Source organism: Leucoraja erinacea, chromosome 43 (assembly GCF_028641065.1).
Source record: "Leucoraja erinacea ecotype New England chromosome 43, Leri_hhj_1, whole genome shotgun sequence".
In the NCBI taxonomy this organism is placed as follows: Eukaryota; Metazoa; Chordata; class Chondrichthyes; order Rajiformes; family Rajidae; genus Leucoraja; species Leucoraja erinaceus.
The window spans coordinates 1,323,239-1,467,417 of NC_073419.1; the positions used below are offsets into that span (position 1 = coordinate 1,323,239).

At 45.6% G+C, this 144,179-nt stretch overlaps 3 protein-coding genes, 1 long non-coding RNA gene and 6 other non-coding genes across 12 annotated transcripts; 6 read left to right on the top strand and 4 right to left on the bottom strand.

The window, feature by feature from the left end:
- Window positions 1-4,921: 4,921 nt before the first annotated feature.
- Window positions 4,922-5,007, top strand: trnay-gua (transfer RNA tyrosine (anticodon GUA)). The gene is given in 2 exon segments: window positions 4,922-4,958; window positions 4,972-5,007. It is a non-coding gene; the product is annotated as a tRNA-Tyr (tRNA).
- Window positions 5,008-14,502: 9,495 nt separating this feature from the next.
- Window positions 14,503-14,588, top strand: trnay-gua (transfer RNA tyrosine (anticodon GUA)). The gene is given in 2 exon segments: window positions 14,503-14,539; window positions 14,553-14,588. It is a non-coding gene; the product is annotated as a tRNA-Tyr (tRNA).
- Window positions 14,589-19,249: 4,661 nt separating this feature from the next.
- Window positions 19,250-19,335, top strand: trnay-gua (transfer RNA tyrosine (anticodon GUA)). Its single transcript is given in 2 exon segments — window positions 19,250-19,286; window positions 19,300-19,335. It is a non-coding gene; the product is annotated as a tRNA-Tyr (tRNA).
- A 2,758-nt stretch (window positions 19,336-22,093) lies between these two features.
- Window positions 22,094-23,843, bottom strand: LOC129714871 (E3 SUMO-protein ligase KIAA1586-like). Its single transcript, XM_055664713.1, has 3 exons — window positions 23,739-23,843; window positions 23,438-23,530; window positions 22,094-22,707 (listed from the first exon to the last, which is right to left on the bottom strand). The coding sequence occupies exon 3, from the start codon at window positions 22,628-22,630 to the stop codon at window positions 22,094-22,096; it is 537 nt and encodes a 178-aa protein (XP_055520688.1). The 5' UTR covers window positions 22,631-22,707; window positions 23,438-23,530; window positions 23,739-23,843.
- A 1,901-nt stretch (window positions 23,844-25,744) lies between these two features.
- trnay-gua (transfer RNA tyrosine (anticodon GUA)) lies at window positions 25,745-25,830 on the top strand. The gene is given in 2 exon segments: window positions 25,745-25,781; window positions 25,795-25,830. It is a non-coding gene; the product is annotated as a tRNA-Tyr (tRNA).
- An 11,556-nt stretch (window positions 25,831-37,386) lies between these two features.
- On the bottom strand, window positions 37,387-88,689 carry tmem71 (transmembrane protein 71). 3 transcript variants are annotated; one of them, XM_055664708.1, is made up of 12 exons: window positions 86,632-86,807; window positions 75,293-75,377; window positions 72,822-72,882; window positions 68,485-68,688; window positions 64,210-64,413; window positions 59,094-59,266; window positions 55,138-55,329; window positions 51,414-51,489; window positions 51,258-51,322; window positions 51,096-51,163; window positions 43,551-43,575; window positions 37,387-41,088 (listed from the first exon to the last, which is right to left on the bottom strand). In XM_055664708.1, exons 1-11 carry the CDS (start codon window positions 86,650-86,652, stop codon window positions 43,552-43,554), a joined length of 1,173 nt encoding a protein of 390 aa, XP_055520683.1. In that variant the 5' UTR covers window positions 86,653-86,807; the 3' UTR covers window positions 37,387-41,088; window position 43,551. The 3 variants fall into 3 exon arrangements, with proteins under 3 accessions (XP_055520683.1, XP_055520687.1, XP_055520684.1); XM_055664712.1 differs by lacking the exon at window positions 86,632-86,807 and adding an exon at window positions 88,466-88,689 and having other exon boundaries at window positions 37,388-41,088; window positions 75,293-75,360; XM_055664709.1 differs by lacking the exon at window positions 86,632-86,807 and adding an exon at window positions 88,466-88,689 and having other exon boundaries at window positions 37,388-41,088.
- Window positions 88,690-95,159: 6,470 nt separating this feature from the next.
- Window positions 95,160-114,954, top strand: LOC129714876 (uncharacterized). Its single transcript, XM_055664742.1, has 4 exons — window positions 95,160-95,341; window positions 109,922-110,045; window positions 111,475-111,598; window positions 113,743-114,954. Exons 1-4 carry the CDS (start codon window positions 95,233-95,235, stop codon window positions 113,869-113,871), a joined length of 486 nt encoding a protein of 161 aa, XP_055520717.1. The 5' UTR covers window positions 95,160-95,232; the 3' UTR covers window positions 113,872-114,954.
- A 3,153-nt stretch (window positions 114,955-118,107) lies between these two features.
- LOC129714877 (uncharacterized) lies at window positions 118,108-120,244 on the bottom strand. The gene is made up of 2 exons (XR_008726432.1): window positions 119,955-120,244; window positions 118,108-119,466 (listed from the first exon to the last, which is right to left on the bottom strand). It is a non-coding gene; the product is annotated as an uncharacterized LOC129714877 (long non-coding RNA).
- A 13,519-nt stretch (window positions 120,245-133,763) lies between these two features.
- On the top strand, window positions 133,764-133,836 carry trnam-cau (transfer RNA methionine (anticodon CAU)). The gene has a single exon. It is a non-coding gene; the product is annotated as a tRNA-Met (tRNA).
- A 6,397-nt stretch (window positions 133,837-140,233) lies between these two features.
- trnam-cau (transfer RNA methionine (anticodon CAU)) lies at window positions 140,234-140,306 on the bottom strand. The gene has a single exon. It is a non-coding gene; the product is annotated as a tRNA-Met (tRNA).
- Between the last annotated feature and the right edge of the window lie 3,873 nt (window positions 140,307-144,179).

Genomic DNA, 144,179 nt, shown 5'->3' on the forward strand with positions numbered 1-144,179 from the left:
ATGCTTTAAACTGCCATAGCTGCCCCATCCAGGTAAATTTCAGGTATCTGCGATGATCCTTGTGAATGGTACTAAATAGTAAACATCTTTAAGATCAATGCTTGCCATGAAGTATCCTTTGGAAATTAGTTGTTTGGCAGTAACAAACGTTTCCATTTTGAAATGTATATACTTAACAAACATATTTAGTGAAGTTAAGTCAATGATGATGCGACATCCACCATCTTTTTTGGGTTTAGTGAATATATTTGATACGAATTCCAAGGGTTCATGTTTTGTTTTCCCAATGATACCCTTTGTAATTAGTCTCACCAGTTCAGCTTGTCCCTCTCGTTTTTCTTTAACTGAGAGGGAAAATACCCTCTGGGGTGAATGTTGAACTGGTGGCAATTTTTCTAGTATGAATTGTATTTTGTATCCACTAATGCCATTGAGTATATACTGATCACTCGTGTCAGACTCCCGTGCTTCTTTAAACAGGTGTAATCTCCCCCCTGTTAGTATTAAGCCCCTTTTTCTATATGCTGGTAGGAACCAGACCCACCTACCTCCATGGTTATAGGTATTTCTTCTATATCATGCCAGTCCAACGAGTCTTGCACGTTGTCTGACATGGTGGTGACGTTGGGGGGTGGCGCATTTTTCATGGGGTCCGCTCTGGGCCCTGGTCTATAGAATGCGGACCCCGAGCTTTCACCAGTCCCATATGGTAGACGTCGACTGATGGATGCGATGGGTTGCTGCTGCTTGGGAATTATTGTTTTTGGTTTGCTCGTCCCGGGGCCTGCCCTCATGAGACCGAAAGTTTTTTAAGGCCTCTTCCATATCCTTCATATGCTTTGTGAGGTTTTTGCCAAAGAGCAGTGGGTCTGGCTCTGTGGCTGGGGTTTTGCACAACCCCGCAAATTTAGGATTTTATGGCAGGTCTTATGATTTGTTTACGAAGGTTGTGGTCATCTCCGTATTTGTCCACGGAACGAGCTAACGATGTGATGGCTGACATCAGGAGCCTGAGGATCCGCTGCAGTTTTAGCTCCTGGTTCCGAATATTTGCCCCATCGTGCCCCCAGTTTTGGCTGTTTACAGCCAGCACTTTAAGGGACTCACAGTTCTCTGGAGCTGTATATGTTTCTAAGGCCTCATTGACCACCTGCTCCTGTAGGGGCCTGTTGGAGAGGTGGTTAACGCTGGCCGCTGGTTTGGCCTTTAACGGCCTCCTGCACGTGGGGCTGCCACGTAGCGGTCCACCACACCCAGCAGCTCTTCCTGTTCCTGCACCCCTTGCATACTCCCGACTTCTTCAGGACCAGCCCAGTCCTGGTCACCAAAGCTACCCTCGGGTAAGGAGGAAGCAATGGGCAGTGCACAAGGCACTGTGGAGGGAGTGCCTGAACTCCCCCTGCGAGAACGCCCCTCACGAAGCGCGTCTCACTGGAGCTCCTGCTCCAGGAGCCGCTCCATGCGGCTCAGGCGGCTGTCTCTCCCCCATGCGGATGGAGAGACGTCCCCGTCCGACAAGTCGGAAGCCACCGGCCGGATGCTTCTTCGGTAGCTTTACATCCAGCCCGCTGCTCAGGCGCTAGCGGGCTGGGCTCGGCACGGTGTCGGGGATGGAGGAGCGCCCGGTAAGCGGTCCTACCGCTTTGTTGCTGCCCCCCCCAGATGGAACGCTCCTCCGTGGAGTCGAGCGGGGGACAGGTTTGTTCAAGAGCCTTTCTTCTCTGCCTGTGAAACAAAGCAGAAGGCTCCCTGTGAAAGAAACTCCGACCTCAGGGTACTTACCTGACGGTCCGTTCTTTCACCCTGTAGCAGGAGCGCCTGACTCCCGATGCGGCCGCTGTTGCACTGCTGAACGCAATGCCGCGCATGCGTGCTGAGCGGGCTCTTCACGTAGTCACTCACGTGACTCCGAAGTAAAATTACTAGCATTTTTTTTCCAAATTATCTGGTGTTAAACTATGCTATCTGTCAGACAGAATATGCTTCAGCTGTGAAAAACTTCTGTCTACCTCAGCTGAGGTCACTGGCGCATTACCGAAACAAGCTACAGACTCTATATTCTTGACGATATCTTGTGCAGTACAACTACCTTTAAGAACTTCAGCTATGTTTTTTACTTCTTCAAGATCTTTGTTAGCTAAAATCACTCTCTCACATTTTCACTTGTATGTCTTTATCTACATTGCCAGGAACTTTACGAATATCGTCTGTTACTTTGTTGAAATCCTGCAAGTTATTCACTAATGTTTCGGCAATTTCCTCAAGGGAAGTGATAGCTTGTGGGAAGTTTTCAAAATTGGAAGCAATAAACACAAGATCGCGGTGGAGGGACTTTTTCTGTATGATTTCACTGACGATCCTGAATGCAGCAGATTCATCTTCAAAACAGTTGACGATTTAATTTATCTTTTCAAAACTTGCAGCATAGTCGATTACAGCAGAGATGGGCTGAGGAGGGTGCGTAATCTCGGGTGCCATTTCCTTGAGCAACTGCACATGTGATGGTGCTTTGAGGAAGATTTTCTTGACATTGGAAACTAGGCGATCGACATTTGGAAACAAGCCACGTATGTGCTTGGCAATCCTATGAAGTCCTTGAGCTAAGCATGTCAAATGCAACATTTTGCGGAATAAAACTTTGCCACAAACAGAACATTCTCGTGTTTTATACCTTCTGGCCAAAGTACAGCAAGTGAAGATGTAAACAACTGAGCAATAGTTGAGCTGTTTGACTTCTCCAATACTTCCGATGTCAACAAATACTCCTTTGATGGTTGACCTGCCTCCAGTATACCGATGACCAAATTGGCAACATGTCACCCCACAGCATCAGTTGTCTCGTCTATTGAGATCCATATTTTGTTGCATGCAACTTCATCTCTAATTCTCTGCACAACAATTTTGATGTTGCTGTCAACATAATGTTTCCGTAATGATGACTCGCTTGGTATATGTTCCTCTGTGTATTTCTCTAAAAAAACCTCTGAGAGATTTGTTTTCCAATTTCCACAGTGGAATTCCGGCATCAATGAATGCTTTGCACAGATCACTCAGAAACTCAGATTTGCGACTGGAGTCAGCAGTAAATGTAGTGAGGAGACAAGCTTGGGTACATCTCTTGGGTAGTCTATACCCCGGCGGTATCAACATTGACTTCTCTAATTTTAGATAGCCCTTGTCTTCTCCCTCCTCCCCCTCCCCTTCCCAACTCTCCTTCTAGTCCTACTGTCTCTGCCTCTTCCTTTCTTTTTCCTGCTCCCCCACATCAGTCTGAAGAAGGGTCTCGACCCAAAACGTCACCTATTCCTTCTCTCCATAGATGCTGCCTCACCCGCTGAGTTTCTCCAGCACTTTTTGTCTAACTTTGATTTTTCCAGCATCTGCAGTTCTTTCTTAAATAGGTCTTGGAGAAGACTGAACCAGCGGGCAGCGGCACGAATGAATGAATGACCGATGGTGGCATCCCCGGTAGTGGAAGTTTTCTTGTAAGTTATACTATGTTAACACGTTAATAATAACATTAATATTAACGTGTTAATATAGAAAATGTCATTGTAATCACAGTACAACTAGAGAAAATAGCACGACCTTTTAGCAAAACGGCAAAAAAAAATGCTGATTTAGGCACTCGAAAAAGGAATTATCCTGGTGAAATCATCAAAATAGGCCTGAAAAGGCACATGGCATTTATAGCAAAATCCTGGCTCTACAAATAACCATAAGGAATGAACAAGTATAATAACATAACATAAGACCTGATTCCTGGGATGTCAGGACTGTCTTATGAAGAAAGACTGGATAGACTTGGTTTATACTCTCTAGAATTTAGGAGATTGAGAGGGGATCTTATAGAAACTTACAAAATTCTTAAGGGGTTGGACAGGCTAGATGCAGGAAGATTGTTCCCGATGTTGGGGAAGTCCAGGACAAGGGGTCACAGCTTAAGGATAAGGGGGAAATCCTTTAAAATCGAGATGAGAAGAACCTTTTTCACACAGAGAGTGGTGAATCTCTGGAACTCTCTGCCACAGAGGGTAGTTGAGGCCAGTTCATTGGCTATATTTAAGAGGGAGTTAGATGTGGCCCTTCTGGCTAAGGGGATCAGGGGGTATGGAGAGAAGGCAGGTACGGGATACTGAGTTGGATGATCAGCCATGATCATATTGAATTGTGGTGCAGGCTCGAAGGGCCGAATGGCCTACTCCTGCACCTAATTTCTATGTTTCTATGTTTCTAAGTATGAAATCACTAATGACCCAAGGCTTGTCCAGGGGAACATGTGCTCCAAAGCGCTGCTGGAACAGTAACACCAGGCTCAGCAATGGTTTGTCTTGATGCAGAAGGCAAACAGCAGAAATACACTGGTGAATAACGACTGGACAACATAACAGCCAATCAGCAAAGCACATGGATACTTCTCTTCGTATCTTTGTATGCCTTCTGCACAAGACAGTCTACATTCACCAATTGCATCTCCACACCAGTAGCGAGGGCGAGACTCTGAAAGGACATCTGCATTAATAGCAGGCATCTCAGAAAAATTTGGATGTGTTGCAGTGTTACTTGAAAGATAGCCAGTCCATCTGTGTGAAAACAATTCCCCTTGGATCCCTATCACTTCCCCTCTCGGCTTGGAAGGTGGCAATGCTGTTTTGCATCACGATGTGTCAGCAGAATGTGTGGTGGCAGAATGAATATTTAAGTTTGGAGACGATACGCTTTAGTAATGTGTCGGAAGAAGGGTCCCGATCCCAGCCTGTTCTCTCCAGAGATGCTCCCTGACCCGCTGAGCTACTGTTATCCATTGTGCCACTGGACCAAGTCGTCGAGGAAGTTGGCAGATGCAAGGGTGTTTGTGCTACAGCAAAGGCCAAAATGTTAACAGCAAAGAACGAGAACAGACAAGTTTAGTTGTGGCATTCCTTCGATAGCTCAGTTGGTAGAGCGGAGGACTGTAGTGGAAACATAGTCATCCTTAGGTCGCTGGTTCAATTCCGGCTCGAAGGAGTTACTCACCTTTTGATACGTTTAGCAACATTTCCCGCACAGCCCAGCAGTGAAGACAGAAAGAGCTGGTCACATCTGACCTCTGGCTGTGATCACAAACAATGAGCCAGAAATCAATCACTAAATAACCAAACCTAGTCTAGCAGAGCATGTGCTCTGGAGTGTTACTTCATTACATATGCTGTTGGCACCAACCTGGAACATTAAAGGCAGGTTTGGCTTTGACATGTTTTGAAGCTGTAAGAAACCAGAACAAACTCTCTCCCTGCCAGTGGACAAGTAGACTACAGGCAAGTGGGAGTAGTGTAGGTGGGACTTTGTTGGCCGGTGTGGGCAAGTTCAGACGACGGGCCTGTATCCACACGGTATCACTCTATGACTCTATAACATCTGATCATCAAACATCAAGCATTGACTTGGATAGAAAATTGGTTGACAGACAGGAAGCAAAGGGTAGGAGTGAACGGGTCCTTTCCAGAATGGCAGGCAGTGGCGAGAGGAGTGCCGCAAGGCTCGGTGTTGGGGCCGCAACTGTTTACCATATATATTAATGATTTAGAAGAGGGAATTAGGAGCAACACTAGCAAGTTTGCGGATGACACAAAGCTGGGTGGCAGTGTGAACTGTGAAGAGGATGTTAGGAGGTTGCAGGGTGACCTGGACAGGTTGAGTGAGTGGGCAGATGCGTGGCAGGTGCAGTATAATATAGATACATGTGAGGTTATTCACTTTGGCGACAAAAGCAAGGGGGCAAATTAATATCTCAATGGGGTTAGGTTAGGTAAGAGGGAGGTGCAGCGAGACCCGGGCGTCCTTGTACACCGGTCATTGAAAGTTGGCATGCAGGTACAGCAGGCAGTGAAGAATGCTAATGGAATGTTGGCCTTCATAACAAGAGGATTTCAGTAAAGGAGTAAAAAGGTTCTTCTGCAGTTGTATAGGGCTCTGTTGAGACCACATCTGGAGTATTGTGTCCAGTATTGGTCTCCTAATTTGAGGAAGGACATCCTTGTGATTGAGGCAGTGCAGCGTAGGTTCACGAGATTGATCTCTGGGATGGCGGGACTGTCATATGAGGAAAGATTGAAAAGACTAGGCTTGTATTCACTGGAGTTAAGAAGGATGAGGGGATATCTTAAAGAAACATATAAAATTATAAAAGTATTGGACCAACTAGATGTAGGAAAAATGTTCCCAATGTTGGGCGAGTCCAGAACCAGGGGCCACAGTCTTAGAATAAAGGGGAGGCCATTTAAGATTGAGGTGAGAAAAAACGTTTTCACCCATGGTTGTGAATTTGTGGAATTCCCTGCCACAGAGGGCAGTGGAGGCCAAATCACTGGATGGATTTAAGAGAGGGTTAGATAGAGCTCTAGGGACTGGTGGAATCAAGGGATATGGGGAGAAAGCAGGCACGGGTTATTAATTGGGGACGATCAGCCATGATCACAATGAATGGCCGTGCTGTCTCAAAGGGCCGAATGGCACAGCATTTCCCGCACAGCCCAGATGTAATTATGGAAAGAATAGGTTGCAACTGGCAAATAACCATAAAGAATAAACAAGTATGAAATCACTAATGACCCAAGGCTTGTCCAGCAGATCATGTGCTCCAAAGTGCTACTTCGTTACACCGATAAATCCCCAGGGCCGGATAGGCTGCATCCCAGAGTACTTAAGGAAGTAGCCCCAGAAATAGTGGATGCATTAGTGATAATTTTTCAAAACTCTTTAGATTCTGGAGTAGTTCCTGAGGACTGGAGGGTAGCTAATTAACCCCACTTTTTAAAAAGGGAGGGAGAGAGAAAACGGGGAATTACAGACCAGTTAGTCTAACATCGGTAGTGGGGAAACTGCTAGGGTCAGTTATTAAAGATGGGATAGCAGCACATTAAAAAGTGGTGAAATCATTGGACAAAGTCAGCTTGGATTTACGAAAGGTAAATCATGTCTGACGAATCTTATAGAATTTTTCGAGGATGTAACTAGTAGAGTGGATAAGGGAGAACCAGTGGATGTGTTATATCTGGACTTTCAGAAGGCTTTCGACAAGGTCCCACATAAGAGATTAGTATACAAACTTAAAGCACACGGTATTGGGGGTTCAGTATTGATGTGGATAGAGAACTGGCTAGCAAACAGGAAGCAAAGAGTAGGAGTAAACGGGTCCTTATCAGAATGGCAGGCAATGACTAGTGGGGTACTGCAAGGCACAGTGCTGGGAACCCAGCTATTTACAATATATATTAATGATTTGGACGAGGGAATTGAATGCAACATCTCAAAGTTTGTGGATGACACGAAGCTGGGAGGCAGTGTTAGCTGTGAGGAGGATGGTAGGAGGCTGCAAGGTGACTTGGATAGGTTGGGTGAGTGGGAAAATGCATGGCAGATGCAGTATAATGTGGATAAATGTGAGGTTATCCACTTTGGTGGCAAAATCAGGAAAGTAGACTATTATCTAAATGGTGGCCGATTAGGAAAAGGGGAGATGTAACTAGACCTGGGTGTCATGGTACACCATTCATTGAAAGTAGGCATGCAGGTGCAGCAGGCAGTGAAGAAAGCGAATGGTGTGTTAGCATTCATAGCAAAAGGATTTGAGAATAGGAGCAGGGAGGTTCTACTGCAGTTGAACAAAGTATTGGTGAGACCACACCTGGAGTATGGTGTACAGTTTTGGTCTCCAAATCTGAGGAAAGACATTCTTGCCATAGAGGGAGTACAGAGAAGGTTCACCAGACTGATTCCTGGGATGTCAGGACTTTCATAAGAAGAAAGACTGGATAGACTTGGTTTATACTCTCTAGAATTTAGGAGATTGAGAGGGGATCTTATAGAAACTTACAAAATTCTTAAGGGGTTGGACAGGCTAGATGCAGGAAGATTGTTCCCGATGTTGGGGAAGTCCAGGACAAGGGGTCACAGTTTAAGGATAAAGGGGAAATCCTTTAGGACCGAGATGAAAAAAACATTTTTCACACAGAGAGTGGTGAATCTGTGGAATTCTCTGCCACAGAAGGTAGTTGAGGCCACAGTTCATTGGCTATATTTAAGAGCGAGTTAGATGTAGCCCTTGTGGCTAAAGGGATCAGGGGATATGGAGAGAAGGCAGGTACAGGATACTGAGTTGGATGATCAGCCATAATCATATTGAATGGCGGTGCAGGCTCGAAGGGCCGAATGGCCTACTCCTGCACCTATTTTCCATGTTACGTGAATTGTTGGAACCGTAATACCAGGCTCAGCAATGATTTGAATTGAAGCAGTAGGAAAACAGCAGAAACACATTCTGCTGAATTACAATAATAATAATAATAATATATTTTATTGTCATTGCACGTCAGTGCAACGATATTTAGTATGCAGCTTCCATCCGATGTAAAAGAAGAGTAAAATAAATAAATAGCTGTGTGACGTGACCATCCGAGGGAGACAGTCCAGGGGGGTGTGGGGGGGCATTCAGCAGGGCCGGTTCAGAGCCGCTATAGCTCTGGGAATAAAGCTGTTTCTGAGTCTGGAGGTTCGGGCGTAGAAGGCCTTGTAACGTCTGCCGGAGGGAAGTAGTTCGAACAGTCCGTTACAAGGGTGTGAGGAGTCTTTATGGATGCTGACGGCCTTCCTGAGGCACCGTGTGTGGTAGATGCCCTCCAAGGCTGGTAGCTGTGTCCCAATAATCCTCTGCGCTCTGTGGACGACGCGCTGAAGAGCTCTCCTCTCCGCCTCCGTGCAGCTGAGATACCACACAGAGATGCCATACGTTAATATGCTCTCTGTGGTGCAGTGGTAGAACGTTGTCAGCAGCTGTTGGGGCAGACCAGTCTTTTTTAATGTCCTCAGGAAGAACAGTCGTTGCTGTGCCTTCTTGACCAGAGCAGCGGTGTTGGTGGACCATGTGAAGCCCTCTGAAATGCGAGTGCCCAGAAACTTAAAGCTGGACACTCTCACCACACTGTCCCCGTAGATGGAGATTGGGGCGTATTCTCCATTATGGGACCTCCTGAAGTCAATAATCAGCTCCCTGGTCTTGGAGGTGTTTAGTGACAAGTTGTTACGTGCGCACCAGTCTGCCAGGTTCTGCACCTCCACTCTGTATTTTGTTTCATCACCGTTGGTGATCAGCCCAATCACTGTTGTGTCGTCTGCAAACTTCACGGTGGTGTTGGTGTCGAATGCAGGAACATAGTCGTGAGTGAAGAGGGAGTAGAGCATGGGGCTTAGTACACAGCCCTGTGGTGTGCCGGTGCTCAGGGTGATAGTGGAGGACAGGTGCGGGCCCAGTCTCACTGCCTGCGGTCGCTCCGTCAGAAAGTTCAGGATCCAATCGCATATCGGCGAGCTGAGGCCTAGCTGGTGGAGTTTGGTGGTGAGCTTGGTGGGGATGACCATATTGAATGCAGAGCTATAGTCAATGAAGAGCATCCTCACATACGTGCCCTGTCTGTCCAGGTGAGTCAGGGCAGTGTGAAGAGCCAGAGAGATGGCATCCTCTATTTGCCCTGTATGCAGATTGATGAGAGTCCAGTGAGGCAGGGATGCTGGATTTGATGTGGGAGAGGACCAGCCTTTCGAAGCACTTCATTGGGATTGGAGTTAGGGCAATCGGGCGGTAGTCGTACAGGTTGGTGACTTTAGACTTTTTCGGCACCGGCACTATGGTGGCTGTTTTCAGGCACTTGGGGATCGTTGCCAGAGATAGAGACAGATTGAAGATTCTCGTGAATACCTCCGCCAGCTGTACAGCACAGTCCTTTAGTACCCTTCCCTGGACTCCATCCGGGCCTGCAGCCTTGCGTGGATTGATCCTACACAGAGCGCACTGTACCTCCTGAGTGCTCAGTGTTAAGGCCTGTCCCTCCGCCATGGCCGGGGTTATTCCACTCCTGGTGGTGTTGCCAGTTTCGAAGCGGGCAAAGAAGGTGTTTAGTTCGTTGGCCAGTGTGATATCACGGTGGGGGCAGGCGGGGCTGCTCTTGTAGTCAGTGATGTCCCTGACACCCTGCCACATGCTTCTGGTGTCCGCGGCATTGAAGTGGTCTTCCACCCTTTGCCTGTGGATGTCTTTGGCCTTTTTTTATGCCTTTGTTCAGGTTCGACCTGGCCGCACTGTAGGCAGACGTGTCCCTGGATTTAAAGGCATCGTTGCGTGCCCTTAGCAGATCCTGAACCTCCTTGTTCATCCAGGGTTTCCGGTTTGGGAACATCTTTATTTGCTTGTCCACTGTGACAGTCTCCACACAGCAGTTGATGTAGGAGAGCACAGTGGATGTGTACTCCTCCAAGTCTACCTCTGTACCACTGGTTGCCTGTTGTGCAAACAGGTCCCAGTCGAATACAACTGGATAACAAAACAGCCAACCAGCAAACCTCAAGCATACTGTGCCCTCCATAATATTTGGGACAAAGACCCATCATTTATTTATTTACTTCTGTACTCCACAATTTGAATTTGTAATAGAAAAAAATCACATGTGGTTAAAGTGCACATTGTCAGATTATATAAAAGGGTATTTTGGTTTCACCATGTAGAAATTACAGCTGTGTTCATACAAAGTCCCCCCATTTCAGGGCACCATAATGTTTGGGACACATGGCTTCACAGGTGTTTGTAATTGCTCAGGTGTGTTTAATTGCTTCCTTAATGCGGGTATAAGAGAGCTCTCAGCACCTAGTCTTTCCTCCAGTCTTTCCATCACTTTTGGAAACTTTTATTGCTGTTAATCAACATGAGGACCAAAGTTGTGCCAATGAAAGTCAAAGAAGCCAATATGAGACTGAGAAACAAGAATACACCTGTTAGAGACATCGGCCAAACCTTAGGCTTACCAAAATCAACTGTTTAGAACATCATTAAGAAGAAAGAGAGCACTGGTGAAAGGGCTTTCTCACGGTGCAACCTGACGCAAGACTTAACAAGAGTTTAACATCGTGGGAACCTCCTGCGATAACAGTACGGCATTCGTGGACCACCGAGGACCTCCTTGGCGCTAACGGCAGGTAGTCGTGTAACTTGTTAAGGTCGGGAGGAAATTCAAACATTTTTGAATTTCTCCAAGAGTGACTTGAGCAGCATTGCAAAATTGTATGAATGCAGATGCCAGTGCGATATCCGTGCGATATCCGTAATGACTCTTGCGGGTACCGTGGGAACTCCTGCGAAGGGTAATATGGGTTGAGCACAACACCGGCTGAAAGAAGGCCATCGAGAAGCAGATGTACACCTTTAAAAAATTTTTGGCATTGGCTTTTTTAAATGTTTTATGTAATTTATGTTTTTATGTGTCTTGAGTTCTATGTTGGGCCGAAGGGCCTGTTTCCACACTGTCTCACTCAATGACTATAACTCCAGCATTTTCTGAATATACATTTTGTATCAGTGTACTGGCCACTATCTCTTGTCTGAGCCTTGACCCTCAGATGCCTATTAATTATTTTGCCCCCAAGCTTGATAGTAGTAATGTTGATTTGCACATTATGTCAGCAAAATGTATGGTGAATGCGTGAGAATTTACACTGCGCTATAGAATGGACATCTGAAAATTGATGAAGTTCCTTGTAGATCTGAGTGCTGCTGTGGTGGGGAGTGAATAATTAAAAGAAAGGCATAAGTATTGGGGAATTAACTCAAACGGTAGAGCGCTCGCTTAGCATGTGAGAGGTAGCGGGATCGATGCCCGCATTCTCCATTGGTATTTTGGATGCAGGTGCCGGCCAGTCTCTTGCCTGATATGGGCACGAGCAGAGATGCAGGTATGAGGAGAGATGGCGAATCTTGTCAGTTTTTGGTGCAAGAAATATTGATCTACTTTGATTGGAAAGAAAAGAAGAGGTAAGGAGAAGTGGCAAGTAATCCTAATATCGAGTATGAGGATTGAGGTGCCAACTGTCGTCCTATGGGAATTGTGTGTGAAGAAATCAATTGCCTGTCTAGCAGGAAGGACTAAGGCAGGGGACAGGGCTTGTAAAACAATTGAATGAATGGATACGTTTACTGGCCAAGTATTCACATACAAGGAATGTGCGTTGGTGCTCTGCTCATAAGTAACAACATGACATACAGTAACAATTAAGAATGACACATAAAACATTAAACATTAATAATAAAACCTTATAGTTTAAACATATGAATGAAGTAAAATACCAGAGCAAAAGGAGGCCGAGGAAAGATGTGCTGGTTCTGGAGAGGGTCCAGAGGAAATTTACAAGAATGATTCCAGGAATGAGTTGGTTAGCATATGATGAGCATGTGACACCACTGGGCCTGTACTCGCTGGAGATTAGAAGGTTGAGGGGAGACCTCAAGTCAAGTCAAGTTTATTCGTCACATACGCATACGAGATGTGCAGTGAAATGAAAAGTGGCAATGCTTGCGGATTGTGCAAAAAACTACAAAACAGAATGGAACAGAATCACATATTATATATTTGTGGAAAAAAAAGAAAAAACAGCAATTTTAAAAAGACACCACACAACAGTAAATTAGTACAGTAAAGTTAGTCCCTGGTGAGATAGGAGTTTACTGTCCTAATGGTCTCTGGGAAGAAACTCCTTCCCATCCTCTCCGTTTTCACAGCATGGCAACGGAGGCGTTTGCCTGACCGTATCAGACCTCATTGAATCTTACAGAATAATGAAAGGCAGAGATTGAGTTGATGTGGAAAGGATGTTTCAACTACTGGGAGAGTCTAGGACCAGAGGTCACAGCCTCAGAATTAAAGGATGTTCTTTTAGAAAGGAGGTGATGAGGAACTTCTTTGGTCTGAGGGTAGTTAATCTGTGGAACTTCTTGCCACAGAGGGCTGTAGAGGCAGTCAGTGGATATTTTTGAGGCAGAGATTGACAAATACTTGATTAGAACGGGTGTCAAGGGTTATGGGGAGAAGGCAGGAAAATGTGATTAGGAGTCTGAGATCAGCCGTGATTGAATGACAGAGCGGACTCGATTGGCCATGTGGCCGAATTCTACTCCTATAACCTGTGAACTTGTGGAAACAATGTGAATGGGCAGGACAACGTGCCAGGTAGGAGTTGAACCTACAATCTTCCGATCCGTAGTCAGATGTGTTATCCTAAAACTCAATTGGAGCCAGATCCAAAACTAATAATATTAGGAATGTCAGACAGCTGCCCTAATCTAACAATATTTCGAAGACGCTTCCTTGACTACGGTTTAATAACTGCGAGAAAACTTATACTTAAGATAACAGTATAACAGTACCCACAGTGAAGATGTGGATCACAGAAATGAGACACGAGACACTACAACTAGAAAAAATAAGGTTTGTCTTGACTGACAAACCAGACCAATTTTCAAATATATGGTCTCCTTTTATTGAATTTCTTCAACAACATAATGGTTGAACACAAACCCAAAACAGATGGTAGGGCTGGATGAGCGGGAGTAGGGAAGGGTAGTGGATATATCTCCGCTTCTTTTTCACCTTTGTTAGTTCCGGGGTTTTTTCTTTTTCTTTTCTTCTTTCCTATTTCTTTTTTGCTCTCTAGTTATTTGTTTATAAAATGTTAAAACTGAAGCTGTACGAAAATTGTATAACTGTTATGTCGATCATTTTTTTTTTGTACAATTGCTTCTAAAAAATTAAAAAAAAAGTGTTATCCATTGTGCCTGATCATGTTATCCACTGGACCAAGTCGTTGACAGATGCAAGGGTGTTTGTGCTACAGCAGGACCCCAGACAGTAGGCAGCGAAGGGCAAAATGTTAACGGCAAAGAACGAAGACAGACAAGCTTGCTGGTGGCTTCCCTTCGATAGCTCAGTTGGTAGAGCGGAGGACTGAGGTGGAAACATGGTCATCCTTAGGTCGCTGTTGGTGTTGGTGGTTTGCATAAGGTGTCAGCAAAATGTGTGGTGGAAGCGTGAGAATTTACGCTGTGGTATCGAATGGACATCCCAATATTGATGAAGTTCCTTGTAGACCTGCATATGCGCTTTAAAGGCATAAGTATTGGGGAATTAGCTCAAATGGTAGAGCGCTCGCTTAGCATGTGAGAGGTAGCGGGATCGATGCCCGCATTCTCCATTGGTATTTTGGTTGCAGGTATCTTGCTTGATACACGTACATGCTGAGGTGGAGAGATGGCGAATCTTGTCAGTTTTTGGAGCAGTCAAGAAATGTTGTTCTACTTTTGTTGTAACAAAGAGACAATAATTGATGGCAATTGACCCATATATTGTGTGAGGATTGAGGAGCCAATCGTCTGCATTCAAGGATTAGGTGTGAAGAAATAAATTGTCAGTCCAGTAGCAAGGGCTAAAGGCAGGGGACAGGGCTTGCAAAACAATGTGCAGAGCAAGACAACCAGCCGATAGAAGTGAAAACTTACAATCTTCTGATCCGTAGTCAGGTGTGTTGGCCCAAGCTATTGAGGGGAGTTGGCAGATACAAGTGGCTGTGTGCTACAGCAGGTACCCAGACAGCAGGCAGTGAAGGGCACAACAAAGAATGAAAGCAGACAAGCTTAGTTGTGGCTTTCCTTCGATAGCTCAGTTGGTAGAGCGGAGGACTGTAGTGGAAACATAGTCATCCTTAGGTCGCTGGTTCAATTCCGGCTCGAAGGAGCTGCTCACCTTTTGTTATGTTCAGCAACGAGGATGGAAAGAGCTGGTCACATCTGACCTCTGGCTGTGATCACAAAGAATGAACCAGCAATCAATCACTAAATACCCAAACCTAGTGTAGCAGAGCATGTGCTCTGGAGTGTTACTTCATTACATATGCTGTTGGCACCAACCTGGAACACTAAAGGCAGGTTTGGCTTTGACATGTTTTGAAGCTGTAAGACACCAGAACAAACTCTCTCCCTGCCAGTGGACAAGTAGACAACAGGCAAGTGGGAGTAGTGTAGGTGGGACTTTGTTGGCCGGTGTGGGCAAGTTCTGCCGACGGGCCTGTATCCACACGGTATCACCCTATTACTCTCTGACTCTATAACATCCGATCATCAAACATCAAGCATAGTTCTCTTCATGTCCGTGTCTGCAGTCTACACAAGGCAGTCTACTTTCATCTGTTGCATCTCCACAACTGCAGGGAGTGGTTGTATGTGAAACGATACCAGCATTATCTGAAGATACATTTTGTACCGGCCACTATATCTTGGCAAAAAGTTCCCCCTCAGGTGCCTATTAATGTTCTTGCCTTTTAGCTTGATAAGCTAGTGTTGGTGGTTTGCACAAGGTGTCAGCAAAATGTGTGCTGGAAGCGTGAGGATTTACGCTGAGGTATCAACAGACACATGAATATTGATGAAATTCCTTCCAAGATGGTGGGTGTATGGAACAAGCTGCCAGCTGAGGTAGTTGATGCTAGGACTATTCAGCGTTTAAGAAACAGACAGGTCCATGGATAGGCCAGGATTGGAGGGATATGGACCAAACACAGGCAGGTGGGACTAATACCGCTGGGACATGTGTGGGCAAGTTGGGCCGAAGGGCCTGTTTCCACACTGTATCACTCAATTACTATAACTCCAGCATTTTCTGAATATACATTTTGTATCAGTGTACTGGCCACTATCTCTTGTCTGAGCCTTGACCCTCAGATGCCTATTAATTATTTTGCCCCCAAGCTTGATAGTAGTAATGTTGGTTTGCACATTATGTCAGCAAAATGTATGGTGAATGCGTGAGAATTTACACTGCGCTATAGAATGGACATCTGAAAATTGATGAAGTTCCTTGTAGATCTGCAGTGATGCTGTAGCGGGGAGTGAAAAATTAAAAGATAGGCATAAATATCGGGGAATTAGCTCAAATGGTAGAGCGCTCGCTTAGCATGTGAGAGGTAGCGGGATCGATGCCCGCATTCTCCATTGGTATTTTGGATGCAGGTGTCGGCCAGTCTCTTGCCTGATATGGGCACGAGCAGAGATGCAGGTATGAGGAGAGATGGCGAATCTTGTCAGTTTTTGGTGCAAGAAATATTGATCTACTTTGATTGGAAAGAAGAGAAGAGGTAAGGAGAAGTGGCAAGTAATCCTAATATCGAGTATGAGGATTGAGGTGCCAACCGTCGTCCTATGGGAATTGTGTGTGAAGAAATCAATTGCCTGTCTAGTAGGAAGGACTAAGGCAGGGGACAGGACTTGTAAAACAATTGAATGAATGGATAGGTTTATTGGCCAAGTATTCACATACAAGGAATGTGCGTTGGTGCTCTGCTCATAAGTAACAACATGACATACAGTAACAATTAAGAATGACACGTAAAACATTAAACATCAATAATAATACCTTATAGTTTAAACATGCGAATGAAATAAAATACCAGATCAAAAGGAGGCAGAGGAAATATCTGCTGGTTCTGGAGAGGGTCCAGAGGAAATTTACAAGAATGATTCCAGGAATGAGTGGGTTAACATATGATGAGCATGTGACACCACTGGGCCTGTACTCACTGGAGATTAGAAGGTTGAGGGGAGACCTCATTGAATCTTACAGAATAATGATATTGAGTATGAGGATTGAGGTGCCAACCACTTCCTGTGGGAATTGTGTGTGAGGATGGACTAAGGCAGGGGACAGGCAGGGCCGGATTTACGTATAAGCTAGACAAGCTTAAGCTTAGGGCCTCGAGATCTAGAGGGGCCTACTCACCTCGCCGCTCCACCGACCACCCGCCCACCGGGACCTCCTACTCCCTGCCTGCTGACCTGGACTCCACTCCCCCGCCCACCAGCAGCCCGCAGCCTTCGCCTTCCCTGCAGCCTGGACTCAGCACCGGGCCTGAAGTTTCCACTCTGCAGATTCCCACTCCCCCGGGTGTGACTGCGCTGGGTCCTAGTGCTAGTCCCCTCCAACACTGGTCATCTCAGTGGCTGTTCCACTGGGTCTTCCCCATTCCACTCAAACTATGTGATCCCAGGTCTTCCACACCCACACTGCAGTCTTCATATCCCCTGACCACCCACCACCCTCCACCAGCCTTGGCCTCAGTCCATTCACCTGCCTTCCTCTGGCCCCAACCCCCATCCCTGCCGTGTGTTCACCACCACCCCTGACCTCCCCCTCTCAGATACCGAATGGTCGGTCCTCAGCAGAAGCCTCACCTTTGTGCCCCTCCGTCCCCATCTCAATGAGTTCCATGCCCGCCGCGATTTAGCGCTCTTCGTCAGTCGCCTCCGCCTCACACCGTTCTTCCATGGGAAGGAGTCCTCGCCCCCATTGATGATCCCTTTTCCCGTTTCCAACGGACCCCCTCCTCTTGGACCCTCCCCTCGTGGTCATTGGTACTATGAAATATCCATCCGACGTCGGAACGGGAGAACATTCTCAGCGGCTTGGACTTTCGAATCGGCCATTTCCTACCAGAGACCGCAGCTCCTGAAGTCCACAGGCTGAGCTGGGTGGAGATTCACGCTGGCGGCCCTCGGCAAAGGGTTCCCAGGACTCCGCGATATTCAAATCAGCCCGGCCCGAGGCTGGGATCTCAACATACCACAGCTCCATGATGTAGAAGCAGCAGGCCCAACACTCCAGAGCTTCAAACGGCGATCCAGGTAAGGCATCGCCCGCTCCGCGGTGAATCCAATATGTATTTTAAAAACAACTGTTTAATGACAACATACATTAGGATCTAAAAGTGTCACATTGTCACTGTCAGGTAGTCATGGTCCTCTAGTCATGGGGGTGGGAGATTGGGAGGTGGGGGTGGACCTCACAAGTGAAATAGCTTAGGGCCTCTCCTCATCTAAATCTGGCCCTGGGGACAGGGCTTGTAAAATAATTGGGTTCCACATCTGAGGAAGGATGTGCTGGCTCTGGAGAGGGTATAGAGGAGATTTACAAGAATGATTCCAGGATTGAGTGGGTTAGCCTACGATGAGCATTTGACACCATTGGGCCTGTATTCGCTGGAGATTAGAAGGTTGAGGGGAGACCTCATTGAATCTTACAGAATAATGAAAGGCATAGATAGAGTAGATGTAGAAAGGATGTTTCTACTGGTGGGAAAGTCTAGGTCCAGAGGACACAGCCTTAGAATTAAAGGACTTTATTTTAGAAAGGAGGTGATAAGGAACTTCTTTGGTCAGAGGGTAGTTGATCTGTGGAACTTATTGCCACAGTGGATATTTTTAAGGCAGAGATACACAATTTCTTGATTAGAATGGGTGTCAAGGGTTATGGGGAGAAGTCAGGAAAATGGGATTAGGAGGCAGAGATCAGCCATGATTGAATGGCAGAATGGACTCGATTGGCCACATGGCCGAATTCTACTCCTATAACCTGTGAACTGGTGAAAACGATGTGAATGGACAAGACAACGTGCCAGGTAGGAGTTGAACCTTCAATCTTCTGATCCGTAGTCAGATGTGTTATCCATCGTGCCACTGGACCAAGTCGTTGACAGATGCAAGGGTGTTTGTGCTACAGCAGGACCCCTGACAGTAGGCAGCGAAGGGCAATATGTTAACGGCAAAGAACGAAAACAGACAAGCTTGCTGGTGGCGTTCCTTCGATAGCTCAGTTGGTAGAGCGGAGCACTGTGGTGGAAATATGGTCATCCTTAGGTCGCTGTTGGTGTTGGTGGTTTGCATGAAGTGTCAGCAAAATATGTGGTGGAAGCGTGAGAATTTACGCTGATGTATCGAACGGGCATCTCAATATTGATGAAGTTCCTTGTAGACCTGTACTTGCGCTGTGCTGGGGAGTGAACATTTTCTTTAAAGATTTAAGTATTGGGGAATTAGCTCAAATGGTAGAGCGCTCGCTTAGCATGTGAGAGGTAGCGGGATCGATGCCCGCATTCTCCATTGGTATTTTGGTTGCAGGTGCCGGCCAGTCTCGTGCTTGATACATGTACATGCTGAGGAGGAGAGACGGCGAATCTTGTCAGTTTTTGGAGCAGTCAAGAAATGTTGGTCTACTTTTGTTGTAACAAAGAGAAAAGAAAAAGTGAAGTGGAAATTGACCCATATATCATGTGAGGATTGAGGAGCCAACCGTCTGCATTCAAGGATTAGGTGTGAAGAAATAAATAGTCAGTCCAGTAGCAAGGGCTAAAGGCAGGGGACAGGGCTTGCAAAACAATGTGCAGAGCAAGACAACCAGCCGATAGAAGTGAAAACTTACAATCTTCTGATCTGTAGTCAGGTGTGTTGGCCCAAGCTATTGAGGGGAGTTGGCAGATGCAAGTGGCTGTGTGCTACAGCAGGTACCCAGACAGCAGGCAGTGAAGGGCACAACAAAGAATGAAAGCAGACAAGCTTAGTTGTGGCTTTCCTTCGATAGCTCAGTTGGTAGAGCGGAGGACTGTAGTGGAAACATAGTCATCCTTAGGTCGCTGGTTCAATTCCGGCTCGAAGGAGCTGCTCACCTTTTGTTACGTTCAGCAACGAGGATGGAAAGAGCTGGTCGCATCTGACCTCTGGCTGTGATCACAAAGAATAAACCAGCAATCAATCACTAAATACCCAAACCTAGTCTAGCAGAGCATGTGCTCTGGAGTGTTACTTCATTACATATGCTGTTGGCACCAACCTGGAACACTAAAGGCAGGTTTGGCTTTGACATGTTTTGAAGCTGTAAGAAACCAGAACAAACTCTCTCCCTGTCAGTGGACAAGTAGACAACAGGCAAGTGGGAGTAGTGTAGCTGGGACTTTGTTGGCCGGTGTGGGCAAGTTCTGCCGACGGGCCTGTATCCACACGGTATCACCCTATTACTCTCTGACCAGTGGTGTTGTCTAGTTTTTTGTAGCGGGTATACTGTGATGATTCCCTCCTTCCTAGCCTCTTCCACACCCGTCCTATAAACACCGCCACACTCACTGTTGCATACAGTAGCCTACAACCACCATAAGTAATTGAGATTATTCAACACTCGATATTGTCATCAGTTTCTAGGACAATAAACAGTCAAATTAAAATCACCATTAGGCACTAGCATTAAATAAACTATAAAGCATCAATAAATAAATAACTGTTGGCTATATAAACACTGTACTGCTGTATATGTAACCGGCCTGGCCTCAGTACTAATGTGCTAAGGAGACGACGGGATACTTGAGTCTTTTGCACAGGACATTTACTGCTGCTGCTGCTGCATGCTCTGTTTAGAGTTTTGAGACAAGAAAAAACAGTTAGTCATTTGCCAGAAACAATTACAACTCAATAAAATAAAATACCCTATATAAGAAACAATAAATGCAAAAATACAAAATAAAAACATATCAGCAACTGTTCTAAGACATCTCACACTCATACTTAATACAGCAATCACACAGCATCACAAAATACACGTTTTCAATCACAGTAAGTCCTATGCAAATAACATCTGTTCAGTGTTTAACAGAGAAGAAAAACAGTACATCCGCAAAAACGACCAGCGGAGGGCACATGACCCATGCAAAATAAAACAAACACCACAATCCCTTCATTGTAAAAAAGTAACAAACAAAGGTGAATACACAGTTACATGAGGGATATTTAGTGGAATACAAACACTTCTCCATACTTGCTACTGTAGCAGGTATGGAAAAGTGTTTGTATTCCACTAAAAGGGATTTTGTCAACAATTGTTTTTCACTTTAAATGTAGTAGCCTGCTAGTTTACAAAACTTTCCAAATTTGCTTGTACTCAGGCATCTGAGGTGTGCTCTGCCTTCTTGCTTGCGGGGCAGAGCGATGGCTTCGTAACCATGTTGATACATATTTGCTTGGCTCAAAAAGGCCAAATTGCTGACACTAGACAACAACATTCTAGATCTTTGGTCTGTGTATCAGTATCAGTAACAGTATATCTTTATTGACATTTTCCTGAGTACTCACATACCCAGAGGAAACAAAAAAACGTTGCTCAACCAATGTCCACTCAGTGTGCAGTACAAATAACAACAAATAAATAGAAATAAAAATACATATATCATGAACAAATTAAATTAAACACTCTACTCTCTACTAAACATCAACAGGGCGTTCCGAACGACAGCTGCTGCAATGTGTCCAGGTTGATAGTTGGTGCACAATATTGTCCAGGTTGTGTTGTACACAATATTCATCAGACTGAAGCCCCTTTCACACTCTGCAGTGCTGCAAGGGATGGTCTGCATGCAGTGGATGAGTGGTTTGAGGCATTCAGGTTCACTCTCTGGGTGCTCGATGAAATCTCTCATTCCATTGACAGCTTGTTCTTGACAAAGATTGAATCGCCTGCACAGTCGTTTTACCTGTGACTCACCGTGCCGTATGCCAGGTGTTGATGGCCAGGTGCTTGAATCCAGAATGCTGAGATCATGAAGAATTTCATCCTTAAATGAGAGCCGCTTCTCCATGTTGTTGATCAGACTTTGTAGGAACTGCTTTGTATTGATCGGCATGAGCTTAGCATTTGACTCCAGGGACACTGATCCAAACTGTCCCAAAGCCTGTGCTTTCAATGCTTCCTCCAATTTCTCTCCTGGAGAATCTTTAAATGATGCCAGCACTCGGATGGTGCGCTTCAGCAGCTGTTCTGCTCTTAAAAGTGTGATTGAATGGGCCTGTAATTGCTGGGACAGGTTTGAAAGTTCAGATAGTGCATCATACATGAGTCCAAGGTCACAAAGAAATTCCTTGCTTTGCATACGACGTGCCAGGCCTCTGTAGGTTTGCCTCTCTTTGCCGTTTCTTGTTTGGTCTCCTGCAGCATTCTCAAAGTGTCTGTTAAGTGCTTCGTATGACCTCCACACAGCCTTTACAGAACGGAAACTGCTGGCAACCCATCGGGTGTTTAAAACTCTGCCAATCTTCAGGACTTGTGAGCCCACTTCTTGTGCTGCTTCCATAAGTTCCAATAAAGTGAATTTTTATTGGACTGACTGTAGAGATTGTGGAGTTTGTCCATGAAAACTTTGAAGTGGTTGACTGCCTGAACCTCATCCACAGCATCATTTACAGCCAGTTCTAGACGGTGGTTCATACAGTGTCATGTGAAGAGGTTAGGGTACCTTGCAGTCAGCCTGGTTGCCACACCAGAGTTTTTGCCTAACATAACACTGGCTCCATCAGAAACAAATGAGATCCAGTTGTTTTGAGGCCACTCTTCACTAAAGCCTGCAGTGTCCAAACAGTTTAATAGAGCTTCCTCTATAGACTCTGCCCTCTGGCTTTCCAGCTCCACCAGGTCCAAAAAAACACAAATTCAGGAGTAGCTCCATCTAAAGAGGCCTTCACATTGACAATCATGGCTGATTTATGGCTGAGAGAAGTTACCTCATCAATGAGAACAGACAGCTTGCTTGAAGATGACACAATGCTGTCAACTATTTTTGTCTGCATCTTTTTTGCTATGTGTTCCACAATTTTTGTTGAACTGAACCTTGAGTGCAGACTTGTGCCCATGTTGACACCGTTTTTTTCCTGAAGCTCAATGAGATCGTCATGGTCAGAGAAAGGTCGGTTCATCTTGGCAAGATAATATGCTGTTCTGAATACAGCATTTGTCTCAGCTAACACAGTGTCTGACACAGCTCTCACAAGATTCCCAAGTAAATCCTGTCCACCCTTTTCAGTGAGCTCCTGAGCTATTTCGTGTGCCCTGGACATCTCATGCCGTCTGATCTTGTTTCTCAAGGAGGCCAGGGCTGTTGGTCTGCTTGAGCCTGATGACTGGATCTTAAACATCGCCCACTCCTCAGATATGGAAATTCTTTTCTCTGTTAAGACGCCAGTAGATTTTGTTGAGCTGCAAATAGCACAACCTGGAAGTAAACAAAAACATGACTAATTAACATCATACAAGTAGTCTTTTTTGAATCTATATTAGCAATAACACCTTCTGAACTGGATAAGAATCTATTCAAAATAATTGAATGAACTGTAAATAAGCTTCACTGTGACAATATCATTATAATTTAATTGTATAAAAGTGAAATTAATGTCTCTTTAAGATGATTTATTTATTTATTAAGATGACTTGGTTTATACTCTCTAGAATTTAGGAGATTGAGAGGGGATCTTATAGAAACTTACAAAATTCTTAGGGGGTTGGACAGGCTAGATGCAGGAAGATTGTTCCCGATGTTGGGGAAGTCCAGGACAAGGGGTCACAGCTTAAGGATTAGGGGGAAATCCTTTAAAACCAAGATGAGAAGAACTTTCTTCACACAGAGAGTGGTGAATCTCTGGAACTCTCTGCCACATAGGGTGGTCGAGGCCAGTTCATTGGCTATATTTAAGAGGGAGTTAGATGTGGCCCTTGTGGCTAAGGGGATCAGAGGGTATGGAGAGAAGGCGGGTGCAGGATACTGAGTTGGATGATCAGCCATGATCATATTGAATGGCGGTGCAGGCTCGAAGGGCCGAATGGCCTACTCCTGCACCTATTTTCTATGTTTCTATGTTTCTATGAAAATAAACCAGCTATACTCTCATTTGCATAAAGTTGACTTAATGTGTTTATACCAGCTTTACAAGTTGGCTGATATTTACCTAACTTTCTGTCCTTCCATTCTAACCAAGAATGCCGGCTTTTAAACTCCCTAGCCTGACTCTCAGTCCATAGGGCTGGCCAGGAGTTATCATCTAGAAGGAACAAGGAGATATTCAGCGCACACACACACTCACAGTGTAATAACTACATTATTTACTACTTTACTACAACAAGATTGAGCTAGCAAGGCCGTTTAGTGAATATATGTGTGGTATTCATTCAGTTTGGGAAATCTCTTATAAGCTAGTAGCTAGTAGTCTAATATCTGCTAAAGTTCACTTGTATACGACTTTCACTTACCCGATACACTGCTGGCATCAGGCTCCGCTGTAGTTCCCTCTTCTTCATCTAACGTCCTAGTGACTGCTGGAGTGTTGTCCGAGGCAGCAGCAGGCTTGTTTTTTTTTTTTTAAATGGCTAAGGGTAGTTTGTTGCTTCTGCTTCATATTTACTGTTGAGCCGCTGGACATCACCTCAGCGCCGACTGAGTTGATATCGCTGTCGTCTAGGTGACGTGATGTCAGGTCTAGGTCACGGGCGGTCACCACGGGCACGGGCCATGGACGGAAGCCTCTGTATGGCTATTATAATGCTGCGTTCCATTGTACTCGGAACTCGGGACTTTCCGACTTCCGACAAGGAAAAGTGCGACTCTGACAGAGACACAGCGCACAGGTTGAATTTATGAATGAAAGTATGACAGTTCTGTGACAGAACTGTCATACTTTCATTCATAAAATAAGCAGAACTTCTGTCACTATCGAAGTTGATACGTGTCATTGCGCATTTCTAAGTGGCCATACGGAAATGCTGGAGCTTTCTTAGTGGGTATACGGCGTATACCTGCGTATCACGTAGACTACACCTCTGTCTCTGACTCTATAACATCCGATCATCAAACATCAAGCATAGTTCTCTTCATGTCCGTGTCTGCAGTCTACACAAGGCAGTCTACTTTCATCTGTTGCATCTCCACACCTGCAGGGAGCAGTAGTATCTGGAACTACTCCAGTAATTCGGGGCGATACATAATAAGGGACTGTGGTACACTGTGAAATCGACAGAAGGATGGAGGGTTGGGTGTTTATGCGTGCTATTTTTGTGATATTTATTTTAGTTGTTTATCTTTTAATATTTTATCTTGTATGTATCGTTAGCTTTTAGAAATGTTTGAATGGTGCACTGACTGGCTGACATTTTTAAATTTCGTTGTACATGGTTCATGTTACAATGACAATAAAGAAACTATTCTATTCTAATTTCTGAAGATACATTTTGTATCAGTGCACAGGCCACTATATCTTGTCAAAAGGTTCCCCCTCAAGTGCCTATTAATTTTTTTTGCATTTAAGCTTGTGGTAGTGTTGTGGTTTGCATAAGGTGTCAGCAAAATGTGTGGTGGAAGCATGGGAATTTACGCTGTTGTATCGAACGGGCATCTCAATATTGATGAAATTCCTTATAGACCTGCATGTGTGCTGTGCTGGAATGAATTTGTTTTCAAAGGCATAAGTATTGGGGAATTAGCTCAAATGGTAGAGCGCTCGCTTAGCATGTGAGAGGTAGCGGGATCGATGCCCGCATTCTCCATTGGTATTTTGGTTGCAGGTGCCGGCCAGTCTCTTGCTTGATACGTGTACATGCTGAGGTGGAGAGACGGCAAATCTTGTCAGTTTTTGGAGCAGTCAAGAAATGTTGGCCTACTTTTGTTGTAACAAAGAGAAAAGAAAAAGTGAAGTGGCAATTGATCCATATATCCTGTGAGGATTGAGGAGCCAACCGTCTGCTAAACTAAACTAAAAGTTAGACAAAAGTGCTGGAGAAACTCAGCGGGTGCAGCAGCATCTATGGTAGCGAAGGAAATAGGCAACGTTTCGGGCCGAAACCCTTCTTCAGACTGATGTAGGGTGGGGGGAGGGGGACGGGGAGAAGAAAGGAGAAAGGAAAAAGGAAGAGGAGGAGCCCGAGGGCTGAGGGAGAGCTGAGAAGGGGAGGAGACAGCAAGGGCTACCTATTTTTATTAAGAAGGATGACAATTCAAGGATTAGATGTGAAGAAATAAATTGCCAGTCCAGTAGCAAGGTCTAAAGACAGGTGACAGGGCTTGCAAAACAATGTGCAGAGCAAGGGCAACCAGCCAATAGAAGTCAAACCTACAATCTTCTGATCCGTAGGCAGGTGTGTTGGACCCAGCTATTGAGGGGAGTTGGCAGATGCAAGTGGCTGTGTGCTACAGCAGGTACCCAGACAGCAGGCAGCAAAAGGCACAACAAAGAATGAAAGCAGACAAGCTCAGTTGTGGCTTTCCTTCGATAGCTCAGTTGGTAGAGCGGAGGACTGTAGTGGAAACATAGTCATCCTTAGGTCGCTGGTTCAATTCCGGCTCGAAGGAGTTGCTCAACTTTTGTTACTTTAAACAGCATTTCCTGCACAGGCCAGCACTGATTATAGAATGAACTGGTTGCACCTGGCAAATAAACATAAGGAATGAACAAGTATGGAAATTACTAATGACTCAAGGCTAGCCTAGCTGATTGTGTTCGTCAAAGTGCCACTTCATTACGTGGACTGCTGGAACAGTAACACCAGGCTCGGCAATGATTGTTCTTGATGCAGAAGGAAAACAGCAGAAATACACTGGTGAATAATGACGACCACATAACAGCACATCAGCAAAGCACAAGGATACTTCGCTTCATGTCTGTGCATGCAGTCTGCACAAGGCAGTCTACATTCACCAATTGCATCTCCACACCAGTAGGGAGTGCTAGACTCTGAAAGAACATCTGCATTCACAGCAGGCATCTCAGAAAAGATTGTGTGTGTATTGTATTCGTATTGTATTCAAATTTATTGTCATTGTCTCAATTTGAGACAACGAAATGAATTTCCCTTACAGTCAGTATCATAAAAAAAATCACAAAAAAATAAATAAATAATAAATAAATAATAAAACATATTAAAAATAAAATTGAAATTGAATTAAAAATTAAAAAAAAAAGCACAAACACAGAAAGTCCACGACACAACATAACATAAATGGCACCAAGGTGAGGATGGCACCATAGTCCAGCCAGCCTCCCCTCCGTGTTCATCCGTGGTCGGGGCCTTCCGAGCACCCGCAGTCGCCGCCCCGGGTGGCCCGATGTTCAGGCCCTCACGCCGGGCTGGTGGAACGCCGACGCCGAACCCCGACGGTGAGCACCCTCCTCCTCAGCGGCCCGGACCTCCTGATCAGCCGCCTCTCGCTGCCGGAGTCTGCAGCTCCTGAGTCCGCAGCTCCTGAGTCCGCAGGCCGAGCCGGGCAGAGTCGCAGGACCCCGCGCTGTCCATCAGCGCCGCCCGCGTTGGGAGCTCTGCAAACCGCAGCTCCAGGATGTCGGTGTAGCAGGTCCAGCACTCCGGGCTCCAGACGGAGACCCCCGGTAAGGCATCGCCAGCCACGCGATGTTTCAGCGCTGTCCCGCCGCTGCTGGAGCTCCGGTCGATCCCGGTAGGAAGGCCGCGCCAATCCAGGTAGGTAGGCCGCTGTGGGGGGAGGGGGGGAGCGAGGACGCGACTCGAATAATAGTCGCGTCCTCACCAGGAAGCGGCTGAAGGACGGTATCCCCCGCACCGTGCCCTCTTCCCCCACATAAAAACACCAAAAAGCAGTGTTGCTTGGAATTTAACTAGCTCATCTGTGTGAAAACAATTCCCCTCGTATCCCTATCAATTCCCTCCCCTCCCTGCTTGGAAGGTGATAATGCTGTTTTGCATCCCGATGTGTCAGCAGAACGTGTGGTGGAAGAATGAACGTTTAAGTTTGGAGACGATACGCTTTAGTAATGTGTCTGAAGAAGTCAGAAGAAGGGTCATGTTCCAAAAAGTCCAGAGATGCTGCCTGGCTCGCTGAGTTACTCCAGTACTTGGTGTCTATCTATGCTAATGAAGTTCCTTGTAGACCCACAGTTATGCTGTGACGGAGAATAAAACAAAGGCATAAGTATTGGATATTATCGCCATCTCTCTGCCTCAGCATGTACGTGTATCAAGCAAGAGACTGGCCGGCACCTGCAACCAAAATACCAATGGAGAATGCGGGCATCGATCCCGCTACCTCTCACATGCTAAGCGAGCGCTCTACCATTTGAGCTAATTCCCCAATAATTATGCTTTAAAAAAAAAAAAAAATTCATTCCAGCACAGCGCAAATACAGGTCTACAAGGAACTTCATCAATATTGAGATGCCCGTTCGATACCTCAGCGTAAATTCTCACGCTTCCACCACATATTTTGCTGACACCTCATGTAAACCACCAACACCAACAGCGACCTAAGGATGACCATATTTCCACCACAGTGCTCCGCTCTACCAACTGAGCTATCGAAGGAAAGCCAACAGCAAGCTTGTCTGTCTTCGTTCTTTGCCGTTAACATTTTGCCCTTCGCTGCCTACTGTCGGGTGTCCTGCTGTAGCACAAACACCCTTGCATCTGTCAACGACTTGGTCCAGTGGCACGATGGATAACACATCTGACTACGGATCAGAAGATTGTAGGTTCAACTCCTACCTGGCACGTTGTCTTGTCCATTCACATCGTTTTCACAAGTTCACAGGTTATAGGAGTAGAATTCGGCCATGTGGCCAATCGAGTCCATTCTGCCATTCAATCACGGCTGATCTCTGCCTCCTAATCCCATTTCCCTGCCTTCTCCCCATAACCCTTGACACCCATTCTAATCAATAACGTGTATCTCTGCCTTAAAAATATCCACTGTGGCAATAAGTTCCACAGATTAACTACCCTCTGACCAAAGAAGTTCCTTATCACCTCCTTTCTAAAATAAAGTCCTTTAATTCTAAGGCTGTGACCTCTGGATCTAGACTTTCCCACCAGTAGAAACATCCTTTCAACATCTACTCTATCTATGCCTTTCATTATTCTGTAAGATTCAATGAGGTCTCCCCTCAACCTTCTAATCTCCAGCGAGTACAGGCCCAATGGTGTCAAATGCTCATCGTAGGCTAACATACGATGTGTCAGCGTTATGTCTGGTGGAAGAATGAACGTTTAAGTTTGGAGACGATACACTTTAGTAATGTGTCTGAAGAAGTCGGAAGAAGGGTCGTGTTCCGAAAAGTCCAGAGATGCTGCCTGGCTCGCTGAGTTACTCCAGTACTTGGCGTCTATCTATGTTGATGAAGTTCTTTGTAGACCCACAGTTATGCTGTGGTGGAGATTAAAACAAAGGCATAAGCATTGGATATTATCGCCATCCCTCCGCCTCAGCATGTAAATGTATCAAGCAAGAGACTGGCCAGCACCTGCAACCAAAATACCAATGGAGAATGCGGGCATCGATCCCGCTACCTCTCACATGCTAAGCGAGCGCTCTACCATTTGAGCTAATTCCCCAATAATTATGCTTTTTAAAAAAAAATTCACTCCAGCCCAGCGCAAATACAGGTCTACAAGGAGTTTCATATATATTAAGATGCCCGTTCCATACCTCAGCGTAAATTCTCACGCTGTTTTTGGTTCTAATTTTTTTTTTTTTTTAGCCGTGTATATGTGAGGGGTGGGGGAAACCGTTTAATCTCTTCCCTGTACGGGGACCCGACTATTTCCCTGTCGGGTCCACGGTGTCGTTGGGCCTAGCATCGTGAAGCCGGCGGCGGCCTCCAACCGGAACCAACCTGAGGGCTCCAGTCGCGGAGCATGCGGACCTGGCTGACTTCGGAGTGGGGAGAGCTGTGGTGGCGCGCGGCTGCGACCCGACTTCGGAGCATCGCAGGCCTGGTGGACAGGAACATCGGGAGCTCGCAGGTCCCTGGTGGGAGACCACTTTTCGGAGCTCCCGCAACGGCAACTTCTCCCGCTAGAATCGCGGGGTTTAAGTGACTCGGAGCGGGGCCTAACATCGCCGGCGCGGCTTAAACGGTCGCGGGACTTACCATCGCCCGCCGGGGGCTTTAACATCATGAGCCCCAGTCGCCTCGACTCTGCAGTTGGACTGCTGGACCGCGGGAGAAGAACAAAGGGAAGAGATAAGACTTTGCCTTCCATCACTGTGAGGAGGTGCTGGAGATTCACTGTGATGGATGGTTGTGTAAATTGTGTTAAGTGTGTGTCTTGGTTTATTTTTGTAATGTCATGACTAGGAATGAAATTTCATTCAAATCTTGTCTGAATGACAATAAAAGGCATTCTAGTCTATTCTATGTACGGAACAAGCTGCCCGAGGAGGTAGTTGAGGCAGGGACTATCCCAATAGGACAGGTTTGGAGGGATATGGACCAAATGCGGGCAGGTATGATTAGTGTAGCTGGGACATGTTGACCATTGTGGGCAAGTTGGGCTGAAGGTCCTGTTTCCAAGTCATATCACTCTATGAACGAACTGGTCGCATCAGACTACTAATAATCTCAAGGAATGAACCAGTATCAAATCATTAAATGGGGTACTGATTTAGGATGTACACAAAAAAGCTGGAGAAACTCAGCGGGTGCAGCAGCATCTATGGAGCGAAGGAAATAGGCAACGTTTCGGGCCGAAACCCTTCTTCAGACTCCTTCACTCCATAGATGCTGCTGCACCCGCTGAGTTTCCACAGCTTTTTTGTGTACCTTGATTTTCCAGCATCTGCAATTCCTTGATCATCCATGATCATATTGAATGGCGGGGCTGGATCGAGGTTGGATTGACCTCACCCTGCCGAACACGTATTCACCCCTAGTCCCATATACCTGCGCTCAGACCATAACCCTCCATTCCTTTCCCATCCATATAACTAACCAATTTATTTTTAAATGATAAAAACAAACCTGCCTCCACCACCTTCACTGGAAGCTCATTCCACACAGCCACCACTCTCTGAGTAAAGAAGTTCCCCCTCATGTTACCCCTAAACTTCAGTCCCTTAATTCTCAAGTCATGTCCCCTTGTTTGAATCTTCCCTCTCTCAATGGGAAAAGCTTGTCCACATCAACTCTGTCTATCCCTCTCATCATTTTAAAGACCTCTATCAAGTCCCCCCTTAACCTTCTGCGCTCCAAAGAATAACGCCCTAACTTGTTCAACCTTTCTCTGTAACTTAGTTGCTGAAACCCAGGCAACATTCTAGTAAAGCTTTGCTCTTCTCACTTTAAAGCAATGCTCTCTAGTATTTGATTTTTCCACCCTGAGAAAAAGATTCTGTCTACTCTGTGCCTCCCATAATTTTATGTACTTCTCTCGGGTCTCGTTGCATCCCAGAGAAACCAATCCAAGTCTGTCCAACCGCTTCCTGTCCAAGCATCTTTCTGGTTAATTACCTCTGCACCATTTGCAAAGCTTCCACATCCTTCCTGTAATAGGGCAAACAGATCTGCATGCAATACTCCAAATGTGTCTTAACCAAAGTCCTATAAAGCTGCATCATGACTTCAATAGACAATAGGTGCAGGAGTAGGCCATTCAGCCGTTCAAGCCAGCACCGCCATTCAATGTAATCATGGCTGATCATCCCCAATCAGTACCCCGTTCCTGCCTTCTCCCCATATCCCCTGACTCCGCTATATTTAAGAGCCCTATCTAGCTCTCTCTTGAAAGCATCCAGAGAACCTGCCTCCACCGCCCTCTGAGGCAGAGAATTCCACAGACTCACCACTCTCTGTGAGAAAAAGTGTTTCCTCGTCTCCGTTCTAAATGGCTTACTCCTTATTCTTAAACTGTGGCCCCTGGTTCTGGACTCCTCCAACATTGGGAACATGTTTCCTGCCTCTAGCGTGTCCAAACCCTTAACAATCTTACACGTTTCAATCAGATACCCTCTCATCCTTTGAAACTCCAGAGTGTACAAGCCCAGCCGCTCCATTCTCTCAGCATATGACAGTCCGGCCATCCCGGGTATTAACCTTGTAAACCTACGCTGCACTCCCCCAATAGCAAGACTTCCTGACTCTTATACTCAATACTGTGACTTATGAAAGTAAGCATACCATATGCCTTCTTTAGCATTCTATCTACTTGTGTTGCCACTTTCAGTCAGTTATGGACTAGGACCCCCGAGATTCCTCTGTACATCAAATACCTGCACTCTTGATATTTTTCCTTTGCTTTAGTCAAGAGTCAAGAGTCAATTTAATTGTCATTTTAATTTAATTTACTTGTTGTGTTTGAGTTTGTGCTGGATCGATACCATAGAAAACAAAAAGCTTTTCCCTGTACCTTGGCACATGTGGCAATAAACCCAAGCCACCTCTTACCGCCTTATACTGGACTTTCACTTCAGAGGAAGGGCCCAGCCCTGAAATATCGGCTATCCATTCAAGTTAATAGTTAGTTTGTGCTGATTTTTTTTCCAACTTACATTAACTGCATTCTTTGCACTACTCCTTTGAAGGTTTGCCATTCAAACACAATAAAAAACCATTGTTTAGCTGACCTCTACATTTCACTTAGTTGTTGCTGCCAATGGCTTGGATGTGGTTTGAAACTTAGCTCTGTACCAGTTGGGTGACCATGACTGTATGCAATGCATGTATTCTACGCCAATGCTCATATATTCATACGTTCATAAGTTAGAGCAGAATTAGGACATTAGGCCCATCAGTAGCCATTTGGCCACTCCACCATCCAATCATGGCTGATCAATCTTCCCCTCTTAACCCCATTCTCCTGCCTTCCCCCATAACCCCTGACACCCGTACTATTCAAAAATCTGTCAATCTCTGCCTTAAAAATATCCATTTGACTTGGCCTCCGCAGCTGTCTGTGGCAATGTATTCCACAGATTCATCATGAATGAATGAATAGGTTTATTGGCCAAGTATTCACATACAAGGAACTTGCCTTGGTGCTCCGCTCGCAAGTGGCAATATGACATACAGTGACAGTTAGGAATGACATATAAAACGTTAAGCGTTAACAATAAATCATTATTGATTAAACATATGAATTAAATAATTCTCATTAAATAACCTCATTAACCCTTCTCACTCAAATCAGCAAATCCATCATCACGACTATTCCTCACGGCTCTTCCTGTTTCAGTCCTCAACAGTTCTGGACTATATAAAATTCTGTACCGATAATGTCACTACCCACAAGGAGATAAAGACTTTCCCTAACCAGAAGCCGTGGATGAGCAGGGAGGTCAGACTCCTACTGAAGGCTCGCGATGCCGCTTTCAGATCTGGCGACGCTGAGGGATACAGCTCATCCAGGGCCAATCTGAAAATGGGAATTAGGACTGCTAAACTAAATCATAAACGGCGGATTGAGGAGCATTTCCACAACAACTCTGACCCCAGGCGCATGTGGCAAGGAATCAAATCCCTTGCCGATTATCAGAAAGTTAACACCCCTCCCCCAGACAACGACACCCTGCCTGATGAGCTAAACCACTTCTATGCTCGCTTTGACCGAGACAACAAAACCCCAGCCATTAAAGTTGCTCCACCCCCGAATGAACAACCTCTCAGCCTCTCCACCTCTGCTGTACAAGATGCACTGAGCAAGGTGAATGAGCGCAAAGCTGCCGGCCCCGATGGCATCCCTGGCCGGGTGCTTAGGGCATGTGCTGGACAACTATCCCCAGTCCTCGCCGACATTTTCAATCTCTCACTGGCCCAGGGTGTTGTCCCCACTTGCCTCAAGACATCAACCATCGTGCCAGTGCCCAAACAGTCAGCTACAGGGAGTCTCAACGATTTCCGCCCAGTGGCACTCACCCCTGTCATTGCAAAGTGCTTTGAGCGGCTGATCTTGGCTCACCTCAAAGCCTGCCTCCCCCCCACACTGGACCCCCATCAGTTTGCCTACCGGACCAACAGGTCTACAGAGGACGCCATATCGGCGGCCCTACACTCTGCCCTGACCCACCTGGACTACAACAACTCCTACATCAGGCTGCTGTTCATTGATTTCAGCTCTGCCTTTAACACCGTCATCCCAGCCAGCTTGATCACCAAACTCAGTGGACTTGGCATCTCCACCTCCCTCTGCAACTGGACATTGGACTTCCTCACTAACAGACCACAGTCTGTTAGGGTCAATAACCTCACCTCCTCCACTATAACACTGAACACCGGAGTGCCACAGGGCTGTGTGCTCAGCCCTCTCCTCTACTCCCTCTTCACCCACGACTGCGTCCCAAAGTACGGATCCAACGCCATTATTAAGTTTGCTGACGATACCACGGTAGTAGGACTGATCAGCGACAACGATGAGTCAGCCTACAGGGATGAGATCCAGCACCTGACCACCTGGTGTGCCGACAATAACCCCATCCTCAACTCCAAAAAGACGAAGGAGATTATTGTCGACTTCAGGCAGACCAGAGGAGGCAGTCATACCGCCATCCATATCAACGGGACTGAGGTGGAGCGCGTCTCCAGCTATAAATTCCTCGGAGTGCATATCTCGGAGGACTTGTCCTGGTCCCTCAACACCTCCAAGCTGATCAAAAAGGCACAGCAGCGCCTTTACTTCCTTAGGAGGCTCAAGAAAGCCCACCTGTCCCCCCAGATCCTGACCAACTTTTACCGCTGTACCATAGAGAGTATCCTGACCACCTGCTTCACGGTATGGTACAGCAGCTGCACTGCTGCGGACAGGAAAGCACTACAACGGGTGGTGAAAACCGCGCAGCACACCATCGGTGCCCCGCTCCCTGCCATGGATGCCCTCCACCGAAAACGGTGTCTGAGACGGGCTGGGAAGATCATCAAAGACCCCTCACACCCCAACCATGGACTGTTTGCCCTCCTCCCATCAGGGAGGCGGTACAGGAGCCTCAGGTCACGTACCAGCAGGATGAGGAAAAGCTTCTATAACAACACAATCACACTGCTGAACTCGGAGTCCCGACGATAGATTTCTCTGGTCCCTCCGTCCCCCTTTGTTTAATCATTCTGTATTTCCTGATTATTCTGTATCTTCTCTCTTTCTATTTTTTTCTTGTTTTTTTTTTTTTTTTTTTTTTTTTTTTTTTTTTTTTTTTTTTTTTTTCTCTTTATGTACAACTACTACGGACTGACGCAAAACTGCATTTCGTTGTACTGATACTTGTATTTGTGCGATGACATTAAAGTTGAATTGAATTGAATTGAATTCATTCCTGCAAATTAATTAAAAACTGTAGTGAAATCTGGTTACTGTTACAAGGTTATACTTCTCATTACACATGGACTCATAAGGAAATCTGCTCACCTTTGCCTTGGTAGTAGTCACTAATACCTGTTGTGATGCAAGCAGTCCTTTCTGCCGCCATATTGTTATTTAAAATGCCACAGTGTTAAGGGATGGTGGAGTTTCCTCCCCAGGTTTGATCCTGACTACAGTGGCTTTCTGTACAGAGCTTGTACGTTCTACCCATGATCCATGGGTTTTCCCTGGGTGCTCTGGTTTCCTCCCACACTCCAAAGACGCACAGACTTGTAGGTTAAATGGCTGCACAAATTGTAAATTGTCCCCAGTATGTAGGATAGTGTTAGTGTACGGGAATCGCTGCTCAGCGTGGATTCAGAAGGGCAGAGACTGTTTCCGCCCTGTTTCTCTCAACTAAACTTAGGTCTATCCGTCAACAAAGGGGTTTCTGCCATTTGACTGTTATTAATTTGATACAATATGATAATGATGTCACCGCCAGGTCTCCAGCACCTGACTCCAGGACCCTCTCGACGCTGTTGCCCCTCAAAACTGGCGTCAACCCCAGTCTGAAGAAGGGTCTCGACCCGAAATGTCACCTATTCCTTTCCTCCAGAGATGCTGCCTGATCCGCAGAGTTACTCCAGCCTTTTGTGTCTATCAACCCAAATCCTACCTCGGCAGCAGAACGCCTCCTACAGCCTGGGGCCGCTCCAAGATGTCGAGCACATGGATCGGACATAACCTTCAGCGGCGGAGGACACCAGGCCGTCTCTGCCACGCCGTCAGGGCAACAGATCTTCATGGTCAGATCAAGATCCCTGCACTTACAACAACTGGAAATTGGTGCTAAACAGGCAACACTGTATACTGTCTCACTGCACTGCTGCTATACACTTGTACTGTATCTGAGATGCTTATCTATATCTTACGTGACACATGGAGCAGGCAGCCAACTGGTTTTCGATGTGAAGCAGAGTTCTGAATTGTAGTCTCTCCTCCATCTGCTTGAGTGGAATGTGCCTGGTTGCCTGGCATCATGGAGGAAGTAACGATCATTGTTGGATGTCCACATATCCAGTAATTCCCCATTCTCGTCATTGGTTGAGTAGCCCCAGGATGAGTGATATTGACTGTTAAAGTCCCCTGCATGGACGTCTGGGTGGTGGAAAGTGGGTAGCATGGAGGCAGGGGGTTTATATACATTTGTGACAGTCCTCACAGCAGCAATGACGTTGTCATTGGAGCAAAATTCCTCAAGAACACAGAAATCATGTAGGTCATAACTCAAGTAAGTAGCAATGCCGTATTTTTTGTTGCATACAGTAGCAAGAAGCTTGAAGCCACAGCCGGGCCGGCCTTAGGAGGTGCGGGGCCCAATTGGGAACAATTTTGGTGAGCCCCAGGTTCCCAGCCAAGGTCTGTAGAATCATAGAAATACAAATAAAGTCTATTATAGATATTATATCTCTATGGGTAGAATGGAAAGCAATCAAAATCTGCGCTTAAAAAGTGCCTGCGAGTTAATGGACCAAACAGATCTAAGCTACATCTATCTATCTATCTATCTATCTATCTATCTATCTATCTATCTATCTATCTATCTATCTATCTATCTATCTATCTATCTATCTTCTTCTATCTATCATATAAAAGTCTGTGGCTGCCGCCTGCCGTCTGTCCGGCTGCCTTTCTGCCTTTTGATTCGTTTCCATCGTGTGATGTCACAATGCCCAATGCTCGCAGATGTCCAATCAGGATGGATTCATTTACATATACCTTTGCACAAGCCCCAGCCCCTGGTGAACGTTACATCGTGTGATGTCACAATGCCCAATGCCCAAAGACATTATTGCCATAAAGGTAGTACAGAGAAGGTTCACCAGACTGGTTCCTGGGATGTCAGGACTTTCATATGAAGAAAGGCAGGATAGACTCGACTTGTACTCGCTAGAATTTAGAAGATTGACGGGTGATCTTATAGAATCTTATGCTTCTATGTTTCCCTCTCCTCACCCCTCTCCCTCTCCCACCCATGCCTCTCTCCCCCACCTCCCTTCACTCTCTACCCCACCCCCTTCCCTCTCCCCCCCACTCCCTTCCCCAACCCCTCCCTCCCCACTCTTCCACTTCTCTCCGCCCTTCCCCCTCCACTCTCCATCCCCACTCTTTCCCCTCTCTCCCCCACCCCTCACCCCTCCCTCCTCCCCCCACATCTCTCTCCCCATCCCCCCTCTCTCACCCCCTACCCGCTCTCCCTTTCCCTCCCAAATCCTGTTTCCAGTTTCCTCCCCCTCCTCTCCCCTCCCTCCCCTCTTCTCACCCCCCCTCCCTGTGTGTTAGGGGGGTGGTTAATGTGAGTGTGATTCCGCAGCCCCCCCCCCCCCCCCCCGCAAACGCCGTTGGAGAAACAGACCCCAACGGGTCTGCACTTGGTCTAGTTTTAATATGAAAATTGCATACATGTAAGCCTACAGGCAACAAACAAAATGTGTAGATCACCTCTGAAAAGTACGTTATCTAGCCATCTTGCATTCACATTTTGAAAGTAACTGAATAGATTGGATTAACAAGTAACACTGAGGATTGAATTATTGAACTTGTTCAAAATTCTTTATTTGCACATTTCCGATACTTTCTCTATTTTCAAAGTGTGTATTTAAACATAAGTACATACATTTTGACCAGTTATTTTTGAGAAAATGTTCTGAAAGGAATGCACCAGACATAAAAACTTGGAGATACACAAAATAGCTGGAGAAACTTAGCGGGTGCAGCAGCATCGATGGAGCAAAGGAAATAGGCGACGTTTCGGGCCCGAAACGTCGCCTATTTCCTTTGCTCCATCGATGCTGCTGCACCCGCTGAGTTTCTCCAGCTTTGTTGTGTACCTTCGATTTTCCAGCATCTCCAGTTCCTTCTTGAACACAAAAAACTTGGAGGTTTTGCACATTCGAGGAGGTCCTTTTTACATGATTCCAGGATCATTTAAACCTGAATGCTTGTCCAGTCGCACACAAAGAAAGCAAGTTCAAATCCAAAGGATGTGTGCAAGGACGCAAATCAAACTTATGCCAAAGTACATGAATCCAATCAATTTTAAATAAAGATTTCAGAGACTTACATCCCATCACTGTTTGATTTACAATTGTTTTTCAATGAGGAAAATGGAATCAATGAACTGCTTTTAATGAGCATTAATATATTTACATTGTAAAGGGGAAAGAGAAACATTGGCAAACGAGGAATTACATTGCACGCTGGTGTACATGACAATCAACTAAATTGAATCCTAATATTTATCTAGAGTAATATCAGGAATATTATGGTAAATGGTATTTGATCTATATATATACAAGAATTTTTTTTTAATTAAACGATCCATGTTAATATTGTGACAGATTGAATAATTAATGAAATAACATGGATATGACTCGACTAAATGTGCTGGATAATGGAACAGCTGATGCAGTGGTGGGTTTTAGCAGAGTGACAGTCAAAGTTATAGAGGATAAATTAATAAACAAAATTAAAGCCTATGGAATCAGATTCAGATTCAGATTCAATTTTAATTGTCATTGTCAGTGTACAGTACAGAGACAACGAAATGCATTTAGCATCTCCCTGGAAGAGCGACATAGCAAACGGTCTACAAGAATCAGTCTTGTAGAAACAGGCCCACCATCATCATATTAACTGTTAAATACCTGTCTATACTAATCCTATTTACTGACAGTTGACCGATAGTTCCGGTACGTTGACAATTCAAGTGCTCATCTAGATAGATTGCATGTTGTGAGGGTGCCTGCCTCCACCACATCCTAAAGACCCTGTCCCACTGTACGAGGTAATTCACGAGTTCTCCCGAGTTTCCCCTGATTTGAACTCGGAGAATTAAGGTAATAGCCGCTCGTAGGTACTCGGGGCTCTCGTGGAAATTTTTTCAACATGTTGAAAAATCTTCACGCGTTTACTGCGTTTCCCGAGTACCTGCCGTTAGCGCTACGAGCCGCTAAGAGATGTCCCGAGCTCCGACGTACCCGCTACGTACATTCTACGTGCTTACCACGAGTTTGATTTCTTTTTTAAATTCGGGAGAGTTCTTAAATTAGCTCGTACAGTGGGACAGGCCCTTTAGGCATTGCATTCCTGAACCCCTCTAACCTTAAAGCCTTGTGGTTTTAGATACCCATGCTGCAGGGAAACGTTTGTATGTCTCTCTGAGGTCCCTTCTCAGTTTCCTCCTCTTAAGAAACATGCCTCATCTATTTTGTGTCTCCACATACCGAAAAAAACCCTAGACAACATTGGTGATTCTCCTCTGCTTCATCACCAATATCCTTGCTATCGGATGGTGACCAGAACTATACAGCTGTGGCCTGACCAATGTTTTGTAAAGTTGTACTATCACCTCCCTGTCTTTATATTCTATGCCCTGGCTAATAAAAACATATATCCTGTATGGCTTTTTTTAAACCATCTTGATGCCACCTTAAGAGATTCTTGGACTCTTAAACCAAGGTGCCTTTATATTCCCCTGCACCCTACGTTATTAGTCCTGCCAAGGTGCATCCTCTTCAATTTACCAGGGTTAAATTCCATCCGTCATTACTCTGTCCATTGACCAACTGATGAACACTGCCACCAATTTTCATATCTGTAATGTTAAAAATCATATATTCTATATTTATATGTAAACTATTCATTTATATAACGGTGCCAGCACCGCAGTCACATTTTCTAATCACAGAAATAACCCTCCACTATCATCTTTTACCATGTTAATTTTAAATGCAATTATTCAATTTGCTTTGTGTCCTGTCTTAGATTGATCAATTTGAAACAATGAAGATGAATTAAGTAGCTTAGATCTTTGATCTGTCAAAACGGCGACTTCTCCCGCCCGAATTGCGGGATTGAAAGTGACCTGGAGCAGGGCCTTACATCGCCCGGCATGGCTTTAAATGGCCGCGGACTTGCTAGCGCCCGCCGGGGGCTCCAACATCAAGTCCCGGAGCAGGGTCTCGCATCGCACGGCACGACTTTAAATGGCCGCGGGGGCTTTGACTTTGACATTGGGAGAAGAATGGAGAGCAGGGGAGAGACAAGACTTTGCCTTCCATCACAGTGAGGAGGAGATTCACTGTGATGGATGTTTGTGTAAATTGTGTTGGTGTGCGTCTTGGTTCTTTTCTTGTATGACTGCAGAAACCAAATTTCCTTTGAACCTCATGTGAGGTTCAAATGACAAATAAATGGTATTGTATTACTGTAACCAAAATATGGACTGATAGCAGTGCCCTTCAGGACACAACTCGTCATCGGTAATACTACTGAAGTGATGAACATTGATGTTCCTGGTCCACAATGTATTCAATGCTCTTGTACCATTAATACTTCTTCCGTATTCAAAATTGCCAGTGAAAATGTTATTTCCCCGATTGGCTTTAAATCAATGGACACACATGAAGTATGAAGTCAAAGTTGAGAATCTCACTGCATCGCACTCCTTACTGCACCCCCTACTTCAGGTGCATCTGTATCAGTAAGACGGTAAGAAATGGGTCTTGGATCTCAGTTGGTTGATGTCAGTTAGTGGATGTGATTCTATAAGTATGAACATTGCAGATTGCTGTTCAATTTGTCTGCATTCCCAACTTTGATAAAGGTTTCCAAATTGAATTGAATAGTTTATTGCCACATGTGACAAGTTACAGTGAAAGTCTTTGCTTGGGTATGCAATGGTCGCTACATAAATGGCACTGACAACGTTAAAATGTATCCCGTGCCAGGCCCACCCTTGTTCCCCTCTGCCCCCCCCCTCCCCATTGGTGGTCCCGCAACGCTGTGTCCAAATGTTAGGGAGTAGGATTTTACAGGCGTCTTGTCTTCAATGGATCCTAAATGAATACCCAGGCAGCAGATAAGAGTCCATCTAGATATTCTTCTTTTAAACTCAATTGAGAAGCTTGTTGAAGTACCAGAGGGCAGATTAAAGTGAACCTTATTGGCATAGAACTAGGGACACTGCTGTCACAGAGGAGGATCTTCCCCTTGAGTACATTCATTAACTAGTTATGGTTAGTTTTTTATCTAAGATGATGGCTTCATGTGTTTTTGTTTTATATATTACATTTTTTAAATCACCAGTTTATTTTTTTAAATTAATTAAAAAGTTTAATTAAAAATTAATGCAAATGTGTGAGAATGGAACAGGATCAGACCCAAGCTTTGAACCTTTAGTTGAGGTTAAGGACATAATATGTACACTCAACTTTTAACATTGAACTTTTCTTTTAAAAGTATCATCATGATTGCTGAATCTGCAGTTCGTTCTTAACCATGATTACTGAAATGATTTATCTTCCTTTTCTTTTAGCTTCTGAACTAAAAGCAGTTCAAAGGTTTTCTTGAAGCCGAAATGTCAACTTGGTCCGAATGCTTTGCACCCAGGTGATCACAAATGTCCAGATTTTCACATGTTTTTCATTGGTTTACTCTTGGAAGAGTCAAGATGAAATGACACATCACAGACCTGTTTGAAAGAAAATAGTTACATTATTTGCAACATTTGATAATACGTTAGAATACTGTCATTATCTCTATAGAATCATCAAGTTATACAGCATAGAAACAGGCCCTTTGGCCTAACTTGCCCATGCCGACTAAGCTCCCCCATCCACACGAGTCCCACCTGATCACGTTTCGCCCATTTCCCTTTAAACCTTTCCTATCCATGTACCTGCCCAAATGTATTTTAAATCAAGAGTTAAAAGTACAAAATCACACCATTTGATGTTTGAAATGTGTTCATGCCTGACTGAACTTAATTTAACCTCCATCCTCACCCACTTACCAAATAAATTGCAGCAGCAATCAATCTGAACAAAGGTGGTCCTGGGCGTGGGATACTTTGTAACTTTCTCGTGCCCTTTATGTGGTGACTCTTTAAATACCCACGGTAGGCAAAACAAAGAATTTCACTGTAAAGGGCCCGTCGCACTTTCCCGAACTATTCACAAATTTTCCCGAGTTTTCCCTTGATTCAAACTATGTGTTCGTAGCGAGTCCGTAGGAGGCCGTGGATATATCGTAGCGGCTCGTTATGCCAGCCGCAGGCACTTGGGACATCAGGTAAGTTGGGACGTTTTTTCCAGCCTGATAAAAAATGTCCACGAGTAAAAAAAGTTGGGAGGAGGAAAATAGCAACTTACCTGATGCCCCGAGTACCTGGCATAACATGCCGCTACGATATATCTACGGACCCATTACGACCATTCTGTGAGTTTGTATCAAGGGGAAAACTCGGGAAAATTCGTGAATAACTCGGGAAAGTGGGACAGGCCCTTAACTAGTCACATGTGATAATAAATAATCCATTCAGATGTATACGGCAAGGTTTTTTTACACAGAAGGAGTTGGTGCTTAGAATGCGGTGTCAGAGGTGGTGGTGAGGCAGATACTATAGTGGCGTTTAAGTGGCATTTAGATAGGCATGTGGATATGCAGGGAATGGAATGATATTGGTCATGTACAGGTAAATGAGATTAGTTTTGTTGGCATCATGTTTGGCACAGAACTATGGGCCGAATGGTCTGTATCTGTGTTATACTTTTCTAAGTTTCTCCATCAATCTCAGCTCAGTCCTATCTGTTGTATGGCCAGCTGCATGCGAGGACATAACGATGCCATGAGCAGTCTAGATGACTACATCTGCAGGAAATGCCATAGGCTTTACTTGTGTGAGTACATCTGTGAGACCCAGCTAAGTGGACAGCATGCGTTCAATTGTGGTCAGCCTGCACCTTAAGGAAATGCAGCTAGAGCAAGAATTGGTGACCAGCAGAGAGAGAATAGGAAACAGGATCCTTATAATAGGTATGTTACAAAACCTACCTGAATCGTTGCTGAGCATCTGCCCTACCCCGTGTGCGCGATTTTGGCGCTGTTTAGAGGGGGCGGGTTTAAAACGCGATTTTTACTAGGCTGTTCCAATCGAAAATGTTCAGCCAAGTAAATCATTAACGGAAAATCGCTGAAAGACCCCGTCGCAAAAGGTATTATTAGTTTTTATGGCCTTGTATAATATTTATAGTAGTTTAAAAATCACTCTGTCAACCCGCAACCTCTCGCAGCCCCAGGGTTTTATAAAGCAAACAATTAAAGGTATGTACCTTATTTTTACATTAAATGGGGCTTGTTGATAACCCTGTTATTAAAGTTTTCTATAGCGAGTAGTTCATTTTGGGCTCTTTATATCCCGCAGTATTTTTCTGGGCACTTGAGGGCACAAATCCAGCGCAATGTGAACGTTCTAAACCAGCGCGTTCACAGGAACCCACTAGAAAGCCGATTTAAATTGACTTTAATTTACACCAATTGAACACTAAATTCCTTCCATTTGGCCTATAAATTGATGTAAATGAGATTTAAAAATCATGCTTTATTGTGAATTATTTGTGAATATTATTTGGACACTTGGGCTATTTAAAAATGTTAATCATTTATTAAGAAATGGATAGATGTTTAGATCTAGTAAATTGAAGTTTGAAATTAGCTACAATTGGGTAACTAACTAATTATATGCTTTAATTTCAGGTCATCCAAGTAAGATTATTTTATATTTGTTTCAGAATGCTTCAATCTATGATAACTGAAAATTTAATTCAGTTCTCTTAATTTTTAAGAAGGTTATGTGCTTTTGACTGTCCACGATCACAGCTTTTTTGTTATGTCCATAGAAAATCAATAGGGAACAAGATGCTAATTTCCGAGTATGAAAATGGCCATAACTTTTTTATTACTTGAGATATGAAAGTGAATTAGGTGTCAAATTAAACATATTGTTATGCTTTATCTGATGGGATAAATTGCAGACTTGATTTTTTAAATCTCAAAATTTTGTAACATTGCTACTTATAATACACCACAACTGATTTTTTTGCATTTGCACCAACTATTTCTCTGAAATACAATCAATCATTAGTGAAAACTTACTTCAGCCTTGGGTTGGTGTGATTTCCTTAAAAAGAAAGATGCACAGATTAAATCAAGTATAACATAAAACTACAATAACAAATAAATATGTACTTTATCATATTTACTTAAATCAACTGATATCTTTCCAAGTGTTTCCCAGATATGACTTCTCCCTCGTATCTCAAAGTGTCTTATGTCCCTGTCCCACGGTGCGAGTTCATTCCAAGAGCTCTCCTGAGTTTTAAAAAAAATCAAACTCGTGGTAAGCACGGAGAATGAACGTAGCGGGTACGTCGGAGCTCGGGGACGTCTCTTAGCGCTAACGGCGGGTACTCGGGAAGACTCGCTAACGGCAGGTACTCGGGAAGACTCGCTTATGGCAGGTAAGCACGGGAAGACTCCTGAAGATTTTTCAACAGGATGAAAAATGTCCACGAGAGCCCCGAGTACCGACGAGTGGCCATTACCGTAAATCTCCGAGTTCGAATCGGGGCAAACTCGGGAGAGCTCTTGGAATGAACTCGTACCGTGGGACAGGGGTTTTAGGATTTGAATTTTCTCTTGAAGGTGAGGGAGTGTTGCTACTTCAGAACTAGGGTCTCATCAGCAAGAAATCAAGTACCTCAGGAAATAGAGGAATAAGAAAGTGGAGGCAAACTAGGGGTCCTTGACAGCTATTTTTATTCATTTCTATAAGGAGCCTTTGAGCTTTAACTGGGATCTGGGACTTTGGCCCAAAGATGGAGACTCACAGCAGGAGTCTAAACCATTAAGCAACCAAGCCAACATGACACTCTTGTTTATAACAAGAGGAGTCGAGTATAGGAGCAAAGAGTTCCTTCTGCAGTTGTACATAACCCTAGTGAGACCACACCTGGAGTATTGTGTGCCGTTTTGGTCCCCTAATTTGAGGAAGGACATTCTTGCTATTGAGGGAGTGCAGCGTAGGTTTACAAGGTTAATTCCCGGGATGACGGGACTGTCATATGCTGAGAGAATGGAGCGGCTGGGCTTGTACACTCGGGATTTTAGAAGGATGAGCGGATATCTCATTGAAACATATAAGATTGTTCAGGGTTTGGACAAGTTAGAGGCAGGAAACATGTTCCCGATGTTGGGGGAGTCCTGAACCAGGGGCCACAGTTTAGGAATAAGGGGTAAGCCATTTAGAACAGAGACGAGGAAACACTTTTTCACACAGAGAGTTGTGAATCAGTGGAATTCTCTGCCTCAGAGGGCGGTGGAGGCTGGTTCTCTGGATAATTTAAAGAGAGCTAGATAGGGCTCTTAAAGATAGCGGAGTCAGGGGATATGGGGAGAAGGCAGGAACGGGGTACTGATTGGGGATGATCAGCCATGAACATATTGAATGGCGGAGCTGGCTTGAAGGGCCGAACGGCCTACTCCTGCACCTATTGTCTATTGACACCCCATGCAGTTTACTTGTTCTCACACAAAAATGCTGGAGAAACTCAGCGGGTGCAGCAGCATCTATGGAGCGAAGGAGATAGGTAACGTTTCGGGCCGAAACCCTTCTTCAGACTGATAGGGGGTGGCGGGGAGAAGGAAGGAAAAAGGGAGGAGGGGGAGCCCGAGGGCTGGGGGATGGGAGGAGACAGCTCGAGGGCTGAGGAAGGGGAGGAGACAGCAAGGGCTAGCAAAATTGGGAGAATTCAACGTTCATGCCATCTGGATTCACTCCCCAGGCGGAATATGAGGTGCTGTTCCTCCAATTTCTGGTGTTGCTCGCTGTGGCCATGGAGGAGACCCAGGACAGAGAGGTCAGAGACGGAATGGGAGGGGGAGTTGAAGTGCTGAGCCACAGGGAGATCAGCTTGGTTATTGCGGACCGAGCGGAGGTGTTTGGCGAAACGATCGCCCAACCTCCGCTTAGTCTCACCGATGTAGATTAGCTGACATCTAGAGCAGCGGATGCAGTAGATGAGGTTGGAGGAGATACAGGTGAACCTCTGTCGCACCTGGAACGACTGCTTGGGTCCTTGAATGGAGTAGAGGAGGGAGGTAAAGGGACAGGTGTTGCATTTCTTGCGGTTGCAACGGAAAGTGCCCGGGGAGGGGGTGGTACGGGAGGGAAGGGAAGAATTGACAAGGGAGTTGCGGAGGGAGCGGTCTTTGCGGAAGGCAGACATAGGGGGAGATGGGAAGACGTGGCGAGTGGTGGGGTCACGTTGGAGGTGGCGGAAATGACGTAGGATTATTTGTTGTATGTGACGGCTGGTGGGGTGAAAGGTGAGGACTAGGGGGACTCGGCCCTTGTTGCGAGTGTGGGGATGGCGAGAGAGAGCAGTGTTGCGGAGTATGGAAGAGACCCTGGTGCGAGCCTCATCTGTGGTGGAGGAGGAGATTCCCCATTCCCTGAATAATGAGGACATTTCAGATGTCCTGGTGTGGAACGCCTCATCCTGGGAGCAGATGCGGCGTAGGCGGAGGAATTGTCAGTAGGGGATGGAGTCCTTACAAGAGGCAGGGTGGGAAGAAGTGTAGTTCAGATAGCCATGGGAGTCAGTGGGTTTGTAGTGGATGTCGGTCAGGAGTCTATCACCTGCGATGGAGATAGTGTTCAAATATTAAATTTGGTTTTAAAATATTGACCTTGATATTGGGGACATTATTTCATTTTCCTCTGTAGAAAAAAAATGTACTTCTCTCCATAGAAGTAACTTCTCACAGATGGGAAAACAAGCTTCATTATCTCCTCTACTATTTCATGTTTACATTAACTATCCACCCTTCAACACATTCCCAGACAAGGGGTAATACGTCTAATCTTACTTTGCTGATTCCCACAAACCTCTTCTGCACCTGGTCAAGCGAGAGCTGCCAATTGTCACATCCACGCACCCTTCCGTTACCTTATTCAATTCCAATTAAAGTTAAGTAAGGAAGGACATTAATGTTTCTTTCACACTAAAGATGCTGCCTGTCCTGCTGAGTTCAGTATTTTGTGTCTACCTTTACTTTCAAAAGCCCAAGATGAAATAACATATTGTGACTTGTTCTGGCTCCTATCCTCCAGAAACATAACCACCTCAATTACTGTACCCATTGATCTATATTCAAGGGAATGCCAAGAAAGTATTTGCAAAATCTATGTATCATTTAGCCTCAGCATCATTCTGAGGAAGCTGCATATTCTCCAAGGAAATTATATCCTATCTGCAATGGGATCCTGGAAATGAGCCTAATGTTCGAAATGGGAGAAAGTAGAATTGGAAAAGTAGGGCAGATGCAACAGCCACATGGTCAGGAAAACATGTTTAGCTTAATCCCATTTCCCGGCACTGAGATTATAGAGATGTATTCAGATACTTAAAATGCTACATTGACCTTCCTGGCACAGAGTTCCAGACACTGACAATCTTGTGCAGGAAGGAACTGCAGATGCTAGTTTAAACCGTAGACACAAAAAACTGGAGTAACTCAGCGGGACAGGCAGCATCTCTAGTGTGGAAGAAAAATTAATATCCTTCCTTACTTAATTTTGATTGGAATTGAATAAGGTAACGAAAGGGTGCGTGGATGAGACAATTGGCAGTTCTCGCTTGACCAGATGCAGAAGAGGTTTGTGGGAATCGGCAAAGTAAGATTAGACGCATTACCACCTGTCTGGGAATGTGTTGAAGGGTGGATAGTAAATGTAAACATGAAATAGTAGAGGAGATAACAAAGCTTGTTTTCCCATCTGTGAGAAGTTACAATAAATCACATGCTTCTGGCATAGAAATGTTACTGTAAATGTGGGGGGCTTATAATTGGCACGGAGAGGGGATGATGGCGTGGTGCCGCATGAAAGGTGAGATAGAATAATGTCAAGATGCCCTTGTATTGTGTTTGACTTGTATTAACCATCTGTTGTTGAATCAGACTAACATAAGCAAAATGTATGTCATGACTAATGAAATAATTGGTACCCATGTAGTTGATCGAATATTTTCGTAGAGTAGTATCTAACAAAAGTAGACATAAGTTGTTTACTGCACAGTATAACTGTTGGCTAATTCTACAGTGAAGTCAGAGAACTGGTGAGCAGTTTTACTGCAGCCATCTCTCCATGATATCGTGCAATAAAATCTCAAAGCAAATCTGCCAAGTCTCCGCATTCCATTTTCCATTAATTTCCCTCTAAATTAATTTATTCTACATTTAGAGAGAAGGAATGGATGACGCTTTGGGTCGAGACCCTTGTTCAGACTGGTTAGGGATAAGGGTAATGAGAGATATAGGCGGTGATGTAGAGAGATAAAGAACAATGAATGAAAGATATGCAAAAAAATAACGATGACAAAGAGAACAGGCCATCGCCAGCTGTTGGATGAAACCGAGAAGCTGGTGCAACTTGGATGGGGGAGGGATAGAGAGAGAGTGAGGGAATGCCGGGGCTATGTGAAGTTAGATTAATTAATATTCATACAACTGTACTGTAAGCTGCCCAAGCGAAATATGAGATGCTGTTCCTCCAATTTGCATTGGCAATCTTGGTTTGACACATTTTCGCCACCTCCGATCTAATCCTTCTTGCATCCATTTACTCTCCTCTTGGCGAGAGAACTAGTCATAGTAACATTGAGCTGCACAGCATGAAAACATGCCCTTCGCCCATCTTATCCATGTAGACCAAGTTGGCGTGTTGGGTTAGTCCCATTTGCCTGCATTTAGCCCATAGCCCTCTGTCTTATAAAGTGCCTTTTACAAATTGTAGTTGTATAACCATATAACCATATAACAATTACAGCACGGAAACAGGCCATCTCGGCCCTACAAGTCCGTGCCGAACAACTTTTTTCCCTTAGTCCCACCTGCTTGCACTCATACCATAACCCTCCATTCCCTTCTCATCCATATGCCTATCCCAATTTATTTTTAAATGATACCAACTAACCTGCCGCCACCACTTCCACTGGAAGCTCATTCCACACCGCTACCACTCTCTGAGTAAAGAAGTTCCCCCTCATGTTACCCCTGAACTTCTGTCCCTTAATTCTGAAGTCATGTCCTCTTGTTTGAATCTTCCCTATTCTCAATGGGAAAAGCTTGTCCACATCAACTCTGTCTATCCCTCTCATCATTTTACATAAAGCACAATAGCTTTATTTTTTTTATTTTTTCATTTTATAAACTAATAAGTAAATCGGAAAAAAGAAAAAAGGAAAGAAGGGAAAGAAAGAAGAAAGGAAAAAGAAAAGAAAGAATTTTGAAAAAGATACGAAAAAGAAAAAAAGAAAAACTTCTGAACTAACGAAGAAGTGAAAAAAAAAGCGGAGATATATCCCACTCCCCTTCCCTACGCCCGCTCACCCGACCCTGGCATCGGTTTTGAATTTGTGTTCAACCATTCTGTTGTTGAAGAAATTCAATGCGAGGAGACCATATTTTGGAAAATTGATCCGATTTGTCAGACAAAACAAGCCTTATTTTTCTAGATGTAGTGTATCGGTCATTTCAGTGATCCACATCTTCACTGTGGGAACTGATATCTTTTTCCAGAATTTAAGTATAAGTTTTTTCGCAGTTATTAAACCATAGTCAAGGAAGCGTCTTTGGAATATCGTTAACTTAGGGCAGCCCTCTGACATTCCTAATATTATTAATTTTGAATTTGACTCCAATTGAATTTTGAGTGTTTTAGAAATGATATTGAATATTCCCGTCCAGAAGTTTTGTGTTTTTATGCAGGATACAAAATAATGGGTTAGGGTAGCTTCTTGGAGGTGACATTCATCACAGAGAGAGGAAACAGTTGGGAAGATCTTGTTCAGTTTGGTCTTTGAGTAGTATAACCTATGTAATACTTTGAATTGTATCAGGCAATGCCTGGCATTTAAGGAACAGTAGTGTATGTATAGTAGGCTTTCCTCCCATATATCTTTTGAAATGGGTAAACTCAACTCGTCCTCCCATGCTCGCCTATAAATCTCAGAAGGTGGGGTGTCAATATTTGGAAAAGTATTATAAATGTAAGATATCAACTTACTTGTATCCTTGTCACCCTTCATACAGCAAATCAAGAGGCAACTGCTTGGCTAAAGGACTTTGCATTCGCTAAATAAATACTTGTATCGGCATGTCTATTCAAACAATCGTCTAATATATCTGGACCCATAAAACACAGCGCAATAGCGGCGCATTTGGAAAGCAGTGACGGGATCGGTCAAAGTCAGCATGGGTTTATGAAGGGGAAATCATGCTTGACTATTCTGGAATTTTGTTGGGGATGTAACAAGTTGAATGGATAAGGGAGAGCCAGTGGATATGGTGTATCTGGACTTTCAAAAATCCTTTGACAAGGTCCCACACAAGAGATCAGTGTGCAAAATGAGAGCACATGGTATTGGGGGTAGGGTATTGACATGGATAGGGAACTGGTTGGCAGACAAGGAAGCAAAGAGTCAGAATTAACGGGTCCATTTCAGAATTGCAGGCAGTGACTAGTGGGGTGCCGCAAGGCTCGGTGCTGGGAACCCAGTTATTTACAATGTACATTAACAAATGGCCTATTCCTGCACCTAATTTCTATGTTTCCAGTTCCAGATAAGAACTACCCTTCGAGTGAAAAAGTTGTCCAAAGGTTCCTCTCCTCTGAAGCTTATGCCCTCTAGATTTTAGAATTCTTTCCCCTGGGAAAAAGACTGTGACCATTCACTTTATGACCCTCATGATCTTGTACACCTCAATAAGGTCACCCCTCAGCCTCCTATGCTCCAAAGAGAAAAGTTCTTCCTGTTAACATTGTCTCCAACTCTCCTATTCCCAACCCCATCAGAAAAAAGCCATTATTCCAATAGGTATCATCATTATCTTTCCCACATACACTTTCTTTCCATGACTGGCGAAGTCCCGACCACAGTGTAAGTTTACAAGGTTAATTCCCGGGATGGCGGGACTGTCATATGCTGACAGAATGGAGCGGCTGGGCTTGTACACTCTGGAGTTTAGAAAGATGAGAGGGCATCTCATTGAAACATATAAGATATAAGATTGTTAAGGGCTTGGACACGCTAGAGGCAGGAAACAGGGGGAGCAGGGGGAGTCCAGAACCAGGGGCCACAGTTTAAGAATAAGGAGTAAGCCATTTAGAACGGAGACGAGGAAACACTTTGTCGCACAGAGAGTGGTGAGTCTGTGGAATTCACTGCCTCAGAGGGCGGTGGAGGCAGGTTCTCTGGATGCTTTCAAGAGAGAGCTAGATAGGGCTCTTAAAAATAGCGGAGTCAGGGGATATGGGGAGAAGGCAGGAACGGGGTACTGATTGGGGATGATCAGTCATGATCACATTGAATGGCGGTGCAGGCTCGAAGGGGCCAAATGGCCTACTCCTGCACCTATTGTCTATTGTTGACACAAAACATCACCCAACACATGTCCTTCGGAGATGCTGAGTTACTCTAGGACTTTGTGTTCTCCAGCATCTGTGCTTTCCTGTGTCTCCTTCCCTCAGTGATTTCTGTATTCAGACCCTCAAACATGCAATACACCCTCAGGATACAAGCATTTAAGTGCAACTTGATCAGTGAAAAGTCAAAGAACTATAGACCGCTGTCCTACCTCAGTTTGTGTGAGATGCAAGACTTCTTGCGATTTGATAAAGCAGGGATATGCTGACTTTGCTGTCGCTGTTTGGAAAAAAAAATGCGATGCAGTTGAATTCAGCTTTAACGCTATATTGAAAAGTCATAAGGAAAAGGCAGACCAAGACTTGCAACATACTCAGCACAGCGGTGAACAGCAGCATGGTGATGATTAATGCAGCAATCACTCCTCCAAGAAAGCATCTGTAAAACAAGCCTGGGAAGGTTAGTGTATAATTCACAACTACATTGAAAGTAATAATCAAGCATTCATCCAATCTCAAAATGAGCAGACCTTGCGAATATGGCAATACTTATGGAGAGGGCCAAAATTATCAGATGGAAAAAGAAATTCTTGATAGTCATGTAATCTGAAAGAGAAAGGGGAAAAAAACGTTAAATAATGGACAAAGCACAAAAATTAATTGACTAGACAGTTAATATAATAATAATAATCTTATTTATATAGCACATTTTTAGTCAACTTGCATTGACCCCAAAGTGCTTCACATAATTACATTACATTTACACACAGGCAAAGGTGGGTGAAGTGTCTTGCCCCAAGGACACAACGACAGTATGCACTCCAAGCGGGATTCGAACCGGCTACCTTCCGGTCGCCAGCCGAACACTTAGCCCATTGCACCATCTGTCGTCCCAGTGAGAGATTAAAAGAACATAACATGTGATAATTAAATTGGCATCGTCTTTAGTCAGAGGGTGGTGAATCAGTGGAGTCCTTTGTCACAGAAGGCTGAGGCGGCTGGCAATAGATATTTTTAAGGCATAGATAGGTAGATTCTTGATTAGTGCGGGTGTAAGGGGGTTATGGGGGAGAAGGCAGGAGAATGGGGTTAGGAAGGAGAGATAGATCAGCCACGATTGAACGGCGGAGTTGACTTGATGGGCCGAATGGCCTAATTTTGCTCCGATCACTTATGAACCGTGGCAAATTCATTGCAATGAAATCTTGAAGCACACATTTGCACACAAGAGAGACCCTGCTTCGATCCTGATCTTGGGTTGCTGTCTTTGTGGGGTTTGCACGTTCTCCCTGCGACTCAGTTTCCTCCGGGTGCTCCAGTTTCCTCTCACATCCCAAAGATGTATGGGTTTGTACGTTAAACGGCCTTTAAAATTGTCCCGAATGTGTAGGGAGTGGATGGGAAAGTGGGATAACACAGAACTGAGCGTTCTATGGGAACATAGACAGTGTGAACAGGTTGGAGTGGTCAGCTGGAACAGAAGACAGTTACAGCACTGTACCAGGCCCTCCGGCCCACAATATCGGTGCCGAACATGGTGTCAATTAAACTAATATCCCTGTTTGAGTTTGGATTGAGTCTAATTGAGTCTGAAGAAGGGTTTCGGCCCGAAACGTTGCCTATTTCCTTCGCTCCATAGATGCTGCTGCACCCGCTGAGTTTCTCCAGCACTTTTGCCTACAGAAGGTAGATACTGTTATTTGTTTTTAAATCTCTGAATGGGCTCGCCCCGCCTTACCTCTCCGAGCTGCTCCACCCATACGCTCCTGCCCAGTCCCTCAGGTCAGCTGGTCAGCTGCTCCTGGAGGTACCGAGGTCTAGTCGGAGGCTCAGAGGGGATAGAGCCTTCTCTGTTGCTGCTCCGGCACTCTGGAACACCCTGCCGTTGCACATCAGACAGGCCCCCTCACTGTCCATCTTCAAATCCAGTGTTAAAACACATTTGTACTCCCTGGCTTTTGACCATGCCTGAGGCTTTGCTTCTGTTTGTGGTGTTTTTGATGTTTCTTTATTTTACATGTCTTTTCCTACTATTTCTTTTGATTGTTATTTTTGGTGTGTATTAACTTTATTGTCAATGATTAGTGATGTACAGCACTTTGTTGCAGCTATGTTTGTTTTTAAAGTGCTCTATAAATAAAAATATTATTATTATTTATTATTACCTTCGATTTTCCAGCATCTGTAGTTCCTTCTTAAACTAATATCCCTCTGCCTGCACACGATCCATATCCTTCCATTCCCTGCATTTCAACATTGGGAAACCCAAGGTGCTGCTCAACATCGACAAGATCCTCCAGTAGATTGATAGTAACTAAATCTACACGTGTAGTCATTAGAAGTGCCTGGGACCCTCTATAAGAATGTTGATTATTCCACAGGCCAAACCCAGCTGCAGCCATAATATGTAAAATTAACACCATAGTGGGAGCACAATGATGCAACAAGAGAGTTGCTACCTTACATCGCTGGAGACCCGGGTTCGATCCTGACTACAGGTGCTAATCTGTACTGGGTATGTATGTTCTTCCGTGACCGCGTGGGTTTTCTCGGCGTGCTCTGGTTTCCTCCCAAGCACCAAAGATGCACAGGTTTGTAGGTTAATTGGCTTTGGTAAAATAGTTAATTGTCCCTAGTGTGTAGGATAGTACAGGGATCGCTGGTTGTGGCTGGCCAATGAGTAGAGAAGTTGGGATGTAATGTTAAAATTGTACAAGGCATTGGTGAGGCCAATTTTGGAGTATGGTGTACAATTTTGGTCGCCCAATTATAGGAAGGATGTCAACAAAATAGAGAGAGTACAGAGGAGATTTACTAGAATGTTGCCTGGGTTTCAGCAACTAAGTTACAGAGAAAGGTTGAACAAGTTAGGTCTTTATTCTCTGGAGCGCAGAAGGTTAAGGGGGGACTTGATAGAGTTCTTTAAAATGATGAGAGGGATAGAGTTGACGTGGATAAGCTTTTCCCATTGAGAGTTGGGAAGATTCAAACAAGAGGACATGACTTCAGAATTAAGGGACAGAAGTTTAGGGGTAACATGAGGGGGAACTTCTTTACTCAGAGAGTGGTAGCGGTGTGGAATGAGCTTCCAGTGGAAGTGGTGGAGGCAGGTTCGATTTTATCATTTCAAAATATATTGGATAGGTATATGGACGGGAAAGGAATGGAGGGTTATGGTCTGAGTGCAGGTAGATGGGACTAGGGGAGAATACGTGTTCGGCACGGACTTGTAGGGCCGAGATGGCCTGTTTCCGTGCTGCAATTGTTATATGGTTATAAAGGGCCCGTTTCCCCACTGTATTTCTAAACTAAACTAAAAATTTAATTTAATTTGTTATTTGAAACATAGTTTTGCCATTACATGTTTAATTCGTTTAAAGACCAGGCTCCGGGAGTCCCGCATGTCTGCCATATTCCTCAGTCTGAGGAAGGGTCACGACCTGAAAGGTCACCCATTCCTTCTCTCCAGAGATGCTGCCTGACCCTGCTGAGTTACTCCTGCATGTTGGGTCTATCTTCAGCAGCATTAGGCCATTCGGCAAATCCCATCGGCTCCGCCATTCGATCATGGCTGATCTATCTTTCCCTCTCAACCCCATTCTACTGCCTACTTCCAGTAACCTTTGAGTCCCTTACTAATCAAGAAGCTGTCAATCTCAGCTTTTAAAACACCCAATACCTTGGGCTGCACAGCCGTCTGTGGCAATAAGTTCCACAGATTCACCACCCTCTCGCTAAAGAAATCTCCCCTCATCTCTATTCTAAAGGCATCTTGTTTTATTGTGAGGCTGTACCCTCTGGTCCTAGACTCTCCTACTACTGAAACATCATCTCCACATCCACAAAGGTCTAGAGTCCACAGACTGGGAAATTAAACTAGGGGGCACAGTGGTGCAGCTGGTAGAGCTACTGCCTCACAGTCCCAGTGATCCAGGTTTGATCCTGATCTTTGGGTGCTGTCTGGGTGGAGTTTGCATGTTCTCCCTGCGAGTTTGCGGGTTTCCATCACATGCTCCAAGCGCTCATGATTTGGAACAGTCTAACTATTACTAATTCGGTACACTGGAAAAATACAAGCTGAAGATTAAGGTTTTCTGTGTGGTTTTAATAAAGAAATGATAGATGCAACAAATTGATCTGAAAATTATTAAAACAAAATAGCTGAAGATGAAAAATCACTGGGTCTCAGTAATTCCCATCCATGAATAATTCACAATTCTTGCGTCACTTACATCCGGAAGTATCTTGCCTTACCTGGGCTTTTCGGCGACTTGTTGAAGCAGTATTTTGCAGGATGTATCTGGGAACGTGAAGAAAGCTCCAAGATGCCTTCTGACCTGTCTCCCAGTCGATCTTCAGTGGAGTAAGCCTCAGCATTAATTAGGGGTAGAGTGTCTTCTAACAACCAGGATTTATTGGTCGGTGACAAATCCGCACTGCCCTGTCCTAACAACAAAAAGTGAGTTGCATCATTTCAGTCACAGACGCATTTTCCTTTGTTAAACATTTGAACTGGGGCAGTACAGTCACACAGCCGGTAGTGCTGCAGCCTCAGCACCACAGACACAGATGTGATCCTGACCTTGGGTGCTGTCTGTGTGGAGTTTGCACGTTCCCCCTGTGACCGTGTGGGTTTCCACCGGGTGTTCATGTTCGTGAGTGATAGGAGAAGAAGTAGGCCATTTGGCCCATCAGGCCTACTCCGCCATTCAATCATGGCTGATCTATCTTTCCCTCTTAACCAAATTCTCCTGCCTTAGTCCTCCATAGGACATGGAGATTTCCATATCCCACATAGAAATATCCATATAGAAACATAGAAAATAGGTGCAGGAGTAGGCCATTCGGCCCTTCGAGCCTGCACCGCCATTCAATATGATCATGGCTGATCATCCAACTCAGTATCCTGTACCTGCCTTCTCTCCATACCCCCTGATCCCTTTAGCCACAAGGGCCACATCTAACTCCCTCTTAAATATAGCCAATGAACTGTGGCCTCAACTACCTTCTGCGCAGAGAATTCCACAGATTCACCACTCTCTGTGTGAAAAAGGTTTTCCTCATCTCGGTCCTAAAAGATTTCCCCCTTATCCTTAAACTGTGACCCCTTGTCCTGGACTTCCCCAACATCGGGAACAATCTTCCTGCATCTAGCCTGGCCAACCCCTTAAGAATTTTGTAAGTTGCTATAAGATCCCCCCTCTATATTCTAAATTCTAGCGAGTACAAGCCGAGTCTATCCAGTCTTTCTTCACATGAAAGTCCTGACATCCCAGGAATCAGTCTGTTGAACCTTCTCTGTACTCCCTCGATATCCCACACCTGGATTTTTTAATTGGTGATCATATGGTGCAGCTTTACAGGACTTGGGTCCGGCAGCATTCAAGGGCCTGTCCCACTTACGCAACTTTTATGGCGATTGCCGGCACCCGTCATAGGTCGTTGCAGGTCGCCGAAAATTTGCAACGTGTTGAAAATCCAGCGGCGACCAGAAAGACGCTACGACTCTTTGGGCGACTGAAGAGACGACTCACGACCGTACAGGCGACACGTCGCGGGGTGAAACCCGTATGGTCGTGAGTAGTCGCCCAAAGAGTCGTACCTTGTTCGAAAAGGTCGCGTAAGTGGGACAGGCCCATTAGAATAGTGCACGCAGTTCAGGAAGAATGTGAAGGCTTTGGAAAAGATGCAGAGGAGGTTGACCAGAACGATCCTGTCAGAATGATCCTGTCCAGACTGTCATACGAGGAAAGATTGAAAAGACTAGGCTTGTATTCACTGGAGTTTAGAAGGATGAGGGGATATCTTATAGAAACATATACAATTATAAAAGGACTGGACAAGCTGGATGCAGGAAAAATGTTCCCAATGTTGGGCGAATCCAGAACCAAAGGCCACACAGTCTTAGAATAAAGGGGAGGTCATTTAAGACTGAGGATAGAAAAAACATTTTCACCCAGAGAGTTGTGAATTTGTGGAATTCCCTGCCACAGAGGGCAGTGGATGCCAAGTCACTGGATGGATTTAAGAGAGAGTTAGATAGAGCTCTAGGGTCTAGTGGAGTCAAGGGATATGGGGAGAAGGCAGGCACGGGTTATTGATAGGGGACGATCAGCCTTGATCACAATGAATGGCGGTGCTGGCTCGAAGGGCCGAATGGCCTCCTCCTGCACCTATTTTCTATGTTTCTATCTATGATCCCTGCAGTAGATTAGCGGGTATTAACGACAGGGAAAGGTTGGACGGACATGGATTGTTTTCGCTGGGACAACGGTGGCTGAGGGAAGATCTGATAAATGTTTATGAAATTATGAGAGGCATAGATAGGTTTTGACTGCCTACCCTCCCTCCCAGCATTGGAATATCAAATACTAGAGAGCAAAGCTTTAAGGCGAGGAGCAAAGTTTAAAAAAGATGTGTGGTGCTTGCTTTCTTTTTACACACAGAGGGTGGTGAGTCGCTGGAACACCCTGCTGGGAGTGCTGGTGTAGGTCGTGCAGTTCAGTTTATTGTCACGTGTACCGAGGTACAGCGAAAAGCGGTTGTTGCACGCTATCCAGTCAGCGGAAAGACAATACACGATTGCAATTGGGCCATTTACAGTGTATAGATACATGACGAGGGAATAACGTTTAGACAATGGACAATAGGTGCAGGAGTAGGCCATTCGGCCATATAACCATTACAGCACGGAAACAGGCCATCTCAACCCTTCTAGTCCGTGCCCACACTTATTCTCCCCTAGTCCCATCTACCTGCACTCAGACCATGACCCTCCATTCCTTTCCCATCCATATACCTATCCAATTTATTTTTAAATAATAAAATCGAACCTGCCTCCACCACCTCCACTGGAAGCTCATTCCACACAGCTACCACTCTCTGAGTAAAGAAGTTCCCCCTCATGTTACCCCTAAACTTCTGTCCCTTAATTCTGAAGTCATGTCCTCTTGTTTGAATCTTCCCAACTCTCAATGGGAAAAGCTTATCCACGTCAACTCTGTCTATCCCTCTCATCATTTTAAAGACGTCTATCAAGTCCCCCCTTAGCCTTCCGCGCTCCAGAGAATAAAGACCTAACTTATTCAACCTTTCTCTGTAACTTAGTTGCTGAAACCCAGGCAACATTCTAGTAAATCTCCTCTGTACTCTCTCTATTTTGTTGACATCCTTCGAGCCAGCACTGCCATTCAATGTGATCATGGCTGATCATCCCCAATCAGTACCCCGTTCCTGCATTCTCCCCAAATCCCCTGACTCTGCTATCTATAAGAGCCCTGTCCAGCTCTCTCTTGACAGCATCCAGAGAACCGGCCTCCACCGCCCTCTGAGGCAGAGAATTCCACAGACTCACAACTCTGTGTGAAAAAGTGTTTCCTCGTCTCCGTTCTAAATGGCTTACCCCTTATTCTTAAACTGTGGCCCCTGGTTCTGGACTCCCCCAACATCGGTAACATGTTTCCTGCCTCTAGCTTGTCCAAACCCTTAATTATCTAATATGTTTCAATAAGATCACCTCTAATCCTCCAGAGTATACAAGCCCAGCCGCTCCATTCTCCCAGCATAGTGCAAGGTAAAGCCAGTAAAGTCCAAGCAAAGATAGTCCGAGGATCACCTATGAGGTAGATAGTAGTTCAGGACTGCTCTCTAGTTATGGTAGGATGGTAGGATGATTCAGTTGCCTGATAACAGCAGGGAAGAAACTGTCCCTGAATCTGGAGGTGTGCGTTTTCTCACTTCTATCCCTTTTGCCCGATGGGAGAAGGGAGGAGAGGGAGTGGCCAGGGTACAACTTGTCCGTGATTATGCTGCTGGCCTTGCCGAGGCAGCGTGAGCTGTAGATGGAGTCAATGGAAGGGAGGAAGAAGGGTCTCGACCCGAAACGTCGCCTATTCCTTCGCTCCATTGATGCTGCCTCACCCGCTGAGTTTCTCCAGCACCTTCGATTTTTCCAGCAACTGCAGTTCTTTCTTAAACATAGATACAACAGTGGTGTTTTGGAGACTTTTGGGAAAGCACATGGACATGCAGGGAATGGATGGATATTGATCATGTCCGAGATAAGAGGTGGTTGTGGCACCATGATCGGCAGAGACAATGTGGGCCGAAGGGCCTGGTCCTGCGCTGTTCTATTCTGTGTTCGATTACTATGAAAAATAATATTGCTACAGCTTATTTTCTATTGATTTGCATCAACAATAACAACGTACCATGTCTATTGGTGAAGTTGGTGTCAAAGTCACTTTCATCACCGATCCATGAAGATTCTGCAAGAGGACAGTCGGATCTGCTGAAAAGACTTCTGTTCAACCATGCACTGGGGGAATCGATGGAGAAGAGACTTGCAAAGGATCGGCGAGCCTTTCTCCTCCGTCGGAAAATTCTGCAGGGATGGATGCCTGTGTTAGAAAAAAATCACCACCCATCTTGCCATCCGCCTGTTCCTTTGGCGTGGATCATGACCATTGGATAATCCCAAAGCTTCACTCTGTAGACTTTAGAGAAACAGCGCGGAAACAGGTCCTTTGGCCCACAGAGTTTGTGCGGACCAGCGATCACCCTGTACATTAGCACGACCCTACACACAATCATACCAGCAACCAGAGAGCAATTCTGAGCTACTTTGAGTATTGAAGTTGGGACGTAATGTTAAAATTGTACAAGGCATTGGTGAGGCCAATTCTGGAGTATGGTGTACAGTTTTGGTCGCCTAATTATAGGAAGGATGTCAACAAAATAGAGAGAGTACAGAGGAGATTTACTAGAATGTTGCCTGTGTTTCAGCAACTATGTTACAGAGAAAGGTTGAACAAGTTAGGTCTTTATTCTTTAGAGCACAGAAGGTTAAGGGGGGGACTTGATAGAGCTCTTTAAAATGATGAGAGGGATAGACAGAGTTGACGTGGATAAGTTTTTCCCACTGAGAGTAGGGAAGATTCAAACAAGAGGACTTGACTTGAGAATTAAGGGACAGAAGTTTAGGGGTAATATGAGGGGGAACTTCTTTACTCAGAGAGTGGTGGCTGTGTGGAATGAGCTTCCAGTGAAGGTGGTGGAGGCAGGTTCGACTTTATCATTTAAAAATAAATTGGATAGGTATATGGATGGGAAAGGAATGGAGGGTTATGGTCTGAGCGCAGGTAGATGGGACTAGGGGAAAATAAGTGTTTGGCACGGACTTGAAGGGCCGCGATGGCCTGTTTCCATGCTGTAATTGTTATATGGTTATAAATGGTTATATGGTTATACTTTCTATGTCACTGCAGACCCACGACTGGGACATTATCTTGCACTAAATAGTATTCACATTATTGCATTTATCACAAGATCATAAGTGATAGGAGTAGAATTGGGCCATTCGGCCCATCACGTCTATGCCATTCAACTATGGCTGATCTGTCTTTCCCTCCTAACCCCATCCTCCTGCCTTCACCCCATAACCTCTGACACCCGTACTGATCAAGAATCCATTGTTGTACACTCTGGAGTTTAGAAGGATGAGAGGTGATCTCATTGAAACATATAAGATTGTTAAGGGCTTGGACACGCTAGAGGCAGGAAATATGTTCCCAATGTCGGGGGAGTCCAGAACCAGGGGCCACAGTTTGAGAATAAGGAGCAAGCCGGAGACGAGGAAACACTTTTTCTCACAGAGAGTGGTGAGTCTGTGGAATTCTCTGCCTCAGAGAACGGTGAATGCCAGTTCTCTGGATGCTTTCAAGAGAGAGCTAGATAGGGCTCTTAAAAATAGCGGAGTCAGGGGATATGGGGAGAAGGCAGGAACGGGGTACTGATTGGGGATGATCAGCCATGATCACATTGAATGGCGGTGCTGGCTCGAAGGGCCGAATGGCCTACTCCTGCACTTATCGTCTATTGTCTATCTATCTCTGCCTTAAATATATCCACTGACTTGGCTTCCACAGCTTCCTGTGGCAAAGAATTCCACAGATTCACCACCCTCTGACTAATGAAGTTATGTATCTGTACACTGTGAATGGCTCAATTGTAATCATGTATTGTCTTTCCACAGACATGTTAGCACGCAACAAAAGCTTTTCACTGTACCTCAGTGCAGGTGACAATAAACTAAACTCAACTCAACACTAGGGACAATATACAATTCTACCAAAGCCAATTAACCTACAATTCTGTGCGTCTTGAGAGTGTGGGAGAAAACCCATGTGGTCACCGGGAGAACGTATAATCTCCGTAAAGACAGCACCCAAGGTCAGGATCGAACCTGGGTCTCTGACACAGCAAGGCAGCAACTCTACCGCTGTACCACCATGTAAATGTACACTCAATGTCAATTACTTGATTGTAATCATGTACCTGTATTGTCTTTCCGCTGACTGGTTAGCACTCAACAAAAGCTTTTCACAGTACACGTGACAATAAACTACACTGTAACTGAACTAAACTGACTATCTATCTATTAATATATAAAACGCAAATCAGTCCGCCTGCAGTACGGATCCCTTCCTGCCTTTTGATTCGTTGATGGCTGCTCCTTCCTATCAGCTTCCAACACACTTCGAAACAAAGTTGCAAGACAGGAACACTGAACTTTTCACTGCTGCAGCAGGCAGGGGAGGTGCAATTGAGGGAGGCAGGGGAGTGCTGGAAACTTACATTTGGCAACGGCTTCAGTTCCATTGGAGGAGACAGGTGCATGGTGGAATATTGGGTTGGGGGAATCACACCATTGGGGGAGCAGACCCAACGGGTCTGCACTTGGTCTAGTATATATATCAAAGTCTGTGGCTGCCGCCTGCCGTCCGGCTGCCAGCTGCCTTTCTTCCTTTTGATTCGCTGCTCCTTCCTGTCAGCTTCCAACACACTTCGAAACAAAGTTGCAAGACAGGAACACTGAACTTTTCACTGCTGCAGCAGGCAGGGGAGGTGCAATTGAGGGAGGCAGGGGAGTGCTGGAAACGTACATTTGGCAACGGCTTCAGTTCCATTGGAGGAGACGGGTGCATGGTGGAATATTGGGTTGGGGGATCACACCATTGGGGGAGCAGACCCAACGGGTCTGCACTTGTTCTAGTATATGATTAAAATCGAGCCGTCCACAGTTTACAGATATAGGATATAGGGAATAAAGTTTATCGTAAGATAATGTACAGTAAAGTCTGGTTACAGACAGCCCAACGGTCTCCAATGAGGTTGAAGGTTGGTCAGAAACGCTGTCTAGCTGGTGGGAGGATGGTTCAATTGCTCGATAACAGCTGGGAGGAAACTGTCCCTGAATCTGGAGGTGTGCGTTTTCACACTTCTGTACCTCTTGCCCGATGGGAGAGGGGAGAAGAGGGAGTGGCCGGTGTGAGACTGGTCCTTGATTATGCTGCTGGCCTTGCCGAGGCAGCGTGAAGTCTAGTTGATGTCAATGGGAGGGAGATAGACACAAAAAGCTGGAGGAACTCAATGGGACAGGCAGCATCTCTGCAGAGAAGGAATGGGTGACTTTTCGGGTCAAGACCCTTCTTTAGACTCAGGGGTCAGGGTAAAAGGAAACGAGAGATACAGACGGAGATGTAGAGAGTTATAGAACAAATGAATACAAGATATGCAAAAAAATATAGAACATAGAAAATAGGTGCAGGAGGAGGCCATTTGGCCCTTTGAGCCAGCACCGCCATTCATTGTGATCATGGCTGATCGTCCCCAATCAATAACCCGTGCCTGCCTTCTCCCCATATCCCTTGACTCCACTAGCCCCTAGAGCTCTATCTAACTCTCTCTTAAATCCATCCAGTGATTTGGCCTCCACTGCCCTCTGTGGCAGGGATTTCCATAAATTCACAACTCTCTGGTAGGAAAAGTTTTTTTCTCACCTCAGTCTTAAATGACCTCCCCCATATTCTAAGACTGTGGCCCCTGGTTCTGGACTCGCCCAACATTGGGAATTTTTTTCCTGCATCTAGCTTGTCCACTCCATTTATAATTTTATATTATATGTTTCTATAAGATCTCCCCCTCATCGTTCTAAACTCCAATGAATACAAGCCTAGTCTTTTCAATCTTTCCTCATATGACAGTCCCGCCATCCCAGGGATCAATCTCGTGAACCTACGCTGCACTGCCTCAATCACAAGGATGTCCTTCCTCAAATTAGGAGACCAAAACTGTACACAATACTCCAGATGTGGTCTCACCAGAGCCCTGTACAACTGCAGAAGAACCTCTCTACTCCTATACTGAAATCCTCTTGTTATGAAGGCCAACATTCCATTAGCTTTCTTCACTGACTGCTGTACCTGCACGCCAACTTTCAGTGACCGGTGTACAAGGATACCCAGATCTCGCTGCACCTCCCCCTTACATAACCTAACCCTGCCCCCTTGTTTTTGCTGCCAAAGTGGATAACTGTATTATACTGCATCTGCCAGGCATCTGCCCACTTACTCAACCTGTCCAGGTCTCCCTGCAACCTCTTAACATCCTCTTCACAGTTCACACTGCCACCCAGCTTTGTGTCATCCGCAAACTTGCTAGTGTTGCTCCTAATTTCCTCTTCCAAATAATTAATAGGAAAAGTAACAATGACAAAGGAAAGAGGCTATTGTTAGCTGTTTGCTAGGTGAGAACGAGAAGCTGGTGCAACTTGGGTGGGGGAGGAAAGGAGAGAGAGGGAATGCAGGGGTTACTTGAAGTTAGAGAAATCAATATGAATTCCACTGGGTTGTAAGCTGCCCAAGCAAAATATGAGATGCTGTTCCTCCAATTTGCATTTGGCCTCACTCTGACAATGGAGGCCTAGGATAGAAAGGTCCGTGTGGAAATGGGAAAGTGTTTGGCAACCGGGACATCAGGTTGGTCCAGGTGGGCTGAGTGAAGGTGTTCAGCAAAATGATCGCCCAGACTACGTCTGGTCTCGCCGTTGTACAAGTCCACATCTTGAACAACGGATACAGTGGATGAGGTTGGAGGAGGTGCAAGTGAACCTCAGCCTAACCTGACAGGACTGTTGAGGTCCCTGGACAGAGTCGAGGGGGTGGTATAAGATGGGAAGATGACTAATGGTGGGATCCCGTTGGAGGTGTCGAAAATATCGGTGGGTTATGTGTTGTATGTGACGGCTGATGAGGTGAAAGGTGAGGACTAGGGGATTCTGTTTCTGTTGCGACTAGGGGGAGGGGGAGCAAGAGCGGAGCTGCTGGGTACCGAGGACACACGTGTGAGGGCCTCATCTACGATGGAAGAGGGGAACCCCCATTGCCTAAAGAATGAGGACATCTTGGATGTCCTGGTATGAATGGAAGGCAGGTTGGTTTTGCATGGTGGCCGTTTACCACAATGATTATGAATATCGACACTTACCGCACAAGATTTTCTTTGTAACTGATATTGATTTTGGATGGAGTCAGGGTGAGATTCCCTTCTTGGTCCATGAAGCTCTCATCACTCATGTCATAGTAGCCGTTGCTCAAGAGCCGGGGACTCCGGCGGCACAGGCAGGGCGAGCCGGTTAGAGGGTTCAGACGGCAGGGTGAACAGGAACTCTCACTGGTCATCAGTGAAATGCTGCAAGCAACAACATCCAAATCACAGTGCACTGGTGAGGAAATATTATATAATAGAACCGCTCGGATAGTGACTTTTATATAAGCTAGGTAATTTGCAAAAGGAAAGCTTAAGGTTTTCAGAAACACATGTATCCTAAAGAAATAAAGTACAAAGAAACACATACAAAGAAACACATACAGCGAACAGATGAATCTAAACATTGCTTTAGCAAAACATTAATCTGAACCGCTTCTTTACATAAACTTTTAGCACTTTGCTTTGAATGCAATTATGGCCGGTTATGCTGAGTTTGACGAATTCAAGGCTGAGAGATAATAGACTGTGTTGTTAGGGGTTAAATTATAATGTATTTGATATCATTTTGTGATTGATGGAATGGATTACTGAATAGGTAATGGTCTAGTTGTGAATCTACGCTTCTTTGGCCAGAGAAATCATCTGCTCTTTCTCTATGGCACATTTTTGAGCAAATGAAATGTATTGTGTCTTAGTGGTCGTTGTAACAATAGATGATGTGAAATAAAGATGAATACATAGTTATGGCCGTGTTATGCTGAGTATCGGAGTGGGTTGTAAAAAATTAGATTTATAGCCAGCAGAAGGGGGAGGGGATTCATGTGTATCTTATAGTTTGAGGAGTGGTCTTTGATAATTGAGCTGGGGCTTGCTTGTAAATCAACACAGCAAACAAAGGACTCTGCTGTTGTAAATCACCAGAAGGACGATGATCGGTTACGAGTTTGTCATACCCTCTGTATCAGAAATGTCCAATAAATGCCATGAGTTTCTATCAAAGCTACTCCTCTCATCCGCCCCAAGCATAGCTCTCCTCTCTGGATCCGTCATTGTCCAGTACAGAGAGACAACGAAATGCATTTAGCATGAAGAGCGACAGCTCTGTGTTGTCACCGAAGATAGAGTGACAGAAAGACTCGTCTCAGCTGTAATATGGTAAGAATCGATTTGGCAACAGCAACAAGTGCTTTTGAGTCGTGGAACCGTTGATGCTTTACCCTCTGCAATTGACAGTTGCCAAATAACTCAGTTTAACACTGAAGTATCACATGTTGGTTCATTGAAACTAAATGCTGGAGTAACTCAGCAGGACAGTCAGCATCTCTGGACAGAAGGAATGGGTGACGTTTCAGATCGAGACCCTTCTTCAGACATTACTGTAAGGATACCAGTTAGTTGTTATGATCTCACAATGAGTTTACTTACCCACATTACATTATTCTATTTTTAACCACAGGCAGCCCAGACCTCAGTAAAGCTGGCAGCAGGAAGTAGTTGAGAAGGGCAGAATCGTTTTACAGCAGGGTTTGGGTTTGTGTTCTCTCCAGTTATCAGCTTACCGTTAAAACCATGATCATCCTGACAGACGAAAGATGATGCCAGTGCTTGCTGGCTCTGTGTGTGTGTGTGCTGTCCCCAAAAGAGGATCTACTACAATTATAAGGTCATAGAGTCATACAGCAAGGAAACAGGCCCTTCGGCCCAACCTGTCCACACCGATCAACATGTCCCATCTACACTAGTCCCATATGGGTCAAATGCCCATATCACCCAAAACCCGTCCTATCCATGTACCTGTCTAAATGTTTCTTAAACGTTGCCATAGTATCTGCCTCAACAATCTCCTCCAGCAATTCGTTCCATACACCCACCGCCCTATGTGTAAAGAGATTACCGCTTCGGTTCCTATTAAATCTTCTCCCCCCTCACCTTAAAGTCCATTCCATCACCATCATTTTATTAGATGCACCCTCATCAGATACCTGGATGGATTTTCATTAAAGTGGTAGAACTGATTTGTGATGAGTTATTTTTATCCTACCTCCTCTGGCAGCTCATTCCATCACCCACCACCCTTTGTGTAAAATGTTACCCCTTAGGCTCCTGTCCACTCACCCACTCCTGAGCCACCGCTTAACTAGACAATGTGGCAGCTGTTGACTTTAACAGGAATAAGTTTCCTATTCTGCCTTTTCCCCATAACAAAGGAAACTTATTCCTGTAGACACCCTTTCTAATCAAGAATCTGTCATTCTCTGCCTTAAAAATATCCAATGACTTACCTCCACAGCCGTCTGTGGCAATTAATTCATAGAAACATAGAAAATAGGTGCAGGAGGAGGCCATTCAGCCCTTCGAGCCAGCACCGCCATTCATTGTGATCATGGCTGATCGTCCCCCATCAATAACCCATGCCTGCCTTCTCCCCATATCCCTTGACTCCACTAGCCCCTAGAGCTCCAACTTTAAGAGTCCAACTCTTAAATCCAGCCAGTGATGGCCTCCACTGCCCTCTGTGGCAGGGAATTCCATAAATTCACAACTCTCTGGGTGAAAACGTTTTTTCTCACCTCAGTCTTAGATGACCTCCCCTTTATTCTAAGACTGTGGCCCCGGTTCTGGACTCGCCCCACATTGGGAACATTTTTCCTGCATCTAGCTTGTCCAGTCCTTTTATAATTTTATATGTCTCTATAGGAACCCCCTTCATCCTTCTAAACTCCAGTGAATACAAGCCTAGTCTTTTCAATCTTTCCTAATATGACAGTCCCGCCATCCCAGGGATCAATCTCGTGAACCTACGCTGCACTGCCTCAATCACAAGGATGTCCTTCCTCAAATTAGGAGACCAAAACTGTACAGTACAAACTGTACAAAACTGTACATAATCAATTCCACAGATTCACCACCCTCTAACTAAAGAAATTCGTCCTCCTTTCTAAAGGTGCTTTCTTTTATTCTGAGGCTGTGGCCTCTGGTCCTAGGCTCCCCCACTAGTGGTAACGTCCTCTCCGCATCCACTCAATCCAGGTCTTTCGCTATTCGGTAAGTTTCAATGAGGTCCCCCCTCATTCTTCTGAACTCCAGCGTCCCAAGGGCAGGAGCGAAGCTACCGGGTACCGAGGTGACACGTGTGAGGGCCTCATCTACGATGGAAGAGGGGAACCCCCATTGCCTAAAGAATGAGGACACCTCGGATGTCCTGGTATGAATGGAAGGCAGGTTGGTTTTGCGTGATGCCCGTGTTGGGTCATTGAAACTAAATGCTGGAGTAACTCAGCAGGAGGTCCCATAATGGAGAATACGCCCCAATCTCCATCTACGGGGACAGTGTGGAGAGAGTGTCCAGCTTTAAGTTTCTGGGCACTCACATTTCAGAGGACCTCACATGGTCCACCAACACCGCTGCGCTGGTCAAGAAGGCACAGCAATGATTGTTAACCATATAACCATATAACAATTACAGCACGGAAACAGGCCATCTCGGCCCTACAAGTCCATGCCGAACAAATTTTTTCCCCTTAGTCCCACCTGCCTGCACTCGTACCATAACCCTCCATTCCCTTCTCATCCATATGCCTATCCAATTTATTTTTAAATGATACTAATGAACCTGCCTCCACCACTTCCACTGGGAGCTCATTCCACACCGCCACCACCCTCTGCGTAAAGAAGTTCCCCCTCATATTACCCCTAAACTTCTGTCCCTTAATTGTTCTTCCTGAGGACATTAAAAAAGACTGGTCTGCCCCAACAGCTGCTGACAACCTTCTACCGCTGCACCACAGAGAGCATATTAACGTATGGCATCTCTGTGTGGTATCTCAGCTGCACGGAGGCGGAGAGGCGAGCTCTTCAGCGCGTCGTCCACAGAGCGCAGAGGATTATTGGGACACAGCTACCAGCCTTGGAGGGCATCTACCACACACGGTGCCTCAGGAAGGCCGTCAGCATCCATAAAGACTCCTCACACCCTTGTAACGGACAGTTCGAGCTACTTCCCTCCAGCAGATGTTACAAGGCCTTCTACGCCCGAACCTCCAGACTCATTCCCAGAGCTATAGTGGCTCTGAACCGGCCCTGCTGAGTGCCCCCCATCCCCCCTGGACTGTCTCCCTCAGATGGTCACGAAGCAGTTTATTTATTTTTTATTTTTCTGACATCGGTTGGAAACTGCATACTAAATCTCGTTGCACTGATGTGCACTGACAATAAAAGATATTATTATTATTATTATTATTTACCACATTGATTATGAATATCGACACTTACCGCACAAGATTTTCTTTGTAACTGATATTGATTTTGGATGGAGTCAGGGTGAGATTCCCTTCTTGGTCCATGAAGCTCTCATCACTCATGTCATAGTAGCCGTTGGTCAAGAGCCGGGGACTGCGGCGGCACAGGCAGGGCGAGCCGGTTAGAGGGTTCAGACGGCAGGGTGAACAGGAACTCTCACTGGTCATCAGTGAAATGCTGCAAGCAACAACATCCAAATCACAGTGCACTGGTACACATGTTGCTTCATTGAAACTAAATGCTGGAGTAACTCAGCAGGACAGGCAGCATCTCTGGACAGAAGGAAAGGGTGATGTTTCCGATCGAGACCCTTCTTCAGAAGACCCGCCTTCATTCCTTCTCCCCACAGATGCTGCCTGGCCCGCTGAGTTACTCCAGCACTTTGTGTTTATCTTTGGTGTAAACCAGCATCTGCAGTTCCTTCTTATGCATTGATTGATTGAACGATACAGCATGGAAACGGGCCATTTGGCCCATCGAGTTCACACTGACCATCGATCACCTGTTCACACTGGTTTAGATTGGGTTAAGTTAGTTAGTTGTTACATGTACCGAGGTACAGTGCAAAGCAATTTTGTTGCGTGCTATCCAGTCAGCGTAAAGACTACATATGATAACAATCGATGTGTCGGAAGGAACTGCAGATGCTGGTTTAAACCGAAGATAGGCACAAAAAGCTGGAGTCTAAAGAAGGGTCTCGACCCGGAACGTCACCAATTCCTTATCTCCAGAGACCTGTCTGACCTGCTGAGTTACGACAGCTTTTCATGCCTTTCTTAAGAAAACAACCAATCTTATTAAGACTCAAACCACCATGGGCAACATGTACAGGGACACCATGGGTTAACATGGATAGTGTGTGCTAAGGCAGATCAGCCAAGGTGGAAGATGGTCTTCAACCCTGGGTGAGTAACCTCACTGAAACCTGCATTACAAAACACAAAGTACTGGAGTAACTCAGCGGCTCAGCCTGCATCTCAGGAGAAGCTTGGGCGGGTTGCAACCCAGCAGCAGTAATATTGATTTCTCCAACTTCAATTGACCATTGCTTTCCCTCTCTCTCTCTCTGTCCCTTTCCCTTCCTAGTTCTCTATAACTAGTTTCACTGTCAATAGCCAATAGACAATAGGTGCAGGAGTCGGCCATTCGGCCCTTCGAGCCAGCACCGCCATTCAATGTGATCATGGCTGATCATCCCCAATCAGTACCCCGTTTCTGCCTTCTCCCCATATCCCCTGACTCCACTACCTTTAAGAGCCCTATCTAGCTCTCTCTTGAAAGTATCCAGCGAACCTGCCTCCACCGCCCTCCGAGGCAGAGAATTCCACAGACTCACCACTCTCTGTGAGAAAAAGTGTTTCCACATCGCCTTTCTAAATGGCTTACTCCATTTTCACACAGAGAGTGGTTAATCTCTGGAACTCTCTGCCACAGAGGGTAGTTGAGGCCAGTTCATTGGCTATATTTAAGAGGGAGTTAGATGTGGCCCGTGTGGCTAAGGGGATCAGAGGGTATGGAGAGAAGGCAGGTACGGGATAAGTTGGATGATTCCATGATCATATTGAATGGCGGTGCAGGCTCGAAGGGCCGAATGGCCTACTCCTGCACCTAATTTCTATGTTTCTATTCTTAAACTGTGGCCCCTGGTTCTGGACTCCCCCAACATCGGGAACATGTTTCCTGCCTCTAGTGTGTCCAAATCCTTAATAATCTTATATGTTTCAATGAGATTCCCTCTCATCCTTCTAAACTCCAGAGTGTACAAGCCCAGCTTGTCCTCCTGATTAATTTACTGATTGTATGACTCCTTGTAACCTGTTTGTGGTTTCATATATAATGTCATGTTATTTAGTTCCAAACCTAGTCTAATGACTATAAAGGATGGAACATTACAGGTAAAGCCGCAAACCCTGTTAACACTCCCCACACCCTGGGCAACCCCCGCATGTGCAGGCCAACTTCCTCCAGGTACGGCATCTGCAATAGCTCCACATAGATAGACTGTGGCTCAACAACACAGAGAGACTGATAGACTGTGAACACAGTGACTGATCAACAGCACCTTCCCCTCAGCCAACAATGAACCATTCTACATTTCTTCATCATCGCCTTTGAACTGTTGGACCGCCTTACGCTTCCATATCTCTGGAGTTCCTCAGCCCTGACTCTCAGTCTGAAGAAGGGTCCCGACCCAAAACATCACCCATTCCTTCTATGCAGAGATGCTGCCTGTCCCACTGATTTTCTGCAGTATTCTGTGTCTATCTCTGACCTGTGGAGAGGCCTGGTTGTTTAATGTTCTGGGCTGCGTCCACAACTATCTGCAATAGCTTGCGGCCTTGGGCAAAGCAATTGCCAAACCAAGGGTCTCGACCCGAAACGTCACTGATTCCTTCTCTCCAGAGATGCTGCCTGTCCCGCTGAGTTACTCCGGCTTTTTGTGTCTATCTCAAGCTGTGATGAACAGGAGTAAACGGGTCCTTTTTCACAATGGCAGGCAGTGACTAGTGGGGAACCGCAAGGCTCAGTGCTGGGACCCCAGCTATTTACAATATATATTAATGATCTGGATGAGGGAATTGAAGGCAATATCTCCAAGTTTGTGGATGACACTAAGCTGGGGGGCAGTGTTAGCTGTGAGGAGGATGCTAGGAGACTGCAAGGTGACTTGGATAGGCTGGGTGAGTGGGCAAATGTTTGGCAGATGCAGTATAATGTGGATAAATGTGAGGTTATCCATTTTGGTGGCAAAAACGGGAAAGCAGACTATTATCTAAATGGTGGCAGATTGGGAAAGGGGGAGATGCAGCGAGACCTGGGTGTCATGGTACACCAGTCATTGAAGGTAGGCATGCAGGTGCAGCAGGCAGTAAAGAAAGCGAATGGTATGCTAGCTTTCATTGCAAAAGGATTTGAGTATAGGAGCAGGGAGGTTCTACTGCAGTTGTACAGGGTCTTGGTGAGACCACACCTGGAGTATTGCGTACAGTTTTGGTCTCCAAATCTGAGGAAGGACATTATTGCCATAGAGGGAGTGCAGAGAAGGTTCACCAGACTGATTCCTGGGATGTCAGGACTGTCTTATGAAGAAAGACTGGATAGACTTGGTTTATACTCTCTAGAATTTAGGAGATTGAGAGGGGATCTTATAGAAACTTACAAAATTCTTAAGGGGTTGGACAGGCTAGATGCAGGAAGATTGTTCCCGATGTTGGGGAAGTCCAGGACAAGGGGTCACAGCTTAAGGATAAGGGGGAGATTCTTTAAAACCGAGATGAGAAGAACTTTTTTCACAGAGAGTGGTGAGTCTCTGGAACTCTCTGCCACAGAGGGTAGTTGAGGCCAGTTCATTGGCTATATTTAAGAGGGAGTTAGATGTGGCCCTTGTGGCTAAGGGGATCAGAGGGTATGGAGAGAAGGCAGGTACGGGATACTGAGTTGGATGATCAGCCATGATCATATTGAATGGCGGTGCAAGCTCGAAGGGCCGAATGGCCTACTCCTGCACCTAATTTCTATGTTTCTATGTTTCTATGAACTCCACTGCTTTCTACACTGCACTGATAGAAATTGCTAAGTCAATTAAGTCTTGCCGAATATCCTTGGTCCTTGGAAATAGAAGCATTTCTCACTGCTTTCCAAAAAAACAAAACTCGCTTAGGCATCTAGGAGGCTCCCAACCCGAAATGTGAGTCTGAAGATGGGTCCTAACCCCGGATGGTCACCTAGTTATTTTCTTCAGAGATGCTGCCTGACCCACTGTTCCAGCTTGTTCCAGCATGTTGTGTCTAGCTCTGGTATAAACCAGCATCTGCAGTTCCTTTATCTTAAATTATATTTCACTTGGGCCTCTATTTGGCCAGGCAAGCCAACCCTAAAAATATCAGCCCCCAACTAACCGGCAAACTAAAAATGTTTTCCTTACGGGCCAGTCCCACTTGGCGATTGTTTAGGCAACAGCCGGTGACTGTCATAGTCGGAGCAGGTCGTTGAGAAATCGGCGACAACCCCTACGTCATCCTGGTGACAACCTACGACAGCGCCTAGGTCAGAAGAAGTCAAGCTACGCTCAATGGCGTCAAACCCACTGACGGCGAAAAATGTTCAACATGTTGGAAATTTAGCGGCGACCCGAAAGACGCCACGACTGAGGAGACTAATCCCCGCAAACATGTGACGACAAACTAGTCACCTGTAGTTGCCTAAAAAAAATCGCCTACGTGGGACAGGCCCGTAAGGATCATTTTTTGCAGATGTCACATCATAGACAGTGTTATAATGCAGGGAAACTGGAATGAGCATCTGGCTACCTTTGTAGGATCCTTTCAGGAGATGCTTCTTTCTGAACCTTCTTCGGAAATACCTGTGCAGCTGCAATAAGGACTTTGTTAGTCATAAGAAATGGTCAGACAAACTGACTTAAACCAATACATCCAGCAGTCTCAAGGAACATTGGCTATCTGCATCTATTGAAATTCTGAGCATCTACAGGAGAACAGACCAAAAAGCTTAATAGATGGTAAGGGAGGAGGGGAATAGACAAGGTGAATGCACAATATTTTACCCAGGGGAGGACAATCAAGAACCAGAGGGAATAGGTGGTAGGTGAGAATGCAAACATATAATAGGAACCAGAGGGCAAATGAAGTTTAATGCGGATAAATGTGAGGTTATCCACTTTGGTAGCAAAAACAGGAAGGCAGATTACGATCTAAGTGGTGTCAAGTTGGGAAAAGGGGAAGTGCAATGGGATCTGGGGGTCCTTGTACATCAGTCTATGAACGTAAGCATGCAGGTACAGCAGGCAGTGAAGAAAGTGAATGGTATGTTGGCCTTTATAACAAGAGGAATCGAATATAGGAGCAAAGAGGTCCTTCTGCAGTTGTACAGAGCCTTAGTGAAACCACACCTGGAGTATTGTGTGCAGTTTTGGTCCCCTAATTTGAGGAAGGACATTCGTCCTATTGAGGGAGTGCAGCGTAGGTTTACAAGGTTAATTCCCGGGGTGGCGGGACTGTCATATGCTGGAGAGAATGGAGCAGCTGGGCTTGTACACTCTGGAGTTTAGAAGGATGAGAGGGTATCTCATTGAAACATATAAGATTGTTCAGGGCTTGGACAGGCTAGAGGCAGGAAACATGTTCCCGATGTTGGGGGAGTCCAGAACCAGGGGCCACAATTTTAGAATAAGTAGTAAGCCATTTAGAACGGAGATGAGGGAACACTTTTTCTCACAGAGAGTTGCGAGTCTGTGGAATTCTCTGCCTCAGAGGGCGGTGGAGGCAGGTTCTCGGGATGCTTTCAAGAGAGAGCTAGATAGGGCTCTTAAAGATAGCGGAGTCAGGGGATATGGGGAGAAGGCGGGAACGGGGTACTGATTGGGGATGATCAGCCATGATCACATTGAATGGTGGTGCTGGCTCGAAGGGCCGAATGGCCTACTCCTGCACCTATTGTCTATTGTTTATTGAAACTTCGGCATTCAGAGTGTGGTGAGTGTATGGAACTAGTTGCCAGAGGAGGTAGTACCATAAACGGCAATGATAGGAGAGGGATACAGCTTTTTTCCACCAGTAGTAGCTCTACTCAAAAATCTGCAGCCTCCTTTTGCTCTGATATTTTATTTAATTCACATGTTTAATCAATAATGTTTTATTATTAACGTTTAATGTTTTATGTGTCATTCTTAACTGTCACTGTATGTCATGTTGTCACTTGCGGGCGGAGCACCAAGGCAAATTCCTTGTATGTGAATACTTGGCCAATAAACTTATTCATTCATTCATTCATAGGGCAAAAGTGTGTAATTGCGACTAGTGCAGTAGGGGCATTTTAGTCAAAGGCATGCAGAACCATTTGAGAAACAAATGTCCCCGATATGGTGATATTACGATAACATTTAGATGCTTAAAATAACTCTTGCCCAGAGTAGGTGAATCGAGGGCCAGAGGACATAGGTTTAAGGTGAAGGGGAAAAGATTTAATAGGAATCCGAGGGCTGACTTTTTCCCACAGAGGGTGGTGGGTGTATGGAACGAGCTGCCAGAGGAGGTAGTTGAGACTGGGACTATCCAAATGTTTAAGAAACATTTGGACAGGTACACGGATAGGACAAGTTTGGAGGGATATGGCAGGTGGGACTAGTGTAGCTGGGACATGTTGGCCGGTGTGGGCGAGCTGGGCCATAGGAGCTGTTTCCACACTGTATCACTCTATGAACAATAAATATGGAGACCATGATATTAACAATAGTTTGGTTTAGTTTATTATTGCCACATGTTGCGAGTACAGTGAAATGGTTTTTGGTTGCGTGCTACCCGGACAGTGAAAACACTATACATGATGACAAGCATGCCTTCCACACTGTGCAGTTAAAGGATAAAGGATATAACATTTAGTGCAAGATAAAGTCTGATTAAAGATAGCTCCGTTTCCAATGAAGTAGATGGGAGGTCTAGGCCGCACTCTAGCTGGTGAGAGGACGGTTCAGTTGCCTGATAACAGCTGGGAGGAAATTGTCCCTGAATCTGGAGGTGTGTGCGTTTTCACACTTCTGTACCTCTTGCCCGATGGGAGAGGGGTGAAGAGGGTTTGGCCGGGGTGAGTTTGGTCCTTGATGATGCTGCTGGCCTTGCCAAGGCAGCGCGAGGTGTAGATGGAGTCAATGGGAAGGAGGTTGGTTTGTGTGATGGTCTGGTCTACATCCATAACACTCGGCAATATGTTGCAGTCTTGGATTTAATGCTAGTTAACTTTATTAAGTTGATTTTGTTTTACTTACCATGTAACGAGGCTGACAAATAATGTGATCCAGGATACATTTCTGCTGTTTGATTATTCTTCAGCAGTCTAGAATGGATGAAGACCTGTTAAAAGGGGAACAAAACAAATGATTGTTGTATTCAAGAAAGAACTGCAGATGCTGGAAGATCGAAGGTACACAAATTGCTGGAGAAACTCAGCGGGTGCAGCCGCCTCTATGGAGGGAGCGAAGGAAATGGGCGACGTTTCGGGCCGAAACCCTTCTTCAGACTGATGGGGGTGGGAAGGGAGAAGGAAGGAAAAGGGGAAGAGGAGGAGCCCCCATCAGTCTGAAGAAGGGTTTCGGCCCGAAATGTCGCCTATTTTCTTCGCTCCATAGATGCTGCTGCACCCGCTGAGTTTCTCCAGCAACTTTGTGTACCTTCGATCTTCCAGCATCTGCAGTTCCTTCTTGAGAACAATCTCAAGGATTGGCATGCAGTTTCGTAAACAGAGTGACGCAAGTCAGATATCTAAAGTGGAACTGAAGATAGACACAAAAAGCTGGGGTAACTCAGCGATCAGACAACATCTCTGGAGAAAAAGAATAGGTGATGTCCCTCCTTCAGATGCTGCCTGTCCCGCTGAGTTACTCCAGCATTTTGTGTCTATCTTTAGTTTAAACCAGCATCTGCAGTTCCTTCCTCCACATCTACAGTGGAACAATAGTACCGCTGTGTTGAGGACTTTTCAAACACAGCATCAAATTCCCCAGTACCTAACGTGATTTTTATTTATAGAACAGTTGCACATTCCCATGGACTGACGTACACTGGGGTCATTTCCTATCAGACAACATCTGACAAAAGCTGCTCAGACTGAAGCTGCTCAACTTCCCCGGTTGTCTGCCTTTTATTCCAGCAATGTTTTCAAAGTCGCACAGCTTGTTTGAATTAATGAAAGCATAGTCAAACGCCACGAAAACAGGCCCTTCAGCCCAACTCGTCCATGCCGACCAAGACGCCCATCTAAGCTACTCCCATTAGCTCGCATTCATGTTCATGATCATAAGTGGTAGGAGCAGAGTTAGGCCATTCGGCCCATCAAGACTGCTCCACCATTCAATCACAGCTAATCTATCTCTCCCTCTCAACCCCATTCTCCTGCCTTCTCCCCATAACTCCTGACACCCCTACTAATAGCTTTTGGCCCATGATGAAGAAACATTAATATCCTTCCTAATGGGGCTGTCCCACTGCACGAGTTAATTCAAGAGTTCTCCCGAGTTTCCACTGATTCGAAGACTCGGAGAATTACGGTAATAGCCGCTCGGAGGTACTCGGGGCTCTCGTGGACATTTTTCAATATGAGCCGCTAAGAGACGTCCCGAGCTCCGACGTACCCGCTACGTACATTCTACATGCTTCCATGAGTTTGATTTTTTTTTAAACCCGGGAGAGCTCTTGGGTGATCTCGTACAGTGGGACGGGCCCATTACTTAATCTTGATTAGAATTGAACAAGGCAACGAAAGGGTGTTTTGTATGTGACAATTGGTATCTCTCGGTGACCAGGTACAGTCGAGGTTTGTGGGAATCGGCAAAGTAAGATTAGACGTATTACCCCTTGTCTGGGAATGTGTTGAAGGGTGGATGGTAAATGTAAACATGAAATGGTAGAGAAGATAACGAAGCTTGTTTTCCCTTCTGTGAGGAGTTACAATAGATCACCCGCGTCCCCTTCCGCGAGTAGCATAGATACATTGTAGTAATTGAGAGGCTTATGATTGGCTTGGAGAGGGGATGGAGGCGTGGGCCACCTGAAAGGTGAGATAGCATAATGTCAAGATGCCCTTGTAATGTGTTTGACTTGTATTAACCATCTGTTGTTGAATCAGACTAACATAAGCAAAAAGTATGTCATGATTAATGAAATAACTGGTACCCATGTAGCTGATAGAATATTTTCATAGAGTAGTATCTAACAAAAGTTGTTTACTGCACAGTATAACTGTTGGCTAATTCTACAGTGAAGTCAGAGAACTGGTGCGCCGTCTCTCCATGATATCATGCAATAAAATCTCAAAGCAAATCTGCCAAGTCTCTGCATTTCATTTTCCATTAATTTCCCTCTAAATTAATTTCTTCCACAACCCATATCCCTCTAAACCTTTCCTTTCCACGTACCTGTCCAAGTGTCTTTTAAATGTTGTTAGGGTACCTGCCTCAACTACTTCTTCTGGCAGCTCGTTCCACATATTCACCGCCCACAGTGTGAAAAAGTTGCCCCTCAGTTTCCCATTAAATCTTTCCCTTCTCACCTTAAACCTATTCCCTCTGGTTCTTGAGTCCCCTACTCTGGGTAAAAGTGTGCATTCACTTTGTAAATCTTGTTTATATCAACAGGACAATGGTGGAAAGGGTCAAGAGCTTCAAATTCCTGGGCGTGCACATTTCCGAAGATCTTTCCTGGTCCCAGCACACTGAAGCAATTATAAAGAAGGCACATCAGCACCTCTACTTCCTGAGAAGATTACGGAGAGTCGGAATGTCAAGGAGCACTCTCTGGAACTTCTACAGGTGGACAGTAGAGAGCATGCTGACCGGTTGCATTGTGGCTTGGTTCAGCAACCTGAACGTCTAGGAGTGGAAAAGAGTTCAAGTTCAAGTTCGTGAGTTTATTGTCATGTGCCCCTGTTTAGGACAATTAAATTCTTGCTTTGCTTAAGCACACTGAACATAGTAGGCATTTACTACAAAACAGATAAATGTGTTCATATACCATGATATAAATATATACACACATGAATAAATAAACTGGTAAAGTGCAAATAACAGAAAGTGGTTATTAATAATCAAAGTTTTGTCCGAGCCAGGTTTAATAGCCTGATGGCTGTGGGGAAGTAGCTATTCCTGAACCTGGTTGTTGCAGTCTTCAGGCTCCTGTACCTTCTACCTGAAGGTAGCAGGGAGATGAATGTGCGGCCAGGATGGTGTGGGTCTTTGATGATACTGCCAGCTTTTTTGAGGCAGCGACTGCGATAGATCCCCTCGATGGAAGGGAGGTCAGAGCCGATGATGGACTGGGCAGTGTTAACTACTTTTTGTAGTCTTTTCCTCTCCAGGGCGCTCAAGTTGCCGAACCAAGCCACGATGCAACCGGTCAGCATGCTCTCTACTGTGCACCTGGAGAAGTTAGAGAGAGTCCTCCTTGACAAACCTACTCTCCGACTGCAGAAAGTTGTGACCACTGCCCAGTTCATTATCAAAAAGGCTGCCATCATCATCAAAGACCCACACCATCCTGGCCACACACTCATCTCTCTGTTGCCATCAGGTAGAAGGTACAGGAGCCTGAAATCTGGTACATCCAGGTTCAGGAATAGCTACTTCCCCACAGCCATCAGGCTATTAAACACAACATCAAACAAACTCTGAACAATAACAGCCTATTGCACTTTATCTGTTTATTTATTATGTGTATATGGTCTGTGGTCTATAGAAACATAGAAATTAGGTGCAGGAGTAGGCCATTCGGCCCTTCGAGCCTGCACCGCCATTCAATATGATCATGGCTGATCATCCAACTCAGTATCCCGTACCTGCCTTCTCTCCATACCCTCTGATCCCTTTAGCCGCAAGGGCCACATCTAACTCCCTCTTAAATATAGCCAATGAACTGGCCTCGACTACCCTCTGTGGCAGAGAGTTCCAGAGATTCACCACTCTCCGTGTGAAAAAAAGTTCTTCTAATCTCGGTTTTAAAGGATTTCCCCCTTATCCTTAAGCTGTGACCCCTCGTCCTGGACTTCCCCAACATCGGGAGCAATCTTCCTGCATCTAGCCTGTCCAACCCCTTAAGAATTTTGTAAGTTTCTATAAGATCCCCTCTCAATCTCCTAAATTCTAGAGAGTATAAACCAAGTCTATCCAGTCTTTCTTCATAAGACAGTCCTGACATCCCAGGAATCAGTCTGGTGAACCTTCTCTGCACTCCCTCTATGGCAATAATGTCCTTCCTCAGATTAGGAGACCAAAACTGTACGCAATACTCCAGGTGTGGTCTCACCAAGACCCTGTACAACCGCAGTAGAACCTCCCTGCTCCTATACTCAAATCCTTTTGCTATATAGGCACACTGAACTTTTATCTCCTGTTCTGTATTATGTTTACATATTCTGTTGTGCTGCAGCAAGCAAGAATTTCATTGTCCTACCTGGGACACATGACAATAAAACTCTCTTGACTCTTGACTTGATCTATTCCCCTCATGATTTTATACATCTCCGAGATCATCTCTCAGCCTCTTGTGCTTCAAAGAATAAATTCCTCGCCTAACCTCTCCCTATAGCTCCAGCTCTTGAGTCCTGGAAAACACCTTTGTAAATCTTCTCTGTACTCTTTCCAGCTTAATGTCAGATTGTGGAGATTCGGTATGTCAGAGAGGATTCTCTTCATCTTCCGCAGATCATATTGACTGGTTGCATCACGGCCTGGCTCGGCAGCTCGGACTCCCAGTGATGAAGGAGATTGCAAAAAGTGGTGAACACTGCCCGGTCCATCACAGGTTCAGACCTCCCCACCATCAAAGGGATTTGTCGCTGCCTCCAAACGACAGCCAGCATCATCAGAGACCCCCATCACCCTGGCCACACACTCATCTCACTCCTACATAGAAACATAGAAAATAGGTGCAGGAGTAGGCCATTCGGCCCTTCGAGCCTGCACCGCCATTCAATATGATCATGGCTGATCATCCAACTCAGTATCCTGTACCTGCCTTCTCTCCATACCCCCTGATCCCTTTAGCCACAAGGGCCACATCTAACTGCCTCTTAAATTTAGCCAATGAACTGGCCTCAACTCCCTTCTTTGGCAGAGAATTCCAAAGATTCACCACTCTCTGTGTGAAAAATGTTTTCCTCATCTCGGTTCTAAAAGATTTCCCCCTTATCCTTAAACTGTGACCCCTTGTTCTGGACTTCCCGAACATCGGGAACAATCTTCCTGCATCTAGCCTGTCCAACCCCTTAAGAATTTTGTAAGTTTCTATAAGATCCCCCCTCAATCTTCTAAATTCTAGCGAGTACAAGCCTAGTCTATCCAGTCTTTCTTCATATGAAAGTCCTGACATCCCAGGAATCAGTCTGGTGAACCTTCTCCGTACTCCCTCTACAGCAAGAATGTCTTTCCTCAGACTAGGAGACCAAAACTGTAAGCAATACTCCAGGTGTGGTCTCACCAAGACCCTGTACAACTGCAGTAGAACCTCCCTGCTCCTATAGTCAAATCCTTTTGCTATGCCCTCAGGAGCTTGAAAACCTGGACAGCGTGGCACAGCGGTAGAGTTGCTGCCTCACAGCGCTGAATGGCCTACTCCTGCACCTATTTTCTATGTATCTATGTTTCCTGCCTCTAGCGTGTCCAAACCCTTATATGTTTCAATAAGGACCCCTCTCATCCTAAATTCTAGAGTATACAAGCCCAGTCACTCCATTCTCTCAGCATATGACAGTCCCGCCATCCCGGGACTCAACCTTGTGAAGAGAGGTGAACGACCCTTCCATAAGCTAGGGTACTGTCCGATTCACCTCTACCCCATTGCGGACATTGGACTTTGTCTGTGGAACTGGTGCGCTACAATGCTGAGAACTATATCCTGCACTCTGTATCTTCCCCTTTGCTCCACCTATTGTACTGGAGTTTGACTTGATTGTAATTATGTACGGTATTACTGGATCTGTTCGGACAGCGTGCAAAACAAAGCTTCTCAGTTTAGCTCTTCATTGCATCTCGGTACATCTGACAATAATACCTCTAAGCCTAAATTCTAGTGCATTCATTGCACTCATTAAATCGCACAAACAGGCATCTAGCCCCAAAGCTGATCCAAAGCTGATGTTTATGCTTCACAAGGACTAATTCTATTCACTCTCCTAAAGCCCTATTAACGTATTATTTCACATCCTTGTCTCTCATGTCTCATCTCATTCTATTTGCTCTTAAGTACATCTCTGCCGGACATTGCGAGCCCCCAGTGTGGCAACAAGCTCCACGTTCTAACCATTTACGGGGGGGGGGGGGGGGGGGGGGGGGAAAGCTTTCCCCAATTTCACAACAAATCCCATGAATGCAATCCCAATTCCACAGTCGTAGAAACATAGAAACATAGAAAATAGGTGCAGGAGGCCATTCGGCCCTTCGAGCCAGCACCGCCATTCATTGTCATCATGGCTGATCGTTCCCTATCAATAACCCATGCCTGCCTTCTCCCCATATCCCTTGAGTCCACTAGCCCCTAGAGCTCTATCTAACTCTATTTTAAATCCATCCAGTGACTTGGCCTCCACTGCCCTCTGTGGCAGGGAATTCCATAAACTCACAACTCTCTGGGTGAAAAAGTTTTTTCTCACCTCAGTCTTAAATTACCTCCCCTTTATTCTAGGACTGTGGCCCCTGGTTCTGGACTCGCCCAACATTGGGAACATTTTTCCTGCACCTAGCCTGTCCAGTCCAGTATAATTTTATATGTTTCTATAAGATTCCCCCTCATCCTTCTAAACTCCAGTGAATACAAGCCTAGTCTTTTTAATCTTTCCTCATATGACAGTCCCGTCATCCCAGGGATCAATCTCGTGAACCTACGCTGCACTGCCTCAATCACAAGGATGTCCTTCCTTAAATTAGGAGACCAAAACTGTACACAATACTCCAGATGTGGTCATTTAGTTTGCTCTAAAAAAATACTTTCTTTACATGTTATTGGTTTTATTAACATATTCCCTGGTTCTCAGACACAAGGAGCAACTATCGAATAGAGTGATAATCCATGTGCCTGCATTTGGTTCATATCCCTCACAACCCATGTATATGTCCAAGTAGCTTTTAAAGTATCTTTGAGCAGTCAGAAGAAGGGTCCCAACCCAAAACATTACCCATCCTTTTGGTCCACAGATGCTGCCTGACCCGCTGAGTTTCTCCAGCACTCTGTGAAACGTCACCTATCCATGTTCTCCACAGATGCTGCCTGACACGCTGAGTTACTCCAGCACTCTGTGAAACGTCACCTATCCATGTTCTCCACAGATGCTGCCTGACCCGCTGAGTTACTCCAGCACTCTGTGAAACGTCACCTATCCATGTTCTCCACAGATGCTGCCTGGCCCGCTGAGTTACTCCAGCACTCTGTGAAACGTCACCTATCCATGTTCTCCACAGATGCTGCCTGACCCGCTGAGTTACTCCAGCTCTCTGTGAAACGTCACCTATCCATGTTCTCCACAGATGCTGCCTGGCCCGCTGAGTTACTCCAGCACTCTGTGAAACGTCACCTATCCATGTTCTCCACAGATGCTGCCTGGCCTGCTGAGTTACTCCAGCACTCTGTGAAACGTCACCTATCCATGTTCTCCACAGATGCTGCCTGACCCACTGAGATACTCCAACACTCTGTGTCTATCAAGTGTAGAAAGCATTTTATCGGGATGTATCACAGCTTGGTTTGGGAACAGCTCCATCCAAGACCGCAAGAAATTACAGCGAATTGCGGACGTAAACCAGACCGTCACACAAACCAACCTCCCTTCTATTGACTCCATTTATACCTCACGCTGCCTCGGTGTGACAGTTGGTTTTGTATACAGCCGTCACCATTGGCGACTCACCAGCAGCCTCACGAGAAGGTCCAGCCACAACTCCACGATCAGACCCACTAATTGGCCTCATCTACACACGGGTTACGAATGGTGAGATTGTAGGCAAAAGGGGCTTCTGGAATAAATGTAACACAAATGTCTGGCTCAGCTAAGTGTGTCGTTTGTTCTTTGCTTTCTGCCATGGGGTTCGGTAGATTCTACAACTGGTGACCCCGACGTGATTTAAACACGCAGCCACACACAAGGCCAGCAGCATAATCAAGGACCAGTCGCACCCCAGAACTCCCTCGTCTCCCCTCTCCCATCGGGCAAAAGGTACAGAAGTGTGAAAACGCACACACCTCCAGATTCAGGGACAGTTTCTTCCCAGCAGCTGTTATCAGGCAACTGAATCATCCTACCACAACCAGAGAGCGGTCCTGAACTACTATCTACCTCAATGGTGACCCTCGGACTATCATTGACCAGACTTTGCTGGCTTTACCTTGCACTAAACGTTATTCCCTTATCATGTATCTGTACATTGTGCGGGGCTCGATTATAATCCGGTATTGTCTTTCTGCCGACAGGTTAGCACACAACAAAAGCTTTTCACTGCACCCTGATTGATACAGCACATGCTAGCATAAACTAAAACTGGAAGTGAATTGAATTGTCTTTCAAAAGCTGTGATAGTCCCTGCCTCAACTACCTCCTCTCGTTCCATACACCCACCACCCTCCGAGTTAAAAGGTTGCCCCTCAGATTCCCATTAAATCTTTCACCTCTCATTTAAACCTATCTCCTCTGGTTCTTGATTCCCCTACGTTGAGGAAAATACCCTATTAATTCCCCCATTGAATGCAACATCTCCAAGTTTGCGGATGACACAAAGCTGGAGGGCAGTGTTAGCTGTGAGGAGGATGCTAGGAGGTTGCAAAGTGACTTGGATAGGCTGGGTGAGTGGGCAAATGCATGGCAGATGCAGTATAATGTGGATAAATGTGAGGTTATCCACTTTGGTGGCAAATACAGGAAAGTAGACTATTATCTAAATGGTGGCCGATTAGGGAAAGGGGAGATGCAATGAGACCTGGGTGTCATGGTACACCAGTCATTGAAAGCAGGCATGCAGGTGCAGCAGGCAGTGAAGAAAGCGAATGGTGTGTTAGCATTCATAGCAAAAGGATTTGAGCATAGGAGCAGGGAGGTTCTACTGCAGTTGTACAGGGTCTTGGTGAGGCCACACCTGGAGTATTGTGTACAGTTTTGGTCTCCAAATCTGAGGAAAGACATTCTTGCCATAGAGGGAGTACAGAGAAGGTTCGCCAGACTGATTTCTGGGATGTCAGGACTTTCATATGAAGAAAGACTGGATAGACTCGGCTTGTACTCGCTAGAATTTAGAAGATTGATAGGGGATCTTATAGAAACTTACAAAATTCTTAAGGGGTTGGGCAGGCTAGATGCAGGAAGATTGTTCCCGATGTTGGGGAAGTCCAGGACAAGGGGTCACAGTTTAAGGATAAGGGGGAAATCCTTTAGGACCGAGATGAGAAAAACATTTTTCACACAGAGAGTGGTAAATCTCTGGAACTCTCTGCCACAGAGGGTAGTTGAAGCCAGTTCATTGGCTATATTTAAGAGGGAGTTAGATGTGGCCCTTGTGGCTAAGGGGATCGGGGGGTATGGAGAGAAGGCAGGTACGGGATACTGAGTTGGATGATCAGCCATGATCATGTTGAATGGCGGTGCAGGCTTGAGGGGCCGAATGGCCTACTCCTGCACCTATTTTCTATGTTTCTATGATATATAGTCCAAAACACAAAAGTCCAAAGTTCAGGTCCAAGGGTCTCGACCCGAAACGTCACCCATTCCTTCCCTCCAGAGTTGCTGCCTGTCCCGCTGAGTTACTCTAGCATTTTGTTTTCAATTAACCAATGTGTGTAACGGTGCAATGCGCAAGTTCTCCTCCAGTTGTAAGAGCTTTACTTAACATTGAGGAAGTCAAAAACATAAAATTCAGCTTCAAACCAGGACAGGATATGCTGTATATAACGGTCTTGGCACAGTTGGCCTGACATTCGTACTGATAAAACTCCACCAATTTAACATAGGAATGTAGAATTTGACAGACACGGAATGCATGACGACTGAGCACTGTCGGGCTTTGAAAGGAGACCACAGCTAAGGATTTGTACTTGTTTTTGCAGATTGTTTATATTCAAATCCAGGCCCACACTACTGCTGCAAGATGACGTCTGTGGTAACCACAGGAAACCGCACGGAACTGCTCTGCTTTATTCAGCATGTTTGCAATTAAAAGTGGGCAACTCGACAAAGAGAGAGAAAAACAAAAAGAAATATCCAACTGACAAACGCAAAATACGGTGTGGCGCGAAACAAGGAACTGCAGATGCTGGTTTACCAAGGCAAGACACAGAGTGCTGGAGTAACTCAGCGGGTCAGGCAGCATCTGTGGAGAACATGGATAGGTGACGATTTGGGTCGGGACCCTTCTTCAGATGCTGCTCTGCTCAATGTAGCTCGTATCCTTGCATCCCTCTCATGAGCACATCTTTCCCCGCCAACAATGGGCCATTGTGGGCTCCACCCTTCCTGAGGTCGTCTGTTGCCGACCCTGTTTTGTTCTGGCCTCTATCTTTCTGTCTGAAGAGGTGTCAAAAGACCCAACACGTCACCTATTCCTTCTCTCCGGAGATGCTGCCTGACCCGCCGGGTTACTCCAGCATTTTGTGTCTATCTTGGGTATAAACCGGCATCTGCAGTTCCTTCCGACACATTTGCCAGCCTTTGGAGAGTCACGTTGCACGGTGGCGCAGCGGTAGTCGCTGCCTCACGGCGCCAGAGACCGGTGTTCGATCTTGACTACAGGTGCTGTCTGGACGGAGTTTGTACGTTCTCCCCGTGACCTGCGTGGGCTTACGCTTGGTGTAAATTGTAACTTGTCCCTAGTGGGTGTAGGATAGTTCTCGTGTATGGGGCGATCGGAGCAGACCTGGTAGAGCAGACCTGTTTCAATCAATCACTGTTACACTGTTGTTATGTTGCCTCCAGCAACAAGAGCATTAATTACATTGATGAAGTTTAAAGCTAAGCAGCTCTATATTTTGGATGAAAACAAAATTTGGCTTCAATATCAGGAGAGGATATGCTGAATGTAATGCCCCCTGTCCCACTTAGGAAACCTGAACGGAAACCTCTGGAGACTTTGCGCCCCACCCAAGGTTTCCGTGCGGTTCCCGGAGGTTGCAGGTAGTGGAAGCAGGTAGGGAGACTGACAAAAACCTCCGGGAACCTCCAGGAACCGCACGGAAACCTTGGGTGGGGCTCAAAGTCTCCAGAGGTTTCCGTTCGGGTTTCCTAAGTGGGACAGGGGCATAACAGTCTGAAGAAGGGTCTCGACCTGAAACGTCACCCATTCCTTCTCTCCAGAGATGCTGCCTCACCCGCTGAGTTACCCCAGCATTTTTTGTGTCTATCTGGGAAACAGTCAATAGACAATAGACAATAGGTGCAGGAGTAGGCCATTCGGCACGACATTGGTGCTGTTAATCTGGAATTCTACAGCACTGTCACCCCTTTCCTCTCTCTGCCTCTACTTCAATGAAAGCATTTAGAATCGCATATTCCCCAGTCCCTTGGGAAGATGGGAGACACACAGCATAAGGATTGAATAGTGTATTTAATGCCCGACAACTAGAACAATCGGAAACATGTCCATACCTGTATGAAATGTGTTGTCATCTACACATCTGTTGGTTTGGTGGTGATTCACACAAACAAGTGTTTTAGCGAACAGTATCTCTTTTAGATTTTAATCGCGTAACATGGGCGAGGGGATCATTTAAATCGAGTGCGTTTTTAAGTAACTCAGCGGGTCAGGCAGCATCTGTGGAGAACATGGATAGGTGACGTTTCACAGAGTGCTGGAGTAACTCAGCGGGTCAGGCAGCATCTGTGGAGAACATGGATAGGTGACGTTTCACAGAGTGCTGGAGTAACTCAGTCAGTCAGCGGGTCAGTCTGATTGTGGGAGGAGGAGAGACATCTGGAGAGGTGGGGATTGGGGGCACAAAGCCTGGCAAGTGATAGGTGTAAGAATTGATTTGAAGATCTACTCACATCAACTATACTGATCTGTAAAGACCCGGTGAGATTAAAGTATTTGTTGAAGAAGGAACTGAAGATGCTGGTTTAAACCGAAGATAGACACAAAAAGCTGGAGTAACACAGCGGGTCAGGCAGCATCTCTGAATAGAATAGAATAGTTTCTTTATTGCCATTGTAACATGAACCATATACAACGAAATTTAAAAATGTCAGCCAGTCAGTGCACCATTCAAACATTTCTAAAAGCTAACGATACATACAAGGTAAAATATTTAAAAAAAAGATAAACTACTAAAATAAATATCATGAAAATAGCCGCAACCCTCCATCCTTCTGTCGATTTCACAGTGTACCACAGTCCCTTAGTATGTATCGCCCCTGCGTTCCTTGGCGGCTACATTTAGTGCCTTTATAGCAGTGGGGTAAAAACTGTTTTTAAGTCTGTTTGTCCTTGTCCTTGTCCTTGTAGATCTGTACCGTCTGCCTGACGGCAACAGTTCAAACAGGGAGTGTCCAGGGTGGGAAATGTCCTTTATAATACTCTGGGATTTTTTGATGCAGCGGGAACTGTGTAAGTCCTCCAAGGTGAGGAGAGGGCAGCCGACAATCACTCTGGGCGTTGTCAGAACGTGGAGAGGCGACGATTCAGGTCAAGTCAAGTCAAGGTTATTATCATGCCCCAGATAGGGCAATGAAATTCTTGCTTGCTGCAGCACAACATAATACAGAACAGGAGATAAACATTCAGTGTGTGTATATACCATAGGTCGAGACCCTTCCTAATTATGACATGTACTCGGGAGAGAGAAATATATTCAGCTAGTTTTCCTATATATATATATATATATATATCTATATATATATATATAATATATTCAGCTAGTTTTTTATATATATATATATATATATATATATAATATATATTCATATATGTTTATATATATATATATATGTATATATATATATTTGTGTATATATATATATATATATATATAATACATTCAGATAGTTTTCCTATATATATATATATATATATATATATATATAATACATTCAACTAGTTTTCCTATATATATAATATATTCAGCTAGTTTTCCTATATATATATATAATATATTCAGCTATTTTTCATATATATATATATATATATATATATATATATATATGCAAACTAGCTGAATATATTATATATATATATATAGGAAAACTAGTGTGTGTATATATATATATATGCATTTGGTTTTGTTTGTTGAGCTGATTATGTGACTTTTACACGGGCAGGTTGATCTCAAATGCATGGGATAATACTGGACAGCAAAGATACTAGAGCGGAGTCTTTACTGGACAGTGAGGCTGAAAGCAGCCCCCGGCTCACAGCCCCGGTTACAAAGGCATGTACTACTACTAACAATGGGACATTTAGCAGAGCTAATCCCGGTGTACTCACACTGTAAGTGTCTCTCCCCTCGCCACCTTCCTCCTGCTTGCAGCCACACACGCCTTGTCCGCACACAGACACACTTGAAACAACCCGCTGCACTTAGTGCCTTAGTATTTGTATTCGTCCAGAGACTGAATCTGCAAATCATTTGCAGTCTTTCAAATGCAGCCGACGTTTTTTGCTACAAACTGCGCCGGCCGGGTCCTAAAGCCCGGACGCACTCATAACCAAAGATCCTGCAGCTCGCTATAGGATCTTTGCTCAGAGCAGGACAGGACACAAACAAAAATGCTGGATTAACTCAGCGGGGCAGGCAGCATCTCTGGAGATAAGAAATACGGGACGTTTCGGGTCGAGACCCTTCTTCAGACCTATCTTCACAATGAATGTCATTGTTCTATCTGGGACATATTACAATAAAACACAAGTTTATGAGAAGGAACTGCAGATGCTGGTTTAAACCAACAAAACACTAGTGCCACTTCTCTGGGAGGTGGGAGGTTTAATTTCATAGGAAATTATCATTCTGTGTTAATAATCTCCAGTCCTTCAAATCCACCCAACAATTTTAAATTCTGATTTCATACTAGACGAGAAAAAAAAGTATTGGGTGATTTCACAGGGTGATTTCAAGTGGAGGACATGCTAGACATCCGGTACATGTTAGTGGATGGGAAAACACGCACTTTCCCACCCGTTAAAAACATAGAAAACGGCCAGGTTTTGATCTGCAATTTATTGTGCCAGTCGGGATGACCGTGAAGCACAGCGACCTAGATTTTCAGGCAAAAAAAAAGATAGAAAGTAAGGTAAATTAAAGAGGGAGCTGGAGGTGCCAATCCAGCGGAAATGCTTAGCAGACATTTGCCGTGGAGATTTAAAGATCCAAAATATCGGGAATTATCGCGTTTGCTCGCTGAATTTCATCAAAAGTAAGGCATTATTAACTTACTTTTGATTAAATTCAGTGAGCAAACGCGATAATTCCCGATATTTTGGATCTTTAAATCTCCACGGCAAATGTTTGCTGTTCACTTCCGCTGTTTTTCCACCTTCAGTTCCCTCTTGTAATTACCTTACTTTCTATCTTTTTTTTTGCCTGAAAATTTAGGTCGCTGTGCTTCACGGTCACCCCGACTGGCACAGAAAATTTCAGCTCAAATGTCGGCCGTTTTCGATGTTTTTAACGGGTGGGAAAGTGCGTGTTTTCCCATTCACTAACATGTACCGGATGTCTAGCATGTCCTCCAGTTGAGATTTTCGGTCACGTGGGTGCGGATCTACGCTCCAGTGACCTTTCGTGAAATCACCCTATTGAACAAGGAAGGACACAAAGTCTGAAGAAGGGTCTCGACCCAAAACGTCACCCATTCCTTCTCTCCAGAGTTGCTGCCTGTCCCGCTGAGTTACTCCAGCTTATCTGTGTCTCTCTCTACAGAGTGCTGGGTAACTCATAGAGTCTGTGGAGAACATGGATAGGTAACGTTTCACAAAGTGCGTGAGTAAAGCAGCGGGTCAGGCAGCATCTGTGGAGAACATGGATAGGTGACGTTTCACAGAGTGCTGGAGTAACTCAGCGGGTCAGGCAGCATCTGTGGAGAACATGGATAGATGACGTTTCACAGAGTGCTGGAGTAACTCAGTGGGTCAGGCAGCATCTGTGGAGAACATGGATAGGTGACGTTTTGGGGTATTTCAAGCATTTAATATTTTTAATCTTGATAATTCAGTGCAGTTTTTAGATTGTGAATTGATCTATTTTTTTTTGGGGGGGGTGGGGGGGGGGATTTGCTTGAATCAGATATTTTAAATAAAATATGTCGTTAGATTCAGATTCAATTTTAGATTCAGATTCAATTTTAATTGTCATTGTCAGTGTACAGTACAGAGACAACAAAATGCATTTAGCATCTCCCTGGAAGAGCGACATAGCAAATGATTTGAATAAATAATAATAAGTGTCCGGGGGGGGGGGGGGGTGATTGGCAGTCACCGAGGTACGTTGTTGAGTAGAGTGACAGCCGCCGGGAAGAAGCTGTTCCTCGACCTGCTGGTTCGGCAACGGAGAGACCTGTAGCGCCTCCTGGATGGTAGGAGGGTAAACAGTCCATGGTTGGGGTGAGAGCAGTCCTTGGCGATGCTGAGCGCCCTCCGCAGACAACGCTTGCTTTGGACAGACTCAATGGAGGGGAGCGAGGAACCGGTGATGCGTTGGGCAATTTTCACCACCCTCTGCAATGCCTTCCGGTCGGAGACAGAGCAGTTGCCATACCATACTGTGATGCAGTTGGTAAGGATGCTCTCGATGGTGCAGCTGTAGAAGTTCACCAGGATCTGAGGAGACAGATGGACCTTCTTCAGTCTCCTCAGGAAGAAGAGACGCTGATGAGCCTTCTTGATCAGAGTTGAGGTATTGTGGGTCCAAGAGAGGTCATCGGAGATGTTGACTCCCAGGAACCTGAAGCTAGAAACACGTTCCACCTCCGTCCCGTTAATGTGGATGGGGGTGTGCGTGCCGCCCCTGGACTTCCTGAAGTCTACAATGAGCTCCTTGGTCTTCTTGGAGTTAAGGGCCAGGTTGTTGTCAGCGCACCATGCTGCTAAGTGCTGGACCTCCTCCCTGTAGGCCAGCTCATCGTTGTTGCTGATGAGGCCAATCACCGTTGTATCATCTGCATACTTGATGATGGTGTTAGTACCATGTACAGGTGTGCAGTCATAGGTGAAGAGGGAGTAGAGGAGGGGGCTCAGCACACAGCCCTGTGGAACGCCGGTGTTCAGGGTGAGGGTTGAAGAGGTGTGCTTGTCTAACCTCACAGACTGGGGTCTGTTGGTTAGAAAGTCCAGTATCCAGTTGCAGAGGGAGGGGTCGATGCCCAGGTTACCGAGTTTGGTGATCAGTTTTGATGGTATAATGGTGTTGAATGCTGAGCTGTAATCGATGAACAGCATTCTTACGTAAGTGTCTCTGTTGTCGAGGTGGGAGAAGTGCCGTTGAGATGGCATCCTCCGTACTCCTGTTCTTACGGTAGACAAACAAATAGGGATCCAGTGTGGGGGGTAGGCAGCTTTTGAGGTGTGCCAGGACCAGCCTCTCGAAGCACTTAGTGATGATGGGGGTAAGTGCAACTGGGCGGAAGTCGTTGAGGCTTGCCGCAGTGGAGTGTTTTGGCACTGGCACGATGGAGGTGGTTTTAAGGCAAGTGGGGACAACTGCTTGGGCAAGTGACAGGTTGAAGATGTCAGTCCAGACGTCTGTCAGCTGCGCAGCACAGGCCCTGAGCACGCGCCCGGGGATGCCGTCAGGGCCAGCAGCCTTACGTGCATTAGTCCTACTCAGTGCCACGTACACGTCGTAGGGGGTGAGTGTGAGGGGTTGGTGATCGGCAGGTAGCACAGCCTTGATGGCTGTCTCTAGATTGTCCCTGTCGAAGCGGCCATAGAAGTGGTTCAGCTCCTCAAGGAAGGAGGCGTCGCTGGATGTGGGGGTGGTGTTGGAGGGTCTGTAGTCCGTGATGGCCTGGATGCCTTGCCACATGCGTCGGGGGTCGGAGTTGTTGTTGAAGTGCTCCTCAATCCTGAGCTTATGGCAGTGCTTGGCCTTCCTGATGCCCCTCTTCAGGTTAGCCCTGGATGAACTGTAGGCTCGAGCATCGCCTGACCTGAAAGCGGTGTCCCGTGCTTTCAGCAGTAGCCTGACCTCGCTGTTCATCCATGGCTTCTGATTCGGGTATATGGTCACCTGTTTGAGGGAGGTGACACTATTGATGGTGGAGTTTATAAAGTCCAGAACAGAGGATGTATAGGAATCAATGTCCGTGTGGGAGTCAAGGGTGGCCTGGGCTGCAAACGCCTTCCAGTCAGTGTTTCCAAAACACTGCTGAAGTGTGAAGTCCGCTTCCTCTGACCAGACTTTAACTGTCCTTACAGTTGGTTTAACCCGTCTGATGAGTGGGGAGTACTTAGGGAGCAGGAACAATGAGACGTGATCAGACTGACCAAGGTGGGGGAGGGGGGTGGCTTTGTAAGCTTCAGCCATGTTGGTGTAGACTTTGTCCAGTGTCTTGTCTACTCTAGTGGGGAAGGATACATGTTGGTGGAATTTGGGGAGTACAGTCTTCAGGTTGGAGTGATTGAAGTCACCCGCAACAATGAAGGCTGCCTCGGGGTTGTGAGTCTGTTGTTTGCTAATGGCAGTATGCAGCTCTTTCATTGCAAGCTTGGCATTAGCATCAGGAGGGATATAGGCTGCAGTCACAACAGTGGAGGTGAACTCTCTGGGCAGATAGAACGGTCTGCATCTAACCAAGAGGAACTCAAGGTTAGCTGAGCAGTGACTCTCGATGATGGTGCAGTCTGTGCACCATGCTTTGTTTACATAAATACACAGGCCCCCCCCTCTGGTCTTACCAGAGTCTGATGTCCTGTCCGCTCGGAGTAAATGACGCCCCGATAGCTGGATGGCGCTGTCAGGAACGTCGGTGTTGAGCCAAGTTTCCGTGAAGATCAGGATGTTGCAGTCCTTGATCCAGTTGTGGGAGGTGATCCTAAGCTGGAGTTCATCCATTTTGTTTGCCAGTGAGCGCACGTTGGCGAGGAAAAGGCTAGGAATCGCTGCCGTGTGTGGGGCTAGCTCTAACCTGGCCTTTAACCCACCTCTGTGTCCCCGGCGGTGTTTTCGTACCCGTCGCCATCTGTTGGTGCTTCTGGTGAGCCGGCTAATAATTTGGTGCTTTTGGTGGGCCGGTTAAATATGGTTAATAATTAAAATTAGAAATACAGGGGGAAATGTTACACCTAGAGAACAAGAAAACACGACCAACTATTTGAGGTGATCCACTCCTGCTATTCAGTTCATAGTTTAGATGCTGCCTGTCCTGCTGAAATGTTTAATGTATTTTGTGTTTTTATGACATTTGGCAGATCAATTTCCATCCTGGGATAAATAAAGTTCTATCGTATTTTATCGTATCAAATTACGCTGATATTTGGTGTTTAGAGCTTTAGAGTTTAGAGATGCAGCATGGAAACAGGCCCTTCGGCCCACCGATTCCACGCCGACCAGCGATCCCCGTACACTAGCACTATCCTACACACACTAGGGGCAATTTACCATTGACGTACAAACTTGTGCGTCTTTGGAATGCGCTGTATATAAATATTGGCGTACACTCTGTGCTACATGGGCCCGTCTATAATAATCCTCCTCTAATGAGGGTGGGGGGGGAGGGAAGATTTAATAGGAATCTGAGGGATACGTTTTTTACACAAAGGATGGTGGGTGAATGGATGGCGGGACTGTCATATGCTGAGAGAATGGAGCGGCTGGGCTTGTACACTCCGGAGTTTAGAAGGATGAGAGGGCATCTCATTGAAACATAAAATATTGTTAAGGGTTTGGACACACTAGAGGCAGGAAACATGTTCCTGATGTTGGGGGAGTCCAGAAACAGGGGCCACAGTTTAAGAATAAGGAGTAAGCCATTTGTACGGAGACGAGGAAACACACTTTTTCACACAGAGAGTTGTGAGTCTGTGGAATTCTCTGCCTCAGAGGGCGGTGGAGGCCGGTTCTCTGGATACTTTCAAGAGAGAGCTAGATAGGGCTCTTAAAGATAGTGGAGTCAGGGGATATGGGGAGAAGGCAGGAACGGGGTACTGATTGGGAATGATCAGCCATGATCACATTGAATGGCGGTGCTGGCTGGAAGGGCCGAATGGCCTACTCCTGCACCTATTGTCTGTTGAACGAGCTGCTGGATGTGGTAGTTGAGGTTGGTACTGTTGCAACTTTTAATAAACATTTAGACAGGAAATCTCAGAAGTTCATATGTGATAGGAGCAGAATTAGGCCATTCACCCCATCGAGTCTACTCCACCATTCAATCATGTCTGATCTATCTCTCCCTCCCAACACCATTCTCCTGCCTTCTCCCCATGACCCCTGACACCCGTACTAATCAATAATCTATCTACCTCTGCCTTAGTTTAGAGTTTAGGCATACAGCATGGAAGCAGGCCTTTAGGCCCACAACGAGTCCACACCTTATGATAGGACAAGTTTAGAGGGACAAAACGTACAGGAAAGAACTGCAGTTGCTGGTTTAAATCGAAGGTAGACACAAAATGCTGGAGTTACTCAGCGGGATAGGATGCCATCTCTGGAGAGAAGGAATGGGTGACGTTTCGGGTCGGATGAAGGGCCTTGACCCAAAACATCACCTATTCCTTCTCTCCAGAGATGCTGCCTGTCCCGCTGAGTTACTCCAGCATTTTGTCTAGCCCAGGTTTGGAGGGATATGGGCTGAACACAGGCAGGTGGGACTAATGTAGATCGGGCATGTTGGTCAGTGTGGGTAAGTTGGGCCGAAGGGCCTGTTTCCACGCTGTAACTAACTGTACATAAACAGTCATTTATTTGGCTTGTGCTTACAAATGCTTTTGAAAAAAATAATATTCAACAAAACGCTAAACCGAAGGTTCTATTTGTTTTTAAACTCGAAAGAGAATTCTACATCTGGTGGACAGAATGGGTTAGTTTTCAAGCTCCAGAAATGTTGGAACAGTTTAGATGGTAAAACATGCCATAATATTTGTAACAGAAGTGAACATACCGTCGTTAGGACCATGGGGAAGCCTTAGACGGCAGTCAGGTCATTGGAGAGATCCAATCAAAGATTATAGAGGAGCAAGAAAGACCACTCCTCGAAAAACGCGTAGTATGATGTGTGTGATTGTTGACGCCATTTTATTGGGCATTTTATTGGGCTATCATGGCGTACTCATCTAATCGTCATCTCACTGCTCTGCTATCAACTGTTCTAATCATAATACTAACCGACCAAATCTGTCATTCTTTTGGTTCCCCAATAAAGCCAAAAGGTAAGAAAATATTATTATTATTTTCTGTCGATATTCTGTCGTGAAAATGTTATTTTCTGTTCTCCCATCAACGGCCATTGGGAAACTAGGCGTGTCGGTACATTAGAAAGTTAGTAGACTTATTTTTAATAGATCTTTACTTACCACAATGTAAGATTTAAAATCACAAACGCTTTTGAGACAAACTCAGGCAAAGAAGTGTTTTTATTAAGTTTTTTTTTAAATTTTTTTTAATTTTAATTTTATTTTTATTAGCAGTACAGTAAATCACGTTAATACATCTCATATATCTTATTACATTATGTTGTACCACTTCATTTTTTGAGCTTTAAAAAAGATAGAAATAAAAGAAGTAAGGAAAGTAAGCAAGAATCGTGAAGGTGCAGGAAAGTGTTGGGAGAAGAGAACCCCTTAGGGAAGGAATTAGAGAAGGAAGCAGAGAAAATAAATAAGACCCTAGAAAGAAAAGAAAAAAAAAAGGAAAAAAAAAGGAAGAAAGGAAAATCAATCGCTCTATTGTAACACAAAACTCCGCAAAAAAGGATATACCAAATGTGTTTTTATTAAAAAATTATTTTATTAAGTTCATATTCTGCAGAATAGGTTCCACTCCTCTGATGTCCCCTAGAGGCACACCGAGGATCGAGGATTCGAGAACGTCGTGGAACGCCCACCCAAACTTCTACTGAAGTATTTCTGTTGCTACTTTTTATCTAGAATTTCTCTCTGTTCTTTATATCGTTACTTTCTATTCTACTAGCAGTCTGGCTTCTGCTGACATCTTATTTCTTTCTAAGTTATATTTTTCTATCCCTAGTCTAAATCAACCATGTCTATTAACTCTTTCCTCACAATCCATCCTTTTCTTTTTGCTACGCACCCTTGATTTATACTATCTCCTCCTTTTCTAATGCTAGCAGCAGATTCTTCACCTCCCTATCCTCCTCTCGTTGGTCATACTGTGTTCTGAAGGCCATTATGGTGGCAGCACTGTTCTTCGTCAGGGCTGTTTCTATCAATCGCTGAGCCAATCCCCGTACGCAGGGAATGATACAACATCCGAACAAACACAGTAACCCCACCATGACTATCACTGATGTTAGGGCAGATGTAAAGATGTGCTTCCATTTCCCAAACCAGGAGTCTAGAAACCCGGTCCAGGAGGTGTCTACTCCAGAGTTCTCAGCCAATTCGATAGACAGAGAGGTGAGCCCTGCTAGGGCTCTTGGCACTGACTCATCCGGAGCAGTGTTGTTGAGGATGAATGTGCAACATTGTTCGCCAAACATTACACACACCCCTCCCTTCTCAGCCAGTAGCATGTCCAAGGCCATGCGATTTTGCCAGGCCATTTGGCTGGTTGCTGTCAGTTGTTCCGCTAATCCTTCAACTGCATCTCGAGTGTAATTTATAAAGCGTTGTTGATTGTAGTATAAGTAGTTGATCCAGTCCACATTTTTATTAATTGTGGACCACCAGAAGAGTATGGACTCAAAGCCCGCAGCTATCTGATTTCTGGCTTTAAATTCATCGGGTACCCCTCTTGGCACCCCTATCGCATCTATATAGATGTGTGTGTCGAATGATCCTCTCACCTTTCTCTTTTGTCGTCGGCTTCCTTTATTGAGTTCTACAGCATGTTCTACTGCTATGGTGAAGGGCATCATCAGTTGTATGAGGGTACAGGTTCCCGTCCATGACCCTGGTAACCGGGGCCACAGGGTATTCTCCCCGCACCACCACCAGACATCGGCTCTACTGACTATCTGCTTTTTCAGCCAGGAGCTATTGAACAGTGGCCCCTGTTCCTCAGCCGTTATGTTATACGTCTGATTGCAGTTGAGCACCTCCCCCATGTCCTGTCCCTCTGGGTTATTTTTTGTATAGCACTCAAACCCCTCCTCCCCAAAAGGAATGGTAAATGGAGGAGGTCGAGGATCTTCCCTTCGGCCCTTCGTATTGTTGTTGCTGGCCGGAAATAGGTAATGATAACTCTGGCATATCACATTTTTTTGGTAAGAGGGGATTCGTGAATAGCTGTAGTATACATGTCATAGCCCTAGGTGTTCTATCCCAATTCAGGGGAAATGGTACTGGGACCAGCTGAGGCCTAGCTCCGGCGCAGGCGTAACAATTGGTTTCGTTGCATACTTCTGGCTGTGTACATCATCCAGGCAAGCCAGGTGTTGGCTCCTTTTCCCCCTGTTGGTATTCCCTTCTCATATAACTGCCTTAATCCTGTTTCTCCTGCTACTATCATTATCTTCAGTTTCTTAGACTCATTTTCCCTGGTGACATTGCTGACTACTGGTGGTGCTGGTGTTGCCCCGGGATCCCTATTCTGACTGTCATCTATCTTGAACACCTCTCCCCTATCCTCGTATCTTCCCATCTTCCCATCTCACTTTACTTCTATCTCAAACTTCAGACATGCGTCCTTCCCTGTTTTATCTGCACATATCCAATACCTCCCACTTTCCTGTATTTGGACACTCTGTATGCTCACATATACGCGTCCTGGCAATTTCTCGTTTGGGTTTTGATATACTCTCCACCTATCAGTTTGATAGGTGGTCCGATGCCACCCATATTTTGATGAAGTAAACACCACGTGCCAATCTTTACAGGGATGGGTGCATACATACATTCTATAGCCGCACCACCTTTTTCCTTTACATACATTAAATGGGATGGTGGTGGACCTTCTATTCTGTGGTATTGTGATTTTTATGCATGTTACATTACTTACAAGTTGGGTAACCACCCAACACACGACCCACCAACACGAAATCTTCATTTTTCCTGCGGGTTCTTGGTAAATATTAAAGTCAATGGTTCTTCTCCTTTGCGCACTGTCCACGGGCTGATATCGTCTGGTGGGGCCTCCACAGGACCCTTAACTCGACTTGCGTGTGTCCACCCTTTCTCTTTTGTTCGTACTGCTGTCTCGGTGATTAGTAACACCAGGTAGGGTCCAGTCCACTTAGGTTGCAGCTTTTCTTCTTTCCACGTTTTTATTAATACCCAGTCTCCAGCCTTGACTGAGTGAATTGGAAAGTCCAGTGGTGGGCTCTGGGCCAGCAATCCTTTAATTTTTAGTTCTGCAAGAGATTGGGACACTGCCAGTAAATAGTTCCTCAGGAACACATCGTTCCCTTGTATTGTTGGGACTCCTTCCATCTTCCCTAAGTATGGGAGCCCGAATAACATTTCATATGGTGATATCCCTATGTCTTTTCGAGGTGCCGTTCGGATTCTCAACAGGGCTATCGGGAGGCACTTAGTCCAGGGGAGTCTCGTTTCCTCTATCAACTTGGTGATTTGGGTCTTTAAGGTGCCATTCATTCTTTCCACCTTTCCTGAGCTCTGGGGATGCCATGGTGTATGCAATTTCCATTCTATTCCCAGTGCTTCACATATCATTTCATGTGTTTTGGAGGCAAAATGGGTCCCTCTATCTGAGTCTATTGTTTCCACAATCCCATATCTGGGTATAATTTGTTCTAATAATATCTTGGCTACCGCCTGTGCGGTGGCAGTTGCCGTGGGGAATGCCTCTACCCATCTGGTGAAATGGTCCACTACCACTAACAGGTACTTCCATGTTCGTACCTGGGGCAGCTCGGTAAAATCTATCTGTGTTCTTTGGAAGGGCCTAACTGCTAATGGTTGTCCTCCTCCTGGGACTGCTCTCATGATTTTCTTATTAATTCGCTGACATATTACACAGCCCCTTATGACTTGTTTGGCCATGGTAAACATCCCACAGCAAGCGTAGGTTCTGAGGAGGGTGTCACAGAGGGCTTGTGTTCCCCAATGGCTTTGTCCATGTAATCTCCCTAATAACTCCCTCATTATTTCTTTGTTCAATAGCTGCTTTCCATTTGGTGTCCACCATTTCCCATTTGAAGTACGCTGAGCCCCCATTTCTTTCATGTTTTCCTGTTCTTTCTCACTAAAGATAGGTATCTTTTCCTCTGGTTCCCTTAACGGTATTAGTGACTTCATTTCTACCATCTGTTCTGTGGCTGCTCTTTTTGCAACCTCATCCACTGCCCTATTTCCTCTGGCCTCCAGGGTGTTACCCTTTCTGATGCCCTGCCACATGTGCTATGGCTATTCGTTCTGGTTTTTGCAATGCTTCCAGTGTCTGCCCTACCAATTGCTCATGCGCTAATTCTTTCCCTCGAGTTGTTATCATTCCTCGCTCTTTCCAGATCTTCCCAAAGGTGTGTACTACTCCAAAAGCGTATTTTGAATCGGTATATACTGTTCCTTCCTTCCCCTCCAATAATTCCAAAGCTCTCATTAATGCATATAATTCACAAGATTGAGCTGACCAACTACCAGGCAGCCTGCCGCTTTCAATTTCCTCCATAGTTTCCCCGTTCACTATACCGTACCCACTATGTCTTTTTCCATCTATGCACCTGGAGGATCCATCTATGAACCACCGGCTGCCCTCAGCCAGAGGTTGCTCTTCTAAGTCTTCTCTACTTTTTGTCTGTAAATCTATTATTTCACTACAGCAGTGTACTGGGCCCTCTTCCTTGTCACCCTGTTTCTCTGCTGGATACAGGAATTGGGACGGGTTAAGGTTCTTATCCGTAATTATCATCAAATCGTCTTTTTCCATCAGGATGGCCTCATACTTTAAAAGTCTAGAGTCTGTTAACCATCTGTTGGATTTCTGAGTGAGTATGGTTCTTACTGTGTGTGGTGTAGAAACAACCAGAGTGCCTCCAAAGGTTCATTTCCTACTCTCTTCCACCAATATTGCGGTAGCTGCTACCGCTTGTATGCATAGAAACATAGAAACATAGAAATTAGGTGCAGGAGTAGGCCATTCGGCCCTTCGAGCCTGCACCGCCATTCAATATGATCATGGTTGATCATCCAACTCAGTATCCCGTACCTGCCTTCTCTCCATACCCCCCGATCCCCTTAGCCACAAGGGCCACATCTAACTCCCTCTTAAATATAGCCAATGAACTGGCCTCAACTACCCTCTGTGGCAGAGAGTTCCAGAGATTCACCACTCTCTGTGTGAAAAATGTTTTTCTCATCTCAGTCCTAAAGGATTTCCCCCTTATCCTTCAGCTGTGACCCCTTGTCCTGGACTTCCCCAACATCGGGAACAATCTTCCTGCATCTAGCCTGTCCAACCCCTTAAGAATTTTGTAAGTTTCTATAAGATCCCCTCTCAATCTCCTAAATTCTAGAGAGTATAAACCAAGTCTATCCAGTCTTTCTTCATAAGACAGTCCTGACATCCCAGGAATCAGTCTGGTGAACCTTCTCTGCACTCCCTCTATGGCAATAATGTCCTTCCTCAGATTTGGAGACCAAAACTGTACGCAATACTCCAGGTGTGGTCTCACCAAGACCCTGTACAACTGCAGTAGAATCTCCCTGCTCCTATACTCAAATCCTTTTGCAATGAAAGCTAGCATCCCGGCCATCCCCTGGAGACTGGATCTAATATTTTCGAGAGGAAGGCCACTGGCTGTCGATTTCCCCCTCTTTTCTGGGTGAGTACCCCCTAGTGCCACCCCCTTGTCTGAATTTACAAACAGGTGGAAAGGTTGTTCTACTGAGGGCAGAGCCAACACGGGAGCAGTAATCAAACTGTTCTTTAATTTCCCAAATTCCACCTCCTGTTCTGGGGTCCACTGAACTTTGTCTTTTTCTCCTCCCAATTTATCATACAGGAATTTCACTTGTCTGAAGTAATCATCTATCCACAGTCGACAGTATCCTATCAATCCCAGGCATTTTCGGAACTCTTTCTTAGTCTTTGGTAGTGGTACTCCCGTGATCCCAGCTATCCTTTTGGGGTTTATTCGTCTCTTTCCTCCACTTATCAGATGTCCCAGATATTTTACCTCTTGTTTCACAAATTGAAGCTTGTTACGGGACACTCTTAACCCCTTCCTTCCCAAGAAGTTTAACAGGCTTATTGTGGCGTCCCTTACTTCCTCTTCCATCTCTCCTGACAAAAGGAGGTCATCCACATACTGTAATAGTTGCGTTTCCCCGTCACCTGGGAAATCCTCCAATACCTGCTCTAAAATTTGGCCGAATAAATTTGGTGATTCTGTAAAACCTTGAGGGAGCTCCGCCCACCGGAATTGTTGCTTTCGCCCGGTATTTAGGTTTCCCCACTCAAAGGCGAATAATTCTCCACTCTCTGTTGCCAGCGGACAGCTCCAGAAGGCATCCTTTAAATCTACCACACTAAACCATTTGTGGCTTGGGGGTATCCGTCCTATGATGGTGTAAGGGTTAGGCACTACCGGGTGTCGGGCTTGGACCACCTTGTTCAGTTCCCTCAAGTCCTGTACGAGTCTAAACGTCCCGTCGGTCTTTCTGACTGGTAGGATCGGAGTATTGTAGGGGGACATACATGGATCCAATAACCCGTCCTCTAATAAATTCCCAATGATTGGTTGTAAGCCTTTTCGTCTCTCGGTCGAAATGGGGTACTGCCTTACTCGTACTATGTCTGCACCATCTTTTAATGCTATTTGAAGAGGGGGTATTTGCAAACCTCCTCTGTTTCCTTCCTTGGCCCATACTTGATCATTCATTCTTTGCTCATCCACCTCTCTTAGAGCAAGACAGCTGAACCACTATTCTTGCTTCTATCGGTGCTGTACCTATTCCCAATTGTATTTGCCGTATCCTTCTCCCTCTCTTCTGCCATCCCCTTCTCCCTCTCTTCTGCCATCCCCTTCTCCCTCTCTTCTGCCATATCCCCTTCTCCCTCTCTTCTGCCATATCCCCTTCTCCCTCTCTTCTGCCATATCCCCCCTCCCTCTCTTCTGCCATATCCCCTTCTCCCTCTACCTCGGGAGTAATTCCCTCTCCATCCTGTACCTACCTGTTCCTTAACATCTACCACTCGCTTTACAGCCTGCATCATAATCAGTGCCTTCCCCTTCTGTTTTATCTCATCTCTCCGCACGTACACTTTCTGGGCCTCTGTAAGCAACTGAGGTAGTGGTTTCTCATTCCAGTCATCCATCTTTTCTAATTTCTTCCTCACATCAGACCAGGATTTGGTCACGAAATTGGCCCTAAGCAATTGTTGTCCTGCCCCTGAGTCCGGGTCTATTCCGGAATACTTTTGCATGTTCTTCCTGAGTCTCTGAAGGAACACTGTTGGGGCCTCATCTTTCTGCTGTCCATTCTCAAATGCTCGTTTGAAATTCTATCCTTTGGGTACTGCCTCTCTTATCCCTTTTATAATTAGATCCCGCAGGTCCTTCATATTCCCTGGTCCTGCTTCTGTTCCCTTGTCCCAATCTGGCTCTTGTACTGGGAATGTGTCTGCTGCCGCCACATTCTGCTGCCCTGGCGGGTTCTCCTGTTCCCACTTTTTCATTGCTGTTGCCCTAATCATTTGCCTCTCCTCTGTGTCTGGCTCTCTCTCTCTCTCTCTGTCTGGCTCTCTCTCTCTCATCTCTGTCTGGCTCTCTTTCGGTGTCTGTATCTCTCTCTCTCTCTCTCTCTCTCTCTCTCTGTTTTTCTCAACTTGAATGTCTACCATAAAACAACAAACCATAAAAGCTGGTCATGTTTCATCAATTAACTTATTTCCAATTATTTCAATCCATATTCACCACTATTTTAAATGTCCAATTCCTAGCACTTGTAACAATTTTCCAAATTAGCTTTACTGACAAGAAATCTAAAAGAACATCAAGAAACGATTAAAAGAAAATCAAAAGCTGATTTTTACAACTTCCCCTTTTTCAGGTTACGAGGATACAAAGAGTTAATTTTACAGCTTATTCGTAAAAAGCCCCCACGGCTTGCAGCATTTTTAACTACAGTTGAAATTCTCGCCCCCGCCACGGGGGGGGGGGGGGGGCATCTGTGTTCAATTTTACAACTTGCTCATTCCAACCTTTCATCTTACAACCATTCGTTCCAAACCGGTTTTTACATACAAATCACATTTGTTCCGTTCTTACTTCAAATAGATTATTCATTTTATATTTTCTCCCTGTCCTGCACTCTTGTCCCCGGCCTTTGCCGTCTTCTTATCTGCTACTTTCGGGAGTAAATCCCTTATCATGATCCTGTCTCATGAATTGATCTAACTGTTCTTGTCAGACCTAATCGATCTTCAAGGAGGCTATTCAACAAACTCCCTTCCCCCTCAGGGTCCTCTCCTAGGTACCTCCCTCAGGGGTCTAATAGCTACTGAACTTCTTATCTTCCCCTTCTGCCCTTTGACTCCCCGTCCTGTTGGCCGGGTGATCTTCGTCCACCCCGGCCCCCGTCTTCTCTTTCCCTTGGGTATTTTGGCCCCCTCCGTCTCTGCATTTGCCCCAACGGACTATTGGGCAGAATGCGGGGATTTGGCCCACAGCCTTTTCCCCTCCCTTCTGGGTTTGCCTTGCAGCCTCCTGAATCCTTCAGGGCGTCAACCACAATCGCCCAGGAAGTACTTTATTAGTCATTGTTCCTACCTGGGTTCTGTGCACAGAAATTGCTCGATTGATTTTTCGCGATTTCCAAGTACTTCCACTTCTTTGCCGAGTCTCTGTGTGGTCCGGGTACTACTGCTTAAACAGCTGACGGCAAGCAAGGAGTCTGAGACCGCTGAACTCAGCAGGGTGCACCTTCCCTTCGTCCGTCTACTCCCGTCAGCTGTCCAGAGTATTGGATCTCGGAAACGAGCCCCCAAGTTGTGAGATTCAAAAATCACAAACGCTCTTGAGACAAATTCAGACAAAGAAGTGTTTTTATTAATTTCATATTCTGCAGAATAGGTGCCTCTCCTCTGATGTCCCGTAGAGGCACAATGAAGATGGAGATGCTTTTTATCTTTATACATTTCTTTACGATGGTCACTACCTCATGTCTCCCCATCGAGCTTCTGCCAATCAGAACACTAAGGTTTATATTCCCACGAGAACTTCTCGGAACGTCTCCTGACGTCAAAGACTCCTAAGGCTTCTGCTGAAGTTTCTATCTGTTTGCTACTTTTTATCTAGAATTTCTCTCTGTTCTGTATATTGTTACTTTCTTCTACCAGCAGTCTGGCTTCCGCTGACACCTTATTTCTTTCTAAGTTATATTTTTCAGAGTTCTAGTATAAATCAACCATCCCTATTAACCCTTTTCTCACAGGATTTTATTGAAACATATAAGATTATTAAAGGTTTGGACACGCTAGAGGCAGGAAACATGTTCCCGATGTTGGGGGAGTCCAGCACCAGGGGCCACAGTTTAAGAATAAGGGGTAAGCCATTTAGAACGGAAACGAGGAAACACTTTTTCACACAGAGAGTTGTGAGTGTGAAATTCTCTGCCTCAGAGGGCAGTGGAGGCCGGTTCTCTGGATGCTTTCATGAGAGAGCCAGATAGGGCTCTTAAAGATAGCGGAGTCAGGGGATACGGGGAGAAGGCAGGAACGGGGTACTGATTGGGGATGATCAGCCATGATCACATTGAATGGCGGTGCTGGCTCGAAGGGCCGAATGGCCTACTCCTGCACCTATTATCTATTGTCTATTGTCCAATCCTGGCCTCTCTCCACCAGCTCCCTGTGCGGTTCCGAATAAATTTCAAGATCCTCCTCTATGTCTACAAAGCCCTCAATGGGCTTGCCCCCTCCCACATCAAAAGTCTTCTCATCCACCACTCCATCTCCAGGTCCCTCAGATCGGCCGACTTGGGGTTGCTGACCCTAGGCATAAGCTCAGGGGCGAACACGCCTTTGCGGTTGCAGCTCCTAGACTGTGGAACAGCATCCCCTCTTCCCATCAGAACTGCCCCCTCCATCGACTCCTTTAAGTCCAGACTAAAAACTTATCTATACTCCCAAGCCTTTCTTGACGTCCTCTGAGCGAGGGTTATATGTATATATGTATGTAGTTTGTTTGTTTATACTATTCTTATAACAAATGTAAAGCACTTTGGCCAACGAGAGTTGTTTTTAAATGTGCTATATAAATAAATGTGACTTGACTGACATGACTATTGTCTAAAACCAATCTACCTCTAGTGGCGAGACAAAGTAGTGCGGGGTCTGGAATCTGGAGCAAAAGGGTTCCTTCAAGTAACCCTTGCTTTCCCTCTCTCTCCATCCCTCCTCTTTCACACTTCCCCGACCAGTCTGACTGCCCTTGATTATGTTTTATTTCTGTTTGTTTCGATGTCATTTACTCCTTGCTAACAATCATCTATTCTACATGTTCCTGGATCTCCATCCCCTTTGTTTTCACACCTCGCCCTTCCATATCTCCGTCTCCATCTCCCCTGACTTGCAGACTGAAGAAGAGTCTCGACCCAAAATGCCACCCAGGTGTCAGAGGTTATGGGGAGAAGGCAGGAGAATGGCATTAGGAGGGAGAGATAGATCATCCATGATTGAATGGTGGAGTAGACTTGATGGGCCGAATGGCCTAATTCTACTCCTGTTCCTTATGACCTTATGACCATTTTGTGTCTTTCTTTGGCAAAGCACAACTAGCTGGATGAACTCAGCAGGCTCTGTCTGTCCTTTTTTGAAAGATAATCATGAGGTCATTTGACAAGGGTGGATTTTTGGGATCTTCCCGATGGCAAGACAGATTGATTTTGGAGATAGATGCAATATGCTGGAGTAACTCAGCAGGACAGGCAGCCTCTGTGAAGAGAAGGAAAGGTCCTTCTTCAGACTGAGAGTCAGGGGAGAGGGAGACACAGAGGGGGAAGGGTTCTCCCCCGACTTTCAGTCTGAAGAAGGGTCTCGACCTGTAACGTCACCCATTCCTTCTCTCCATAGATGCTGCCCGTCCCGCTGAGTAACTCCAGCATTGTGTGTCTATCTTTGGTGTAAACCAGCATCTGCAGTTCCCTCTGACACATCTAGAGTGACGCCGTGTTTTCAATCAGTTTCAATATCAGAACAAAAATTCCAGGAATCCTCGTAACTTTGGGCAGTATTTAATGGCCATTCAGCCCATCAAATTTATGCATAAAGACAGGGTGTCAGTCCACCCTGTCTTTATGATGTTTCACAGAGTGCTGGAGTAACTCAGCGGGTCAGGCAGCATCTGTGGAGAACATGGGTAGGTGACGTTTCACAGAGTGCTGGAGTAACTCAGCGGGTCAGGCAGCATCTGTGGAGAACATGGATAGGTGACGTTTCATAGAGTGCTGGAGTAACTCAGCGGGTCAGGCAGCATCTCATAGAGTGCTGGAGTAACTCAGCGGGTCAGGCAGCATCTGTGGAGTAAAGGAATAGGTGACATATCGGGTCGAGACCCTTCTTCAGACCATTGCTGGTTCCTTCCTACACACCTTGTCTGCATCAACCTGCAATACAGGCATCATTCAAAAGAACTGTTCATAGTAATTGGAGAATACTGAAAAGACTGGTGAATTTATCATTCTGCTGCGTACATGTTGGACCCTGTTAAGTCATTAAGTCGTTTTTCAGCCTAATCATAAACTAAACATCCCTCAGTCTGAAAGTTGTGTTCAGTTTTGGTTGCTTAATTTGAAGAAGGACATTCTTGCTATTGAGGGAGTGCAGAGTAGGTTTACAAGGTTAATTCCCGGGATGGCGGGACTGTCATATGCTGAGAGAATAGAGCGGCTGGGCTTGTACACTCTGGACTGACAAGTGAAAGTTCTCAATTTGGGCAAGGCCAACTCTGACGGTATCAGGCAGGAACTTGCTAAGGTTGTTTGTAGCAGGTTGTTTGGGGGCAAAGTTAGTTTGAAATCTTCAACAGTACGATGACTAGTGTTCAGGGCATGCATACTCCTGTTAGAGCGAAGGTCTGACGAAGGGTCTGGACCCGAAACGTCACCCATTCCTTATCTCCAGAGATGCTGCCTGTCCCGCTGAGTTACTCCAGCATTTTGTGTTTGTCTTCAGAGTGAAGGGCAAGGCAGAGTGGGCGTCTGGATGATGACGAAAAATGAGGCTCTGAAACTGAGGAGCACACTTCAGGAAATCAGGAGGACAAATAGGGGACAGGCGATGTCTCGGTCAGGGGTGGCTCGGTGGCGCAGCGGTAGAGATGCTGCCTCACAGCGCCAGAGACGCGGGTTCGATCCTGACTGCGGACGCTGTCTGTACGGAGTTTGCACGTTCTCCCCGTGACCTGCGTGGGTCTTCTCCGAGTGCTCCAGGTTTCCTCCCGCACTCCAAAGTCGTACAAGTTTGTAGGTTCATTTGGCTTTGGTTTAAAAATGTGAATTTTGTCCCTAGTGTGTGAAAGGGTAGTGTTAGTGTGCGGGGCAACTTTTACACTCGGAGTTCGACTGGTTATATGGAACGAGCTGCCAGAGGAGGTAGTTGTGGTGGGTACAACAACAGCAGCATTTAAAAGCCACTTGGACAAATAAGTTCATGGAAAGGAAAGGTTTAGTGCGATATTCAATTTCAATTCAATTCAATTCAATTCAATTCAATTCAATTCAATTCAATTCAATTCAATTCAATTCAATTCAATTCAATTCAATTCAATTCAATTCAATTCAATTCAATTCAATTCAATTCAATTCAATTCAATTCAATTCAATTCAATTCAATTCAATTCAATTCAATTCAATTCAATTCAATTCAACTTTATTGTCATTGCACAGATACAAGTATGGGTACAACGAAATGCAGTTTAGCGTCAGTCCGTAGTAATAGTGCAATATAGAAATAAAAATACAGAATAAGCAAACAATGTGGACGGAGAGACTGGAGAAATCTATCGGCGGGACTCCGAGTTCAGCAATGTGATTGTGTTGTTGTAGAAGCTGTTCCTCATCCTACTAGTACGAGACCTGAGGCTCCTGTACCGCCGCCCTGATGGGAGGAGGGCAAACAGTCCATGGTTGGGGTGGGAGGGGTCCTTGATGATTTTCCCGGCCCGTCTCAGACACCGTTTTCGGTGGAGGGCATCCATTGCAGGGAGCGGGGCACCGATGATGTACTGAGCGGTTTTCACCACCCGTTGCAGTGCCTTCCTGTCCGCTACGGTGCAACTGCTGTACCATACCGTTGGCTGAGGAGGCCACATATAGACCCTGACCTCGGGTGGACTATGAGGGGGAGAACTGGATATTTTTAGTGCTTTCCCTCACAGTGAATTCTGCTGTGGGGGGACGTTTCTTGTTGATTTCTATAGTGTACTGTTCTGTGTCTTTTTTTCTTTTTCTCTTTTTTGTTTTGTATGGATTTATTGACATTTAATCTGTTCAATTAGTTTAATCAATCTCTGTAAAGCACTTTGGTTCAAATTGATTTTGTTGAAAAGTGCTATATAAATAAACATTATTATTATTATTATTATTACCGTGAAGCGGGTGGTCAGGATGCTTTCGATGGTACAGCGGTAAAAGTTGGTCAGGATCTGGGGGGACAGGTGAGCTTTCTTGAGCCTCCTCCTTTTGGATCAGCTTGGAGGTGTTGAGGGACCAGGACAGACCCTCTGAGATGTGTACCCCGAGGAATTTGTAGTTGGAGACGCGCTCCACCTCAGTCCCGTTTATATGGATGGGGGTATGTCTGCCCCCTCTGATCTTCCTGAAGTCGACAATAATTTCCTTCGTCTTCTTGGAGTTGAGGACGAGGTTATTGTTGGCACACCAGGTTGCCAGGTGCTGGACCTCATCCCTGTAGGCTGACTCATCGTTGTCACTGATCAGTCCTACCACCGTGGTATCGTCGGCAAATTTAATGATGGCGTTGGAGCCAATTGTATGCAAATAGGACTTGTATAGATGGGGCATCTAGGTCAGCATGGACAAGTTGGGCCGAAGGGCCTGTTTCTGTGCCGTGTGACTTCATGACTCTATAAGATACAGGTAATTGCTTTTGTGATTATGCTTCAATATTTAATTCAGGTTCGTAAGTGTTCATAATCGTAAGGTCATAAGGGATAGGAGCAGAATTAGGCCATTCGGCCCATCGAGTCTACTCTGCCATTCAATCATGGCTGATCTATCTCTCCCTCCTAACCCCATTCTCCTGCCTTCTCCCCATAACCCCAGACACCCGTACTAATCAAATTGGAATTCTTACCATGTTTCGAGTCCTGGGTGATTCTCAAGCATTGGGATGAAGGTGATTTAAGGTTGAGAGCACCTTGTATCAGCTTCCTCCCTTGTTGCGAGTTATGGAATATTGAGTATTCTTGGCAACCTTATGAACCCTTTGAAAGTGAATAGTGAAAGGCTTGGATAGAGTGGATGTGGAGAGGATGTTTCCACTAGTGGGAGAGTCTAGGACTAAAGGTCACAGCCTCAGAATTAAGGGATGTACTTTGAGGAAGGAGATGAGGAGGAATTTATTTAGCCAGAGGGTGATGAATCTGTGGAATACATTGCCACGGAAGGCTGTGGAGGCCACAAGTCAGTAGACATTTTTAAGGCAGAGATAGATAGATTCTTGATCAGTACGGGTGTCAGGGGTTATGGGGAGAAGGCAGGAGTATGGGGTTAAGAAGGGAGGGATAGATCAGCCATGATTGAATGGCATAGACTTGATGGGCCGAATGGCCTAATTCTGCTCCTATGAACTCTTTGACAGTCTTGTTGAGAATTCTCCAATTTGCTGAGCCTCTTGTTGTTTTTCAGGTGGCGCAAGGCCGCATGACATTACCGAACGGTCTGAACTTACGAAGTTATACAACAAGCAAGTGGTGCGGGCTGAGAGAGTAAGGAGACCGTTGTGGGGACTCTTCAGGCATGAAGGCGTGAGGTGAGTACAAGAGTTGTTTTATTATAGAGTCGGCTGTGAGTGTCAGGAGATATGGGGAGAAGGCAGGAACGGGGTATTGATTGGGGATGATCAGCCATGATCACATTGAATGGCGGTGCTGGCTCGAAGGGCCGAATGGCCTACTCTTGCATCTATTGTCTGTTGTCTTTTGTCTATGATAACATAGGCAGCATGGTTTAGTGAAGGGGAGGATATGCTTGACAAATCTGTTAGAATTCTATGAGGTTTCAAATGTTTCAAAAATCTTTCCTTAATTATGGTTTAATAATGGCATAAAAACATGCTTACATTTTGGAAAAATACATCGATACCAACGCTTAAAATGTGGATTTCAAACATGTCGGAAACCTTACATCTTGAAGAAATGCGATTCCTCCTAACAGACAAAGTAGACCAATTCTTAAGGATTTGGTCTCCATTTGTCGACTTCTTACAAGCATTTGGTGCAACACAAACGTAGAAATGATCTGTTTCAGGATTGGGTGAATGGTGGTCAAGAATAATAAATAGCTATCTACCCTTTATTCTTCTTTTCTCTCTATTTTCTTTCTTTTCATATAACCATATAACAATTACAGCACGGAAACAGGCCATCTCGACCCTACAAGTCCGTGCCAAACACGTATTCTCCCCTAGTCCCATATACCTGCGCTCAGACCATAACCCTCCATTCCTTTCCCGTCCATATAACTATCCAATCTATTTTTAAATGATAAAATCGAACCTGCCTCCACCACCTTCACTGGAAGCTCATTCCACACAGCCACCACTCTCTGAGTAAAGATGTTCCCCCTCATGTTACCCCTAAACTTCTGTCCGTTAATTCTCAAGTCATGTCCTCTTGTTTGAATCTTCCCTACTCTCAGTGGGAAAAGCTTATCCACGTCAACTCTGTCTAACCCTCTCATCATTTTAAAGACCTCCATCAAGTCCCCCCTTAACCTTCTGCGCTCCAAAGAATAAATACCTAACTTGTTCAACCTTTCTCTGTAACTTAGTTGCTGAAACCCAGGCAACATTCTAGTACATCTCCGCTGCACTCTCTCTATTTTGTTGACATCCTTCCTATAATTAGGCAACCAAAATTGTACACCATACTCCAGAATTGTCCTCACCAATGCCTTGTACAATTTTAACATTACATCCCAACTTCTATACTCAATGCTCTGAATTATAAAGGCCAGCACACCAAAAGCTTTCTCCTTTCCTTTTTGCTCTTTGTATGGAGTTTGTAAAAAAAAAAATAATAATTCTATGAGGTCATAAGTGATAGGAGTAGAATTAGGCCATTCGGCCCATCAAGTGGACTCTGTAAATGATGACTGGTCATTTGGTCAGAGACTGGGAAGTGAAGTCTTGTCTCTGGTGCTATAAATCCAGGATGCTTACACGTCTTTCTTGACCTCAGGATACAGACAGCTGGATCTGAATCTGAACCTGGGAGATCTTGGCTGATTCACAAAGGGAAAGGCTATGGCTCCAGCCATCAAACTGTGGTCACCGATGCCGAGCATATGTCCAATAAATGGAAGGTATGGATTCATCTTTTGATAAACATGTGTCAATGTGAACTCCATGCATTAATCAAACGCTAAAGGTCACCTTGCCTTTCATCCCACGATAGAATAGAATAGAATAGAATGCCTTTTATTGTCATTCAAACAACTTGGTTTGAACGAAATTGCATTTTCTACAGTCTTACATTACAAAAAAAACCAAGACACACACTTAACACAATTTACACAAACATCCATCACAGTGAATCTCCAACAGCTCCTCACTGTGATGGAAGGCAAAAGTCTTATCTCTTCCCTTTGTTCTTCTCCTGCGGTCCAGCAGTCCAACTGCAGCGTCGAGGCGACTGGGGCTCACGATGTTAAAGCTCCCGTCGGGCGATGGTAAGTCCCGCGGTCGTTTAAGCCGCGCCGGGCGATGTTAGGCCATGCTCAGAGTCCTTTAAACCCCGTGATTCCGGCGGGAGAAATTGCCGTTGCAGGAGCTCCTAAAAGCGGTCTCCCACCAGGGACCTGCGAGCTCTCGATGTTCCCGTCCACCGGGCCTGCGGCCGGAGCCTGCGATGCTCCAAAGTCGTGTCGCAGCCGCGCGCCACCACAGCTCTCCCCGCTCCGAAGTCGGCCAGCTCCGTGATGTCAGGTCCGCATGCTCCGCGACTGGAGCCCTCAGGTTGGTTCCGGTTGGAGGCCGCCGCCGGCTCCACGATGTTAGGCCCAACGACACCGGAGACCTGACAGGGAAAAAGTCGGGTCCCCGTACAGGGAAGAGATTAACGGTTTCCCCCCACCCCCCCACATATATCCAGCTAAAGAAAAATAATACAAACTAGACTCAAGACATACATTTAACAAGACAAAAAATTTAAAAAAAGACAGACGGATTGGAGACGAGCCGCTGCCGCTAGGCGCCATCACATTGTGCAAGATACGTGCAATAAATAGACCAGGACGGCATGATGGCGCAGCGGGTAGAGCTGCTGCCTCACAGCGCCAGAGACCCGGGTTCCATCCTGACTACGAGTGCTGTCTGTACGGAGTTTGTACCTTCTCCCCGTGACTGCGTGGGTTTTCGCCGGGTGCTCCGGTTTCCTCCCACACTCCAAAGACGTGCAGGTTGCTGGCTTTACGTTGCACTAAACGTTATCCCCTTATCATGTATCTGTACACTGTAAATGGCCCGATTGTAATCAGGTATTGTCTGTTCTGCTGCTGGCTGGCGGTTAGCACGCAACAGAAGTCTTGGTTTCACTGTCCCGCGGCCATTCCAAGCCGCGCGGGGCGGTGATGTTAGGCCCGCTCCAGCCTCCAGGGACCCGCGGGCTCTCGGTGCCGCTGTCCGCCAGACCCGCAGTTGCAGCCTCCGAATCGCTACACGTGACAATAAACTGAACTGAAACTCACACAATCCCCTTATCATGTATCTGTACACTGTAAATAGCCCAATTGTAATCAGGTATTGTCTTTCTGCTGACTGGTTAGCACGCAACAGAAGCTTTTCACTGTACCTCGCTACACGTGACAATAAACTGAACTGAAACTGGGGTTTGTAGGTTAATTTGGCATCGGTAGAAATTGTAAATTGTCCTTATGCCCCTGTCCCACTTAGGAAACCTGAACAGAAACCTCTGAAGACTTTGCGCCCCACCCAAGGTTTCCGTGCGGTTCCCGGAGGTTGCAGGTGGTTGCCGGAGGTTGCAGGTAGTGGAAGCAGGTAGGGAGACTGACAAAAACCTCCGGGAACCTCCAGGAACCACACAAATGGGGCAAAGTCTCCAGAGGTTTCCGTTCAGGTTTGCTAAGTGGGACAGGGGCATTAGTGTGTGTAGGTAGTTCTGGTGTACGGGGTGATTGCTGGTCGGCATGGTCTCGGTGGGCCAAAGGGCCTGTTTCCACACTGTATTTCTAAACTAAACTAAACTAATTTCTCTGACAGGTGGACGCAAAATGCTGGAGTAACTCAGGGGGTCAGGCAGCATCTATGGAGAGAAGGAATGGGTGACGTTTCGGGTCGAGACCCTTCTTCAGACTGATGGTTCCATCTCTCCATAGATGCTGCCTCACCCACTGAGTTACTCCAGCATTTTGTATCTTTCGTCGATTTTATCCAGCATCTGCAGTTCTTTCCCACACAATTCCTCCGACATGCTCTTAATTTTTTTCAGGTGGTGGAGGGAAGGCCAGTCGAGGGCAAAACGGTAGCAGACTTTATCAAAGCTGGTGGCCGTGACTACAACTTACTGACCGATAACTGTCTGGATGCAGCCAAGAACATGATGAAGCAGACCGGCTAATGGACTGAAAGGCGACTCATTTTTCTTGCTTTATTCCTTCCGGGTAGAAATTAGCAAAAGTTTGCAATTATAGCTCATTATTTAGATATATAAGTTGCTTTGAATAGATAGGAAATTGCCAACCCTATTGATGCTACCCAGTTGTAGCCGGCTTAATGACAATATTGTTAATCTCAAACTATCAATGTACTATCAGAGGCCAATTTAACACATACGTTTGCAAACTGTATAAAACGTAAACATTTCTGGACTGATATTTTTGAAATAACTTCAGAAGTTATTAATACAAAACTGGACCCAGACACAAAATTAATAATACTTGGAATATCAGAACAAAGTTTAACACTCACAACAAACCAAAGAAATTTCCTCGACTACAGTATAATAATCGGGAAAAAATTAATATTAAAATTTTGGAAAGGGCCTACAACCCCCACAATTAAAATGTGGATTACGGAAATGTCGGAGACCCTATACTTAGAAAGAATTAGACTCGTCTTAATGGACAAACAAGATCTTTTCGATAAAATCTGGGCTCCATTCATTAACTATCTGAAGGGATAGATTGGCACAGCAATAGGACCCAACTGAAACTTGCTCAGGATTAGATGAAAAGCTATACTTTATAATCTACGAACCTATCTCCATTGACGAATTACACGTAACCCATTCCACCTCTTCCGTTTTTCTGTTTTTTTAAATTTGTAACTTTCTACCCTCTCTTTCTCTCTCTTTCTATAAAAAATAAAAACACTAGAAGCAGAAGTAATTGATAATTGAAAATTTTAATAATGTATGACTGATGTATATGAAAAGTCTTTTTACTATAATATGTAACTATACTTTATAATATGTCTACTTCTAATAAAAATATAAAAAAATAAATAAAAAAAAGAATTGAGCAAAAGTTTGCAATTATAGCTCATTATTTAGAGATATAAGTTGCTTTGAACAGATAGGAAATTGCCAACCCTATTGATGTTACCCGGTTGTAGCCGGCTTAATGACAATATTGTTAATCTCAAACTATCAATGTACAATGTAATAGTATATACAAGCAATAAAATATTAAAATGCACCTCACATCTTGTGCAAAGTGGGTTCATTTCTTAATGTTGAGAAGAACAAGTTTGGATCTGTTCAAGAACAGCCTGAAGAAGGTTCCTGAACCAAAACGTCACCTATCCATGTTCTCCACAGATGCTGCCTGACCCGCTGAGTTACTCCAGCACTCTGTGAAACGTCACCTCTCCATGTTCTCCACAGATGCTGCCTGACCCGCTGAGTTACTCCAGCACTCTGTGAAACGTCACCTATCCATGTTCTCCACAGATGCTGCCTGACCCGCTGAGTTACTCCAGCACTCTGTGAAACGTCACCTCTCCATGTTCTCCACAGATGCTGCCTGACCCGCTGAGTTACTCCAGCACTCTGTGAAACGTCACCTACCCATGTTCTCCACAGATGCTGCCTGACCCGCTGAGTTACTCCAGCACTCTGTGAAACGTCACCTATCCATATTCTCCACAGATGCTGCCTGACCCGCTGAGTTACTCCAGCACTTTGTGTCTTTTTTTTTGTTGCAAAGCAGCATCTGCAGTTCCTTGAGTCTGAAGAATATTTGCGCTGGGTTTAACAATTTTGCCCGTTACTGTGTACATCTGGAATACGGCCTCAGGATAGGGGTGAGGAGCACAGTTGTTGTATTTAGTTTTTTATAGTTTGGTTTAGAGATACAGCGCGGATACAGGCACTTCGGCCCACCGCGCCGAGCGGCGATCCCTGCACACTAACACAAGCCTCCACACGAGGGACAATTTACACTTATACCAAGTACACAAACCCAAGCCAATTCACCTACATACCTGTACCCCTTTGGAGTGTGGGAGGAAACTGAAGATCATGCAGAAACCCCCGCAGGTCACGGGGAGAACGTACAAACACTGTACAGATAGCACCCGTAGTCGGGGTAGAACCCAGGTCTCCGGCGCTGCAAGCGCTGTAAGGCAGCTACTCTACCGCTGCGCCACCTTGCCGCCCATTCAACCCATAAAGTACAATGGGCAGGGCGGCATGTGGTGCAGCGGGTGGAGCTGCTGCTTTACAGCGCCATAGACCCCGGTTCAATCCTGACCTCGGTGCTGAAGGTGCGGAGTTTGCACGTTCTTTGACCGCGTGAGTTTCGTCCAGGTGCTCCCACATCCCAAAGACGTGCGGGTTTGTAGATTAATCGTCCCCTGTAAATTACCCCCTTGTGTGAATTGGTGATTAATGGTCGGCGTGGACTCGGTGGGGCTCTATCTAAACTAAACTTCCAAATGTATATATAATGTAGAAAGCCAACGTTTTTATCAGCAGTAGGGTAATTCCAATTACCTAACATTATCCTGACATCAGCTATCGTTGATGACAAAGTGCCCACTTCCTTCCTGTGATGGGGCAAGGAGAACAGCTCACAATACTTCAAATGCAGCCTAACCAAAGTCTTATCAAAGTGCATCATGACTTCCTGAGTCTTAATGCCCGGACCTATTAAAGTGTCAAGAGAGACAAAAGTGCTGGAGAATCTCAGCGGGTGCAGCAGCATCTTCCAGCATCTGCAGTTCTTTAACCATATAACAATTACAGCACGGAAACAGGCCATCTCGGCCCTACAAGTCCATGCCGAACAATTATTTTCCCCTAGTCCCATCTACCTGCATTCAGACCATAACCCTCCATTCCTTTCTCATCCATATACCTATCCAATTTATTTTTAAATGATAAAATCGAACCTGCCTCCACCACTTCCACTGGAAGCTCATTCCACACAGCTACCACTCTCTGAGTAAAGAAGTTCCCCCTCATGTTACCCCTAAACTTCTGTCCCTTAATTCTGAAGTCATGTCCTCTTATTTGAATCTTCCCTACTCTCAATGGGAAAAGCTTGTCCACGTCAACTCTGTCTATCCCTCTCATCATTTTAAAGACCTCTATCAAGTCCCCCCTTAACCTTCTGCGCTCCAGAGAATAAAGACCTAACTTATTCAACCTTTCTTTGTAACTTAGTTGCTGAAACCCAGGCAGCATTCTAGTAAATCTCCTCTGTACTCTCTCTATTTTGTTGACATCCTTCCTATAACTGGGCGACCAAAATTGTACACCATACTCCAGAATTGGCCTCACCAATGCCTTGTACAATTTTAACATTACGTCCCAACTTCTATACTCAATGCTCTGATTTATAAAGGCTAGCATACCAAAAGCTTTCTTTACCACCCTATCGATATGAGATTCCACCTTCAGGGAACTATGCACAGTTATTCCTAGATCCCTCTGTTCAACTGCATTCCTCAATTCGCTATCATTTACCATGTACATTTTGATTTGTCCTGCCAAGATGTAGCACCTCACATTTATCAGCATTAAACTCCATCTGCCATCTTTCAGCCCATTCTTCCAAATGGCCTAAATCTCTCTGTAGACTTTGGAAATCTACTTCACTATCCACCACACCACCTATCTTTGTATCATCTGCATACTTACTAATCCAATTTACCACACCTTCATCCAGATCATTGATGTACATGACAAACAACAGTGGGCCCAACACAGATCCCTGTGGCACCCCACTAGTCACTGGCCTCCAACCTGACAAACAACCATCCATCATTACTCTCTGGCATCTCCCATTCAGCCACTGTTGAATCCATCTTGCTCATCCACCATTAATACCCAACCATTGAACCTTCTTAACCAACCTTCCATGCGGAACCTTGTCAAAGGCCATACTAAAGTCCATATAGACAACATCCACTGCTTTACCCTCATCAATTTCCCTAGTAACCCCTTCAAAAAATTCCAGAAGATTAGTCAAACATGACCTTCCAGGCACAAATCCATGTTGACTGTTCCTAATCAGACCCTGTTTATCCAGATGCTTATATATATTATCTCTAAGTACCTTTTCCATTAATTTGGCCACCACTGAAGTCAAACTAACAGGTCTATAATTGCTAGGTTTACTCTTAGAACCCTTTTTAAACAATGGAACAACATGCGCAGTACGCCAATCCTCCGGCACTATTCCCGTTTCTAATGACATTTGAAATATTTCTGTCATAGCCCCTGCTATTTCTACACTAACTTCCCTCAATGTCCTAGGGAATATCCTGTCAGGATCTGGAGACTTATACACTTTTATATTTTTCAAAAGTGTCAGTACTTCCTCTTCTTTGAATCTCATAGTTTCCATAGCTACTCTACTTGTTTCCCTTACCTCACATAATTCAATATCCTTCTCCTTGGTGAATACCGAAGAAAATAAATTGTTCAATATCTCCCCCATCTCTTTTGGCTCTGCAGATAGCTGTCCACTCTGACTCTCTAATGGACCAATTTTATCCCTCGTTATCCTTTTGCTATTAATATAGCTGTAGAAACCCTTTGGATTTACTTTCACCTTTACTTTCTTAAACAAAGGGTCAAGAGAGTTTATTGTCATGTGTCCCAGATAGGACATTTAAATTCTTGCATGCTGCAGCACAACAGACTATTGTAAGCATAAATACAGAGCAGTTCAGTGTGTCTATATACCATAGAATATATATATATACACATAAGTAAACAGATAAAGTGCAATAGGCTGTTATAGTTCAGAGTTTGCTTGATGGTGTGTTTAACAGCCTGATGGCTATGGGGAAGAAGCTGTTCCTGAACCTAGACCAAGCCACGATGCAACCGGTCAGCATGCTCTCTACTGTGCACCTGTAGAAGTTCGAGAGAGTCCTCCTTGACATACCGACTCTCCGTAATCTTCTCAGGGAGTAGAGGCGCTGATGTGCTTTCTTTATAATTGCATCAGTGTGCTGGGACCAGGAAAGATCTTCAGAGATGTGCACGCCCAGGAATTTGAAGCTCTTGACCCTTTCCACCATTGCATTGATATAAACGGGATTACATTAATATAAACGGGATTGTGGGTCCATATCCTACCCCTTCCAAAGTCCACAATCAGTTCCTTGGTTTTGCTGGTGTTGAGAGGCAGGTTATTGTGCTGGCACCATTTGGTCAATCGGTCGATCTCACTTCTATACTCTGACAGCGATATGTCCCACAACAGTGGTGTCGTCGGCGATCTTGATGATGGTGTTCACACTATGACCGGCTATGCAGTCATGAGTATGGAGTGAGTACAGCAGTGCAAGGCAAGGCAAGGCAAGTTTATTTGTATAGCACCATTCGTGCAAACAGCAATTCAAGGTGCTTTACAGGAAAGAAAAAATAAAATAGTCAATAATTAAAAATTGCAATACGACAAATGTATGAATAATAAAACAACGTCAATGAAACAATAAAACGATTTTAAAAAGCACATAAAAGGGGTAAAATTAGACGGTTAAGATTACCTGCATGTCGGGTTACGGACAAGCTATAGTAAACAACAGTGTTTTTAGGCCTGATTTAAATGCGCTTACAGTCTGTGCATTCAGGGAGCTTGTTCCACAGGTGTGGAGCATAAAAACCGAATGCTGCTTCAGCCTTTTTAGTTCTGACCCTGGGAACACAGAGTAAACCTGTCCCTGAAGACCTGAGGAGTCTAGGCGCCTCATATACCTCATCTAGGTGCCTCATGTCAGGACTCTCTTATGAAGAAAGACTGGATAGACTTGGTTTATACTCTCTAGAATTTAGGAGATTGAGAGGGGATCTTATAGAAACTTACAAAATTCTTAAGGGGTTGGACAGGCTAGATGCAGGAAGATTGTTCCCGATGTTGGGGAAGTCCAGGACAAGGGGTCACAGCTTAAGGATAAGGGGGAAATCCTTTAAAACCGAGATGAGGAGAACTTTTTTCACACAGAGAGTGGTGAATCTCTGGAACTCTCTGCCACAGAGGGTAGTTGAGGCCAGTTCATTGGCTATATTTAAGAGGGAGCTAGATGTGGCCCTTGTGGCCAAGGGGATCAGAGGGTATGGAGAGAAGGCAGGTATGGGATACTGAGTTGAATGATCAGCCATGATCATATTGAATGGCGGTGCAGGCTCGAAGGGCCGAATGGCCTACTCCTGCACCTAATTTCTATGTTTCTATGTTTCTATACAACAAGTAGGTCAGAGATGTATTTTGGACCTAGACCATTCAGTGCCTTGTAGGTCAGTAACAGAATTTTAAAATCTATCCTCTTACACACAGGGAGCCAGTACAAAGATTTAAGGACAGGTGTAATGTGGTCCATTTTCTTGGTGTTGGTCAAGACTCTGGCAGCGGCATTTTGGATAAGCTGCAGTTGTTTAATTTATTTTTTATTGAGACCTGTAAAGATGCCATTACAATAATCTAACCTACTAAAAATATATGCATGAACAAGTTTTTCAGTGTCTTCTTTGGACAGAAATCCGTTGATTCTTGCAATATTTTTTAGATGGCAGATCTGGTATTGGTCTTTATATGGCTGTTAAAATTCAAATCCGAGTCCATAACTACACCAAGGTTTCTGGCTTTGTCAGGGGGCTGAGCACGCAGCCTTGAGGTGCTCCCGTGCTGATTGTTATCGAGGATGACACATTTCTACCAATACGGACAGACTGTGGTCTGTGGATGAGGAAGTCGAGGATCCAATTGCAGAGGGATGCGCAGAGACCCAGATCTGAGAACTTGGTAACCAGCTTGGAGGGGATGATGGTATTAAATGCCGAGCTGCAGTCAATGAAAAACAGCTTGACATATGACATAAAGCAAGCATACCATACGCCTGAAGTCTGAAGAAGGGTCGCGACCCGAAACATCGCCCATTCCTTCTCTCCAGTGATGCTGCCTGTCCCGCTGAGTTACTCCAGCTTTTTGTGTCTATCTTTGGTTTAAACCAGCATCTTCAGTTCCTTCCTACATGCACCATACTCCTTTTTTACCACTCCATCTACTTGTGCTGCCACTTTCAGAGTGCCTTCCCTTGTTAGATGTTCATGTGATAGGGGCAGAATTCGACCATTCGGCCCATCAAGTCTGCTCTGTCATTCAATCATGGCTGATCTATCTCTCCCTCTCAACCCCATTCTCCTGCCTTCTCCCCATAACCCCTGACCCCCGCACTAATCAAGAATCTGTCAATCTCCGCCTTGAAAATATTCACTGACTTGGCCTCCACAGCCTTCTGTGGCAAAGAATTCCACAGATTCACCACCCTCTGACTAAATAAATTTCTCGTCATCTTCATTCTAAAGGAGCGTCCTTTTATTCACCCTCTATGACTCAATCCTGCCGTCTTCAGTGCTCTTCATCAAGAACACACAGTAACACTGTTCTATTGCATCAGGAAGGTGTTAAAGCTTGATTCCATGTTTGTCATGCTTACTAAATACTATTAGCTTTTAAAAATATTTGCTGAACTCCAGTTGCAGCGGCCCCTACAGCCTGTATGTCTTTTTTTATATTTTTTATTTTTTTGTCTAGTTAAATGTAGTTGTTGTGTTTTTTGATACTGTTTTTAACTGTGTTTACAGCGGCTTGCAAAAGTTTCGATACCCCTTGAACTTTTCCACATTTTGTCACGTTACAACCACAAACGTAAATGTATTTTATTGGGATTTTATTTGATAGACCAACACAAAGTGGCGCATAGTTGTGAAGTGGAAGGAAAATGATACACGGTTTTCAAATTTTTTTACAAATAAAAAACTGAAAAGTGTGGCGTGCAAAAGTATTCAGCCCCCCTGAGTCAATACTTTGTAGAACCACCTTTCGCTGCAATTACAGCTGCGAGTCTTTTGGGGTGTGTCTCTACCAGCTTTGCACATCTAGAGACTGAAATTGTTGCCCATTCTTCTTTGCAAAATAGCTCAAGCTCAGTCAGATTGGATGGAGAGCGTCTGTGAACAGCAATTTTCAAGTCTTGCCAGAGATTCGCAATTGGATTTAGGTCTGGACTTTGACTGGGCCATTCTAACATATGAATATGCTTTGATCTAAACCATTCCATTGTAGCTCTGGCTGTATGTTTAGGGTCGTTGTCCTGCTGGAAGGTGAACCTCCGCCCCAGTCTCAAGTCTTTTGCAGACTCTAACAGGTTTTCTTCCAGGATTGCCCTGTATTTGGCTCCATCCATCTTCCCATCAACTCTGACCAGCTTCCCTGTCCCTGCTGAAGAAAAGCATCCCCACAGCATGATGCTGCCAACACCATGTTTCACAGTGGGGATGGTGTGTTCAGGGTGATGTGCAGTGTTAGTTTTCCGCCACACATAGCGTTTTGGATTTAGGCCAAAAACTTCAATTTTGGTCTCATCTGACCAGAGCACCTTCCTCCACATGTTTGCTGTGTCCCCCACATGGCTTGTGGCAAACTGCAAACGGGACTTCTTATGGCTTTTTTTCAACAATGGCTTTCTTCTTGCCACTCTTCCATAAAGGCCCGATTTGTGGAGTGCACGACTAATAGTTGTCCTGCGGACAGATTCTCCCACCTGAGCTGTGGATCTCTGCAGCTCCTCCAGAGTTGGCTGCTTCTCTGATCAATGCTCTCCTTGCCCGGCCTGTCAGTTTAGGTGGACGGCCATGTCTTGGTAGGTTTGCAGTTGTGCCATACTCTTTCCATTTTCGGATGAAGGATTGAACAGTGCTCCGTGAGATGTTCAAAGCTTGGGATATTGTTTTATAACCTAACCCTGCTTTAAACTTCTCCACAACTTTATCCCTGACCTGTCTGGTGTGTTCCTTGGGCTTCATGATGCTGTTTGTTCACTAATGTTCTCTAACAAACCTCTGAGGCCTTCACAGAACAGCTGTATTTATACTGAGATTAGATTACACACAAGTGGACTCAATTTACTAATTAGATGACTTCTGAAGGCAATTGGTTGCACTGGATTTTATTTAGGGGTATCAGAGTAAAGGGGGCTGAATACTTTTGCATGCCACACTTTTCAGTTTTTTATTTGTAAAAAGATTTGAAAACCATGTATCATTTTCCTTCCACTTCACAATTATGTGCCACTTTGTGTTGGTCTATCACATAAAATCCCAATAAAATACATTTACGTTTGTGGTTGTAACGTGACAAAATGTGGAAAGGTTCAAGGGGTATGAATAATTTTGCAAGCCACTGTATGTGGGGGGCGGGGGGGGGGGGAGGGGGAAACTTTAAAAAATCTCTTCCCTGCACGGGAGACCCGACCTTTTCCCTGTCGGGTCTCCGTTGTCGTTGGGGCCTAGCACCGTGGAGCGGCCTCCAACCAGAATGATCTGGGGGCTCCAGTCGCGGAGCCTGCGGAGCTGCGGACTTACCATCGTGGGGCTGGCCGGCCTCGGAGCGTGGGGAGCGGTGGTGGCTCGCCGCTGTGGCCCGACCCCGGAGCTCTGAGGCTCCAGCTGCAGACCTATGGACTGTCGGGATATCGGGAGCTCGCGGGGCCGGGTGGGAGACCGATTTTCGCAGCTCCCGCAACGCGACTTCTCCAGCCCGTGTCGCGGGGTTGGAACGACCCGGAGCGAGGCCGCACATCGCCCGGCGCGGCATTAATGGCCACGGGACATTCGAACGCCTGCCGGGGGCTCCAACTTTGTGAGATATAGGCCTGGAGCGGGGCTGTACATCGCCCGGTGCGGCCTATAATGGCCGTGGGACTTATCATCGCCCGCCTGGGGCTTCAACATCGGGAGAAAAATGGAGTGCACTGTGATGGATGTTTGTGTAAATTGGTTGTATGTCTAGTCGGAATCGTTTTTGTTTGTATGGCTGTAGAAACAGAGTTTTGTTTGAGCCTCACTGAGGTTCAAATGACAATAAATATTGTATTGCATTGTAAATTTGATTTGTAAGATCATGGCGCATGACTGACACCTACTGCTGGGAAGCCAGTACTACATGACATTGTCCACTGGGCAGGGAGGTAGGACCACAGTTCTCGGGTAGTATGTGGATGGACACAAAATGCTGGAGTAACTCAGCGGGACAGGCAGCATCTCTGGAGAAAAGGAATGGGTGACGTTTTGGATCAAAACCCTTCTTCAGACTGAGAGTCAGGAGCAAGCATGCAGGTACAGCAGGCAGTGAAGAAAGCGAATGGCCTTCATAACAAGAGGAGTTGAGGATAGGAGCAAAGAGGTCCTCCTGCTGTTGTACAGGGCCCTAGTGAGACCACATTCTATGGAGTTTTGGTCCCCTAATTTGAGGAAGGACATTCTTGCTATTGAGGGAGTGCAGCGTAGGTTTACAAGGTTAATTCCCGGGATGGCGGGACTGTCATGGAACGAGCTTCCAGTGGAAGTGGTGGAGGCAGGTTCGTTGGTATCATTTAAAAATAAATTGGATAGGCATATGGATGAGAAGGGAATGGAGGGTTATGGTATGAGTGCAGGCAGGTGGGACTAAGGGAAAAAAAGTTGTGTCGGCACGGACTTGTAGGGCCGAGATGGCCTGTTTCCGTGCTGTAATTGTTAGATGGTTATATGTTATATTGTCATCTGCTGAGAGAATGGAGCAGCTGGGCTTGTAAACTCTGGAGTTTAGAAGGATGAGAGGGTATCTTATTGAAACATATAAGATTATTAAGGGTTTGGACATGCTAGAGGCTGGAAACGTTCCCCATGTTGGGGGAGTCCAGAACCAGGGGCCACAGTTTAAGAATAAGGAGTAAGCCATTTAGTACGGTGATGAGGAAACACTTTTTCTCACAGAGAGTGGTGAGTCTGTGGAATTCTCTGCCTCAGGTTCTCTGGATGCTTTCAAGTGGTGAGTCTGTGGAATTCTCTGAGGCAGGTTCTCTGGAAGAGAGAGCTAGATAGAGCTCTTAAAGATAGCGGAGTCAGGGGATATGGGGAGAAGGCAGGAACGGGGTACTGATTGGGGATTCTCTGCCGCGGAGGGCGGTGGAGGCAGGTTCTCTGGATACTTTCAAGAGAGAGTTAGATAGAGCTCTTAAAGATAGCAGAGTCAGTCGATATGGTGAGAAGGCAGGAACGGGGTACTGATTGGGGATGATCAGCCATGATCACATTGTTTGGCGAATGGCCTTCTCCTGCACCAATTATCTATTGTCTATTGAAAGGGAATCAAGAGATAGATATAGATGGTGTCTATATCTCTCTATATCACTGACTTTATCTCTCTTTTCCCTTTCTCCTGACACTCAGTCTGAAGAAGGGTCTTGACCCGAACCGTAACCCATTCCTTCTCTCCAGAGATGCCGCCTGTCCTGCTGAGTTACCCCAGCATTTTGTCTCCATCTTTGGTGTAAGCCAGCATCTGCAGTTCCTTCCTACACAGTACATGGTTAGGACAGGCTTAGAGGGATATGGGGCAAAAGCAGGCAGGTGGGATTAGTCTAGATGGGGCATGCTGGTTGGTGTGGGCAAGTTGGGCCGAAGGGCCTGTTTCCATGCTGTATGACTATATGTATCGATGTACAGGGAAAAACATTGTTTCACATACTATTCCAAACAGATTAAATAATACTATACAGAAATGCATTTGTCAAATTCAAGAGAGTACAGAGGAGATTTACTAGAATGTTGCCTGGGTTTCAGCACCTAAGTTGCAGAGAAAGGTTGAACAAGTTAGGTCTTTATTCTTTGGAGCGCAGAAGGTTAAGGGGGGACTTGATAGAGGTCTTTAAAATGATGAGAGGGATAGACAGAGTTGATGTGGATAAGCTTTTTCCATTGAGTGTAGGGAAGATTCAAACAAGAGGACATGACTTGAGAATTAAGGGACAGAAGTTTAAGGGTAACATGAGGGGGAACTTCTTTGCTCAGAGAGTGGTAGCTGTGTGGAATGAGCTTCCAGTGGAAGTGGTGGAGGCAGGTTCGATTTTATCATTTAAAAATAAATTGGATAGGTATATGGACGGGAAAGGAATGGAGGGTTATGGTCTGAGTGCAGGTAGATGGGAATAGGTGAGAGTAAGTGTTCGGCACGGACTCGAAGGGCCGAGATGGCCTGTTTCCGTGCTGTAATTGTTATATGGTTATTTGGTAATAGGTAGAAAGGAAAAGAGTGCAGAAAATACCTCTCAGTATCAGTTCCACAGACAAAGTCCAATGTCCGCAATGGGGTGGAGGTGAGTTGGACAGTACCCTAGCTTATGGAAGGACCGTTCTACACTATGACAATGTCCTTACACCTATGACCTCTGGTTCTCAATACCTCTACTCTGAGTAAAATACTCAGTGCGTTTATAAGTTTAAGAAAGAGCTGTGGAAACATCCTCTCCACATCCACTATATCCAGGTCTTTCACTATTCTGCATGTTTCAATGAGGTCCCCCCTCATTCTTCTACCCTGCTGGGGCAACTCACCAGCTCAGGCAGCATCACTGGAGATCGTGGAGAGTCATGGAATGATACAGCATGGAAACAGGCCCTTCTGCCCAAACTGACCAACATGTTCAATCTACACTAGTCCCATTTGCCTGATTTTGGCCCATATCCCTCCATCCGGTTTCATCCATGTACCTGTCTAATTGCTTCTTAAACGTTGCGATAGTCCCAGCCTCAACTACCTCCTCGTTCCATACCCCCCGCCAAACTTTGCGTGTAAAAGTTACTCCTCAGATTCACATTTTTTAAGAAGGAACTGCGAATGCTGGAAAAACCAGAGGTCGACAAAAATGCTGGAGAGACTCAGCGGGTGAGGCAGCATCTATGGAGCGAAGGAGATAGGTGATGTTTCGGGTCGAGACTCATCTCCAGTCTGAAGAAGGATCTCGATCCGAAACGTCACCTATTCCTTCGCTCCATAGATGCTGCCTCACCCGCTGAGTTCCTCCAGCATTTTTGTCTACCTGTGCATTCATACAATCAGGTGGCGGAAGATGAATCCTCCAGCTGCAGAAATATAATCATTTGAAGGAAACCTGACGTATCTGTGGAGAATGAGCAGTGGTGTAAATGCAAGCAGGCGCTGCTCTTGAACAAAGGGCTCTCTCTCTCTCTTTACTCTACTCATCCTATGACAGTCACATGCAAAGTGCATTGGCGGACAAGTGCTGATCATGTCCACCCGCGTGTCGCTGGTAGCTGGGCGTGCAATGTGCTTGCAGGGACATCTGACCCACACAATGCAAATTCAAAAGAGTTTGATGTAGCGATGAGGCATTCGGATTGACTGCAGTTTTGGATTCATAGAGTGATATAGTGTGGACAGTAGACAATAAGTGCAGGAGTAGGCCATTCGGCCCTTCGAGCCGGCACCGCCATTCAATGTGATCATGGCTGATCATCCCCAATCAGTACCCCGCTCCCGCCTTCTCCCCATATCCCCTGACTCCGCTATTTTTAAGATTAAGAGCCCTATCTAGCTCTCTCTTGAGAGCATCCAGAGAACCGGCCTCCACCGCCTTCTGAGGCAGAGAATTCCACAGACTCACCACTATCTGTGAGAAAAAGTGTTTCCTCGTCTCGGTTCTAAATGGCTTACTCCTTATTCTTCTCCCCATATCCCCTGACTCCGCTATCTTTAAGAGCCCTATCTAGCTCTCTCTTAAAAGTAGAGTGATACCGTGTGGAAACAGAGCCTTCGGCCCAACTTGCCCACACCAACCAACATCCACTTCTAAACTAGTCCCACCTGCATGCGCTTGGTCCATATCCCTCCAAACCTGTCCTATCCATGTACCTGTCTAACAGTTTCTTAAATGTTGGGATAGTCCCGGCCTCAACTACCTCCTCTGGCAGCTTGTTCCATACACCCACCACCCTTGGTGTGAAAAAGTTACCCCTCAGGTTCCTATTAAATCTTTCCCCCCCCCTCACCTTGAACATATGCCCTCTGGTTATGGTTATATGGTTATATGGTTCCTGATTCCCCTACTCTGGGCTCGTGCGTTTATCCGATCTACCTGAGTTAAATTTAATTTAATCCACTTACAAATGGAATATTAAGTTCCACAGCGGATTCATGGGGAAGTGATGAAGGGTTTGTTGATTAAGGTCAACTAAAGGTTTAAGATAGAACTGCCGATGCTGGAACAATCGAAGGCAGACAAAAATGCTGGAGAAACTCAGCGGGTGAGGCAGCATCTATGGAGCGAAGGAATAGGTGACGTTTTGGGTTGAGACCCTTCTTCAGACTGATGTGGGGGGTGGGAGAGTGCGAAACTTCTTGCCACAAATACATCTTGCTAGTAATCAGGCAACTGAACCATCCTACCAACAACTAGAGAGCTGTCCTGAGCTACCATCGACCGCATTGGAGACCCTGAGACTATATTGAATCGGGCTCTGCTGGACTGTATCTTGCACTAAACGTTCCCATGTAACCCCGTGCTACCTGCTCCATGGGTGGATAGTCGGCGACTGAACCGTCTCCCCCACCTGGTTTGCCAGGTGAGGAGGGGGCTGTTGACCCCCAGCAGGAACAAAAACTAGACCTGTCAAAGGGCGGATGAGCTCCTAGCGAGCCAACGGCCATCCACACCTCATTAGAAGTTGCGATCACTGTCGTACACAACATTGTAAGGCACCATGCCTGCTGATGATTACAACAATGATGATGATGAGGATGTTATTCTCATTATACTATCTGTACCCTGTAAATGCCTCGATTATAATCATGTGCAGTCTTCTTGCTGACTGGTTAGCACTTAGACTTAGATCCTTTATTTGTCAGTCAGACCTCTCGGCCTGAACAAAATGTCGTTGCCTGCAGCCATACATGTAATAATAAACAACAAAACACACAATAAACACAAATTAACATCCACCACAGTGAGTTCACCAGGCACCTCCTCACGGGAGCGCTGTCCCAGGCTCGAGTCGTCCGCTGCCACCAGAGCGCCTCAGCCCCGCGCCGGGCCGCCCTCACCGGAGCGCCGAGTCGTGCCGCTGACACTGGAGCGCCCGAACGCCGCCACAGCTCGAAGACGGCCAGCCTCGCGTTGTTGAGTACTGGCTGACTCTACCTCCGGAGCCTCGAGGTCGGTCGCAGGTTGGAGGCCGCCAGCTCCGCCATTAGGCATCAGCGCAGACGGAGGCAGAGAAGGGGGGATACGACAAGAAAAAGTTGCATTCTCCCTAAGGGAGAGACAGAAAGCCCTGTTTCAGCCCCCCCCCCCACCGCCCCAACACATAAGACAACCTGATAACCAAAAATTTAACTAAACAAGACCAAAAAAAAAAAAAAGTAAAACAGACGGGCTGCAGGCGAGCGGCAGCCATTCAACAGCGCCGCCACTTAGCACCCCACACTGGTACACGTGACAATAAACCAAATCAGAATCTGAATCAATTTGTTGGCTAAGTGTGTACACATACAAAGAATTTGGTTAGGTGCTCCGCTCACACATGGTAACAACACAATATACAGCAGACAATTCAATAGACAATAGGCAATAGGTGCAGGAGTAGGCCATTCAGCCCTTTGAGCCAGCACCGCCATTCAATGTGACCATGGCTGATCATCCCCAATCAGTACCCCGTTCCTGCCTTCTGCCCATATCCCCTGACTCCGTTATCTTTAAGAGCCCTATCTAGCTCTCTCTTGAAAGTATCCAGAGAAGCGGCCTCCACCTGAGGCAGAGAATTCCACAGACTCACCACTCTCTGTGCGAAAAAGTGTTTCCTCGTCTCCGTTCTAAATGGCTTACTCCTTATTCTTAAACTGTGGCCCCTGGTTCTGGATTCCCCCAACATCGGGAACATGTTTCCTGCCTCTAGCGTGTCCAAGCCCTTAACAATCTTATATGTTTCAATGAGATCCCATCTCATCCTTCTAAACTCAGAGTGTACAAGCCCAGTTGTTCCATTCTCTCAGCATATGACAGTCCCGTCATCCCGGGAATTAACCTTGTAAACCTACGCTGCACTCCCTCAATAGCAAGAATGTCCTTCCTCAAATTAGTTTCAAAACAAACAATTATAATTTTAAAAATGTAAAAATAAAGTGCAAGAGTAACAAGGGACATCTTTGCTATGGATTACACAAGGAGATATCTCAGGTAGACATAATCAGGGCTGGGAGATTGCAACCTTCACGTGGTCCGCCCTGTTTCGACTAATGCAATCAACTCAACGTGCACTAACAGATGATCAAATCGTTCCATACACCCACCACCCTCTGTGTGAAAGAGTTACCCATCAGATTTCTATTACATTTTTTCCCTTTCACCTTGAACCTATGTCCTCGATTACCCTACTCTGGGTAAAAGACCCGATCTATTCCTCTCATGATTTTGTACACCTCTATAAGATCACCCCTCATCCTCCTGCGCTCCAAGGAATAGAGACCCAGCCTACTCAACCTCTCCCTGTATCTCACGCCCTCTAGTCCTGGCAACATCCTTGTAAATCTTCTCCGAACCCTTTCAAGCTTGACAACATCTTTCCTATAACATGGTGCCCAGAACTGAACGCAATATTCTAAATGCGGTCTCACCAACGTCTTGTACACTCATAAGTGTTTGGCTTACAGACCAGAATGTTGTGGTGTAGTGCAGCCAGTAAGCAGAGCAGGGGGTGGGAGGTTGCAACCTTCACGTGGTCCACCCTGTTTCAACGAATGCAATCAACCTGGCGTGCACAAACTGAAGATCAAACAGAACAAGTGTTCAAGTAGGAACTGCAGATGCTGGAAGGTTCACCTGTATCTCCTCCAACCTCATCTACTGCATCCGCTGCTCTAGGTGTCAGCTGATCTACATCGGGGAGACAAAGCGTAGGTTGGGCGATCGTTTCGCCGAACACCTCCGCTCAGTCCGCAATAACCTACCTGACCTCCCGGTGGCTCAGCACTTCAACTCCCCCTCCCATTCCCAATCCGACCTCTCTGTCCTGGGTCTCCTCCATTGCCAGAGTGAGCAACAGCGGAAATTGGAGGAACAGCACCTCATATTCCGCCTGGGTTGCTTGCGTCCGGATGCCATAACATTGAATTCTCCCAATTTTGCTAGCCCTTGCTGTCTCCTCCCCTTCCTTAACCCTCAGCTGTCTCCTCCCACCCTCCTATCCGCCCGCCCGCAGGCTCCTCCTCCTCCCCTTATCCTTCCTTCTCCCCCCCCCACCCCCCATCAGTCTGAAGAAGGGTTTCGGCCCGAAACGTCGCCTATTTCCTTCGCTCCATAGAAGCTGCTGCACCCGCTGAGTTTCTCCAGCAATTTTGTGTACCATCGATCAGAACAAGTTGTCTTACAAATTTAGGCCGTGCACGCCACACGCAAGAAGAAGAAGTAGAAGAGGTAAGCAGAGCTACTGTCACTCATGGGAAGAAGCTGTTTTTGTGTCGGAGTGTGGAGGTTTTGATAGTCTGGAGTCATAAGATCATAAGGGATAGGAGTAGGATTAGTCCATTCGGCCCATCACATCTAATCCTTTTATCCTGCATCTGTACACTGTGAATAGACACAAAATGCTGGAGTAACTCAGCGGGACAGGCAGCATCTCTGGAGAGAAGGAATAGATGACGTTTCGGGTCGAGGCTCTTCATCAGACCGATTATCAGGGGAGAGGGACACAGTGATAGGAGTCCATTCGGCCCATCAAGTCTACTCCGCCATTCAATCATGACTGATCTATCTCTCCCTCCTAACCCCGTTCTCCTGCCTTCTCCCCATAACCTCCGACACCCGTACTAATCAAGAATCTATTTACCTCTGCCTTGGTAAATTATCCACTGACTTGGCCTCCGTGGCCTTCTGTGGCAAAGAATCCAACGGAATCCAACAGAGGGAGGAGTTGAGCAATCAACAGGTGGGCGTGTGTTTAGGCCGAGACTGTAGCTTGGTCTGGAATTCCTCTCCCGTGATGGCGTGATGGCGTTGCAATGGTCACAACTAGACTTCCTGTACAAGTCGAGACCATCTATTCTCAAATGCTTCAGATAGACACAGAATGCTGGAGTAACTCAGCGGGACAGGCAGCATCTCTGGAGAGAAGGAATGGGTCTCCTGAGATGCTGCATGTCGCGATGTGTTAGTCCAGCATTTTGTGTCTATCTTCGGTTTAAACCAGTATCTGCAGTTCTATTAAACACAACCTCCAAATTAACTCCGACCAACTTAGACTGGGGGGCATTGATTTTGTCTTTGCACTATTAGGGCATGGTGGCAAATAGGGTGAATTGTCCCTGGTGGGTGTAGGATAGTGTTGGGGATTTGCAGGGATTGCTGGGATCGGTGGACCGCAGGGCCTGTTTCCGTACTGTATCTCTGAATGAACTAAACTAAACTATTATTGTTTGTTTGTTTACTGAGCTTCCTTTGTTGTTCTTTATCATATTGCTTATGGAGTGCTATGTTTACATATTCTGTTGTGCTGCTGCAAGTAAGAATATCATTGTTCCATCAGCAACTATGGCAATAAAACATTCTTGACTGTGAAAAAACCTGCCCCTCACAACTCCTCTAAACTTTAGCCCCTCATTTAACATAGAAACATCGAAACATAGAAAATAGGTGCAGGAGGAGGCCATTCGGCTCTTCGTGCCAGCACCGCCATTCATTGAGATCATGGCTGATCGTCCCCAATCAATAACCTGTGCCTGCCTTCTCCCCATATCCCTTGACTCCACTTTCCCCTAGAGCTCTATCTAACTCTCTCTTAAATCCATCCAGTGACTTGGCCTCCACTGCCCTCTGTGGCAGGGAATTCCATAAATTCACCACTCTCTGGGTGAAAAGGTATTTTCTCACCTCAGTCTTAAATGACCTCCCCTTTATTCTTAGACTGTGGCCCCTGGTTCTGGACTGGCCCAACATTGGGAACATTTTTCCTGCACCTAGCTTGTCCAGTCCTTTTATAATTTTATATGTTTCTATAAGATATCCCCTCATCCTTCCAAACTGCAGTGAATACAAGCCTAGTCTTTTCAATCTTTCCTCATATGACAGTCCCGCCATCCCAGGGATCAATCTCGTGAACCTACACTGCACAGCCTCAATCACAAGGATGTCCTTCCTCAAATTAGGAGACCAAAACTGTACACAATACTCCAGATGTGGCCTCACCAGATTTTAAAGCTGTGTTCTCTAGCGTGTCATATTTCCACCCTAGATAAAAAGGTTCTGACTGTCGACCTTATCTATGCCTCTCATAATTTGACAGAATGCACTTCTATCAAGTTCCTCCTCAACCTCCGACGCTCCAAAGAAAACAGTCTACAGCTTTAAACAGTGGGTGCCTGGAACGCGCTGCCAGGGATAGTGGTAGAGGCAGATACAACAATGGTGTTGGGATAGGCACATGGATATGCAGGGATTAGAGGGATATGGATCACGTGCTGGCAGAGGACATTAGTTTAACTTGGCATCAATAAGAATAAGGGGTAGGCCATTTAGGACCGAGATGAGGAAAAACTTTTTCACCCGGAGAGTTGTGAATCTGTGGAATTCTCTGCCACAGAGGGCAGTGGAGGCCAATTCACTGGATGTTTTCAAGAGAGAGTTAGATTTAGCTCTTAGGGTGAAAGGATTCATGGGATGTGGGGAAAAAGCAGGAACGGGGTATAGATTTTAGATGATCAGCCATGATCATATTGAATGGCGGTGCTGGCTCGAAGGTCCGAATGGCCTACTCCTGCGCCTATTTTCTATGTTTTCTATGTTCTAAGTGTGAAAAAGCACACCTCCAGATGCATGGACAGTTTCTTCCCAGCTGTTATCAGGCAACTGAATCATCCTACCTCAACTAGAGAGCGGTCCTGAACTACTATCTACCTCATTGGTGACCCTCAGACTATCCTTGATCGGACTCTGCTGGCTTTACCTTGCACTAAACGTTATTCCCTCGTCATGTATCTGTACACTGTGAATGGCTCGAATGTAATCATAGTCTTTCGGCTGCCTGGATAGCACGATGCCTGACCCGCTGTGTCCCGAGAATAACTCTCTTTGCTCCCCCTACTAATTCCAGCATCCTGTGTACCACCAGCTCTTTTCACCTTTCCCTGTGTTAATGCTGCAGTTATTACTGTCCAGCTTGTAGGTGCCTTCTTAGCGCAGTAGGCAGCGCGTCAGTCTCATAATCTGAAGGTCCTGAGTTCGATCCTCAGAGAGGGCATTGCTGCTTCTATTTTTGAACGAATGTAAATAAAAGTCCACAGTCATTTCCTCAAATCATTTGTGAAATTGCGAAAGGCCAAGTCATTGGGTATTTGTAAGGTGTAGGGAGGAACTACAGATGCTGGTTTATACCAAAGATAGACAAAAAATGCTGGAGAAACTCAGCGGGTGAGGCAGCATCTTAGGAGCGAAGGAAATAAGCAATGTTTCGCGTTGAAGCCCTTCTTCATACTGATGTGAGGGTGGTGGGGGGGGGGGGGGGGGGGGGGGGCGGGAAGAAGAAAGGAAGAGGTGGAGCCAGTGGGCTGTGGGAGAGCTGGAAAGGGGAGGAGGAGAATGTAAGGACTGCCTGAAATTGGAGAAGTCAATGTTCATACTGCTGGGGTGTTAACTACCCAAGCGAAATATGAGGTGCTGCTCCTCCAATTTATGGTGGGACTAACTCTGGCCATGGAGGAGGCCCAGGACAGAAAGGTCGGATTGGGAATGGGAGGGGGAGTTGAAGTGCTGAGCCACCGGGAGATCAGGTTGGTTATTGCGGACCGAGCGGAGGTGTTGGGCGAAATGATCGCCAAGCCTACGCTTGGTCTCACCGATGTAGAGCAGCTGACACCTAGAGCAGCGGATGTAATAGATGAGGTTGGAGGAGGTGCAGGTGAACCTCTGTCGCACCTGGAACGACTGCTTGGGTCCTTGGATGGAGTCGAGGGGGGAGGTAAAGCGACAAGTGTAGCATCTCTTGCGGTTGCAACGGAAAGTGCCCGGGGAGGGGGTGGTTTGGGTGGGAAGGGACGAATTGACCAGGGATTTTGCAAAAGGCGACTAAACCTGGCGACTCCCGCACGCGGTCTCAGTGAACTATTTCTCTGCTCTTTTGACTAATCGGGGATTGTACGGGATGGGAATACTTTACTGAAATGTACACAAACAAATAATTTCACTATGCAACTGTACGCATGATAATATTGAACCATGAATTGGTCATCCATGAAGCATTCTGATTACTCACGCACATTGGATCTTGTGGCCATAACTGTCCATAACTGAGCAGGGATGGCCTCATTGTTATTTTTAATTCACTATCTGGGCCATTGTTTCTTGCTCCCAAATTGAGTTCAGTTTATGTAGGAAAGAACTGCAGATGCTGGTTTAAATCGACGGTAGACTCAGTGGGACAGGCATCATCTCTGGAGAGAAGGAACGGGTGACGTTTCGGGTCGAGACGTCCTACCGGCAGAGTCCTACCAACTGCGAAGGGCGGTGAAGGATGCAAAGAGAAGGTACAGGGACAAGATGGAGTTACAGATGGAGCAGCAGGACACCAGAAGCCTGTGGCAGGGGTTACGGATTGTAACCAACTACCGAAGCACCCCTTCCTCATCCGCATGTGCCGGCACCTCCCTAGCTGACGACCTGAACTCCTTTTACGCTCGTTTCGAGAGGGGCAACACCACTCCAGGTCTGCCGACTATCGACAATACCGCCAGCGGGCTGGCTACCGAAGCTGAAGGGAGGAATGTGCACACATTCTCGCTGTCCGAGCACGACGTGAGGAGGGCTCTGACACGGGTGAACACAAGAAAAGCTACAGGCTCCGATGGCATCTTGGGGCGAGTACTCAAGTCCTGTGCTACGCAGCTAGCTCCAGTGCTCACTACATTATTCAACCTCTCCCTGGACAAGTCCGTGGTCCCTGCCTGCTTCAAAAAATCCATCATTGTACTGGTACCAAAAAATGCCTCCCCAGCCTGCCTGAATGACTACCGTCCGGTGGCCCTTACCTCGGTAGTCATGAAATGCTTTGAGAGGCTGGTGAAGAATCACATCTGCGCCTTCCTCCCTCGGAACATGGACCCGTTGCAGTTCGCATATCGTCCGAACAGGTCCACGGACGATGCGGTCTCCCAGGTCTTGCACACCGCTCTCTCCCATCTGGACAGCCAGAAGGGGGGCTACGTGAGGATGCTGTTCATAGACTACAGTTCAGCCTTCAACACGATAGTCCCCACCAGACTGGCCGGGAAGCTACTGGAATTAGGGCTCAACACCTCCCTGTGTGCCTGGGTCCTGGACTTTCTCACCGCCAGGCCCCAGGTAGTCAAGATGGGAGGGAATACATTAAAGTCCCTCACCCTGAGCACAGGATCGCCCCAGGGTTGCGTCCTCAGCCCCCTATTGTACTCCCTGTACACACATGACTGTGTGGCTAGGTTCAGCTCCAATTCAATAATTAAGTTTGCTGATGACACTGTGGTGGTGGGCCTGATCTCAGACAACGATGAGAAGGCCTACCGGGAGGAGGTGGCTGGTCTAGCACTCTGGTGCCAGGATAACAGCCTCCTCTTGAACATCAAAAAAACGAAGGAGCTGATCATGGACTTTAGGAGGGCACATCATCCGAGGACGTACACTCCATTGAGGATAAATGGGGATCCTGTGGATAGGGTGAACTGTTTTAAATATCTGGGAGTCCACATCTCCGAGGATATGACATGGGCATCACACGCCTCAGCACTCGTGAGTAAGGCAAGGCAGCGCCTTTACCACCTCAGGCAATTGAGGAAATTCAGAGTGTCTCCGAGGATCCTCCAGTGCTTCTACGCAGCGGCGGTGGAAAGCATCTTGTCCGGGAACATTACCATCTGGTTTGGGAATTGCTCTGCCAAGGACAAGAAGGCTCTGCAGAGAGTAGTGCGTTCGGGCCGAACGCACTATGGGAACTTCACTTGCCCCCCTGCAGGAACTATACATCAGGAGGTGCAACTCCAGAGCCAACAATATCATGGGAGACCCCTTCCACCCCTGCAACGGACTGTTCCAGCTGCTACGGTCAGGCAAACGCCTCCGTTGCCATGCGGTGAGAACGGAGAGGTTGAGAAGGAGTTTCTTCCCAGAGGCAATTCGGACTGTAAACGCCTATCTCACCAGGGAATAACTCTACTGAACGTTTTTCCTTCCATTATTTATTATGTAAAGGTACATGTGTGTTATGATTGTGTTTATAGTTTGTTTGGTTGTTTGTCTTTTTGCGCAAAAGTCCGCGAGCATTGCCACTTTCATTTCACTGCACATCGCGTCTGTGTATGTGACAAATAAACTTGACTTGACTTGACTTGACTTCTTCAGACTGAGAGTCAAGGGGAGAGGGAGACACAGAGATATGGATGGGTAAGGTGTGAAAATGAGAGATCAAAGAAGACAATGGTGAGGAAATGTAGAATGGTTCATTGTTAGCTGAGAGGAAGGTGACAACGAGGCCTATAATCAGTAGAATGTAATCAGGCCAGTGAGAACCAGGATGGGGAAGGACGGAGAGAGGGGGAAAGCAAACGTTCTTTGAAGTTAGAGAAGTCAATTTTCATACCGCTGAGATGTATTTTTAAGGCGCAGATTGACAAATTCTTGATTATAGACAATAGACAATATAACCATATAACCATATAACCATATAACCATATAACCATATACCAATTACAGCACGGAAACAGGCCATCTCGACCCTTCTAGTCCGTGCCGAACACGTATTCTCCCCTAGTCCCATCTACCTGCATTCAGACCATAACCCTCCATACCTTTCCCGTCCATATAACTATCCAATTTATTTTTAAATGATAAAAACGAACCTGCCTCCACCACCTTCATTGGAAGCTCATTCCACACAGCTACCACTCTCTGAGTAAAGAAGGTCCCCCTCATGTTACCCCTAAACTTCTGTCCCTTAATTCTCAAGTCATGTCCCCTTGTTTGAATCTTCCCTACTCTCAATGGGAAAAGCTTATCCACGTCAACTCTGTCTATCCCTCTCATCATTTTAAAGACCTCTATCAAGTCCCCCCTTAACCTTCTGTGCTCCAAAGAATAAAGCCCTAACTTGTTCAACCTTTCTCTGTAACTTAGTTGCTGAAACCCAGGCAACATTCTAGTAAATCTCCTCTGTACTCTCTCTATTTTGTTGACATCCTTCCTATAATTAGGCGACCAAAATTGTACACCATACTCCAAAATTGGCCTCACCAATGCCTTGTACAATTTTAACATTACATCCCAACTTCTATACTCAATGCTCTGATTTATAAAGGCCAGCACACCAAAAGCTTTCTTTACCACCCTATCTACATGAGATTCCACTCTCAGGGAACTGTGCACAGTTATTCACAGATCCCTCTGTTCACCTGCATTCTTCAATTCCCTACCATTTACCATGTATGTCCTATTTTTAATTGTCCTGCCAAGATGTAGCACCTCACACTTATCAGCATTAAACTCCATCTGCCATCTTTCAGCCCACTCTTCCAACTGACATAAATCTCTCTGTAGACTTTGAAAATCTACTTCATTATCCACAACCCCACCTATCTTAGTATCATCTATTTGCAATTATTGGCTTATTCCTACCATCCCTTGAATCACTTTACCACAAACGGACATTACACAGAGCCCGCAAGATCATCTCTGATCCTACTCACCCTGCACACTATGCCTTTCAGCTACTGCCCTCTGGGAGGCGCTACAGGACAATTGCCTCAAAAACAAACCGCTTTAAAAACAGTTTCATTCCCACTGCAATTAACATTTTAAACTCTGTACGGTGAGGAATAAGAATAAGCATGGCCCTTATGTATTATGTAATGCGTCTGTTTGTATGTATATCTATGCTATATGTTTAATGCTTGATGAAATGTTGGAACCTGTACCGAGCTGTACTGATAACAAATTCCACCAGCCTGGCTGTGTGGTCATTAAAATACAATACAATACAATCTGAATACTTACTAATCCAATTTACCACACCATCATCCAGATCATTGATGTACATGACAAACAACAGTGGACCCAACGCAGATCCCTGTGGCACCCCACTAGTCACTGGCCTCCAACCTGACAAACAACCATCCACCATTACTCTCGGGCATCTCCCATTCAGCCACTGTTGAATCCATCTTGCTACTCCATTAATCCGCAACCATTGAACCTTCTTAACCAACCTTCCATGAGGAACCTTGTCAAAGGCCTTACTGAAGTCCATATATACAACATCCACTGCTTTACCCTCATCAATTTCCCGAGTAACCTCTTCAAAAAATTCAAGAAGATTAGTCAAACATGACCTTCCAGGCACAAATCCATGTTGACTGTTCCTAATCAGACCCTGTTTATCCAGATGCTTATATATATTATCTCTAATATGTGCAGGAGTAGGCCATTTGGCCCTTCGAGCCAGATTCAACATGATCATGGCTGATCATCCACAATCAGTACCCCATTCCTGCCTTCTCCCCATATCCCCTGACTCCGCTAATTATAAGAGCCCTATCTAGCTCTCTCTTGAAAGCAAGAGAGAGATTAGTAAGGGAGTCAGGGGTTACGGGGAGAAGGCAGGAGAATGCGGTTGAGAGGGCAAGATAGTTCAGCCAGGATTGAATGGCGGATAAGAGTTGATGGGCCAAAAGGCCTAATTCTGCTTTCCTAACATGAACTTATGAAGTTCCTTGGTCTTACTGATGTTGAGAGCAAGGTTGTTGTTCCAGTACCATTTCATATCATTAATTAAGTTTAGTTTATTTACACCTTAAAAACACCCAATGACTTGGTCTCCACAGTCGTCTGTGGCGATGAAGTTCACAAAGAAGTTGAAACTAAACATGCAAGTACAGCAGGCAGTGAAGAAAGCGAATGGCATGTTGGCCTTTATAACAACAGGATTTGACTATCGGAACAAAGAGTTCCTTCTGCAGTTCTACCGGGCCCTGGTGAGGCCACACCTGGAGTATTGTGTGCCGTTTTGGTCCCCTAATTTGAGGAAGGACATCCTTGCTATTGAGGCAGTGCAGCGTAGGTTCACGAGATAAATCCCTGGGATGGCGGGACTGTCATATGAGGAAAGTTTGGAAAGACTGGGCTTATATTCACTGGAATTTAGAAGGATGAGAGGGTGTCTTATAGAAACGTATACAATTATGTGGACTGGACAAGCTAGATGCAGGAAAAATGTTCCCAATATTGGGCGAGTCCAGAACCAGGGGCCACAGTCTAAGAATAAAGGGGAGGCCATTTAAAACTGAGATGAGTAAAAACGTTTTCACCCAGAGAGTTATGAATTTGTGGAATTCTCTGCCACAGAGGGCAGTGGAGGCCAAATCATTGGATGGGTTTAAAAGAGAGATAGATAGAGCTCTAGGGGCTGGTGGAGTCGAGGGATATGGGGAGAAGGCAGGCACGGGTTATTGATTGGGGATGATCAGCCATGATCACAATGAATGGCGGTGCTGGCTCGAATGGCCGAATGACCTCCTCCTGCACCTGTTGTCTATGTTTCTAAATGATTGAGGAACTGACTGTGCTGGCTCGAATAACTTTTAAATAAAAGTCCACAGCCCGTTCAAAAGAAGCAGCAATGCCCTCTCTGAGGATCGAACTCAGGACCTTCAGATTATGAGACTGACGCGCTGCCTACTGCGCTAAGAAGGCACCTACAAGCTGGACAGTAATAACTGCAGCATTAACACAGGGAAAGGTGAAAGCCAAAGAGAAAGGAGAGGTGTTGGAGGGGCCGAGCGGGTCAGGCAGCATCTGTGTAGGGAACAGACAGGCGATGTTGTGGGTCGGGACCCTTCTTTGGACTGAAAGAGTAGAAGGGAAGTTTCAGTTCAGTTTATTGTCACGTGTACTGAGATACAGTGAAAACTTTTCAAGATTCAAGATTCAAGGTTCAATTTAATTGTCATTTGGACCCCTTGAGGTCCAAACGAAATGCCGTTTCTGCAGCCATACATTACAAACAAATAGACCCAAGACACAACATAATTTACATAAACATCCATTACATCGCTGTGATGGAAGGCCAAATAAACTTATCTCTCCACTGCACACTCCCCCCCCACCGATGTCAGAGTCAAAGTCAAAGCCCCCAGCTGGCGATGGCGATTGTCCCATGGACATTAAAGCCACGCCGGGTGATGCAAGGTCGCACACCGGGTCTTGGTGTTAGAGCTCCCGGCGTGCGCTCGCAGAGTCCCGCGGCCATTCCAAGCCGCGCGGGGCGGTGCTGTAAGGCCCTGCTCCAGGAGCTCTTCGACCCTGCAACTCGGGCGGGAGAAGTCACCGTTGCAGGAGCCCTGAAAAGCGGTCTCCCTCCAGGGACCCGCGGGCTCCCAGTGCCGCCGTCCGCCAGACCCGCAGTTGCAGCCTCCGAATCTCCGGAGGTCGGGCCGCAGCAGCAGCAGCGCTCCACCACCGCTCCACCCGCTCCGGACTCGGCCAACTCCGCGACGGTGACGGTGATTCGTCGGCACCAAAGTCCCCGGTCTTCTCCTGTTGGAGGCCGCTTCTCGTTGCAGCCCCAACGACAACGGAGACCCGACAAAGAAAAGGTCGGGTTTCCCGTGCAGGGAGAGATTTAAAAGTTACCCCCACCCCACCCCCCCACACACACACCCCAACAAAAAAATAACAAAAACTACATAGAAACATAGACAAAAAATAATAAAAACGCGGACGGGCTGCAGAGGCCGCTGCTGACGAGAGTCGCGCCGCCTACCGAACGTGTTTTCCAGTTAGTGTTGCGTGTTTTCCAGTTAGTGGAAAGACCAAGGAACTGGTTGTGGACTTTGGAAGGAGTAGGAGGGGGACCCACAGCCCCATTCATATCAACGGGTCGATGGTTGAAAGGGTCAAGAACTTCAAATTCCTGGGCGTGCACATCTCTGAAGATCTTTCCTGGTCCGAGAACACTAACGCAATTATCAAAAAAGCTCATCAGCGCCTCTACTTCCTGAGAAGATTACGGAGAGTCGGTTTGTCAAGGAGGACTCTCTCTAACTTCTACAGGTGCACAGTCGAGAGCATGCTGACCGGTTGCATCGTGGCTTGGTTCGGCAACTTGAGCGCCCTGGAGAGGAAAAGACTACAAAAAGTAGTAAACACTGCCCAGTCCATCGTCGGCTCTGACCTTCCTTCCATCGAGGGGATTTATCGCAGTCGCTACCTCAAAAAGGCTGGCAGAATCATCAAAGACCCACACCATCCTGGCCACACACTCATCTCCCTGCTACCTTCAGGTAGAAGGTACAGGAGCCTGAAGACTGCAACGTCCAGGTTCAGGAATAGCTACTTCCCCACAGCCATCAGGCTATTAAACTCGGCTCGGACAAAACTCTCATTATTGATAACCCATTTTCTGCTATTTGCATTTTACCAGTTTATTTATTCATGTGTGTATATATTTATATCATGATATATGGACACATTTATCTGTTTTGTAGTAAATGCCTACTATTTTCTGTGTGTTTAAGCAAAGCAAGAATTTCATTGTTCCTATACAGGGACACATGACAATAAACTCACTTGAACTTGAACTTGAACAATACATGATTACAATCGAGCCGTTTACAGTAATAATAATAATAATAATAATAATAATAATAATAATAATATATTTTATTGTCATTGCACATAAGCACAACGAGATTTGGTATGCAGCTTCCATCCGATGTCATAACTTAAATAACTAATAACATTTAGATTTAGATACCCCGAGAACATGGTTTGTAAAAAGAACAGTAAAATAGTCAAAACAGTTAAAACAGACTAAAGTGCAGATGTGTCTGTGCGACGTGACCATCCGAGGGAGACAGTCCAGGGGGGATGGGGGGCACTCAGCAGGGCCGGTTCAGAGCCGCTATAGCTCTGGGAATGAAGCTGTTTCTGAGTCTGGAGGTTCGGGCATAGAAGGCCTTGTAACGTCTGCCGGAGGGAAGTAGTTCGAACAGTCCGTTACAAGGGTGTGAGGAGTCTTTATGGATGCTGACGGCCTTCCTGAGGCACTGTGTGTGGTAGATGCCCTCCAAGGCTGGTAGCTGTGTCCCAATAATCCTCTGCGCTCTGTGGACGACGCGCTGAAGAGCTCTCCTCTCCGCCTCCGTGCAGCTGAGATACCACACAGAGATGCCATACGTTAATATGCTCTCTGTGGTGCAGCGGTTGAAGGTTGTCAGCAGCTGTTGGGGCAGACCAGTCTTTTTTAATGTCCTCATGAAGAACAGTCATTGCTGTGCCTTCTTGACCAGAGCAGCGGTGTTGGTGGACCATGTGAGGTCCTCTGAAATGTGAGTGCCCAGAAACTTAAAGCTGGACACTCTCTCCACACTGTCCCCGTAGATGGAGATTGGGGCGTATATTCTCCATTATGGGACCTCCTGAAGTCAATAATCAGCTCCCTGGTCTTGGAGGTGTTTAGTGACAAGTTGTTACGTGTGCACCAGACCGCCAGGTTCTGCACCTCCACTCTGTATTATGTTCATGATAAGGGAATTATGTTTAGTGCAAGGTAAAGTCCGATCCAGGATAGTTCGAGGGTCACCATTGAGGTAGATAGTAGTTCAGGACTACTCTCGGGTTGTGGTTGGATGGTTCAGTTGCCTGATAACAGCCGGGAAGAAACTGTCCCTGAATCTGGAGGTGTGCGTTTTCACACTTCTGTACCTTTTGCCCGATGGGAGCGGGGAGAAGAGGGAGTGGCCGGGGTGCGACTGTTCCTTGATGATGCTGCTGGCCTTGCCGAGGCAGCGTGAGGTATAAATTGAGTCAACGGAAGGGAGGTTGGTTTACATGATGGTCTGGGCAGCGTCCACAATTCACTGCAACTTCTTGCGTTCTTGGATCAGTCGCTCGATCTTCCTCCGATGCTCTGACTCATCGTAGCGTGAAATTCGTCCAAGAACGGTGGTGTCGGCGGCGAACTTGAAGATGGAGTTGGAACTGTGTCCGGCTACACAGTCATGAATCTAGAGTGAGTAGAGCAGGGGGCTGAGCACGCAGCCTTGAGGTGCTCCCATGTTGAAGATTATTCTGCAGCCTGCAATCTCCAGAGCCTCGTACTGCCCTTTTCCGTCTGACTCTCCACACGATCTCTTGCTGTTGGTTTTGCTATTACTTGCTTTTACTTTGCTATTACTTTGCTATTACTTGCTATTACTTTGCTATTACTTTGCTATTACTTTGCTATTACTTTGCTATTACTTGCTATTACTTTGCTATTACTTGCTATTACTTTGCTATTACTTTGCTATTACTTTGCTATTACTTTGCTATTACTTGCTATTACTTTGCTATTACTTGCTATTACTTTGCTATTACTTGCTATTACTTTGCTATTACTTTGCTCTATTACTTTGCTATTACTTTGCTATTACTTTGCTATTACTTTGCTATTACTTTGCTATTACTTTGCTATTACTTTGCTATTACTTTGCTATTACTATTGTTTATTTGGCCTTCCATCACAGTTATGTGATGGATGTTTATGTAAAATGTAATTATGTTGTGTCTGGGGTCTATTTGTGT

Coding starts and splice junctions, on each gene's coding strand:
- LOC129714871 (XM_055664713.1), bottom strand. CDS start 22,630: ATGTTTAAGATCCAGTCATCAGGCTCAAGCAGACCAACAGCCCTGGCC.
- tmem71 (XM_055664708.1), bottom strand. CDS start 86,652: ATGACAACACATTTCATACAG. Junction 51,490..55,137: donor CAAGTCGCCGAAAAGCCCAG/GTAAGGCAAGAT, acceptor TTTCTCTTTCAG/ATTACATGACTATCAAGAAT. Junction 51,323..51,413: donor AGTATTGCCATATTCGCAAG/GTCTGCTCATTT, acceptor CTTGTTTTACAG/ATGCTTTCTTGGAGGAGTGA.
- LOC129714876 (XM_055664742.1), top strand. CDS start 95,233: ATGGCGTACTCATCTAATCGTCATCTCACTGCTCTGCTATCAACTGTT. Junction 110,046..111,474: donor TTCAGGCATGAAGGCGTGAG/GTGAGTACAAGA, acceptor TCTTGACCTCAG/GATACAGACAGCTGGATCTG. Junction 111,599..113,742: donor ATATGTCCAATAAATGGAAG/GTATGGATTCAT, acceptor AATTTTTTTCAG/GTGGTGGAGGGAAGGCCAGT.